The 113,218-nt window shown below is 46.6% G+C and overlaps 2 protein-coding genes, 1 long non-coding RNA gene and 1 other non-coding gene across 7 annotated transcripts; 3 read left to right on the top strand and 1 right to left on the bottom strand.

The window, feature by feature from the left end:
• The first annotated feature begins 32,569 nt into the window (after positions 1-32,569).
• On the top strand, positions 32,570-34,625 carry LOC149341872 (uncharacterized). The gene is made up of 2 exons (XR_016282650.1): positions 32,570-33,465; positions 34,376-34,625. It is a non-coding gene; the product is annotated as an uncharacterized LOC149341872 (long non-coding RNA).
• A 2,386-nt stretch (positions 34,626-37,011) lies between these two features.
• TRNAS-GCU (transfer RNA serine (anticodon GCU)) lies at positions 37,012-37,093 on the top strand. The gene has a single exon. It is a non-coding gene; the product is annotated as a tRNA-Ser (tRNA).
• Positions 37,094-37,476: 383 nt separating this feature from the next.
• On the top strand, positions 37,477-62,845 carry LOC149341870 (nucleolar MIF4G domain-containing protein 1). Its single transcript, XM_089544117.1, has 15 exons — positions 37,477-37,822; positions 39,880-40,023; positions 40,475-40,619; positions 41,385-42,330; positions 42,644-42,714; positions 42,786-42,914; positions 43,770-43,894; positions 46,211-46,304; positions 47,500-47,599; positions 48,106-48,233; positions 48,979-49,089; positions 53,045-53,169; positions 54,441-54,605; positions 58,540-58,671; positions 62,531-62,845. Exons 1-15 carry the CDS (start codon positions 37,664-37,666, stop codon positions 62,810-62,812), a joined length of 2,856 nt encoding a protein of 951 aa, XP_089400243.1. The 5' UTR covers positions 37,477-37,663; the 3' UTR covers positions 62,813-62,845.
• Positions 62,846-66,008: 3,163 nt separating this feature from the next.
• On the bottom strand, positions 66,009-97,504 carry yrt (erythrocyte membrane protein band 4.1-like yurt). 4 transcript variants are annotated; one of them, XM_089544118.1, is made up of 17 exons: positions 97,057-97,503; positions 95,519-95,623; positions 95,358-95,400; positions 93,889-93,967; positions 91,183-91,280; positions 90,426-90,546; positions 89,774-89,861; positions 86,659-86,817; positions 83,584-83,753; positions 82,860-83,105; positions 79,453-79,625; positions 76,610-76,891; positions 75,957-76,065; positions 74,275-74,334; positions 72,726-72,810; positions 71,077-71,436; positions 66,009-69,229 (listed from the first exon to the last, which is right to left on the bottom strand). In XM_089544118.1, exons 1-17 carry the CDS (start codon positions 97,186-97,188, stop codon positions 69,008-69,010), a joined length of 2,532 nt encoding a protein of 843 aa, XP_089400244.1. In that variant the 5' UTR covers positions 97,189-97,503; the 3' UTR covers positions 66,009-69,007. The 4 variants fall into 4 exon arrangements, with proteins under 4 accessions (XP_089400244.1, XP_089400245.1, XP_089400246.1 ...); XM_089544119.1 differs by lacking the exon at positions 74,275-74,334 and having other exon boundaries at positions 97,057-97,504; XM_089544120.1 differs by lacking the exon at positions 71,077-71,436 and having other exon boundaries at positions 97,057-97,502.
• Positions 97,505-113,218: the final 15,714 nt, after the last annotated feature.

Raw genomic sequence — 113,218 nt, 5'->3', positions numbered from 1 at the left:
GCATCTGCCAGGTGATGGGGGCTGCTGGGGAGCTTACGATTCATAAACAACGGCGCGTTCTGATCAAAGCTGAACGCACCTGTTGATAACAGGCACGCAGACAGCAAACGGTTACACCGCACTTTGTCGGCGGCACACACTGGTACAAGCGATGGTCCCTTAGGGTATCGGAATGGATTGCAAGAGAAGCTAGGGGGCTGCTATGTACCTGGCGGGCGGATCAGATTAGAAAGTTTGCAGGGATAGGGTGGCCGCAGGCGGCACATGACGGGGTTAGTTCGAGATCAGTGAGGGAGGCCGCTGTCCTGCAGTGGATGTAGTCAGTCTGATTTATAATGATGATGATGACTTCGGCGCATGCTAGAGTCTTTTTTTTTTTTGTAGCGAGAGCTACACAACGCCAGCTCTTCGAGCCTTCAGCGTGGCACCCCTTGAGCTCCGTGGCGGCGCCATGGCCTTGAGCCGATTGGTCACGTGGTGCGGAGCAGCTGCTGCTGCCCGCGGCGCGGCGCACCGGCGAAACCGAGGTGCGATAGCTGTGCGCATGCGCCGTGTCGAGTGGGGGAGGGAGTGGAAAGGGGGAGAGGTGTCGCAGCTGTATAAGTAGGCGGCTCCGCGGAGCCACCGGGGCAAAGATGGAGAGCGGAGGAGAGGTCGAGCGAGCTGAGCTCGAGGGCTCTGTGGAACGAAACCAAGAGGAGCCGGATAGGATAGGATAGGATAGGATAGGATAGGATAGGATAGGATAGGATAGGAAAACTTTTATTGTCCAACAGAAAGAGGGTAGCCAGAGGGCTACCCGCCTAGACGACGGCCGAAAGGTATTGACTCTCGGCGGCGGCTTCGGCCAGTCGGACGAGTTGTAACTGAGTCGCCGGTCGGAGCTCAGTAGCAAGGTCTCCCATTGATCTTTTGTGTTTATACCTCCTCCCTCCCGGGGAGCATGAGGACATTCCCATAGTATGTGGTCCAAGGTGGCCCTAAGTTCGCAGTTTGCGCATTTGTCTGAAAATTGCCCTGGGTACATAAGACTCCAGAGGGCCGGGTTTGGAAAGGTGTAAGTTTGTAACCGGCGCCAGTTGATGGCTTGGTGTCTGGACAAGGATCTATCCGCTGGAGGAAGTCTAGCTCGTTGGAAACGATAGTGTTGTGTAATTTCTCTGTAGGTCACCATGCGATCCCTGTCTCTAAAGACCACCTCGCTCGGGTGCGCCCGGAAAGAAAAGCCTCGGGCGAACTCGTGGGGCGTCTCATTACCAGGCAAGGATGCATGTGCTGGTGTCCAGACTAGTGTAATTTTCCGGTCTATTACATGACGGCTTAGAATTGTATTTGATAGAGGGGAGACCCGGCCCCTGCTGAAATTTAGCATGGCGACTTTGGAGTCACTGACGATGTACCTCGCTTTTGTGCCTACACAGGTCAGTGCTATGGCAGCTTCCTCTGCAGTCTCTGGCTTACCCGAGAGTATGGAGGCAGTTATTTTGAGGAGTTGTTTATTATTGACGAACGCGGAGCCGGAGAGCCTAGGAGACGGAGAAAGTGCGTGCGATACGCCTTGATAAGCTCTGAATTCTTTTTTGCGCCCACAAAGACGACACAATAAGACAAGGGAGACCGGACAGAGCGCAAACTTTATACAAAAAAATGGATAATCTTAGATGCCACGTGCAGACCAAAAACCCGGAAAAAGCACGAAGGGCACAGGTGACTCACCTCTTATCTAATTTATCTTTGTCATACAATGTCACAGATGGTGTACTAACACATGAACTACCGCCTTTCTTAATATGGTAGGCCTCAGCCAGTTCTCGCGCAAGCGTGTCAGTGCTCCTGCACAAGATGCTATTGGAGCCTTGCATCACACATTGTTTTTTTTTGCTTTCTGTTTTTTGTCATTTTCTTTTCCACACTCATTGATGTGCGCCGGCAGGTGTGAACCGGTACCTTTTGATTCCAAGCAATCGAAAACGGTGAAACGCGCTATCGCTTTGATGTGCCTTGAGTCATCCCTAAGAAAGTCCTGTTGTCACATGGCGCAGGAAAGCTTTCACGATCAGATCACGAAGCTAAAACAGACAGGCTATCCCCTGATAGTAGTGAGTTCAGTTGCCGAATCTCTGCTCAAGAAGATTAAACGAGGAAGTAAAAGGAACAAGTCAGTGGTCGCAGTTCCACAAAAAAGAGTGAAGCCTGTATAGTCATCCCCTATCAGCATAAAGTGGCTCATAACCTCAAGCGCGTAGCCTTATGGTACCCGTGGTTTTTTCGGCACTAAGGAAACTCTCTTCACTGTGTCGTCTAGTTTCGCAGGATAGTAGCAACAACTCAGACTGCAAAATCAAACATGTGAACCAGTTTGTGAAGTATGAAAAAGTGGTAGTGTACAAATTCTATTGAAGTGTGGGAGGGTGTACATTGGGTAGTCGGGCCGATGCGTTAATGAGCGCCTAAGGGAACACAATTTGTCTTGAGGAACGGTACCGGTTCACACCTGCCGGCACACGTCAATGAGTGTGGAAATGAAAATGACAAAAAAACAATGTGTGATGAAAGGCTCCAAGGCACTAGCATCTTGTGCAGGAGCACTGACACGCTTGCGCGAGAACTGGCTGAGGCCTACCATATTAGGAAAGGCGGTAGTTCATGTGTTAGTACACCATCTATGACATTGTATGACAAAGATTTTGCCTTTCTAGATAAATTGGATAAGAGGTGAGTCACTTGTGCCCTTCCTTTGTGCTTTTGCTGGGTTTTTGGCTTGCACGTGGCGTCTATGATTATCCATTTTTTTGGTGTAAATAACATATACTTTTCATGAATAAAACAGTTGAAAATTTGCGCTCCGTCCTGTCTCCCTTGTCTTATTGTGTCGTCTTTGTGTGCGCAAAAAATAATTCTGAGAATGAACCAACTAGCCCCACAACCCACATTATGGAATGCCTTGATAAGCGGAGTAAGAAGAACGCCGTTCGGAAGGCGCGCCTAGCCGCCGATAGTGAAACCACGTCCAGGGACAAATATGAAGAAGGAACGCCCAGCGAAACGGAAAGCCTTTTAAGCTTATGGAAGAGCGCTCAGTGGTTCTGAAAGAAGCCACATTCGCTTGTCTATTGTATAAAAGTGCTGGTCACTCATGAAAAAAAAAAAACAGTGGAAGTTCGCCGAGTACCAAGTAGATAGGCCAGGGCGCCCCGCCGTGGTTCGTCCGGCGACTGGCATCACGTAGCCTAGCTTGCGTCGTAAACGCTGGTTCCATGCACATTTTGGGTTCGACTGTGTGCGTTAGGGGTTGAACAGTTTCTGCTCTGTGGAAAGAACGCTGCAGCGCTCGGACTCACGGGGAACGGGCTTTTCGGCACCGTCAAGAGGGGCTTGGCGACGAGATTGAACACGCCTTACACTCGCAGCAGTTTTACAGCGCAGCTGCTATACTGGCCAGTTCGTGGACTGAGCGGCGAGGATGGTTGTGGTGGCGTAACCAGATGGCATGACCGGAGAGGACGAAGCTGCTCATGCCTGATGCAGAACAATGAGCTCGGTTGTTTGTAGTGGTGATTTAGAATTCTGACCCATTCAGGCAGGACAAAGGAGGGAACGTGTGACCGGACCCTGGCCTCAGAGTGCGCCGAGGTTGCAGCAACAGTGGCGCGTCAGCAGTTGCTCTCCACTGCAGCAGTCATACAAAAAATTGTCAGTGGCTTAGATGTCTTGATATACGTAGCGTAAAGCGACGGTTATGCTTGGACAACCTCGGGATCGGAAGAATTCAAATTTTCCAGTCTTCTGCGCCGTTTGGCAGCGGCTTGACTCTCCTTTGCTTCTATGTCGAGCGCGACCGTCTTTTCTCCGCCGAGCGCATTATACACGCGGCGCACCCTCCTCGCGCATGCGCAGTAGCGTAACGCGCGGCGCAACTGTCGTAAGCTCACGCCGGCGGCGGCGGCGGCGGCGGCGGCGAGGAGCGCGCACCGGATGTGGCGAGGAGTTGACGTACCTGCGCCTCTCGTGACGTCACGCGGCTCTCGCGCATGCGCATAACGGGCGGCGCACACTCACGCGAAACTCGGCTCTGACCCGCGTAGTGTAGCTTTACGCTACAAACCGAGAGCAACCATGGAGAAACTGCGCTGCCCTGGTGGTACTGCAGTTGTTCCATTCGGTGACTAAAAACTGCTGCCGTCAGCTGCTTGGGCCGCTACAAACGCGAGATCATACTCTGGACGATTAGGGGCCCGCGTATGGCAGACAGAATTCACTGCCTCGCTTCTCTCGGCGTACGGCACGATCGAGTGGCTTCGACAGAGCGCGGAAGCTGAGGCCGGTAATAGCACGAAGGGGGTGTGGAAAAGCAGTGCACCAAAAACTCTTCTCGCTAGACATTATGCTCAGCTGGGCGAGTTGGAGAGGATGCACCTTGGAAAACCAAACCTTTGTACCGCATTAATTTTTTACCTCTTTTCGTTTTTCTTCCTATATATTCTGTGGCCTTCATAATAAAGATTAACTTGTGAGGCAGCGTTCGTCTGTGTGTTCCTCCTTTGTGCTTTGTTGCGCTGAATTTTCCAAGATGCGTCTAGAGAGATAGTGAAACAGAAACACGAAAACGCTCACGCTCCCATGCACTTCGTTCTCTCTCCAGAGGCAGAACAACGGAAACTGCGATCGCTGTGAAACGCACACAACCGCCTGACATTCGATGAAGATGTAGAAGTTCGGCCCCGGTTAGAAAGCCGCTCGGGCAGGGGCGCATGGGCCGTTCGAACCACTGACGTGAAGCGTCCGCCAAGGTTCTCCCATTCGAGCCGTCGAAGCTAGAGCGCACCGCTTGCGTAGCGAAGATACTATCCAAACAATCAAAGTAAATATTTGTAAAAATCCGCGCCGTAATTGCCCACTGCCGAGTGTCGGGATCGACCAGCGAGTTTCTTTCCATGCATCTTCGACAACACGGAGCTTTAGAATTTATTTCAGTTTAGAAATTCAAGTTTCAAGAATTCAATTCAATTCAATGTTTATTTTCCAACTCTAGGTTGGGGGGCACCTCAGCGAAAAAGCAGTTTCTCACTGCTTGAGAGTGCCGAGGACCCTCGCATACATCAGCAGGCGACAGTTTTAGCAGGAAGCTGCTTTACATGGAACATACATGTATTACAGGCATAAGCACAGGCATAAACACAGGCATAAACACAGAGATAAACACAGGGATAAACACATGTATAAACGCAATATAAACGCAGTATAAACGCAGGTATAAACACAGGTATAAAGAATAGGTTTGGTTTAGGTTTGGTTTATGGGGTTTAACGTCCCAAAGCGACTAAGGCTATGAGAGAGTAGATATGTGGTTACCGAAATAACAGTGCAATCTCGTGGTATTACCAGAGGGATACAATCAAAAAGATAGTTTCAACGTTTCACGAAATATTCGCGAACTTGTCTCCGCGTAAAAGTAGTGAAATCAGCACGCAGTTTTTCATGTTTATTCAGCACAAAGGGAACCTGGTATTAAGTAATTGCAGTAAGTATCCCGTGCGATGATGATCGCCCCATACGTGAAACAAATGAAAGGAATTCATTGCCTCTGACAGCTTCGGGAAAACGCTCTTGCGCAGCTGCGCTGCGGTAAAGCACAGAGCAGTGCGTTCAATTTGCGGACAGTTTTCTGCTCAGTCACAGCATTCACTTCGTGTGAAAGAAGAGCACTGAATCTGCATCTCACTGCTTGCGAAGAATCTGGCTCAGAAAACAAGGGGCCCGTCGAAAGCGTTTGTTCTTTCCCCTTTGGCAAGCGCGAGTTGTGGTATCGTGGCGGAGCTACGTGCTCTCAGCGCGCAACTGTGGCAATGTTGAATTGATACAGAAGGGGTTGTTAAGCAACCTGATCATAGTAGCTCAGAAAAAAACACAAGGAACGAAGAAGCAATTAGGGATTATTACACTTTATTTTGTAGCATTGTCAAGGTTTGCACCCATTTCCTCGCTCTATTCTCTTCAAATGTATTCAATAAAAATATTGCTGCTTTTAATGCATTCAGCACAGGCGCCGTCCATTGTGTCGGGCTGAAAGACAAAAGTTTCTCCGTATCCTTAAAGCCACCATCGTTAATTGCCCTTTTCTTTCCGCTGTATACCGCCCAGCTTCGGGAAGCGGCATGCACCGTTCTTTGTTCCTGCGGATGTGCGACTGCCATCGCTATTGCTCAAAATAAGCAGGAACCACCTCCCACCCAAAGCGGCTCCTAGAATCGGAAGTTACAGAGCCAACCAAAACGTCTGCTTTGCCAGAGCGAGGTAAGCAGATGCACTAAGACGCTAACAGCATGGAGGGACCGCGGCAGATATGCGAAGGTCTTGCAGTGGGCCGTCAAACAATTGGCCAGGAAGTCTTGGAGGGATGCTGCTTCATTCCCCTTCCCTCTTTATTCATTTACCGCATGCGTTTAATCCCTGGAACACGTACACAGGATGCAGAAGTAGTGAACAAGCATACAAAATTGCTAAATGGCCCCATCCGCTCTCTGTGTGCCGCGTCCAAAAATATGCTTCCTCTCCACCCCTCAAATGACCCTTTAAGAGCCACTGCAGCAGCGTCTCTTTCCCCGGTGCTGCATAAGCGCGGCAAACAGCAAAAGCAACAGGTCACGTCCTGCTGAGTCCACGGCGATGCGAAGCGCCTGTCAGCAGCGGCGGCGAGAATCCGGCCTTTGTACCCAGCGCATCAGCGGGACTGCCGGAAATCAAATCGCTGCCACCGACGACCTCGGTCTCGATCAAGCCCCGCGCGTTCATGAATGCATTGGCCTGCGGCCGGGCCAAACTCCCTGCGCATACATAGGCTGCGCCGCGTGCCTATCGTAGCGCAACCGACTGCCGACACTGCGGGAGACGTGCGGTATACGTGGCTTTCACAGCTCGCTGCTTCGTGTCTGAATATGTAGACTCGCGAATGGGCGCGACTGTAACCGCCTGTCGTGAAGCGAATGAACTGTCACACGTGTCGTCATCAAACACCGCGCCCCGTCGGCGAGTAAATATCTGTGCTTCTTTTTTTCGCTGAATAAAATTAAAAACGTGTATGGTGCATATGAACCCCCCCCCCCCCCCCCTCCCCTAGCTTACCTCCACACTAACTTCCTCTCTCCAAAAACCGGCATTCATCTCCAGAAACCTCCAAATAATACAAGTCCACGCCGAAGCAGAAAGAAAAAGTGTCGGCGAAATCAAAGACGCAATGAAAAGGCGACAATGCGAAAGGCAGAAACCCTCTGACAGCTTCGCCGCATCAGGTCGTTTCATGAAGCGAACAGCGCATGCTCAGACACTCACAGTAGGACGAACAATGTCCTGCTGTGTGTGTCTCAGGCTGCGCTGCTCGTTTTGTGATGATGCACGACCAACTAGGACGCCAAAAAGTCTTAACGCAGTTCGTATTATCATACGTGATCTTTTTTCTTTCTTCGTGCGTAACGACCGTTAAAGTAAAACTTAAAGGAACAGCGATAGTGAAAGTCACGACACATCACATTTTATTTATACTTCGGTGTACGAGTAAGCCTCATGCAGTATCCAGGAACAGGGAGGAAAGCATCACTCCGATGGACAGCGCTCCGACAAGAGGGCTGGTCTGCTATTCGCTCAAATGACGAAACGTTCGCCAAAAGACTCCCTCCCGACCCTTGTTCGCTCTTAGGAATACCATCTTCCTTGCTCCCAATCAAAAGTTTCGTGACGTGATGTGATGTGATGTGATGTGATGTGATGTGATGTGATGTGATGTGATGTGATGTGATGCAACCGCAGGCTTTTTCAATTAGCAGTCAGCTAATGTACAAGAGCTCTGCACGGTCGAGACATTGCATTTAACAAAACTTCTGTTTGGGCTAGATGGTGCATAGCTTATATTGAAATGTCCTGTGTGTGCGCTCCTCTTGTGTGCGTGTTCTTGTGCGCTTAAATTCATTTCAATATAAGACATTGCATGTTATTTTAGTTTGCTTGGCAAAGAGAGAAAGGCTGTTTGATAAAGAACGGAGGTTCTGGCCCGCGACTGAAAAACGCTGGCATGCTGTCTTATGTTGGGGACAGCACATAGGTTGGGAGAGAACGGCGGTAAGAGAAGATAAGAGTGGGATGCGATAGGATTAGATGTCAAATTTGTCGCAGCTTCTGTTGCAACTTGTGTGTGTTTGCGTCCGGTTTATTCGCAACTGTCGGTCCATATCAGCCGCCATTTTCGAACATTTAGCTGCAGTAGCAGACATCCACCATGCTGAGATGGTATGTCACATTTTTTTCTGATTTTTTACTTCGATTCTCTACCTAGGTTGCCCACAACTCGGTGGACAGGTTGTGATGACGTCACAGGGTCACGCGACACCTCTCGACAAATCAGCGAATTTCGTGGCACTGGACATTGGCGGAATTTTGGTGTGACACCAGCTCTAATGCTATCGGGTTTAAATGATCAATAAAATATTATTAAAGAGAATATAAATATGCGGTCATTGAAATGGGGTGAACACACATCGATGGGCGAATGTAAGAATGTCTTAAACTTAGCGACGAAGATCAATGCCTTGTAAAAGGACAGACAAAAGGTTGAGCATTGGTTGAATAAACAGCAAGGCGGGGTGCAAAAAGGTTTTAAACAAGCCGCAAACTCAGTCCCTAGTAGCCTTGGTCATGGGCGTCCGGAGGGGGGGGCAAGGGGGGGCGGCTGCACCCCCCTGGAAAATCACTCACTCGAACCGTGAGTGATGGCCGCACGCCAGGGGCGGTGGTGCGCTCAGCCAAAAGGGTAAAAGCAGCCCCGCTTCCACGCTTTGGGTCACATATCTGCGAAATGCCGCGTCCAGGCACGCGTCGTTCCGCCGTTTTCAAACCACGCCATCGTTAGCTCTACTAAAGGGCGACCTGTTGCACACATACAGCGGCACCGGCGAGCATGTGTTTCGAGCCGTCTTGAGATGGGTGTCTGTTTCTTTGATCTCTAGAGAGATAGCGACACGGAGGCAGACAGTGCATAGGGCACAGGTGGTGGTGGTGGTAGTGGTTTATTTAAAAAAAATAAAAATAAAAAGTGAAGCAAAAGAGTGTTGCCGGCCGCGGCAATTGCTATCTAATATCTTAAGCACCCGAGCTGCAGCCGGCGGAAACGAAAGGGAAAGGGAGAGGATAGTGAGGAGAAGTATAGAGGGGAGCGACAGCGAGAACGGACAGGGGAGAGCTTTGTACACTATTTACAAAATACAAAAGTAATCAAGTTCGCGCCGCTCGCGCGCTAAGAGGGCACAGGTCGCTCGCCAGAATCAGGATACGTTCGTACGCCGGCCACCGATGAATTCTTGAGGGGGGAAGGACAAATCAGCCGTGTCCACCCCCGCTTTGTCGGGCTGCTCAGGGGCAAGCGGGCGACGAGTTGGCGCCGCCGCCGCTCGCTGTCTCCTCCGATCCACGGGAGAGCTCAGTGCGGTAGAAGCGCCGCTTTCAGAACCTTCGGCAAAGGGGATTAGCTGCTTTTGTTCACGGCGACGCAGTCTCCAGAGGCGCCCCCACACCAGCGTTCCTTGCGTCTTCTCCGAAAACCAGCGCCTTTGGTCAACGCAGCCCGATGGCGCCTGCCTGGCTCGCCTGTCACCACTGGCTGGGCCTCAAATCACAACAGCGCCCATGTACTGTGCGTGTCAGTGCATGGTAAAGAGACCCAGGTGGTCGACATTATCCGAAACTCTGTACTACTCCGTCCCTTATAGCCTGAGTCGTTTTGGGGCTCTGAACCCCATAAAAGCACAAAAACAAATTTTCCGACCGAATTAGTTGCGGGTGTCCCTTCCCCTCGGAAGTCGCGCGGCGTTCCTTACACCCCAAAAGTGCGCATTCGTGGATATTGTGGCAAGTAAGCCCTTGCACATGTGCGCGCCTCTGTGTTTGTGCTTCGGTGTTTTTAGTGGCGGGTTGTCAACGAAGGTGAGAACAACCAAGACAGCGGACGAGAAAACGACGAGCGGCGAGCAGTGTGTGTTATTAAGATCGACGCCAGCGGGTCTCGTTTGGAACCAGCCAACACACCTGTTTCCACTGTATATGGCTGCGAGCGACTTCAGCGTGATTACTTTCGGGCCTGCCGCCATGGACCGCACGCACTGAGAGGACCCAGGTGACAGCTGGCTTCAATTACGAAGTTTGCCCGGTTGGAATGCAGGACCAAAACCAGACCCCCTTTTTGAAGTGCCTGCACGTGTAGAACGCCGCCGCCGCCTCGGGGAGACGAACGTTATCTTCCCCATTTGCCGTAGCCATGCCGGGGAACAAAGGGCCTCGTTCCGGTTGCTCTTTGGTGTGCCAAGCACCGCGACAAGCTGGCGGGCATCGTCTCCGACCCAAGCACGAGGAACCACTTTCGGCGTTTTCGTGACCTTGCGTCCGGCCTCGAGCGGCGGGTGTCTTTGATTATCAGCAGATGTCGGTGACCCGCAGAAACCTTCGACTGGCCGGAGGCCATCACCTACCAGTCAACGCTACCTCGACGACAACCTTCTCTCCCTCAGACTCAACATGTGACGTGGGCGTGGCCCTAAGTGCAGTGGTGTGTTTGTGCGCACAAGTTTGTGTTGTTTGTGATCTGGGCCCCTCCCACCCCGGCGTGGGCGTCCTCAACCTAGGGACTTTGGGGAACGAGAAGGCTATAAATGCCGAGAACGAATGCGGCAGAGCAGCTCACTCTTAGCCTCCCATAGAGCCTCTTTTGGAGCCTCACTTCAGTCTCTAACCATGATGTAAAAAGATGTAAATAAACCCTCTTGTAATCTTCCTCCCATCACTTAACTCTTTGACTTGGCGGCACTCCTGTCCTGATGGTGGTGGGAACGGGTTCGAAGCTTGACCACGGTTCCGTCAAGCGAGCAGCAGCAGCAGCAGCGAGCTAGCAAGCGACCCCGAACCGACCCATCTTCGCCAACAACTGGTGGCAGCGCCAACAACTGGTGGCAGCGGTGGGATAGAAGCCCCATCTTTAACAACTGGTTGGCAGCGGTGTGATGAACCTGGTGACATGGTGCTGCATCTGCGGGTGAGTGTTTGGTTTTTGCTTTGGATCCTCCAGGCTTCAAATTCTGGGTTAACAATTTGAACTGCTGGTTGATCGGTGTTTGTATGTCTGTAGCACAGAGGTAGTTGCACAGAATCACCATGAGCGAGCAAAACCAATATTTAAAAGCAGCGACCGTGGACCTGACGAGGTTGTCGAGGACAGAACTGTTGTTCTTGTGCGATGAGTTAGGAGTGGATGTGGAGGAAAGAGCGGAAGATTCGGATATTGTCCAGGCAATCCAAAATTTGGAAACGGAGGAAGAGGATGATTTTGAAATTGCTTGGGATAATATGCAGAAGTGGGCAAAAGAAGAGCAGCGTAAAACAGCTGAGGAAGTACAGCTACAGGAGCGTAAAAGCGCTGAGGAAGCGGAAAGAGTGAGACTAGAGGCACAGCTACAGGAAAGTAGAAGAGCTCGGGAAGAGCGTATGCAGAAACTAGCAGCGGAGCTAAAAGAGCTTAAACTCGAGGCTGAGAAAAGGCGGCTCGCAAAGCTCAACGGGCTTAATGGGGACGAAGTAGCAATGAGTGACGCTATCTCCGTCCAGACAGGGCCATCAATGTTCCAGTCCATCGCCGAGTTAGAGAGACGTGACGCCGCAAGAAAGGATGGCGAATTGGCGCACAACAGGCATGGATGGTACACGACAGAGCGCGGCCAAAGTAGAGGGGCTACAGAGACCGTCTCCGAGTTAGCTAAGTGTAACTCCGCGAGAGCTCGTTCAGAAAACGAGTGGAGAGGGCATGGTTGGCGTCGGACAAAGCCGAGCCAAGAGAGACCTCCCAAGCCAGCCAAACAGACCGTCGCCCAGTCAGGTAGTCGCAAACCTGCGATTAAGGGCCGAGAAACGGAGTCTAACCGGCACCCGCGGTTTAGAATAGAGAGAGCTCCGAAGAGAGGCGGTGCAGTGAGAGTAGGAACCGTGGCCGATTTGGTTAAGCGCGAGGACGCTAGAAAGGGGCCTGTACAGGCGACTAACCGGCACGGGTGTGAAAGGGATAATTTCCCCAAAGGCAGAGGTTTCAAAAGGGAAACAAAGGGGAGCCCTTTAGGAAATGTGAATCGTGGCAACTCAGATTTGAGGCGTCACTGCGGTGCCAGTGACCAAGCCAGGGTTATGGCTACCTCGGCGAAGGTGGCGTATCAAGAGTGTGAAGCTGCTGTTGGGTTAGGACGCAGTATTGAACGCCATGCTGAGACAAAGGACGAGAGCCCGATTATAGATGAGCAGTGCGTTTCAAAGGAAAGCACTGAGAGCGATAAGCCAGCTGCAGAGGACTACCTTCAGGGGAGCGAACTGCTCATTTCCGGGGCAGCTGAAGGTCCGTCTGTCAGCTCTGTAGAGATAACCATCTGTTGCGAAGACAAAGAGGTCAAATTTGTGCCTAATGAAGGATTAGGCAAGTCATGTCAAAAGCTGGAGAAGACAGACTTTGTTCAGGCGACGCACGTGGAAAGTTCTAAGCGGAAAAGAAAAAGGGCGAGGCCAAAAAGGAAACGGATGAAATTTCAGGCCCTAAATTCACGTGCGCGGACAGGTGCTAGTGTTAGCACAGAAGGAAATGCGGCAGAAGGGAAAGGAAAACCTTCCCGCATTGGAGCTCGTAAGTTTGCGCTTAAAGTTACCGGTCAGGCGGCACGCGTGTATCGTTCTAAACCTGACCGCAGTAACAGAAAGGGAAGACCGCATCTTCCAAGCAGAGCAAAAGGGGGGTTTTTCAAAGGGCATCGGCCTGCGGGAAAACCCAGACGACCCGTACCTGACAAGAAGGCGGCAAAGGAAAAGGCAAAGCGGCCCAAGAGACCGGAAGGCGCTAGGTTGCGCGACCCTCAGCGCATGCGAGCACAGGGATTGAGAAACAGAGACCCCGCACGCAGGCATGTTCCCCGAGCGCAATTGAAAAGAAGGATGCGTCCTTCACTTTCGGCACTGGATTCCGGGAAGCGCGCAGGGCGAAAGGGTAGCCGAGCTCAGTGCTGGGGGCGAGAACAAAGAACAGCTTCTCGCGCTGGTCGCTGTGCGTCGCCAAGAGCCGGTTCTAGACTTTGCATGCCCTACCAAGGCTTTCTGAGCGTGTCGAGGGGGCGCGGAGACGACAGAGGGAGTCGTAGATGGTTTTTTTCAGTGGCCTTTTGTAGCGAAATGACAGCAGTGTCATCAGTCAAAGCGCGACCCCAGAGGGCGCGTCTGAAGGGCTAATCACTTCAACGCGGCGGAGGTGAGTCAGCTTTCACCCCCCGCGGAGCCATTCGAAGTAGCTGGTTTTTTGTTCCTTTTTTTTGTGGGCTAAATCGAGAAGGGAAAGGCTACTTTGTTTTGAGCTAAAGATTTAGAGTGATCGGACGTTACTGCGTTTTCTCTTAAAATTGAGATAAAGATTAAAGTCTGAGTTAGGAATTGCGAGTGTTAATTTGACACGCTACAAAGTTATGAGAGCACTCGCAGGAGTTTAGCGAAGATTTGTGAGTAGACTATGTGCTGTCTGCATAGTTGGAACTGTTCAGAGCATTCAAGTCTTGCTGTGTTTGAAGGTTGGCACAGGTTTCTGTTGTATCGATAGTAGACTCAGACGTGTCAGACTTGGTTGAGATACCAAGATCTTGTTGCTACATTAACGCCAGTGTAGCTAATGCCTTGCGAAAGGCAAAGAAAGTGCGTGTATTTGTGCTCATTTGCGTACTCGTGTTTCCTGGCGCGTGGTTATTATCCGATTGCGGTATTCGGAGATTAACCGAATGAACTGAAAGTGCTGAATTTTGTGGAGAACAGCTGTAGCAGCTTGTGTATAGGTTATGGTGCCTGACACAATGAGTTTAAGAGAAGTTTTGCGTCAGTACTGGAATGAGTACGGATTCTGATGAGCAGTCGCATCTTTGTGAGTTTAACTGGAGCAGTTGATTCTCAGTCTCGAGTGATAAAGGTGCTTTGAGAAGAGCCAGAAGATTAAACTGAGCGTGGGCCAAATTTTAAGCAGACTTTCGATATTCGGGTGGTATTGGGGATCAGAGCTTGATTGATAAGGAATGGAGTTTCTATACATAGGTTGCATCTTTAGAGTGCGATGCCTACTCTAGAGACGAATGAACCATTCAGTGCAGGCTACTGGTCTGAATTTATTCGATCGGCGCGTGTACGCTACGCAGACAAAGTGAAAATTTGCGACGATACAGATCCGTACACGCTGCGACCGGTAGTCGACGCGACGATGGGCGTTGATGTGTTCCTCGAAGTGGCCCACGGGGGATATCGTGTACTCTTTCCAGCTTTGTGAAGTTGGAAGAAATGAAAGCCTTCGAATCAATGGGGCCACATAATGATTTCTACAGCAGGTGGGTGTGAAGCCTGTCTGCGATGCGCAAGCAACGAGACGAAAAGCTCGGCCTCGGCACGCCGCTTTCTCTGCAGTCATTGCTCGCTGCGGTCGTGGCGATCCGAAAAGGCTTGCCTGGTGCTGTAGCTAGGATGCAGCGACACGGGACCCAGTCTGGGTTTGTGTTTTCAGACAAATTGGATGGCGTTAATCAAAACAGCAACATTCAAGAGTGTAGCCATTGCTTCCCACGTTTTCGTTGAAAGGGGGTTTCTGCACAAATGGTACAAGGCGTGGTGTTGACAGCGGGCGACACAAAACGGCGAGCAGAACGGCGGGCAGCGCAGAAGACGGCCAGTCCAACCCAAGCGATCTCGTGCAGAGCGGCGGCACTTCGTCTTTCAGCGACGCTTCGTCGTCGTCGGCGCTCCGGCAGCGATCGGCCTAGGCGGCGTCAGGCGCGGCCGTCGTGGTTCGCTACATCGTAAACATTAAGTTGACGACACAAGCCTCTTACCTGTCACAAAGTGCACTCCGCACACAATTAAATTTGGGTTGTCGGGGTCCAAACCATCGCGCTTAATGCGAGCCAGCCACAGCTCGCGCAGATTCGTACTGTGTCATGGAGCGCTCGCACTTCCATGCCTACGATTATCATACGAATGCAGATGAAGTTCGTGTTAAACGGCTTCTTCTTTCGCCTGGAGCTGCCGCTACGGTCGTAGCAGCCAAGGGTGGCACACAAAGCCATACCGAATCTACGGATGGACGAGAACCTACACGTTGCGAGCTAACATAGGCAGCGGAAAGCTAGAGGCGGTCTGGCAGTGGTTCGGCAGCATGGCCGACTCGCTACCGACGGCCACCGGATGTGACGTCGGTGCAAGCTATGTATTCAAAATTTGTAGGCTTTGACACACCACCGCTTATCGTACAACGTGGCAGTCTGTCTTTGGCGACCTCAGATGTGACGCGGACGCTCGCTTTGACCCTAAATTTGGGCAAAATTGAGGGGTCAGTATTCTGGAGCAGGATTTTGTTTGGAACTAAAAGGAAGCCTGGTGGGTCTTGAGTGAATTCCAAGCGCTTGCGCGTGGAGCGGTGCTTTGTTGTTTGGAACGTCCCATCTGTGCTTTCCTTTGTTGGTGGTTTGGTGTTTTGGGTTTGCCTTGGGAGTTGATGTTGCAAGCCAAGATATCAACGTGGACGCGAGCCCATCTCTTCCTGCCCAGCGGTGGGGAGCGCTGGCCATTCGAGATTTTCCGGGCCGCGGAGGAGCTATTAAGATCGACGCCAGCGGGTCTCGTTTGGAACCAGCCAACACACCTGTTTCCACTGTATATGGCTGCGAGCGACTTCAGCGTGATTACTTTCGGGCCTGCCGCCATGGACCGCACGCACTGAGAGGACCCAGGTGACAGCTGGCTTCAATTACGAAGTTTGCCCGGTTGGAATGCAGGACCAAAACCAGACCCCCTTTTTGAAGTGCCTGCACGTGTAGAACGCCGCCGCCGCCTCGGGGAGACGAACGTTATCTTCCCCATTTGCCGTAGCCATGCCGGGGAACAAAGGGCCTCGTTCCGGTTGCTCTTTGGTGTGCCAAGCACCGCGACAAGCTGGCGGGCATCGTCTCCGACCCAAGCACGAGGAACCACTTTCGGCGTTTTCGTGACCTTGCGTCCGGCCTCGAGCGGCGGGTGTCTTTGATTATCAGCAGATGTCGGTGACCCGCAGAAACCTTCGACTGGCCGGAGGCCATCACCTACCAGTCAACGCTACCTCGACGACAACCTTCTCTCCCTCAGACTCAACATGTGACGTGGGCGTGGCCCTAAGTGCAGTGGTGTGTTTGTGCGCACAAGTTTGTGTTGTTTGTGATCTGGGCCCCTCCCACCCCGGCGTGGGCGTCCTCAACCTAGGGACTTTGGGGAACGAGAAGGCTATAAATGCCGAGAACGAATGCGGCAGAGCAGCTCACTCTTAGCCTCCCATAGAGCCTCTTTTGGAGCCTCACTTCAGTCTCTAACCATGATGTAAAAAGATGTAAATAAACCCTCTTGTAATCTTCCTCCCATCACTTAACTCTTTGACTTGGCGGCACTCCTGTCCTGATGGTGGTGGGAACGGGTTCGAAGCTTGACCACGGTTCCGTCAAGCGAGCAGCAGCAGCAGCAGCGAGCTAGCAAGCGACCCCGAACCGACCCATCTTCGCCAACAACTGGTGGCAGCGCCAACAGTGTGCGGTTGCTCGACTGTGCGGATGCGCGAGCAAGATGGAGCGAGGTGTATGAAGCTGCGAGCGTGCATTTATCTTGTAAATAAGTTTTCGTTGTATATAGTCATCTTTTGTTTTCAACGTACTCGTTCAACCATTTTTCCAATCAATATATATGATGACTGTGCACTGAGAGCGTGTAATGAAGCACAGAAATGAATTTATCACCCGTGTAACTACGCAATTCGCCCAGAAAAATCCGAGGCGCCTACAGTTGCTGTTCAAGGAAGACTGACTGAGTGACTGTAGTTGCGTGTTTGTGAACATATTGCGCTGTGTGCTGGTCATCAATTCGGGTGAGTCGAGAACCCGTATGCAGTAAGACTGAGCACTTCAAGTATTGATAGTATCTTTTTGCATTTTTATTAATTTTAATTGTTTCTTTGTTGATAAACTCCAATGTATCTCTACAATCCGCGCTTTAATTTGCTGCTTGTAATTTTCTTTCATGTGTGTATTTTACTTATTTTTTATTTATATATAAATAAATAAATTTACTCCGCAAATAGTGCCTTTTCGCTACGAATATAACCCCCCCCCCCCCCCCTCCGGCGCCAACAACCAATGGGCCCCCCCCTGAAAAAAATTCTGCGGACGCCCTTGGCCTTGGTATAGCATAAACAGGGACTGCCCCGGGCGTCCCTCCTGGCCCCTGTTGCGGCGGATAGCCGTTAAAAACACGCACAAGGAGGGAATGCACCTCGCCCTGCCCCCAAACCCAACCTCCAAAAAAAGAAAGAAACACTAATATCTATCTCCTTACACCACATTCTCCAAAACTTGCACCCTGTGCCTCTTGGACAGCTTGGTCGCGCCACGAACGAAAGAACATCGACAAGTTTTGCTGCGACCTCTCATCCTGCACATCAATGGCACGCTGGGGAAGAGAAACAGAAACAAGACTAGAGTGCCGCGGACTAACAGTGGGAAATAAAATTGTCTCTCTCTCTCTCTTTGCAGAAGTGTTCCAAGATTATTGCCAAATAAACGTGGTTCAGCTGTGCACAAAAACAGAGTATCTTTGTGGAGCCTGCCGCCGCGCAAACTGACATCGAAATGCGAACATTCCACTCGCCGCTCCTTGCCGTGAGAGCAGCGGTAAATTTTGTAGTGTCTGGACTGTGCGATGCCGTCTCGCTCCCGGAGTCGAACCTTAAAAGCGGCACAGAAGGGGTAGGCGCTTGCGGTCACGATGGGAAAAGGCTTTGCGTATGACCGCAATGCTTTCCTATCATGCAGGATATTAAGCCATCGCTCAATATCATGGTAATTACATTTGGGGAAACCACGGTTCTTGTGTCATTATTGCGTCCACTGTAGGATCAAGGCCTCTCAAGATACTTTCCCGTTAGGCGGCGAACTTCTTTCGTAGGAGAGAAAAGAATGGAACGCACCGTACACAAGGTGCGCAACGCTCATCCCTCTACATGAAACTGACCTGAATCGAGACCGAAAAAAAAAATTGCTCTTTGTTTCGCTGTCAAAGTTTTCACAAACGTCGTTTCTGACCGCGACAGATGTGGAAGTGCGAAGATGGCTTCTATACAGCACAACTTGCGCGTTCAGAAATAGGACGAATATAAGCGTCCATCACATTATTCGCATTTCGAAAAGCAAAGAGACGCGTTGTCCGGCCGTGTGCATCAGTCTGCGCTTTGAAAACACGCAGCTAAGTTCACGCTTGAAACGTTTGAATGGTGGTCTATATAGTTGGCGATGATTCACAGCGTATAGCATAGCTTCTTGGTAGAAAAGACAGAATTAGGCAAGAAAGGCGCTTACTTGCAGCTGATGTTTTCTGAGTGTATTGCATAACATAAACAGAGGAGATGGAGGGGAAGACGATGCAAGTGCAAAGCTCCTACCGCCCTCTTCTCTGCCCTGGGCTTTCACGATGTTCCGCTTACAGGAAGGGGTATACACAGAGGGACAACGAACAAAGAATTCTAGAGCCTCGTAAGTTTACGGCACGTATACCGTAGCGGTGGCCTATAGTGGTTTTAGCATCTGCCTCGCATGCCGGAGGTGCGGGGTTCGACCCCCAGTGCCGCCGGTACCCACCTGTAATACAGTGGGTACAAACTTTAGCAAGGCCTGGTGCTTGGCTTATATGGGGGGGAAATGCTTGGGAAATGGGCCTTTGACCTTACCTTGTGTTGACGAAAAACACCTCATGCTATGACACCCTTTGGCCAAAGCCGCCATTGCGCCATAAAAAATAATAATCATCATTAAGTTAACGGCACGTACAAAATTGTAAGCGGGCGTGGCGGGAGGGCCTTCCCAGATGCTTTTGCAAAAAAGAGATGCGAACACCGAAATGCTGCCGCTCGTCGAGACTTCCAGTAACGGGGTCGTCCTAACGGGAATTCTTTGTTTTAAAAGGGTGAATGATATTCAAAATAAAGCTGTCGGGTACGTCTGTCACGTTAGGATGAAAATATCTTCACGAGATATGAACGGAATGTTCCGCACAGGACGGAAAAAGTTATGCGTGCACATTCTGAACCTATTAATTTCTTCCATCTCCATCTTCCGCTTCACATTCCTACACCTTGGGGAGTCTATTTCTTCATCACGTGACTCCCATTGGTTGAACGAAAGTGGTCATTTTCCTGGCTCCTGACATTCGATAACGCGCTCAGTAAATTTTAAAAGCGAAAAAAAAAAGCGTTCATGCACTACAAAGCTATGTAGCTAAAATAATGCATGTCTCAGTATAGAAGCCCGCCTTTACATAAAGAAGATTCGCGTGGAACCAGACGCCTGCCGTTTTTGTAACTCTCCGCGCTTTAGTCTAGGTCTCAAGAAACACAACTGTATACCCTTTTCTCAATTCTTCCTGCTCTCTGCCCCTTTACGAAAGCGCTACTTGATATTCAGTACACTTCCAATTGGTGTCTATTATCTTTGTATTGAATGTTTGGTCGCTGTTGACAGGTCATCAACAAGGTCGCCTACTCTGCGTATCCGGTCGTCGCCGAAAGCAACAGTCCCCGAACAACGCTGCCTCGTGCGAGCAAGGAACGTCCCCTGCATTCCTGCGTCGAGAAGGCGGCCGGACCACCCCGAACTGGGACACACGCGGATCGCATCGAACCTGGGCCGACGGATCGACTCGACCGCCGACGCCTGCAAAGGGGCGCAGTACGTGCACGCCGAATCCGGCCGCGACACGGCGGGCGGCACCGGAGGAGTCGGCGGCCACCAGCGGCGCCTGCTCTCGGGAATCCAGCCAGGCGTGACTCCGATGGCCGGGACAATGGGCCGTGCCACGTGTGTGTGCGTGTGTAACGGGGGCCGAGCCAGTGTGCTGTGTTCGTCCTGCTGCATGCGCGCGAAGACTGGCAATTAAGCCGCTGCCACGGCTAGAGTTGACGGGCTGGTTCGTTCTGCATGGCAGATGTACACCGCAAGGCACAAAGGCAAGGGACAGAAACAATGAAAGAGACACACGGGAGCCCGTGTGTCTCTTTCACTGTTTCTGTCTCTTGTCTTTGAGCTTTGCGCTGTAGATTCGCCAAACTACAAGGCCCCAAGTTTAGCACAGGAGCAGGATTAATTTTGAGCTGTAAGGTGACTCTTGCTAATTTGGAGTTGGAATAAAGTGGAGGCAGAATTAAGGAGAGCCTTTTTTATACACTCGATGTAATACAGGGCCCCAAGTAGTCAGTTCGAATAAATCGGAAGTTTAAATTAAGCGACTTCGAACAAAGGATATTCCTGTGGTTTTTGTCAATAATGGCGAAAGGGCACTATCGGCGACACCAGAGGCAAAAAAAAAAAAAAGGCACTCAGACCCCAATTCTAAAGATAGCTACTGGCTGTGGTTTACTCGGGAGTCCAGATCAGCCACCACGCTATCACAGCACGTAAAAATGCAAGTTTTTATACTGCCACGACACATTATGTGCTATCTGAGAAAGCTTCCGTTGCATGTTCGCCGCCTGCGGCGATAGCGCGGGTGAAGTAACCAGGACAGGGTCCACATTTTCTCAGCATCTTGACATTAGCCTGTAAGAGCACTGGGGAGACAGCTGGATGGCATCCTATCACATATACACCACTTCTACGTCGATCCGTTTGCCATTCCTCCTCCCTTAACCATTTACAACCAAGCCATCGTGCTTTCCATGACTAGTAGAAGGCCAAGGAGCAGCAGACTTTTTCTTGTTAACAAAAAAGACAAAACCTCCCCATTCGCAACTTCTCATGAAGGATGTCAAAGAGGGATTCGCTTCACAGTATACGCAATAGTACACAAGCCCGTCTTAGGTCCCGCAGTCAGCACTCTAATCGTTCGCAGCGATAAAATATGATGACGCAACCGCACACGCAGAGCCCGACAGAAGGCTGGGGTGACGCCGTGAAAACGGTGCGAACGAATGAAGCGCCCTGACAAGATGAAAGTACAGCGCAGCTGCGGAGGCATCGACTTGATCTCATTGTCACATGGTGTGCAACCGCTAGGCAGCGAAGGAGGATTTTGTACCAGTTGTTCGTAACTTTACTGCTGAAGCATATTTGATTACATAATGAAACAAAGAAAATAAAAAGTACAAAAATATTCAGCGAGGAATAGAGCTGCACGATGCGAGTACTAAGATCACTGACGCACCAAGTTCTCGTACATACAGGCAGGCTTAGTCGAAAGCACTGCCGCGATAAATTGCGTGCGGACCGTAGTTGCTTAGTGAATTTTCAACCCATGGTACATTTCTTGTGCAGTTCATAAAGCAATAAATATTTTTTGCCACTAAAAATTGCAAAGTGACTTGATGAAATGCGTTACTGCAATAGTCGCAGTTCTGCTTCCCATTTCCCTAAGGACACACATTCAGAGTGCCGTTAACGACAAAAAAAAAAAACGAATTTTCCAAACGGTCTGACATAATGACTAAAACTACTCTCAGTAACTAAACCCTACGATTTCCATCTGAAGCACGAATTATACTTACAGGTTGGACTGCTCTCTTTTTTTTTTTTTTGAAATTCGGCGGACTACTGCTCTCTTTTTTTTTTTTGAAATTCGGCGGACTTCTTGCGGTGTTTATTTCGGAACACAGCTTTCGTTTTTTTTTTTTTCGGCGAATATAATTTTATGTGTACGATATTTGGTTTTTTTTTCGGTGAAATATATGATGTCCCTGTGCAGTTAAAAGTTACGCAGAATTTGTTTTGGACGTTTAGCATTAATTAACAGACAAATATTCCTATTGAGGGTTATATCCTTGTCGAAGGAAGTTGCATGGGAGCAATAAAGGCAGAAATGTCGGTGTTAAAAGATTGCGTCGTAAGACAAAAACTTAAATGGGCCAACAACATATGATCAGGGCGCTGATAGTAGGGATGGAATTGCCGCTTAATTAACTAGCGCGGAAGCTAGAATATGAAACTTCTGCGCCGTTAATTCATAGTTTCGCTTTGGTTACGGTTCAAAGTTGTCAGCGTAGTTACATGCAGTAGGAAAACCTATACTTGATCAAGCGACGGCCCTAAACCGGTGACAAGTCTTAGTGGACAGAATATTCGCTAGCCGGCAGCATTTATCTAAGACTAGAAGCCTCCCGATCTGCAACGGAGTGTCTGAATTTGTGGATCAATGCCTTAAAACTCACAAACAGCGAATCACGGCACTAAATTTCAAATATATATTTGTCTCATTGCGTTCCTGGTTACAGCACTTTTATCATTTTCTCCTGTGACCTACTGTAGCTAGTAATGAACAGCTAGCTTGCTGTGTCGTGCGTCCCAGAAAAACTTACCTTTCTCGGTTAAATTTAAAAAAAAAAAACGAATTCGGCATACTTTTATCGGTGTTTTTCGGTTTAAAACGAAATGTCCAACCCCTGATTGATTATACTTAACAGAGGGCGTTCAAACTAAGCCCAAAATTAAAGAGTGCTGCCACAACTTCAGAACCTAACCCCCCCCCCCCCCCCCGTCTTGAGCTTGGTCTCATCATTCAGCAAGAAACCACAACACTCCGCGCGATTAACTGAAGCACGTTTCGGTGTGGCAGGGTAAGTGCGGAGGCACGACGCGCACCCCAAAGCACGCCGTCCCATGCAGCTAAGCACTACCTCTGAAAACGATGCGAAAAATGAATGAAGGCAGGGCAGCCTTGAGACGGGCAATCCGTACTCTACACTTCCTCTGAAACGATGCGGAGTGTTACTACTGACCTCGTTGGATCGCCTCGCAAAGCACGTCTTGTCTCAAGGACAAGACTCCCTCTTTGAAGAGGAGTACACCTCCGGAGGTCGGAGAAGCGAGTTGGCTGCCGTCGCCGCACGATGCGTCCAGTATGCCTGCGGTGGACGGGCGGAAAGAGGCCGAACGAAACGGAATCTGACGGGCCTGCACGCAGCGCGGCTAGCGGACGCAGGTGCTCCACTGGAGCGGCCGTGCGCTCGCGATTCGCCGAGCTATGCGGCACTGGTCGTTTGAACTCGCAACGTCTTGCGCTTTGGAAAAAGCACTGAGGACTGCCGGTGCTGCGTGTGTCTGCATGTGTTCTGCTTCGTCCTTCGCGTTTTTCCAAAGTACTATGCTTTATGAATTCAAAAATTGGAGAGGCGCATTTAAGCTCCGTCTCGAGGGTGTGACGCGATATCGTCAATGCCCCCACATGCGGAAGTGGCCAGTGTCAACATTCATAGGTCCCTGGGAGCCCTTATACGTACCACTCCTGGCGCATTGGTGCAGCGGTTAAGCTACGCAACATTAACCTGCGATGCCTTGTGCGGCCCAGCTAGGTTGCTTCCCTCGCGACCAATTCTTAATTTAGCTGCCATCCGTCACAGTGGGCAAGACGGCAGGTTGTGATGACGCCACAAGGTCACGTGATCTATGTTACTTTCCGGAGTGAGGAGTTTGCGTGCCCTTGGCAGTGCCACTAAGTGGGCTGATTGTCTTGATACGCAGCGACGTCAGTAGGACCACTGCGTCAGCTAACAGCGATTCGCCGAAATCGCGGGTCTGGAGCCCTGCTGATGGCTTTTGGTAAAGGCTAGAGACGTCACTGTTTGTTATTAGTGCCCGAATTATGTCGGCTACTGTACATATCCGTATAAAATTGCCCTTCTACAATAATCTAAATCAAGTTACCAGTAACTGTGCGCAGGCGGAGAGTCAGAGAAGCATGTATACGTGAACTCGATAGAGTCGAGTCGAGTTTGCTTATCGGGTGAAAAACCAGTTGAAAAAGGCGGGTCAAGCGAGTTAACCTACCCCCTGCAGACGAGGTAACCTACCCCCTGTGGTTACCTCGCCTGCAGGGGGTAGGTTAACTCGCTTGACCCGCCTTTTTCAACTGGTTTTTCACCCGATAAGCAAACTCGACCCTACTTTATCGAGTTCACGTAAACAGGCTCCTCGCCTGCAGGGGGTAGGTTAGCTCGCTTGACCCGCCTTTCTCCCGACCCTATGAGCCGCCGCGATACTTACGCGCTTGAACCGAGTTCATTAGACACCAAGCGGGGCGAATCAGGGGCGGGTGACGTAACCCGACGCTGACTCGAAACGGTCCTGTCGGGTTCGTGTAAACAGGGCTATTGATAACCTACTTTTGTTTGTCCACAAATGCACCACACCGGCAAACACTTGATTATGTATGCCGCACACACATTACAGAGAAGAGCAATCTGTGGTAGAAATTCTGTGGCATTTTTGCCAACGAGTGCTTTCCAATGGCATGTGACAAAGGCTTATATAGGCTTTACAAAAGCTCTTAGATTGGCTCCTTGAGTGATTTATATGTACACCTGGACTGTGCTGGACACAGATACATTACCAAGTGTTATATGACTTTGGGGTCTTTGCCTTTTAAATTTCTCAACTTCTCTTCATATCTGTAGAATGTCTCATGACCTGTCTGGTGCCTTGCTTTTGACAGGTGTAGTGTGTGACTGCCTTACACACTAATAGACTTTTACCTGTGTATTTGAATTTTGTTATGAAATTTTTTTATTTTTTTTTTGCTGCGAGACGATGACACCCTGCTGACCTGAAAGACGCGGGTTCGATCCCGGCCGCGGCGGCCGAATTTCGATGGAGGCGAAATTCAAGAGGCCCGTGTACTGTGCTATGTCAGTGCACGTTAGAGAACCCCAGGTGGTCGAAATTTCCGGAGCCCTTCATTACGGCGTCCCTCATAGCCTGAGTCGTTTTGGGACGTTGAACCCCAATGAACCAATCTTTCCAGTGGCTCCTTCTCCTTCTGCTCGTGCACAATGAACGGGACTTGCGCATTCCTTTAGGTGCCGTTCGCTCTTTGTGTGTGCGATGGTTTTTTTTTTTTTTTTTTCATAACGAGATAAGAATTAAAGTCATTGTCAGGAGGATATGCTGACATTCCCTTCAAGCACGTATAAACCAGATGAACAAGCTAGGTGGTCGCAATATTATCCCCGCTCCAAGCCTGAAAGGCAGCCCACCAGATATTTCAGCACAGAGCTTCGCACTACGAATTCCGGTTGCATGACGCAACCTCCATCAGGCTGCACTGCCCCCCCGATCGTCCGCACAGCCAGTCCGCTCTGGCCCATAGCTCCTCGTCAAGGAACGCACCTGTTCGTCGCGCGTGCCTAACGGCAACCGGCCCTCGGCAGGGTGGCCCGCCGAGCCCCTTGCACCTGCCCCACGCGCAGATATGCACGTTCGTACTCTCTTGCTCGGACGCCAACAGCGCAGCGACCCAACGGGGGCGCAGTGCACGATCGAACGCGTATCTGTCCGTTTGCTTTTGCTTGTGCTTCGCGCTGTCCACCCTCTCGCCATCTCCGCCCCTCTGCGCAGCCGTGCGAGGCATGAGCGAAAGTTCGTCGGAGTGTCGTGACCCCTGGAAGGAGGCGACGCCTCTGGCGCGGTGGGAACCAGTAGCACAGTGTGTTTCGTATTTCAGTGCATATCGGTACGGCTGAAACCGAGAAAGCGCTGCACCCGGAGCGAATTAAATGACGTGTGACCGCTCGCGATTGCACAGTCTTTGTCATCGGAGCCCGCTTCTCGCGAAGGCGTCTTGTGCTGCGTGTAATGAAAAGGAATTAGCTGTTTATCTGCGAGGCTGAGACCTGAAGTACAGGGCGGCGTTAGGGGATAATTAAGGAGCGCGGTGGGAGAGGGAGATAAGTGGGGAGAAGGGGACAAGCAGATTTCCGCTTTAAGGGGGGGGAAGGGTAGCATGAGGAAACCGAACCACTCATGCCGGCATCGAGAGTGAATAGGCTAGAGCAAATACTGTCGGGTCCTTGGTGTGCCAAAACGCCCGCAGCGCAACTTGACGCGCCACTGTGGACGCTAGACCTTCCGCAAATTCATTGCTGCTTGCGATTGAACACTCGTTCTCTACAAGGGTGCAAGGCCACGGACCGGGCTGCCGACGTCATCGACCGTATAGAGCATGAACATGTGAGTGTAGTGGGACTGTGCAGGGGCCCAAGTGTCTCCGTGCCCCAAACTCCTCTGTGTAAATAAAAGTTTTTTACCACCACCCTCAAGTCTAAGACAGAATACTGCCGCATGCTTCATTCAAAAGACGGGTTTGCGTCAGCGCAGTTTCCATTAGCCTCCTCGAAAAGCAAAGCGAATAATTTCGTGGCTGATGCATTCAGAGCGCCATCGAAGAATGGATGTCAGGTATATTTATCTATTTTGTTGTGTTCTTGTAATCCATATATGTCGGTTAATTTTGTTAAAATAGTAATCGGCTTCTAGTCATATATCCATTGCAATGTTTCCACAAAGAGCCAGAAGCATGAGACATTTGGACGGCTGGTGTAGCACTTTTGCGATGCCACTCGCTCTGCTCTTGCCGCTCGTGCACGAAAAAAATTGGAGGGGACCCTTAAGCTCCGCCCCTTAAGGCGGAGCTTAAGTCGGCAGAATTGTTTTATGCTGCATTTGGTTGGGTGTACTTGCCTGAATCGATCAGCTGAATCATTTTATGCTGCGACGACGAACCAAAACAAGCCGTTATCTCAGCACTTTCACCTGTGGCACCCGTTTGTCGGCCATGGAGATTCGGCAAAGGAGGGGTCGGGGGTTGTTTTGCGGGAGGCTTGAAGCTTTTTCACGAAAGACATGAAATTGGTAGGGTTTTGGCCATAATAGGTTTTTGGGATCATTGATAAAGTAATTGAAAAAGCGTTGGCGCCATGGAAGCAGCGATGGTGTGAAGAGCTGTGCGCGCTGGATGGTCGCTACACGGCGGGTAGGTCGAACAGCGACATAGTCCGTTGGGTACCACCGCACAGTGGTGACACGAGGGGAAGAACGCGCGATATCCACCCTGCAGAGACGAAACCGCACGAAGGACAGAATAACCACCGGTGTAACCTTGCTATACACTGTTAAAAAACGCCCAAATGGGAGTAAATTGCTTGTCCTCTCGCACACCCGAAAGGAGGGTTTATTCACTCTATATAAACGGCGTATTTTATTTACTCCCTTATACAAAAGAGGTATTTGGAGTACAAGTGAGTAAATTTTTTTACACCCACAGAAATGTAGCCCAAAAATGGCGTCATGTTTATTTATCCTAATTCAGGCTCATTCTTACAGCAGTGCCAGCGGCGGAAACGGGCAGTAGCTGCGGGGACCACCGGCAACCGAACTTGGGAAACTGCGCTGCCCTATAATGTGACCGCGCGTCACACGTTCTTTTCACCGTCTGCAAGCCCAGCGGCGGCGTAGGCGGCAGGTGTCGTTGCCTTCTGCTTTTGCTGTACGAGCCCGTTGGTTGGCCATGTTCTTAGATAAAACGATGTAACATTAGAATCAATATTTGAAAACTGAAAAGGAGTCGCGGGGCAGTTTTCACGGTCATGCACCACGCTATATTTGACTAAAAACCAGAGCAGAACCAGTTGAAAATGAAAGCACCCCTTAAGGTAGTATGGTATGGCAGTGTTTGCTATAATATTCACTTCTTTAAGGCTTGGCTTTTCAATATGACTGAGGAAAAATGTAGCCTCATCAGCTCAATCAAGATCTCAGCGTTGAAACTATGTACTTTGAAAGTTCCTTATTCATGCAACGCACTATAATCTGTTGCAACACACTTCAAGAACCACGCAGCTGTGAGAATTAGGCCTAAGCGGGTGCTGTTACGGGGTGGCGACATTAACATAGGAAGGTCAGTTATGGTTAGAGCATTGGAGGCTTCACAGGAGCAGTTCAGTTATGTAGCTTGCGGAAAACGCCAACAAGCCGGTATCTTGTACCGCGGCAGGCGCCCTTAAAGGAGCAGAAGTGAGCGGAGCTCTATGGTGCTACGACGATAACCGAGGGGTCGTCACTCACCGCCATTATGAGACGTCTGACAAGAATCAAAGGAGACAATATATCTTGAACAAATAAATGGCAGCGCAAGGAGACGAGGACTAGACGAGACAACAAGGACGGCGCTGAACTTCCAACTTTTATTGCCAAGGAATCGTGCGAACATATATGCACTCTGAACAATCCGGCGTCATCGTCAGTGCATGCGCAAATATGTCAGCTCTTTATCAGAGAGAGTGATAGAAGCGGAGCTAACACATGCTTCTCCCCGATTATATATCAACTCCGATTCAATAATTTCGCGCGTTACACATTGATTATTCTTTTTTCTAATTACGGTGCTAGTAAGATCTGGGGAACATTCTTCACACGTAAGGAAGTGGGCTGCCAGAAGGCCTTCAAAATCTTTTCCTATAAGGGCATTTTCTACGTCTTTGGCATGCTCCCTCAACCTGTCATTCACGCATCTCCCAGTTTGGCCGACATAAGTTTTACCACAGTTTAACGGAATTTCATATACTACGCCTTCTGCGCATTCAACAAAGGGCCGCCGATGCTTCATTCCACATTCCTTTTGCTTCGCTGTCTCACGATCAGTCATCTTGCACAGCTTTGACAGCTTGTGAGGAGCAGAGAAGACGACTTTCACGTCGTACCGCTGCGCTACCTTTTTCAGCTTGTGTGACAGTTTGTGAATATCAGGTAACACAGCTACCTTTTGCCTATATATACGCTGTGCGTGGGCGTCACACTCACGTCAGTGCGCAACTTTTTTAGTAGGCCTTCAGCAACCGAAATGAGAAGATGCTGCGGATAACCGGCATTGCTCAGCCTATCGGCTTGATGGTTGAGCGCTTCTGCGGCGAGATGCGGGCAACTTTTGCTAAGGGCGTTTTTGAAGCAAGAGGTGGCGATGGCTTGCTTAACGAGCTTTGAGTGTACGGAGAATGGCAGAAGCGGTTTTTTGGCGCGCCGTTCATAGCCCCAGCAGACACCATCACCTTTAAAGTGGAGCCTGATATCTAAAAACCTAATTTGGCCGTTCACTGGGAGTTCGTGAGTTAGGTCAAGAGGCCTCATCACCGTTCCAAATGTGGCCAATATCTTTCTAGCAGCAAGCTCAATTGCCTGCGCGTCACAATCTACAAAAAAAAAGAGGAAAAAAGTAGCCTCATGAGCTCAGTCAAGAGCTCAGCGCTGAGTCTGTGTTCTATCAGAGTTCCATGTTCATGCAACACATAATCTGCTGCAACACATTGCGAGAACCACAGTGAAAAAAGCCTGTGAGAATTAGGCCTAAGGGGGGCTGTAACGGGGTGGAGACACTAACAAAGAAAAGTCAGGTATGGTTAGAGCACTGGAGGCTTCCCAGGAGCAGTTCAATTATTTAGCTTACTGTAGCGAAAAACGGCGACAAGCCGATATCTTGTACAGCGGCAGGCGCCCGTGAAGGAGCAGAAGTGAACAGAGATCCAGCAACGATGGTAACCAAGCGGTCTTCACTCACCGCCATTATCAGACGACTGACCAGAAGCAGACGAGACGCTAGGTTGCGGGGCGGATTGCACAAAATGGTGTTTTTTACTCCATTTCGGCAATGGTGGAGTATTTGGCACAATTAACTCCCTTTCTAGACTGGAGTAAATGCAGGTAAATCCTCATTTTTTACTCCATTATTCCCTCATGGGAGTAAAATGGAGAACAGTCCACCTTTTTACTCCACACTCATGAAGTAAATGTTTTCACAAATGTAGTAAAAAGGGTGGCCGCCAATATTTATACTATCTTTTGGGTTTATTTTTGTTTAGAGTGTAGGAAGCATCCTCTCTGGTATCATGGCTGTTTTGTATTTTCTTGTGCGAACGTGAAGTACACCGAGCATGCCGGCCGGCCAGCCTGAATCCCGTCTGCCGGCGTCATAAAAACGAGCTAAAGAGCGTTCTTGACGTAAATAATAAACCCTGGGATGAGATGTGAAAAACGTGTCATTTTTGAGGATCACTGACCAATGCTAAGCTGCTGGTAAAGGCAACAACTGTGATACGAGCAAATTCCTTGCCACAGTTTGCGGGGATACGGTGGCCGCAACTGGCAAGGACTGGGTTAATTGGAGACACCTGGAAGAGACCTTTGCTCTGCAGTGCGTAGTCAGGCTGATGATGACGATGATGTACAGGAAGCGCCAGCTCTTATCGGCGGCAGAATTACTGAAGCAGACGAATGAGAGACCAAACGCGATACGCGTACAGAGAGCGCTCACAACCTTTCGGGGGCGAGAAACGACGATGCTTGTACCGCTGTTGCGATCGTATGCGGCGATGCCAGGCAAAAAAAACGACCGTTTTTTATGCGAAGCATACTAGCCGCACAACCGAGCTCTTCCTTGCTGCGCCGCGCGCGGCCGCGTAGCTACCACTTGACCTACATCGGCGCACCACGGGATATGACGTCACAACAGCTGTGAAAGCTGGGGCTCAACTCGTGCGCTCGCTTGCGGACGCGCAGCCTCCACCGGCGGCCTAACTCCCGCTCTTTCCGCTAGGGACGCTGACGTCACAACAGCTGTGAAAGCTGGGGCTCAACTCATGCGCTCGCTTGCGCACGCGCAGCCTCCGCCGGCGGTATGCTTCGCATCCTAGGCTAAGCATCATAAGCTAAGCCAGGCCATTTTTTTTTTTGCGGCATTGCCGCTTGCGATGCGGGCTTTCGATTAATTCTCACGGATTCGGGCAACTATACCCGACCCAAACTTCGTAAAAAATAAAAATTTCCACTAAATTTCACCTCTGTGAAGTTTGAGCACGAACAATGTATCGGTTAAGCCTCCATGGGTTAAGCCAACAAGACGAGCGCATTGACGCCATCATCAGGAAGGCAACAAAGCGAGCACTGGACCCCCCGGTGGCTGCCTCCAACGCCAAACTGAAGGCATTGGGAGTGGTAAACTCCTATCAGGAGTTGCGGGAGGCCCACCTCGTGAACCAATATACGCGGCTATCGCAGACGGTTCCTGGGCGCCGCCTGCTAAACCGCCTGCACATCCAACACACATGCATACCAGAGGGGACGGAGAACATCCCGGTGCTGTGGGCGCCACATCCCAGGTAGCACACGACGGCGGGCCAATATTGGAAATCCACTGGCAAAGCGTGGCCCTAACTAGGCCCAGAGTTGCCAGTGAGCATCCGATATTGGTTGTGCCACTCCTTAGCACATCCAACAATGGCCCTGGTTGTCCGTCGCTTTACCAGTATTGGCTGAGCCCTCATTAGATCCTGGCTATCATGGGCCAGGTTAGCCAGGATTGCCCCACTGTTTGCCATTGCTGGCTGTGCCATCATCGAATCATGGCTATCATGGGCCATGTTAGCCAGTGTTGTTCCACTCTTTGCCAGAATTGGCTATGCCATTTCCGGGAGCTGGCTATATTGGCCTAGGTTACCACCGCTTATCCAGTGTTCAAAGTATACTGGCAAACGTTGGTAAACATTGTGTCATCCATTAAAATGGGTTCAAAATTAATTTTATTGTCGAGTACCATATCGGCAGTTCATAATTTTCGAACGCGCTAAAACATGCGAGTTCAAAGATTTGGTTTTATTTATTATTATATTTTAAGCGAACACTTTTGCAGTTTGAGAGCAAAGCTACCCATGATTCCGTTGGAAAAACTGCACTCTGGTTGCGCAGTGAGCAGCAATAATACGTTTAGAATTGCGATCGAAGTCCTGTTGATCAGAATTAACGTTCTGATTACACCCGAGACGCCTTCAACAAAAATCAAATAAGTTTCATTTTATTAAATTTTTGGAATAAAAAATCACTTTTTTTTATTCGCTCTAGGAATTCACTGCCGCAGTGCGCAGCTGGTGTCTGCTTCAGGGAGATCGCGATACAAACGTAATAGATTAGCGCAAGTGCATTCGCTAAACCGAAATTGTGCTCAGTTTTGGCAACGTCCAGAAACGAAGCAGCCGCCTCGTAATTTTGAATTATGCGTTGCGCTCGTGAAATATTAGGCGGGTGCTTCATAAACGCACGCGGACACGTGCTAAGCGATTCCTACGCTTCCCTACGTCGTGCCCTGTGATTGCGCCTTTCCCGTGTTTTCTGATTTGCTATTTCCTTCCTTTTCTGCAAATCGTTGTGTTGGAAATTGTTGTTTTTGACCATTTTATTCTTCTGTTGCGTAATTTGCATTGGGGGCAATATAGCTCTTGCTCACGTCCTTGCATATCTACTCGCAAGTTTTTTTTTTCTTTCGAACATGACCTTTATTGATGAAAACCGTCGAAAGTAGTTGCGAACCACAATTCAACATGCCTTTGTTTGTTTTTGCTTTTTTGCGCGAAACTTCCACACCAACAAACAATTTGAGGATTCTTCGACGACCACTGAATAAATGGACTGACAACTGGCGTTAGACGCATGTTAACCTAGCTTGTTTGGCGCATGTACGGTACATGAAACTATGAAAGAGCGCGCATTCTGCTTGGATATTTTTTTTTTGCTTTATATTTTTGTTATTATGTGGTAACATTTTAAGCTATCTTGAACTAACAGAAGCCACATCATACGGCCCCACAGAATACGCGAGTGTCTCAAGTCGTTTTGGCGAAATGCATCTTGAAGCTCCAAGTTTTTCACTTCAAAATTTTCAGGCTTTTGCTGCAGCTTTGTAGCAATACTTTGACGCTTCCGTGTTTCCCATCCACTTCTCTCTTGTAGATATTCCTTTCTGTACTGCCTGTGGCCATGTGACTCATTCTCCAAAAATTCCAAACCCTTTTCACGTGTTTTGGCCTCTTTCCCTTTCTCTTTCAAGTCTTCAAGTCCGATATCTCCCCACCTGTTCTCCCGGCCGTGCCCTTTTCCAGGTAGCGGGCTAACACCCCACCCCGCGAAGCGCTATTTTTTCTTTCTGGTTGTCACTTTCTCAAACCTGTTTTCCCTCGCGCGCAGCTACGCGCTTCGCTGTTCCTCCACCTCCCTGTCTCCACCTTTCAGCTCGAGGACTTTTCTCGGAACCGCAAAACCTGTGTAAAGGAAAATTCCTCTCTCCCCTCCAGCCAACCCCCCACCCCCCCACACCATCGTCTCCACTGCTCGTCTTGGAACCGCGCGACTCATCACAATAAGACATTCTTGACTGCACGGCGGAGCTCAACCACGTGCAAACCAACGCGACGAAAATGCATGCACACTCGAGCTAGCACCGTTCATAGTCTGCGCACGCGAAAAGCCACACTCATATATTAGGAGAGCTCCGACGCTGTTCGTACCGCCTGCAAGATCTTTTGTAAGTACTAAAACTCTTTTATCTTGATATACGTCTGGAAGTTAAAGTGGTTTTTGTAGTAAATGTTGCTTTGACTACATGCGCCTTTATTTTTTCGGCAGGAGAAGAGAGCGAGCCAAAAAGCACGAGGACGACTTCTGTGTACCCACTCTCATTGCGAAATGGCTTGCTTGACGTCGTGCGCAGTGGAATTGTGGCCGAATGGTGAGAATTTAATTTTTCGTCTTTGGTGAGATGAACTCACTAAAGACTCACTACTTTGGCTAACAGCGGGTTTGAACTCATATGAATTGAAATAAGATGCATTCGGGAATATGTCCTTTACCGCTTATGCACGACGGAAATCAGAACCGCTTAATTAATTTGCCACTGCAGACTAGTTGGTAAGGATATGTGTAATACTTCCGTAGTGTTTCTTTTTGCCTTCTACTCTTGCAGACTCAATAGAAAATCCGCAATTACTGGTTAAAGCTTTTGCCCAAGTTCTCTCGCAATGAAAAAGGGCATTACTCTCGACTATCAGACTAGTATTTTTGTGTGGTTTTCAAGTTGCAGTTTCGAATCCAACTATAGCATGCATGCGAAGCAACTAAGGTAAAACAAAGGTGCCCTGAGTTCCTTGCGTTCAGCGTATTTCGTCAAAAGTCGCAAGCCGCATTTTTGACCCCATTAAATAAAACTAATCAAAAATGTTGTTTTGACGTCCATGAGGAAGAGACGCTACAACCTGTGCATATTTACTGGAATAAAAAATTACCTCGCAATTTAGAGACACAAGTTATGATATTAAAACAAAATAATACATTAATCTGTTTTCAATATCACATTAATTTCCTTATCTCGCATTGAGTATATTTACTGGGAGTGCGACACGACGCATTAAACTAAATTAAACCATTTGGTGTAAGGGAAGTTTAGTAAATTAAATTCCACTTTGTGCAACTAATGTGGGGCTGGTTCTTAAGAATAAATTAAAAATTATCCTGTAAAATATGTTGCTAGTGTCTTCACGATTACTGTGTTTCACAAAATTCGGTGTTATCTTTGTTATGTTTGTTTTTGTTCTGTGATGGCCATAATTCAACTTACCATGACATCATGCATCTCTTTGCAGGCTTGGCACTTCGTGAGGCCATCGTGCAAGAACTGGACGAGGAATTTGTTTGAATGCAGTCCAGCAGCCCCCTTGCAAGTGGAGTGCAACGATTACTTCGGATATGACTGATCAGTTCACTGGAGGACAGCTCCGTTGAGCGCTTTTTGGATGCCTTAGCCGTGCCGCAGCAGCTTGCCGAGATGCTTTGTCCAACCTGATCGGCACTCACCAAACTTGAAAATAAATTGTTTTCCCACAGCCTCTGCCACCATGCTCTTGGGCCCCTTTTCTTTACTCCCCAGGGTGGCTGGTGGTAGCGCAAACCATCCTGTGTGCGCTAGAAGCGTGATTCTTGTAACTCAAAGCAATAAACGGGTCTTTTTTCTGGAATTCTTTCGCACCCTCATTTATGAATATTTGCTAGGTAGAATGTTATGTATGTACATCTATCCACAGTGCCGGTCATTGGCGAGTGGGTTAATTGCATGTGCCAGCGTTCGAAAGCTGGATGCCATTATTCGAAAGCTGGAAACCATTATTCGAAAGCTGGATGCCAATATTCGAAAGCTGGAAACCATTATTCGAAAGCTGGCTACCAATGTTTGAAACTTGGCTACCAATGTTTGAAAGTTGGATGCCAGTATGAGACCTTTGCTGGTCCATGCTGCAGAAAGAACATCGGGACTGCGTTGGCCGCTTGATCGGCCGAGCGTTGGCCCAAAACTGGCATGAAAGTAAGGCCAATGTGTGAAGTGGTAGCGCTCGGCCCAAATGCCAGTGTAGGACCGATGTTCGTGCCAAGTTTTGCCAACACTTGCGCGACGTTCGGCCAATGTTGTTGTGCTGCCTGGGATGCTCTGTGACATGGCTTCACATGAAGGCAGACGACAAGCGTGGGTTCTCACGCTTGAGAGGCAATATTGATCTAAAGGGGGCGTCTACTACGTGGACGTTACAGGACCGTCGCCCGCGGGATTCTACACGGCTGCCGTAATCCACCGGGGCATGAATGTCGATGGGCTATCTTTTCGGGCCCCAAATTCAACACGAGCGGAGGAAGTTGCAATAGCTCTCGCTGCCGCCGATCCAAAATCGAGATCGGTTATCACAGACTCTCGCCGGGCCTGTGAACATTACCTTGCAGGGGAAATATCACCTCTTGCCTCCCAAATGCTACACGGGTACTGGTGTACCTGTGCTACACGGGTACTTTCGAATGACATCTGAGTCGAATGGCAGTCGAGACTCTGAATGGCATTCGAACTCGACGGACTCCCGCGGTGCTACACGACACTTTCCAAACGCATTCGAAATTCTCAGCTCGTTTTCAGTGTACAACGACGACGACGGTTACACTAGTCCGACAACGGCACTATCACGGTGAACCGCAGCATGTGATTATAGTGAACTATCTAGTTGACTTTAATAAATTGTAGTTGTACAAGTTTTTTGGCTAAACGACACCGACGAATCCGATCGGCGGGCGGTCAGCCTTCATGCCCTCGGGAGTTCGGCGGCTGAGCGAAAACTTGCTGATGAGGTGACGGTGCGAATACATTCGCGCTTATACATTATCCGTATTGGAAATAAGCGAAACGAACGGCTATATTTCACTTGTGCACACTTGGACACTCACTAGCGATAACCACTTGGCAAATTAATTTCAGTCGACGACGACTCCGTTCCCTTCAGCGACGACTAGGCCTAGCGAGTCTGCAGGGTTGGATCGGTGATTGCCGTTGTTGTGAAGAACGAATTCACAAGTTTTAGCGAATGCAAATGGTCAACGAGTGTAGTTTTGACAACAGTGACATGAAATCAACTTTTGCTTACATCGCAGGACGCGCATACGATGAACGGGAAGCGGCGGTGTGACTCGGGCTGTCGAGCAGTGCTCCGAAGTGGCGACCATCATCAATCCTGTTCCATTCAAAACCGCCAATTTGAAGACCATCTGTGTTCATATTATCCCCACCCCTCATGTAATGTCCCCTGTGGACCCTTGAGGAAACAATAAATAAATAAATAAGCAGTCGTCGCCGTCGCTAGCTTGTGGGTAACGAGTTAGGCCATTTCAGTTAAAGCGAACGGTCACCAAACATACTGCTGGATAAAGTAGTTTAAAATAAAGTACTGGGCATGTCGGAGGAAGCCGGAAAAATTAGCGAAAAGCGCCGGTCCTACGCAATGTCAACAACCCGGCTGTCAGTGTTTCTCAGGCGAGCGATCGCGTCGGCACTTCCCACAGATTGTCGCACTGCGTAAACAAGAACGGGTACAACAGGTACAGAAGAGAAAAGATTATTTAATAGAACTAAAGCGCATATTTCGTTTTATGTCTTGCAAAAGAGCGCAAGCTGTTCATACGCAGCGATGTAAACGCAGTATGAGTGCAGTCGGCCTCATCGGCGCACTCCTGGGGAAATTTCATGCACAGCTTTTTGCTAAACAAACAGCAGAAAAAAGCGAGGTATCGAAATGAACACATCACATGTGTGATAAGTGCTCTTAGTAATTGACATGCAGGTTTCATGTAATGTAATTGAAACTTACGTGGCATTAGACCGTAGCTAAAAGCCACCATTTTGAAAATGCCGCAAGTGAATTTTGACATATTCGGTTTTGTTGAGTTGTTGCGCAGTGCGGAGTCGTCGGACGAGGTGGCCGAGTGGTTAAGGCGTTGGACTGCTAATCCAATGGGCTCTGCCCGCGTGGGTTCGAATCCCATCCTCGTCGCAAAAGCTCAGCTTAATAATTTTATTCCTTTTTTCTTACGTGAGTGTACATTTAGTTTTTAAGATAAATGCGTGACATTCTGAAAAGCTATTATCGCTTTTCTGACATCTTAGAAAAGCATTGGTTGCGCCAGTTAAGCCTCATGCTCAGTTTAGCGAGCATCAAACGACGCGGCACATGGCGGTTCGGCAATGCTTTTGTAAAAAAAAAAAAAACAAATCTGATCTTGGGTCTTCATGTCACGCTCGTCAAGTGTTCAGCAAGTTGCAGGGACGAGGCTGCGAAGCATTATTCGTTCTTGCGAGTTCAACGGCTCCAAACCTCCTAGCAGACGTACTCTGGTACTACAAAACAGATGGCAGCACAATGAAGTGCTGATGGCAACATTGAATATAATATGGCTGCGCCCATATACCCGTGTCTTGTGCTTGCATGTGTACGTGCTTGGGTATAAAAAAAAGTTGTCGGTTCACGTGTGCTACGTGACAACGTCATGGTGTGCAATTTTTGCTTTGTGTCTACGTTGTGTACGTCAGGTCTCCGCAAGTGATAGTTATTTAGCGAGAAAACATGAAACGTTCTCGCAGTGTAAGAGGTACTACAATGCGTGCAGGCGCACCGCCGCCGAAGTATGGTGTTGAGATTTCGGGGTTGTCACGAAAGAAGCGACGCAAGCTTGAGAGATCCGAAAAGAAGGTCCGGCGGCATGCATTTCACATGAAGAACAAGGTATGCATGCTCTAACTTTCGCAACGCTTCTCTGCAAACCATGTCAGCATCTGAAAACGTCGACGTAAGCCAAAGCGACTCTGCTAGAAATGCTTGAAGCTTTCGGGACCGTGCATGATGCACAGAATTAAGCACGGTATCAAAACGGTGCAAGAAGTGGAAATGTGATTGTTGTCTTCTTCTTTATGCATGCGTTCGTGCTGCTGGCGCATCCACCTTGCGTTAGGCTACGTCTCTTGTTTCGCTTTATGTACCCGCTCATCTTTCCCTTGGCCCCTTCCTAGAGTGAGCGAGATAGTTACCGTATGGTTCTGTGCTAAGAAAGCTCCTTCCGGCTTCACTGGTCCTTTCTTGCCGCTCGTGCGTGGCTTTATCTCTTACAAATTAATATGATCGAGCTGATCAGGAAGTGGGAGCAATTAAATGTGATACGTGCTTCCAGTTTCGTTTTTTTTTTTTTTTTAGACTGTGTGCCATGTAGCTATTTACTCAAAAGCTATCGCAGGAAGAGGACAAGCATAATGTTGCAGTGTTTTGTTTTTTTTTCCAACTTTCTTGATGTTCACTTGAGAGGTTGGAAAAGGAAAGTAATGGATACCATAGCTGAAGAGAGATACAAACCAATTAAAATGAACTATTCTGAACTGCATAAGAAGAAAGTGATGGGAGGTGTAGCCTCATACAAGATATTTGAGAATGAGTGTGACGGTTCACACAAAAATCGTGCTTTAAAGTTATTTGGCTGCATAGCTCCAAAGTCTAGCTGGTCACTTGTTCGAGGCAGGACCATTAAATATTGTGGGTGAAACTTGTTGCATGAGATTCGGCTATTGAAGAGCCGTAGCTGGCTCTAGGAGAGAACATGTAAATCCATTGCTTATGGAGAGGAACAGCAGTATTGTGTTGCTGAGCCCAAACACAGGTTTAATCCTTATGCTGAACACGCACATCAAACAAGCTAAACTGCTGAGCATCTTTACACTGAGATCTCAGTCAGAGCATGTGAGAAATTCTGGCATCCAAATCCACATGAAATGTACACTTTGGTGGCGTGACATTATGGGTGAATTTGTTTCTCATGAAGTGTGTGACAGAACATGCAAGATGAAAGTGGCACTCCTACAGTGCCACTTGCGTGTCATTGTCTTAGCCCGTTCCCAAAAATGAGTGACATTCCATGTGTAGATATTTTCACATGCTCCATGGGCGCCATCTTTGGGTACTGAGGCTAGCTTCCGACAGTACATATTGGTGATAAGTGGATTAGCATAACGCCCAGGCTTTTGCTGCACTTTCTGGTCCCAAATATTCTGGCCACTATGACATCGGTAAAAGCTTTGTATATTCCTATGACTCCTTGTTAATTGTAATTGTGAAGTATTTGCACTAGCTATGAAGGATGATGCGCAACACTCAGCTGAAAGCCTTGGTATGTTGTCTTGCCCTAATGTTCATGTCTTTACAGTGTGTCCTAACATCACTGCTACTTATCAGCGATGACCTAGGTTAAATTAAAGCTTATGTCACAAAAATTAGCCATGTGACGCAATTATGGAATTTTTGACCCCATTAAATATTCCTTGCATATCATCAAGGCCATATTCTAGAAAAGCATTGAGGTCTTGAAGGCAGATTTTATTATTCCTAGCCGTCACAGTTGTTTGGATATTCTTTCAAGTTATTGGAAATTGAAGTTCTTCAGTTTTATGGGATAGAAAGCTTAAAATTTATGGGCCACACATGCAAAATAGCAGCAGCTTTGGTTGCATAGAAGGGACCTCCAAGAAAAGTTGTGTGTCTTTGCCTTCATTTCAGCAGGTCAGCAGATGGCTCAGCATGAAGCTTCAGGTATTGCTTTAAACCCCTTAAAATCTTTTCCTTACCTCATCAAGAGCTGAACCTGAACTGGCCAATGTGAACCCGAAAGTGAACCTGGAAGGTTGTTATTTGGCTTGACGGTCACGTGGTTTACTGGTGCTCAGGTGTTGCGTACCTGCAAGTCTAAAATGAGCCCTGTACTCTCTTCAGCTGCTGTTATTTTTAATCTTGTATTTTAGGGGATCATACAAAAAGAGATGGAGAGAATATGCCAGAAGCTCAACATCACACAAAAGTCAAGTGAATGCGAGCCACCTGGCCAACGTCGTGTGCTGCCTAAAAAGGAGGAGAAGGAGGTTGCACTGAAGAAACCAACAAAGCATGTATGTCTTTTTTTTCTTTTTTTATATACCGTGGATATGTTATTTTTGTTCTCTATGCTTACGCTATTACTATTCTCATTTTAATGCCACCTGTCTTCCTCCAAAAAATTCTTTCCATTCACAAGAGCAGGGAGTTGTCATAGCTTTCCTTTCATTTTAAAGTTGTCTATAGATTACCACCCACCTTTATGAGTGTCTCATTTTTTCTGAGAATCAGTCTCATGGAATTCGATAAGAGTTGATTTAAAAGATGTCTGTACCATAAGTGCATACGTTGCTACATGCATCAAGAATACCTCTAACCTTTTTTTTTTGTGGTAGGAGTGGCTTGTGTAAAACCTGTGCAGAGGCCAATCACACATTGCTCCTGTTGTGAAGAGAGTCTCAGCTGCGCTTGTTGGCGTTCCTAAGTGGAGGCAGGCCTATGTTTCTTTTTTATCCCTTTTCACAGGAGCGTGAGGCAGTTCGCCGAAAGAATCTTCTCGATGACAACAAACAGGAAGACAGGGTAATTAAGGAAATGGAGAAGAGGCTGTTTCTCAACAAGAGAAAAAACAAAAATATGCCCAAATCTTTCATAGATGAAGGTTTGGACTGTATCCTTTCTTGTCACTTTTATTGCCATGGGTGTGCCTGCCCTATCATATATTCTTTGTGATGCTTTGGTATGTTTGATTCGGTATGTTTGGTCGATAGCAAGGTGCTGATGTGTTGTTCAAGTAAACAAATCCACACAGACACTTTGAAATTTCACAGTGTTACAATACACTGAGATTCACACGAATGTTGATGGTGCACTCAGTTGTAGGCAGTAACACACAGTTAGATACAAGAAAGAAAAAAGAAATAAATGCAACCACAAACACTGATTAACAATTTATTTATTTAGAACATACTGCAGGCCTACAGTAGGCCCAAGCAGGAGGGGCGAATACATAATATATGAAAAAAAGAACAGGTTTAGCAAAATTGAAAAATGTTAAATACAATTACTTTTTTATCGCCACAAGACTGCACTTTTCTACATATTCTGGCAGTGACAAAAAAAAATACCCTGTTTCATGCTTCTGTTTACAAGTATGTCGAATTATGTATCCCGGCAGTGTGTGCTAGTGCACTTAAATGCATGTGGATTTCCTCTGGTCAAAAGCTTGAGAGATGCAGGCCATCGAATATGAAACCTGTAATGGGCATTCTGCCAACAGCAGTTTCAAATGTCCCAATAGCAATGCAGGAATCATCACTTAGTATACGTTGAGAGCTTCTTGTTGTCTGTTCTTTAGAGCCTGGAAATAAATACAGTGACTCTGTATTCAATGTCGTCTTTCTTAAAAAACAAGCCTTCACTTGAACTTGTGCAGACATTCTAGAAGTTGTGGACCAGAAGTACCAAAAGAGTCATCAAGAGAGTGATGATGACGATAGCAATGTACACATGAACCCAGCCAAAAGAAAGAGAAAGCTGGAAGAGAGCAAGTTGTTCAGTGACACAAAAAGGCAAAGGGGAATTTCAGGCAGCGGATCCTCTGGTGGCGAAGCCAGTGAAGATGAGTTTAGTGATGACGACAGCAATGATTTTGATGATGACGAAGAATCTGCTGGGACAGCTTCAGCTAGGAATACACAGCCCAGTGCAAAGCCTCGAAATCGTGATGAAAGTGGTGAAGGCACTGACAGTGACATGAGTGATGAGGAAACTGGTGAACATGGCAGTGATGAAGGAGATGATGTGGAAGAAAGTGAAGATTTTGATGAGGATGATATCAGTGATGATGAGGGTAGTGCTGAGGACAGTGCTGATGAATGCATTAGCAATCATGAAAACGCCACTGGTGCCAAGGCTCCTGATAAAAGTGGGAAGAAGGCTTTTAGTGAAAAGAGAAGGCCAGCTTCCTGTGACTCTGAAGAGAGCAGGCTTTCTATTGGCAAGATGGTTGCCAGACCAGTAGCCACAACAGGAACTTGCAAAGCTGTTCCCAACAAGAAAAGCTCCAAGAGCCCTCTGAAAGAGGACACTGATCCTAGTTGTCTTGACGATGAAGGCAGTAGCTCTGAGGAAGAGGAAGCAACATCAAGTGTTTCAGAAATAGTTACTGAGAGGGGAACATCAAAACCCAAGAAGCAAAGTGCCACGTCTTCAGATGGTATGTGGGAGGACATATATGGACGGTTACGTGACAAAGAAGGCAATGTAGTGTCACAGAAGTACATACCTCCAGCCAAAAGGCTCCAGGGCATTGACCTCAGCTCAAAGAAGAAGGAGGAGCTTGCCAGGCTCAAGAAGCAAGTGAAAGGGCTGCTCAACAGGTGTGTGCATTTGCTTTGTCTTTCTCTAGGGCCCTGAAACAATAATGTGAATGCAGTCAAGTTGGCAGGGAACACCACAGACACTGCATGGAGCAGAGACATTGAATTGAGTTTTTACTTCACCACAATGGAAGGTACAGGACTACAAAAGAAAATGGTTAGGAAGGAAAGAAAATGACGTTAAATGTTCAACCTTTGAGAATAACTTGCCTTAGGCTATCGTTTGATAGAATTAACCACAATAATGCCCAATAACTTTCCATTTTGTCAGATTTAGTATGGGTAAACAGAAACCTTTCTTTTTCCTCACTAGGCTTAGTGAAGCTACCGTACAGCCTATAGGAATGGAGATGGAAGAGCTGTACAAGAAGCACAGTAACAATGGTATGCCTTTACATTGCTGTGATTTGGCTTTTCACTGTAGTGAAGAAATGGCACTCTACTGCTCATTTCAGATGTTAACTCAACACTGAACCTGTGCCTTTGCGAGTCGATCATTGCTCCTTTCCGGACCCCTGAGCGCCTTGTCATGGAACACGCCATGCTAGTCGCATACCTGCACTGCAACGTGGGAACGGAAGTAGGTTAGTCACCATTTTGAGCTTGGACAGCTGGTAATGCACGCTTTACTGGGTATTTAATTGTGAGCATTTATGTTTTTTTAGCATAGCCTCTTTTTTTATTTATGCATACATCAGGTGCAACGCGTTCAAAGCTAGTGCACTTGTTTGCGCTGCCTATGTCTGCAATCAAAAAGTAGCGTGTTCCTTGTAGTGAATGAAAAATACCAAACAAATGCCAGAAGAGGCGAAATATGGGCTGGTGTTTGTCCTTCTCTTGTCTCGTCTTCCGTTGTGCTGTTTTATCCAATTCTTCAACCAAACAAATGCTATGCTTGCAGGCTTATTACATGAAGCATTTGCCATGAGCTTCATCAAATGCGCTCTTATTGCTGACGGCACGCCATTGCTTTCTCTTTCTTGCCTTAGACCACTTGGCCACAAAACCAGCACAAAATAACACGCCTCCCTTAAATTTTTCATGTGGACTAGTTCTGTACCTTTCAAGTGTTGCACCTGATGTATGAAACGGAGTATAGTAGCATCTGGTTGCAAATTTAAATCAACGCAATTTCCTTTTCATTGACTTCTGTGTAGGCATTGTGCATACAGATGTCAGCGTATCTTCCACCCTAGCAATTTTCTTCATCCTTCATTTTTAATCAGAGAACTTTTACATGTTCTAAATGTTTGTTTATTGAAGATGTTTGAATTAAGTTATTGGACTCCAGATTGAGTTCTAAGTTATTGCCTTCATCAATTTTACGTTTGATTTTCATGAGGGATTAGTTGGGATGCAAACACTTATATGTGAACAGATAAAAAAAAATGCAGTTCCAATAGTTCAGTGCACTGTGAGTGTCACTGTTTTGTTATTAGGTGCACAGATACTCCAAGACATGGCTGAGAAGTTCAACGAGCTGTATGATCAGCAGCAAGGCTGCGATTCAGGGAAAGAGATCGACAACTGTGCCCTGTTTATATCATACCTTTTTGTGTTCAAGGTACTTGCAAATTTTCTTGTTGCTTGTTTAGAAGTGTATTTTCTGTCATACAAGATGCAGCAACTGATTTTTTTTAGTCTATCAAATGCATATGGGGCATTAATTTTCTGCCTTTCTAAACTAATTCTCAGCTTCATTATCACAGTTTAGAAATCTCAAGCTTCTAATGCTGGTAAAAGCAGTGGTTCACTTTGGCACTCTTTCTAAATTTCAGTGATGTGGATTTCAAAGTGGAAAATATGCTATGAAAGGAAGGCCCTTGGTGAGAGTGAAGTAGCAGCCTATTTTTTTTTTTTAAATCTTTTTTTTTTTGGTTTCCTGTTCTGTTCAGTTGCTCATCTGGTAATGTTTTTGACAAATTATTTGCAATGGCTGGCCATATTTTCCAGCTCTTCAGAATTGTTTGGGGGATCCCCAAATTTTGATCAAACCTCCTCACTGTACAGACACTATCTTCTTCCCTCCAAAATTTAACCCCAACTTTGTTCGAAATATTTTCTCTGAAAAATCTTGCTCCATGCAGTATGGGTGAACTATAATGGCTAACACATTCCTGTTATCTGGCCGAAGCCAGAGTGACTGCAGTTACTACAGCTGCACACAAATTTTTCAGGCTTTTAAAATTCGGACATCATTTTTATACGCTCAGGAACAGCCCACGTATTGACGTGCACTGTCCATGACAGTATGGAAGAACCCTCAGAATTGTTCTTCCGAGGGTTCCGAGCGTGAACAACCAACTAGCCCCCATTCTTGCCTTGTTAACACTTCGAAACAGTCGGTCTTTCAGAAATAGTCTGCTCTGACTTGTCGAAGCGAGCTATGAATCTTTCAAATTAAATATCTTTAGACGCTGTTGTTTCTACCTTGCATGACACAGGGCTCGGGGAAAAAAGGAAACTGGCAACACAGGCCGCTAGTGTACTAATGGCATCCCAGTCAAGAAAAACATTTGGAACCAATTGGATTCGTGTTCCAATTGGAAAATCTAGATGGACTCCCAATTAGATCAATTCAGTTTCAAAGTGGTGAGCCGAATTGATCTGTCCAATTGCTCCCAATATATTGATGTGAACATCTGTATACTTGACAAACAGGGCAGAACTAATATGGTATGGTTCTTATAATAAGAGCTATCTGCAGCTTAACCTACTAAATTGTATTCATCATTTGCTATATCAGTTAGGTTGAAATTAGATGAAATAACTGCGCTCAGTAATTAAGTGCCACTGGCCCCAGCATAAGTCTTTCATAAATAGGGAGTAGAAGTGTGTTCTCTGGATGTATTTATTGAGCTTATGCTATTAGTGTCTGTCTAGTGTTTTCAACAAGGGTAGAAGTTCAGAAGAGTTCGTTGTGTCCTGTTCTTGTTCGCGGTATCCTTTTCATGCTGTGACTACTCTTAATGTACTGTTTCTTGTGTGTGATGTATGCATGTATGCTTGTCAGTTTGCCTTGATTTCCATAAAAGTATGTAATTCACGTAGTTTTAACTCCCTTGTAAAAATGTCAACACAAGGCAAAGCATGTCCCTGCAGTCCTCATAAATCGGTTTCCTTTTTGCACCTTAATGATATGCATATTAAGCTGTACAAATATTTCTCACATTGTGTATTTTGAACAACTTCATTGCGAGGAACGTTTTGTGAATGTTTTGTATGTGCATTGTACCTGGCACCTAATGGGTCCAACTGGTATGGTCCAAATGGTGCACTAAAAACACTAGGTCTAACAGGAGTATCCAATTGATTTCTTGTTGAAATTTCCTGGTTTTTTTTCTTACTGCAGTTAAGCTCACGTCCCAGAACATCTTTTAGTGAAGCGTCACCGCTTTTATGGATGCATTCAGAAAACTTCTGCAGAAAATTTCTGAGCTGAGCGATGTTTTGCATGTCAAAGTCGCTCAAAGCAGCTAAGCGCAACCCCTGGGCACATGTACACGCAGTTGATGTCTCCCCCCCCCACCCCCCCCTCCCTCCTCCTCCTTCCTCTATGGACGTTTCCTGAATTTTGACATGGCAAATTAACTAGTCTGCGAATCACTAACTTGGGCCATGCAGCCATATTCCAGTGGCAGGTATACTTTTGTTGTTGTTAGCCTGTCAGCCAATCAGCAGTCATAAAATCATTTTGTAATTCTAGCACCGGCTCTGTTTTGTCTGGTTTGTTTAGAACTACAATGAACTGCTATTCTGGTGTCATGAATGTTCTAATACTTCACTCATGATGTTTTTATCTCTTAGCCTGATTCACTTGTGGCAATTTCATGTGCTTAATATATTTTCTATTTCCCTGGGTCTCATTTCCTCCTCTTAGGTGGTTCATTCAAGAATAGTCTTCGACATGATCCGCAAAATGGCTGACGCATTTAACGAAAAAGACGTTGAGATCATTCTCCTCATTTTGCGTTGTGAGTATGCGCAGTGCTGCTTACTGTTTATTCCATGCAGTTACATCTTTTCGGCTTTTCTTCTGTTGATGGTGTTTTTCTTACGTAGAGCATAACCTGACATTATCCAAGTCTACAAAAATTTATGCCATTTTTAGCTTGCTTGTGTTTTAAAAAAAAATGTCTCCTTTAAGTCCTGTTTGATCACTTCTTTTCAAGTGACAATTTTTTAATGTGTTAGCATTACAACCACCCTCCGCAGCGATTTCTGTCCCGCATTGGTCTCTTAAGCATAGGAAAAAGTGGGAGGACAAAAGAAACGATACTGACGGCCTCGAGCGGGGTTCAAATCTGTGGTAGCATGCACAGGTCAGCTTCACTTGCTGCTGCTTTTGACCACTCGGCCACCGCCACAGCCTTTCTCCCCGTGTGTTAGACTGCCAGCCTCTCATGCCGTGCCTTAGGTATTACAGTCTTCATCAACTTTCATGAGTCTGCGAGACAATCCGTACGCAAGAGCACGTGGGCACTTGCACGTGTGAGCCCAAGTTCGAACGTGTGGCCGGTTTTTGTGCGCCTGCATACAAACGCTAGAGCATGCAGGCATATGGATGCACGAGCCAAAGTTTGAACACGTGGCTGGTTTGAAGCCAAAGTTTGTTGGCTGCTGGACATCTCATCTGAACATATTGGACGTTATCCAAAATGACGTCAAAGAACTGGAAAAAATCCAAAGAAATAACATGTCAGAAACCAAAACTTGCATTGTCATTGGTGTGGATAAAATACTATTCGTCAACACAAATCGCTCACGAAAGCAGCACTCACATGCTAATGCATTCCTGTCCGCATCAATTCCAATGATCACCCGTGATTTTAATGTCTATGTTAACGTTACATACAATATTCTAGAGAAGTAATATGTGTGCTGGTTGGGATTGTAAAATATTATATTTAGTTGACACTAATTATTGACACACTCCTAACATGTTTTAATGTCTCCGTTAAATAAATGTAAAATACTAATACTAGTTCATGACGTCTAGCTTGAGCAGTGATTTCTTTGTAGACATCAAGTTTTCTGCTTTCCTGCGATCTCCCCACTCCTGTCCATTGCTATGCATTGAGTGCATGTGGCTGGTTTTTTTTGTCACTGTTGTTGCTTCTCTTCCACTTTGTGCTCATATCGTGCTTGACCATGGAACATGTTGTCCAGCCGTTGGCTTTGTCCTTCGAAAACACGACCCCTTGGCATTGAAGGAGGTCGTGCTGCTTCTGCAACAGAAGAGTGCCCAGGACACAGATGGAGCTCAAGAGTAAGGGCACTTGTATTCATGTCTTATCAAACTTGTGACTTTAACTGTGCCAAATGTCTTGTCTGAGTCATATAATGTAACTCTTGAGCATTTGTAAGTCTGGAAGAGCTTAAGGCATTGTGTAGAATCGCATAAACTGAAAAATTGTAAATCATGACTGGTCATTTGACTGAAATCGTACAGTCAACAAAAAAAGTCGGGCAGAACAGCACTGTCAGATTTGATGTTTCCTCTGCTTGTTTAACCTTGAATGAAAGTTGACCGCTGCCCGACTCTTGGGTCTTGATTAAAAAGAAAGGAAAGAAAAACGCAGACACTAAAAGTAAGTCGATGTGTGCATATCGACTTATGTTGTCGGACTGTTTCTTTTCTTTTTTCTTTTTTACTCCAAAGTGCGAGTTTCTCTTTCAGAATGAATGTTAGGACTGACCTGTAGATGTTTTGCAATTTCGGAGACTACCTGGACTAAACTCCTTACATTTTCAATGATTCTTGGTCATTTGCAGTTCCAGAAAACGGTTCATGATGGAGACCCTCACAGCTGTACGGAATAACAACATCCAGAAGATCCCGAACTGTGACCCCAGCATGGTGGAGCATGCATCTAAAGTGTTGAGGGGACTTTTTCGCAAGGGCGAGTTTGCTCCGTCGCTTGTCTGCTTCTTTTGTTTTATTAGTTGGTTGCTTGTTTATGCATCATTTCATGCATACAGGAGGCTATTCTCTTGCCCTAGCAGGGCAAAAAAATGCAATTCTGCATGTAAACATTCAAAGTAATGAGCTGTCACTTTATTCACACGCTACTGTAAGTACAAATTCACAGTTTGTGTAATTGATTCGTATCAAGAGCCTTTTGATTCTTGTTGATTTTGTGCATTTAAGTCTTGATTTTTGACCTCGAAGCTTGATTTAGTTGTTTCAGGTTAAGTATTCTCGCATTGATTGCTGCGTATATCTTTTTTCTTCTAATGCTTTTTTCTTCCAATTGCTTAGAATTGGAAGGTGCTGCAGTTGACTTTGCATTATCAATCAAAGGAAGCTTTATTTGCTCATTCAAGGAAAACTTGTATGCAGTATTTGGACTGATAGCCTACATTGGCTAGTATCCGTTCCAATACAAAACAAACATCTGGGTAACCGCAATATGAAATGTGTAAACTAAGATTTAAACAAAATACAAACAGTGAAATAGACGTCGAAATCATCCTGTGTCCGGTCGAATACAAAACATAGCATTTGGGCAACCGCATGAGGAAGATGAGAAACAACATTTGAACGAAATACATGTACTGAATTAAAAAAAAATGCACATAGCAAAATCACGTCCTTACTTGGTTGTGCAAGAAAAACGACTTATTATGGGCGGTCATTCTGTGCAGGTTGTTTGCTCCATGAGTTGAACATCTCACTCGAAGACCTGTTGAAGGCACATGAGCGAGGCAAGTGGTGGGTGGTCGGCTCAGCGTGGGTGGGAAACGAAGAATCCTCTGGTAAGTCACTGTTTTGTGCATCCCCATGACACCTCATGAGAAGCTGGTCAGAGTGAGTGTTAGGTTTGTGTTGTCACGGGCAGTTATGAAGCAGTAAAGGGCTGGCTGGAAGTGAAAAAAAAAAACATAGAGAGAGCGAGGCTGCTCAATTAAGCAAATTTGATATCTGAGCTGCAAGCAAGCACAGGAGTCGCAAAATGAAAAGCATGGTCAGTGTTTTTTTATTTTGGTTGATTATGCCTTACAACTAGGCCATATTTGTTCTCACACTTTTTGGGTTGAATGCAAACATCTTTGACGGATGCACTTCTGCATGGGTTTGTAATATAGAAAAAGACACCAGCACTAACCAAGGATCACGTCTTAAAACCAGGCCATATTTGTTGTCACATTTTTTGTGTTGAATGTGAACATCTTTGACGGATGCACTTCTGCATGGGTTTGTGATATAGAAAAAGACGCCAGCACTAACCAAGGGTCACCTTGGCAATTTGGACAGATGCTAATAAGCAGTGTTGCCATTGGTGGCAGTTTTGCACCAAATTGGCCATTTTCCAAGACTTTCGTTGATGCCTTCGTGACATTTTGGCTTCTTTTAAACTATTGTTGGGTGATTTCTGAGGAGTGTTTTTTCACCAAATACAAAAGTGCATTAAAATTTTACATCAATTTTGACCTTTGTAATCGGTATAAAATGGCGGGACGCAACAATCTTCACTGTACTAATAGCCGAAGGTGCTACTTTTACATTTGCATTCAACCCGACAGAAGTTGGCGTAAAGTTTCTGGTTGACATTGCAAAGAGTATTCTGTGATTCTAGCAACATCGATAACCCTTTTGTGCTTTTCTAGTGACTTGAAACAGTATACGTAGCAAGCTTGCACAGGATTCTGAAGCTTTTTAAAGGGACACTGAGGAGAGCACTATTAATATTTTTTTTATAGTAAAATCCGATAGTTCGGCATGTCATGGCTTTGTTGCCACTTGGCCGGCAGTGAAAGATGCATTTATTTCAAAGAAATTTGGATTCGAAGTTGAAAAAGTTTTTCCCGCCGCTCTGATTCAAACTTGGGATTCGTCTATGACGACACAGGACTAAGAGACGTGAAACATGACGTGCACATGACGTAACGCAGACTCCGTGATTTCTGGCTGCCAGCAGTGCGGCCTAGCAGCAGCCGAAAAGAAAGCTACCGCCGGCCGCACGTTGAAGGCATCTATCGGCTATTGCGGCCGTCGCTACAGTCGCTTCGATTACGTTTGCACTGGCGTTTTGCCAGCGTTACGATGGATCTCGTTCTCGAAGTCGTCAACGAAGTTCTCGCAAATAGACACCTTTAGCATACCGTGTACCTTGTTACCGCTAGCGGAATACCGGGAGCCCGCCTACCGCCGGAAAACAGGCGCTGATTTGTCCCGATGCTTCAGGAGCGCGCGTAGCAGCCGGGCACGTGGCGCCATCTGGCGACGTCAAGGAGATTTGCGCATGCATTGGCTGCGCCTCAGTGATGCATGGTTTCTCGGTTCCTGGTGTTGCTAGAACCATTCGTTCTAGCAACACTGTTTTGTTCTATGATCTCATCACGTTTGTACTTGCGAGTTTGGCCTGTGGCGGCGATACCTGTATTTTGGTTCTTGCTCTTTTCTACGTTACAAGAGCTTTGTTGTCAGTATGAGTGGCGTTTTTGTAATCAGGAGCTGGTATTCTGTCGATACAAGCCAACTTCAATTTCTCCTCAGTGTCCCTTTAATAGAGCTGGCGAAACCTCAGAGACATATTCTGCGAGAGCCTAACCAAAGTTCCGCCTGAAGAACACGGATTCTTTTATTAACTTTTTTTACTGAGACATTTGTTTGCACTTTATGCGGGACACGGGATTTGATGGCAGAGGGGCGGGCGGAAGGTGGGTAGATCATCCCAAGGTTGCCTGTAGTGGCGCTATAAATTTGATAACAATAGCTCTAAAAGCCGGGAGAAATACTAGGAGGCCTGCACAATTCTTTTTTGATGTTTCATCCACATGCTCGAGTTCGAAGTCCGGCAATTGAAAACAGCTTAAAACACTTTGGGTCACACAAGCTACTCAACTGTCTGACATGAAGCAGTTGCTTACAAAGGTGTTTCAGGCAAATGCCGTTTTCCCCACATCGCAGAAAGCACCTTCAAAATCCTGGCTCAAATGTGGAGTCTGAGCACATTTTGCCACAGGTTGCCTTGATGAAAGCCAAACACAGGAACAAGATGAAGCTGGAGTTACTTGTGGCAATACTTAGAAGTTTTCGAGTGCCTACAGGGCAGAGCTTCGTCAGTGCTTGAAGCTTCAGAGAAGTTCTGCAGAAAATGAACAGAAACTATTTGTGCTGTGGCACCATATATTGGTTTTTGGTTTATGGGGGTTTAACATCCCAAAGCGACTCAGGCTATGAGAGACGCCATAGTGAAGAGCTCCGGAAATTTCAACCACCTGGGGTTTTTTAACGTGCACTGACATCGCACAGCACTTGGGCCTCTAGAATTTTACCTCCATCGAAATTCGACCGCCGTGGCCGGGATTGAACCCGCGTCTTTCAGGTCAGCAGCCGAGTGCCATAACCACCGAGCCACGCGGTGGCCCCATATATTGTAGATGATTATGGAGTGATGCAAGTCATAGGTAGATTTTTATTGTATTTTTAACAGTGACAACAAATTTGGTGCCAAAATGAAAGGATTGCCTACTTTGGACTGCTTCTTACCTTTGCTTTCGTTACTTTTCTGAGCTGCTTACTGGAAACATCGACTATAAGCGTTATGGCACATACAAAGTTTGACATCACTGCAAATGTCGCTGCAGTGCTGTGCATCTTTACAAAGAATAAAGTACATGTAAGGTTTATGGCAGTATGAGGTTTTCATGAGATAACACGGCTGTAGAGCTGGGCCGTAGCAGGGCCGGAACCTTTTTTTCTTCCTTTTACGAGTTGTCGGCGCTTGATACCTTTCCGCCACAAAATATTTCCTTACAATAAAAACAATATACAGCATGCTGTGATAGTTTTATGTGTTGGTTATTAAGTATAGTACCGTATTTACTTGCATAATTTGTGCACATTTTTCAAAGAGGGGGTGCACAAATTACGCGGAAATTTCATGAACACATCCTATAAAGCTCTGCAAGGTTGTAACTCACAATACCTATGTACCATGTGTTGGCGCCTGTGTGTCGACCCCCAACTCTCGCCCTTTGCTGGTCAGAAAGAAGTAGACTCAAAATATAGCATGCATACCCCCCTCCTGCCCTGCTCCACTCTGTGTGGTCCCCCACTGCATAGCATGACGGCCCGTGTGGAGTGCAAAGCAATAAATGCGCAACGATACAATGGCTCAGTGGGGGCAAACTGAACCACAAAGAGTTCAGTAGATTCCAGCGCGCTCTGGTGGTTATGGTAAGTATGCTCTCGCAACAGTTAGCCCCTGCCATTCAGGCCTTTTGAAGCCGCACACGGTGGCCTGGCTCACCGATCTTCCCAGGCCTGCCTGGGCGCACCCGTGTGCAGGGAGCTGGCATCTGTCATAGCAGGGAGCATAAAATGAGCAAGTAAAAACCTGAGTGATAAAGTTATGGGTGCGCAGTGTACACGTGGGTGCAGTTACGAGTGTAAATACAGTAATTAGCATCGATTTTGAGCCCTTGCTTTTTATGTTCTACTTACTTCCTTGCTGAGCAAAGAAACATTTTGGTCTGAATGTTTGCACACCGTAGCACTGCTCTGAACTATTAGCAGTGTTGCTAACAGTAATGAAAAGTACCGTTCAGGTTAGCTTTGTCTTGGCATATGTTGATGCTTCCGCTTGGAGCCGTTGTTTAAAGTATCCTTGAAGTGTGCCTTGAAAGTGTGCCTTGAAAGTATCCTTGAAAGTGTGCCTTGAAGATACCTTGTGATACCAGAACCTGTTTTGCATTTTCTACACAGACAAGCAAAGTGATGCACCAGTAAAGCAGCCAGAGTTTTCAAGTAAAATCTTGAAGCTGGCTCAGAAGCACCACATGAACACCGATGTCAGAAGGAACATCTTCTGCATCCTCATGACTGCTGAGGTAAGGAGGCATATAGAAAGAAGTGTTGGTGGCATTATGGTGACCTAGTTTAACCATTTCTACTTTAACTCTTGTATACCTATGGTAACCAATGTTAGTAACTGAAGTAATTAACTCTAAAGCCATTGAAGCGTTAGCAGCTCAAGGAAATAATGTGGAGAACAAATGAGGCAAAAGCATAAACAAGCATGGGACAGGAACAAGAACAACAGTTTTACTTGCGTATGTTGGAGTCTTAAAAAACTAACAATGGAATGCAAATTTTGAGTATGGGATATCAAATGATTTTTTTTTGCACCAAAAGGATTACATATGTGAAAACAGTCAAAGGATTGAGCAAAGCTCCTTTTAATGCCTTTGCAGAGTGAAGTAAATTGAGTGGTAACAGACTCTGAAGCCACGGTGTTCTGAACTTATGGTAAAGTGTTTGTTGGGCATGGAATTGATATGAACTATACTTTTGAGCGAGGGGCATTTTAAAGGTGCAGCTCGTTACTTGTGCGCTGAACTGACGGATGCTGGTTTTTCTGTTGAGAAATGTAAAACTGTGAAGATTCATCGGCCACCTTGCAAATGAATGTGCTGGCAACAGCAGTGCTAATTTGTTTTGCCATAATTTTTATCAAAGTTGGAAACCTCTTTGTTTTGTGCTGTGGACAGCTTAGTGTCGTGTGGCACGGCAGAAACACTTAGCCAAGTTACGTCTGCTGTCATTCTTATTCCTTTAGCTATGCTGCTCCAAGGCTCAACCAGTCTCTGAGTCGAGTTTATACTGCTCCACTGCACAGAACACCGATTCAGTGCTAGTGCTTAGACTCTTGTGCACAACTTTAATCCCCCGCCGCGGTGGCTCAGTGGTTACGGCACTCGGCTGCTGGCCCGAAAGAAGCGGGTTCGATCCCGGCCGCAGCGGCTGAATTTCGATGGAGGCGAAATTCTTGAGGCCCGTGTACTGTGCGATGTCAGTGCACGTTAAAGAACCCCAGGTGGTCGAAATTTCCGCAGCCCTCCAATGTGGCGTCTCTCATAGCCTGAGTCGCTTTGGGACGTTAAACCTGAACAAACCAAACCAAACCAAACAACTTTAATCATTGCATGAACAAACACATTTGAGTTTGCCTAAATTACATGAATTTTGTGCCTGACAGCTAGTAAAGTATTGCCTCTAAGCATTTCACACTTACAAACTGCATGTTTACGACCACAGTATCTATTTTTGGCGCATATTCCTTCGTGCTGCCCAGCTTGAACTTCTTTTTTGTTGCATACAGGACTACCTGAGCGCCAGCGAGAGAATTCTGCACCTCAACCTGAGTGCAGCGCAGGAGCGTGAGTTGTGCTATGTTGTCCTCCACTGCCTGCTGAAGGAGAAGCAGCACAACCCTTTCTATGCCTACCTGGCCCAGTTCTTTGTCAAGCGGGACCGGCGATTCTATGTACGTTGTTCCCAGCTTGGCCTTCTGCAGAATGCAGGAAAACTATGTTTCAGTACTTCAGCTTTTAAGTTATTTGCGGTAGCTACGTTTTTAGTTAAAGTCAGTTCGAACAGAGCAGCGGCATGCAGAAAGCGGAGTGGGCTGCCTAGGTGGTGGCGCTGCAGTCGCATTGAGATGTCACGCTTGTCGTCTCCTACTCCGTGCATGAGGATCATCAGCACACGTTAGCCCGCCTGTGTATAAAAACGTATTTAAGGAACAAAAACATAGTTTTCGCACTGATCTTTTTTTTGGATTATTGAAACTAGACGGTTTAGTAGCATTTATATAACCAATCTCACCCAGGCACTTAAAGATGTGATTGGAAGCGGCTGCTGACATGCGCACGAGATGCACATTCAATAGAATAGACTGCTTTCAAACGCTATCGCTTTACTTGAACAAGCTGTTGCTGCTGACAATCCCATTATAGTATTTCTATCTTGGCATGCTAAAGAGGCGAAGGCTACTGAACTAAACTAAAGGGAGCATTGGCCGTGAAATAAAAAAAAGTGACCAGATAAATGGGTCTTCATTTTATCAAATTATTTTTCTAAGTTTCACTCGCAGAAAATCGATTTACAGCGAACTGTTCAAAATCAGCTGGCTCCAGATATTTAAGAATACACATCTATGAGCCATTCTGACTCATAAAGTATTTCGATAGGGGTTTTTGTTTTTAGAGTGTTTTAGTGCAGCCTTGCTTTATCCAAGTCACGCGCGAGAGCGAAGAGAGCACAAAAGAGGAAGAAGCATGTGCGAAAGTGTGTGCCTTATGTCTGAAGTTCCCTTTTTATCCTTATTGTGACAAACCTTTCCCTTAAGCCCTTTTATGATCAGGCTCGTAACAATCGCTTTTTTCTTTTTGGCAAAGCGGGCCTACCAGGCAACCCAAGTTTTCAAGGCAGCCTTTGAGTTTGAAACACCGCAGAAAAGCTGTTCCTGACTTCTTTCCTAGCTGTGGAAGCTTCAGAAGCCAATATAGTGAGGGAATGTCATGCTCAGTCACTGACTACTGAAAGCTCATTGTTCGGGCTTCTTTAACCGTAGCTGCATGCATGCCGGGTCAAGTATGTTTCATTAGCCGCTTGGCAGCTTCTTAGAGTCATATTTCGTATTTAATGAGGTGAGGAGAAGTAAATGGGAGTTTTCACCCAGTCCAAGGATATGGAATTCAGTAGGTGTTTGAAGTAGTTGTGAGCATCTCAACCAGTGAGTATTCTATTCCATCACACAACTTTTCAAAGAATCCAATGGAAAATCTCCTTAATGAGGCAGCTTTCTGCTGCAGTCCATGCTGGGAGGCGATCAGTAAGGGGCCATCACTTCATGAATTTTAGTGCTGCAACTTTGACTTCAGCCGCAGTTTAAAAGGTGCACGAAGCAACATAAAGAGCTGTTGCGCATCACATCGCCAGTAAGCCAAGGAAGGTCAGCAGCCGCATATTAGCCACGTGAGAAATTTTATTAAGCGTGCCGCTGCGGTGGCTCAGTGGTTATGGTACTCGGCTGCTGACCCCTTAAGGCATGGGTTTGAACCCGGCCACGGTGATCGCATTTTGATGGAGGCGGAATTCTAGTGGCCCGTGTACTGTGCGATGTCAGTGCACGTTAAAGAACCCCAGGTGGTCGAAATTTCCGTAGCTCTTCGCTACAGTGTTCTTCATAGCCCGGGTCACTTTGGGACAAAACCAAACCAGTTTTATCAAGCCAGACTACAAACCAGTTTTATCACGCCAAACTACAAAGGGCGCAAGTGGCATGTCGCGTTTCTCCGATTTTGCCGTGTGAAACCACAGAAAGAAGGGCTTTCAGTTTCGGCCGAGATCTGTAACCAAAAGCTCAACCCCGAGCACCCTGCCCTGGTGCACACGAACTTTGCAACACGTCGTCAAAATACAATGCGTGGCTAGAAGTAGCTGTGCCCAGTGCAGCCGATGCGAAGCGCGGGCCAGCGGCGACAATTTCAAACTGAGCACATTACCAGGAGCAGCCATTGGGTGTCATGGCAGCGAAACGAAAGCCAAGAAAACGAATGGAGTTCTGTCACCACCTGAGAGGTGGCACTCGCATCTCTTTGCGATTAAAGCGGTGACAGAATGGGCCCGCCTCCCTGGCACAAGTTTTCTAACTGACCCTATCGAAAAACATTGACCAGTAGCAAAATGCGCTCCCAAAAGTTATGAAACGTCCCCAATAGTAAAAAGAAAAATCTTTTTGGCATGCATTACTGATTGTTGTGGCCCTGCTGCAATGTTGGCTGTAATTTTTCTTGACATGTTTTGCACTTACCACAAATGCATTCCTACCCCATGACATGCCGTCATCAGAGTAGTATAGCACTGACTGGGGAGATGAGATCAAAGGGACGCAGGGCAAATACAAGTTTGCCTGCATCGGTATGATGCCTAGATATAATTGCAAAGAGACAACTCAGATTGAAAACAGAGCAAGTGCAGATGTCGTCATCAACGGCCGATCTCACAAGTAAAATGCATGCATCAACACCAATCTTTGGGAGCAGATCTCAGATTCTACAGTGCCAGTCACTTCAAAATGCTGTCCTTTTTTAAAAGTAAAAACGTCAAGAGTTTGATTCGACTGGCAGGGAGATTTTTAAATCCCATTTCCTTGCCAGTAAAGGTGCCTTTTGCTGCTGGAAAAATGTCAGCTTTGGCAGAAAGAGCAACACACTCAATTTTTACTGAAAGCAGTAATTGTATGGAGCTGTCCTCAGTGTCCCTTTAATAAATTTATTGGGGGGGGGGGGTTAAGGGATTATTGCTGATTGATGGGAGCATCCTTTGTCCTGTGACTTAGCCTAACTGGTGGTAATGCTTATTATAGGACCGCACTGCTCATACAGCCTTGACCCGTGAATTGCATTGGCTATCCACTTGTGCTGGGTATGGTAGCGCCTAGCCCGCCCCAGGTGCAACTCAGTCTCAAGAAAGACAGATTACCTGATGATGGCTTGGCCCGTCCACTCCAGAACCTTCCCTAGGCTTGTTCAAGCCCTCCAGCTCCAACAACAAACTTAAAAACAAAAGATTGAAAATAGCACTGTTGTTTGTACACGATACGCATTTCTGTTTGACATGAGTTTCATAAACCTTCATGTTTGCATACAAGAAGGTGAAAGTTAGCAGAGTTAATCTGCTGCCATGAGTGTTCTAGCTCAATATGGTGCCTGAGAAATCTTTCTAAAACTTGGTTTCATATGAGGTAGCAAGTGCAGCATAAATACCCGTTAGAGAACAGCCTTCACATCACATGTAGGTATTGTCACAGTCTGCAGATTTTGCGAAGGGTAATGAATTTGTTGTTGCACAGTGAAAAGTAGGAGGAGTGAAATGCTCATATAACAGTAGTTTGGCATCAGAAGAACAACTGACTGCCAAATACACTTAAATGTCACTTGTCAGTCATTATAGGCAGGAGCCCAACTAGGACAGACAGGCTAGCATGGAATCCAAACAAACTCCTTGTTGGGTGAAACAAAAAATAGGAAGCAATTTGGTGGCGGTGATTGCAGCACGTGCACTCGGCAGTCGTTGGAATCAGAAAGGCCAGGTCTATCCTTTGGCTAGGCCATATTCAAGCATGACTCGGAGCATTCTGGACGAAGCGCACACATCTTCGTGAAGAGTTCGAAACAGCTCAGGATCATCCACACATAATCACAAATATCTGTAGACAGTCAAGCAGCATTTAACAGCTACATGCAAGATAACTTCCACTTCATGTTGAACAAAATAATAGTTATATTGCCGCACACTGGCAGTCATTAACAAAACACACCATTTAAAAATTAAACATGATGAAGCCCATGCCAGTACCACTGTTGCTCTTTCGTTGCCTGCCTGCACAAAGAACTTAACCCTTTGCATTACAGATGAGCCTGCAGTGTGCAATCTGGGACAAGTTCAAGGAGGTGGACAAGCTCAGCCACGTGGCGTCGTCCAACCTGGCGGAGTTTCTTGTCATCCTGCTATCGCAGGAAGCGCTTTCATTGGCTGTTCTGAAGGTAAATTGGAGCAGCCTACATTTACATGCTGTTCTTTTGCCCATTCAAACTCTGCGTACTAGCCAGAAACATAGTACAAGGTGTTTCACTGCAGAAGAGAGGGGGACAAGGAGGCAGTGTATGGGGCGCTGGCAGACGACTATGTTTGGCCTTGAATTGTGAATGCATATATATATACATAAGAGCAAATTATACTAGCATTCTTGCTGTGAGGCTATTACTGCAGAGGCTATCATTTGCATGTTCACAGAAAAAAACTAGCGCCGTGTGCAGCATCATTTAATGAAGCACTTATGCAGCTTAGTAGAATGTTAAGTTGGGCTAGTTGGTATAGGTTCATGGTTGAAAAACAGCGCACAAAAGACTAGACACAAGAGTAAAGGAGACGACAGGACAAGCGCTGAACTCACAACTAAGGCTTTATTGCGAAAAACCTGGGTATATAAGGAAGGCATAATCATGATTTTGTTTTCATGATTATGCCTTCCTTATATACCCAGGTTTTTCGCAATAAAGTCTTAGTTGTGAGTTCAGCACTTGTCCTGTCGTCTCCTTTACTCTTGTGTCTAGTCTTTTGTGCGCTGTTTTTCAACCATGAACTTACGCAGCCTTCACTTCCTTCCGATTAAATGAAGACAGCAAGGGTTAACAAGATTAACCTGGTTTTTGATACCGTATTTACTCGTGTAATTTGCGCACTTTTTTTTCCTAAAATCGAGGCTTCAAGAAGGGGGTGTGCAAATTACGTGGAAATTTCGTGAACACGTCCTAAAAAACTCTACAAAGGTCATAACACGCAATGTATACTTTATATTGTTGCGGTTATATAAGTCAACCCCGCAACTCGCTCCCCTTGCTGGCAAAAAAAAAATAAAGTAGACGCGTATCACCTCCCCCACCCCAGACCCACTAATTTATGTATAATTCCCCGCGTGATGGCACGTTTGCAGCTCGAAGCAATAAACACAGAACGGTGCAATTGCAAAGGCAGCAGTCAGAGGCAAATTGAGATACAAGGCAATAGAAAGCGCCTCCCACGTATGTGACATGGCTGAGTAGTGGCAAACATAATAGCCAACGGTTAGTTTCAGATTCTGGCACGACACACACTCCGAAGGTTACAGAAGTTTGCTCTCACAGCCGTTCATGCAGGAAAGCGATTGCCGTTGCAAGCGAGTCGGGTAAACGGCATGCAATTGACTTTTCCTTACCTGAAGCAATTTACAGACTAATCAGATTTTTTGTTGACACCACTCACTCGCCTTTCGCAGCCACATGCAGCGACGCAGCCACGAACACCCGCCTGCACGCTGGTGTGCAGGGAGCACAAAATATGCGAGTAAACACAGTTTTTCAAAAATGCAGGTAAAAAGCTCGGGGTGCGCAAATTATGCGAGGTAAATACGATATTAATACGATAGCGTTAGAGTTGCCTTCACACCAAAACCCAGCCGATATCAGACGAAATTCTCTGGTTGGTCGAGACAGTATGCCATTACAGGTGTCACATGACCACCGAGGACGAATCACAGCATCCCACCAAATTTGAAAATCTTGTCACTATTGGAGGAGCTGGGAGGCTGCGATAGCATCAACATTGCAACCGAAGGCAAGCATAGGAAGGGCGTCAAAATGTAAGCTGGGCGGATGATGTAATAAATAAACGCTTTATGGCCGCAAGCGGTATTCAAACTCTCAACGGTGTGAACAGATCGGCTTCGCTGACCACTGCATTAAACCACTACACTATCCCTGCAACCGAATATCCCGTGTGTTTAACTGGCAGTCTCTCACACTCTGCTTTGGGTGTAGTCTTCATCAACTTTGATCCATGCACAAGTGAACCGACAACCAAGAGCACCTGCACGGGCAACCCGTGCAGTTGAACCGGCCATACAATTTACTGTTGAACATGAACAGCAGGGCAGCCTGCCTTTTCTGGATGTCCTACTTACAAGGCACGACAAAGGCCTGCAGTCCTCGGTGCACAGGAAGCCAACCCACACAGGACGGTACCTACATTTCGATTCGAACCATCCCATCCCGCACAAAGCATCTGTCGTGACGTCATTACTGAAGAGAGCCGACTCCATATGTTCCTCAAGTGAAGATAAAAGGAAGGAGAAGAACCGAGTCATTTCTGACCTCCAAAAGAACGGCTACCCAAGCTCATTCATCCGGCGCATTATCAGGAAGCAAGAAAGGCAAAACAAAATCCGGTCTATTATTTCCTCAGACGCATGCCAGAAGCGGAAACGTGTTTGCATCCCCTACGTGAGAGGCGTGAGCGAGACGCTCGGTCGCATTCTCGGAAAAGAAGGGGTGCTGACAACGCACAAACCGACCAGCACTATCGGTCGCCTTCTCCCCCGCCCAAAAAACCGGCAGCCCAGAGAAAAGGCCCAGGGCGTCGTGTACAAAATTCCGTGTTCCGTCTGCCCGGCGTCGTACATAGGGGAAACGAAGAACTTCGCGGAAAGGATGAACCAACACAAAGCGGACGTCCGTCACATGAATCGTCAACGCAGCGCCGTGGCCGAACACTGTGAAGGGTGTGACCACCCAATTGACTTCGACAGCACCATTGTATTGGAAACGGAAGCTAACCCACGCAGGAGGCTTCTACTCGAGTCGTGGCACATACAGCAAACACGAGAGAATGTTAATCGTTCCCTGGGGACTCTCCCCTCATCCTACGTCCATGGGCTGCGGCCATTGACCCGCAGGTCCTCCACACAGGGGCTTAAAAAGCCAAGCTGCGCTCGCCCGTAGTCACACCGTGAAGAAGGGGCCGAGCCGGTCCCGAAACGTCGTGTTTTTCCTGTATTTTACTTGGTTGGCGTCACTTACCTTCTCCTAACATTAAATTTCCCAACCAGACAGACTTCTGTCGAATGTTTTCTTTTGAACCCCGAATTCGAATGCGTGGCCGCTTTGGATGGTACAGTAACGAAGGGAAAATAAGGTTTTATGGCCTCCTCATCACTTGGAGGCTGCTTCTAGTTAGTATGGACGTGCGTCTGACGGCTCCAGCCACAAGTGTTTGTAATGGACCCAGAACACACCACTATCATATTGCACTATGAAGGTGATCTAAGCGCCCTCATAATTTTTAAACGTGCCCACCTGTTCCTTCGATTGTGGGACCTGCACAGAATGCTGCTTCAGTGAAACAGGGGTCCAGTGGATGGAGAAGTGTATGAATTGCAAAAGCCACTGGAAGACTTGTTTTTATTGCAGCATTAAAACGAGGGCCAGAATCGGAAGTTGCATTCTGCTTAATGCTTAGAGCGCAAGGAAAATTCTGTTCATCAAATTAAATTGTACGTACAATGAATAACTAAATGATGGGACGAGATCACTGTACTCTGCACTACTGCACCAGCCACTTCAACTGCACGATTTGCTGTGGTTTCTCTTATCATACACTTAAGCATGAGAGAATTTTTATAGCACAAACACAGTAGGGAATGTAATGACAATAACACGTCATCTCTGCAAACATGTCCATGCATAACCAACTCGCCCAAACTGTTACACTTCTCTTACATTGCACCCTTGACTTAGTTCTACCACTTCAGTTTTGGCTAATGGGTACTACAGTCTTAGACTGGCGAAGAAGAAGTTTTTTCAGCTTTTTCGTTGTGTCTCTCAGTGCTCAGTGTTACAGACCTTCACAAGTATGTCATGTTAGCACAACCAAATGCAGCAGCAAGAACTTTTTTTTTTTAACACCCGAGTGTTTTCAAGATGCCTGTGTTCTCCAGTCAGAACCTCCTGGTTTAGCGTATCGCTGCTCACCATTTATAGATGCTACGCACAGGACTCATGCCCGAGCTCTGTCCTGTTTCTGCTGCAGACAATCCAGTTTGTGGACATGAGCCCTGCACTGCTGAAGTTCCTGCGACAGCTGTTTCGCAGCTTACTGCTGGGCCGGTCGCAGGAGGCCTGGCAGAAGGTCTTCCTCAAGGTTGCCGATGCACCCAAGCTGCGACTGCTGAGAGAAGGGCTCTGCCTCTTCCTGCGGCACTTCTTCCTCAAGGGCGCTGACATGGACCCCGCAGTGCGTAGCACACTGCAACAGCGTGCCGAACTTGCCGAGGAGGCCCTGACCAGCAGCGACAGAAAGGCCATCCTTTAATTGTAAATAAAATGAGGTTGTTGCTACAAACCAGTATGTCTACAAGAGACTTTCTAAGGGTTAAATGGCTCTACCAGCAGCTTAGCTTGTTGTGACCAGAAACTCCAGGGAAAGTGTTATCCAGGTGGACTGTAGACAGCCCTCTTGAAAATCTGCCCTGTGTAAGGGAATGTATGGCACTAGTGTAAAGGAAATACATAGAAAACACTTGGTGATCAAGGTCTACTTATGTGCGTACCCATGAGCAGCGACGTAGCAGTTATACAGCATTTTGGAAAAAAGTGCATTATCCTGGCTGCTGTTGTCTTTAAAAATGTAGTGCAGTTTGATGAGTGCCATTTGTGCAATAATGCAAATGAAAGGCGGGTTGACTGGAAACCTTGGCACTAAAAGCATTAAACCACAAAATGAAAACAAAATGTCATCGCTTATGCACTTGCACTTCCGTAATGCCTTTGGCTGATGTCGTGCATACAAACCAGATGAAAGGAAACATCGATTTATTATTAATTAGGCTATCCAAAGCATGCTGTTGTCAAGCAACAAGCCTCAAAATCTTAAACTGCTCATTTACCACCCCATTTTCTCTAGCCCTTTACATACGGTAACTTAGTATGGGGTACCACGACACAGAAAACCTGAATAAGATCAAGATCTTGCAGAAAAAAGCAATGCGCATCATTCATGCCATTTGACTTGCCAAGTGCACACCCATTCCATCAACTCAAAGTCATTCCGACAAACCAGTATACGAGCTCATGCTAATAAGTAATTGCATCAAGCAAAAAAAACTACCCCTAGCAGGCTACTAGAGCACATTGCAAGACTAATGCCGAACAGGAAAATCTGACTGCTGCGATACATCCCGCCGTGATATCTTCCATTCAGCAGATCCAGTTATGGAGAGCAAAGATTAAAGAAATCAGTTACCTCATATGTTAAATTACACTAATTGGATATTCACGATTCACTTTTGCCTCGTTCATGGATAATTCACTGCCTTATATGTTAGCGTGCCTTTCGAACTACGATTTGTGTGTACTGCTGTACTGTTGTGATGTACTATTCTGATGGTCTTCGCAGAGCAAAGTGTACTGTGTTTATCTTGGTTGTACCATGGTAAAATTTTGTTGTGTCCGTTGTCCAGGCAGCAAGTTCCCATAGTAATGATGCACAAATGCATTGAAAAGGTTTTCCCCAGAAAAATTGGCTGTGGCTTAGCTCAGCTAAGTTTTTCTGGGGCAAACCTTTTCAATGTATTTATGTCTCATTAAATGGAAACTTGCTGCCTCTCAGCTAAGCCTGGATATACATAGCGAAAGAAATTTCGTCTACTGACATTTCGTTAGCGACATGCCGTCGTCATTTAGCAGCTTGGCGGCATCTCTTGTTCACAAATTTCATCTCAAATGTCTGAGTTGCAGTTGCACTGGCAGCTAGCCGAATGGTGTGGTTGGTCACCCAGCATGCCTTCACATCTTCCGCAGTTTGACCGCTGCCTTCGGACATAGGCTCCGTCTCAGCGGCTAGGCATGCTTCTTTCGCTCCACGTCTTGGCGTCTCCGCCACTCGCTTGGTTCTCTTCACTTCGTTCTCTCTCTGCTTGCCGGTCTTGTACCAGGCGACGACTTCTGGATCGGAAGAGTTCATTTGCTCCAGCCTATACCGCCATTTCGCAGCGGCCGACTCTTCTCTTTCTTCTATGGTGCGCGTCCGACGACCAAGCGCATCGCCTCCTGTGTATATTCGGTGCCGCGCGCATGTGCATAGCACACCTGTGGCGCAACCTGGTTGCCATGGCTACGGTGCATGCGCAGTAGCGCGGCAAGGCGGCAGATTCGGTGGCACCGCAGCTGTGACGCAACTCGGTTGCCTCCAGAAAAACTGTCCAGAATTTGAATTGTTTTTATTAACGGGGTCATATTAACAAAGCAAGCACGACTGCAATGGAATGGCATTTAGGCACTCCATTCTTTTCCTCGGTGTACCCTTTTTTCTGCAAGGGGCCATTCTGCTCAGAATATGCAAGTCACGTTTCTTTCTCCTGTGCAAACTGACCATACTGCTCTTAAAAAGCGGTGTCATTCAGAAAAAAGCCATAATTAATGCCCCTAACTTTCTGCGGTGAAAAATTTCAAATTCCGCAGATGCAGAATAATGAATCTGCAAATGCAGAATCAAGAATCCGCGAAATTTTGCAGGAAGCTTAAGGCGCATAAAAGAATGAAAGTATTTTCTGAGCCCACGCTTTGGACACTGCAGAAGTCCATCTTACAAAATTGAAGGTGGCCGTTACTCGGTGCCATCTTCACACACTATCTTATTTCTCGCTTGCGGGTGCAAAAGGATCAATTGTCCTTGAACAGATTCCTTTACATTTCAGTTGGATTAATCCTGTTGTGTTTATGCAGTCCAGGCTGGGGCCTATTATTTTACAATTTTTGGGGGCAGCCCCAAACTACTGAATGAAGCTCAGCATCAAGTAATGTTTTGTGCTATCTTCACCCAAATAACAATGCTTGTTTGATGCACAAGACCTTCATAATGACCGCAATGGAAGAATGTGTTGGGGTCACTTCTTTCATTCAAGCCCAGAAAGGCACGACATCGAAATCTTCACCTTGTTTGCCTTGCTTGGAAGGAATCTGTGCAAGGTTTCCATCCGCAGATTTTCCAGTTCTCGTGCAGTTTTCAGTAAACTTGCCACTCAGCAGCTAGGACTAGCGATTTTTAAGTCCAGGCATATTTTCAAAATCCAACCTTTTTTCTTTGTAGAAACCTCACCTGCAGTGGATTCTCGTTCTGTTCTGGCTGGAATGTTTGGGATTTTTGTTATAGTAACTGTAATATTTTTAAAAAGTTTTCCTGAGGTCTCGAACTGCCCTCGTGTTGTATTAAAATAGTCATTCCCATTGTTCTGTCATTCCTACTGATGTCCGCAACAACAATTGTATGAAAAAAAAGAATTTGGCGGCAACACAAAATTCTGCTAGCGCGCTTAAATCCAAGATTTTTCGCGGAATCGCGGGAATATAGGGGCCTTGGCCATAATACCTTGCTAGAAGCGTTACAAATGACAGCCAGGTCCATGATCTTTCATTTGCATTGACGGGGTCGATGTGCACGGCTGTCATATTGCCATGATGACCTATTCCACAAACATGCAGCATCAATGAGAACAGAAGCCTGCCAATAGTTCAATATCTATCTCCTTGCTTTTATTGTCACAAACATGCATACATACACGTGGAACTAGCAGCTTTGTAAACCTTAAAGGAACAAGAAGTATTCAATCCCCGAAAAATGGCACTTATGGAATGAGTTCTCAGTTTTAGAATAATTAAAAAAAAGGTGCAAAAATAGTTAACTCCCCAGCCCACGGGCAGGAATTGCTATAAAGGTTTGGACGGCACTTTTTCTTGCAAAGAGAGCAAGCTCCCTGGCGCGAGGTCATAAACTTGGCCGAGCAGACACAAGTGGATGGAATGTTTACTTGCTTCGCCATTTTTTTTTTTTTTTTTCACAGCACGCAAGCTATATACTCTGAATTGTGGCTGCACGATAAAGTAAGAGTTGGAACACCTAAAAAAAGATGTGCAAGTACAGAATGGAACACTCGTGTTTAAGAGGCACTTGGGTCCCATCAATGAATGTTATCACCACCCTTGATTATTACGACGCCACACGTACTGATGGAAAGAAAGCTGGACAAAATAGGACAACAGTTATTGTAAAAAATAATTCTACCTTTTCAGGAAGAGCTCGCATGACTAAGGCTGTTCCCCGGTTACAAGCTTGGAAATCAACTACCAGAAGGAAGACATCATTTTAGAAAGGTGCACCATGCACAGCTACTGTGAAATGGCAGCAACTGTAATGAATTGTACTACAACACATTCTCCATACCTGTCAAAAATATCAAACATACAACCAAAAGCAGGCAAGTTATTAATATACGCCCTCTGTCACAAAGCATGCGGTTTGCCCACAACCAGCAATATATATGACGGTGCAGCTTCGGGCTTTATCTTTAAAGCTTGGGATGGCAGACATAAAGTAATAAAAATGAGTGAACAGATGTTAAAAGAAAACCACTTTTGCTTTGACATCTTAGGCACTTCTGTTTGAAATGGTAGTGGAACTGCTTTAAATGCTCGCACACTGAGCGCCTGTAGTGGTGTATGTATCTATCTGTTTATTACATTCGGAGCCATTTGATTACCTTAGAGTGCTACTCAATTCAGATGATGATTAAAAAAGTAGTGCATTTAAAAAGACTGCACCAATAGTTGTACAAACCGAAAACAGCCACAATATAAAACACGGAGCCTGCCGTCACTATAGAAGGTGCCCACAAAAATACAGAGCAATAAGATGACTCAACCTCACCATACAGAGCACTGTATTAACTGAGCAGCAACAACTTTCACTGTAAAGAAGCAAACAAAAGCTTGGTACCAATGGAACAGCACCATATTTCTGAACAAACCGGCTGTGTGTTCAAATAACAGCCTAGCATAATAAGAACGTTTTCTGATGTAGTCGCACCACTCGATAAAAAAAGAGGTTTAAAAAAAGAGTGCCTCATTAATACATATACAGCTCTCAAATATCAAATGCACTTTGCATACCTTGCAGCACACCAAACATTGCTAGAAGTCTATTTCATAAAAATCTACCTTCCGAAAACATCCAAAACAGACTAAAAAAAAAAGGTACAGGAATAAAAACACTGGTGGCACTGTACAAATGCAAAATGTTGCAGGAAATGTCAGCAGTGAGGATAAAAGTAGATATTGGTAAAAAAAAAAAAAAAATTCACAACCACCTTCTCGTAGATTTCTGGCTTCAGCATTAAAAACAAAAGCGCAACACACTATGTGAGAATAGACAAAAAGTAGCTGCAATGGCATTACGCAATCAGTACAGCCATACAAAGTAGACTGCTCGAAACCGGTGACACATCCAAATCCTGGTACCACGACGCAAGCAATGCTTGCCTTGTGGGTGCAAAGTTTTTCCAAGAGATATCACCTTTCACTGGCTGAACAGTTCAGAAAATCCCTGCTGCTACCACAAAACATTGCAAAGTCCAAGTCACTCAATTGCCAAAACAGCATGCAACCCAAAAATTCAATGCAGCCAACCATACATTGCAATCTTATTTCACAGCTTCACAAAAGATGAGAGTCTTCCCAAACATCAGGCATCTCAATGGGCACACCAGCTTAAAAAAAACAAAAAAACAGCCCCATTAGCCGAACTGCACAACTCTCCGCAGGTTAGGCCTATAAGGCAACATTAAATATGTAAGCGGCGATTACTGAGATAAATAGCTGCACCACCTACTAGAAGCAAGGCAGTAAGGCAGGCTTGGCCAAAGAGGCACACTGGCTCTATTTTTAGCATTAGACTGTCCGTTCAAAAGAGATCCCTGCTTGTAACTAACACCTTTTCTCTCCTGTGGACAGACAAATTACAGGCAGCGTCATATCCACCCACTGCTGTTTAATTAATACCATATCCAACTACAGATGACCACTAAAAAAAGTGGGGCATAAACTAACACTCAACAAACAGTGATTCCTGGGCAGGCAGTGACAAATGCACAAGTGTTTCAACAGAGTTGCATGAATACAGTTAAGTGTGCATGCAAGGAGAACAAACCATACCTGATGCTTGAACTTCAATATACAAAATGCCTGTGTGATTTTCAACTCATTCAACAGAGTGCCAGCTGCAGATTTTGGCTCTCAGAAATTATTTGAATGCATAACGCTGTTGCTGCATGAATGTCAAAAGAAGCGCAAATTCTTGTCTCAATCTTATTATAACAATTTTTTTTTTTTTTTCAAGCAGCAGCTCTTCTGCACTGCACACCAACATTGCAGCAGCATGTCAAAATTAAGTCCCAGCGCACCATTGACCTTTTTTTTTTTTTTCAAATACGATTTAGCACTAGAAATCCACACAAGTTGTTCACTCATTTTCAAAACATGGCAGCAGCTGGCTTGCTCATCACACTGTGCTTCCAGTTTGATAGTCCAACAATGCACACTTCTCAGGTCCATGCATGCGTAGTCTGCTAAGTGATGGCAGTTTGCACTGTATTAAGCTGAAACTACAATAAAAGGTGGCAAAAAAAAAGGGGGGGGGGGGGGGGGGGCACAGCCCCTTGGTCGTCCCTCCGATTCATCAGAGCTCTGTGGTCATGACGGTGCGCCTCTCCACCGGGCGCTTGGGAGCCGGGGCAGCATCGGTCGAGCCCACGTGCCAGGGTGACAACTGGCTGGTGGCGCAGTTGGACAGCGTGCGTTTGACCACCACTGGAGCAGCGACCACTCCGTTGCTGATGCGTGGGTGGGTCGCAGAAGACAGGGAGCGTGTCACGGGGTTGGCCCCCGCAAATGAAGTTTCCTGCAACGCATACAAGCAGCTTGAGGCCTGCCATTCCTTGCAAGGATCAGACACAGAGATGCATTAACCTCCTTTCAGTTTGCTTCTTCGCAGAATTGTGCCTTAGACTTCCTGAACCGATACTAGGAGTTTCACTAAGGAAAATACACACGCCCTGAGCACTAGTAAACATTAATTCAAACTCCAAGTGACCACAGATTTGTTTGAATTATCAGAAGTGCACATTAGTATGATCCAAAACTAAAACTGGTTTTCCTATCACTGCAGCGATCCATTGGAGAAATGTGAAAGCAAAACATCCACATACTATATCGACGCCATGGTTATTCCGACCTCCAAGTGCTATATCAACGTCTATGGCTACAACGACGTCTAAATGTGTTTTTGGCGTTTAATTAACTAATTACTCCACATCAACAAAATTTGGAATCTACCGAGATTTTTTCACCCACTACCGAATGCAATCAAACTTTTTTTCATATATCTTTATAGAACAACATAAACGTGCGGACAACACTTGCGGACACTTTTTGATGATGCGTACATAGCCACATAATGCTCTCGCTTTAATACGTAAATGTTTTTGCATGACTCAGTCTTCTGAAAAACTTACTGGCGAGCTACGGCGATAGGGTGAGGCAGTGTCGACCTATATTCAGAGTCAAACTTTTCTCGCCCAGGAGGGGCACGAGCTGAGGGGTCGATTTATAATCGGAGTCGACTTATAATTGCCAGTAATATGGTATTCAATCATACCACTCATAAAACTCCTCAAAGGACCATGATAAAAAATAAAAGACAAAGAAAACAGTACACTGATCAGGAAAACATTTCAAAACGAATTGACTGTTTCATCACCCCTTCGCAAAAAAAAATGAACTTGTGTAGCATGTATGTCATGGGGTGCCATTAGTGGTTAACACTGCAGCCATATATGCCTAGCAGTTATTTGCTTTCAAGGGATACCACTATGTCAGCCAACTTCCAAGTACGCATTTGCAGCAAATATTCACTACTGGCGTTATTTAACAACCCTGGCATAAAGCTGGTAGTAATCCACCAAACAATATCCCAGGGCCCAACGTGCAATCGCATGGTGAAGCTTCTCTGAGGTATAAAGGCAGTTCAGGCAATGCTAAAGGATGGCACACGAAGCCAGCTGTGCGTGCACAGTGCTGCTTTCTTCAACACTGCTTCAAGGACTCCAAAGCAGGTCAGAGGACACAAGGGAACGAAAGACGGTAAAGTAAGACAAAAAAGTAGATTGTCAGAAGTGCAATTCACTTTGCGCATTGGCAGAGCCAGTCACCGGAGTGTGCTGTGAGGCTCGCTGTGAAGTTTCTGCCACTACGCAGCCATAGAAGATGAGCAACACAACTCCCCACATCACTCTGACAACTGAAGCACAAGGAGTACAACAAGAGCCTTACGGCAGAGTCCAGAGACTGCTCCAAGCCACACGTAAAGTGGTCTCTCTACATATGACAAAAAAAAAAACTGCACATCTGTGGACAGCTGCAAATTAATCATACTCTGGTGCTCTGTTTATGATGGCAGACGTTTGGGCGTGTTGCCACTCCATAGCCATAGGTTGTAGTGCCAAAGGAACATCAAACAGATGGAGGGGTACACACAGCACAGATGCTCTGTGTATATACTCTCTTTGTCTGTTGCATGAGTCCAACAAACCCTCCAGTCTTTGCAAGATAGTGCATCAGAGCAGTTAAAACATTCATTTTTATCCACAACTGTATCCACGAGGCTGTGCAGTAGCAGCAAGACTAACACATGCGAGAGTGGGCTAAAAAGAATGAGAGATAACAGTGCCCTGCCCGAGCAAGACTTACAGTGAGCACTACACCGTCCAAGCTCTTTTTGGGGAGAGACGGGGGAGACGGTGGTGGTGGTGGCAGTGGTGGCTCAAGGGTAGTGGCAACAGTGGGAGGGGGAGGAAACTCAGCGGGTGCACTGACTGGTTTCCTGGGTGGCAGGAGTGGGGTGGTGGTGCTGTTGTTAAGGGGTAGTGCATCAGCCCTGCAGCTCGCCGGCGGTGTCGGCGGCACTGCTTCCTCGTCTTCGCTATCAAACTGAATGAGTAGCTGCGAGGAATCGGGGCTGCTGGCCTGCTGGCGGGACAGGTGTGCCGGCAGCGGGCTACAGCCGCCCATGGCGCTGGCGGCCCCACTGCCGGCAGACGACCCGGGTGGCTGTGCGGTGGAGGGGGAGGGAGGGAAGCACAGAGACACACAAAGAAAGGAATGGGACATCATCACTGCGGACATTCTCTGCATGGCCCTAGCAGCACTCTGCTGGCCCAACGGCACTGGACGTGCACTGAACAACCCCTGCATAACTGCAACCTTCCAGGACAGGAAACCTACGTTCTGACCATTCGCTGGCACCTAGGCTCCACTCACAAAGAATTTGTGCTTTGTAGGTACCAGTGTATATCTGGCCACATATAGTGATAAACTGTGTACATGCACTTGTATATACACCAGTATACATCAGGACACAAATTATGTGCGTGCATGTACTATCGTGCTCAATACTTGCAACACGTCTCCGAAGTGAACTAATTGAAGTTTCTCCTTTTTAGCAATCAATGCATCTTCACACAGAGCACCCAACTTGCACAAACATTCAGTACACTTTGTTCTTTGCATTGGCGGCGAACTGCATCAATTTCCAGCACTGCAAGGCTCGCATTAGTTACAGAGCTAAGGCCCTACCATATCTTGAGCGTTGCAGCTCATACTGAGCTCAATTGTACAACATCAGCGGGGCAGGAGTGGTTGCAAAATGAGAGATGACGTTTCTAGCTTCACAAGATGCGAACAGCAGTATAGCAGCGTGGCAGAGTTAATGCATTACCAGTAGTAGTACAGTTACACTTCGGTGAATGAGGAAGCACAGCAAGCATTCCCACCATCTAGTGGGCAATGGTTCTAGAGCCCAGAGTGCAAAAGGGGCAAGGTGTTAAATAGCTGTGTCATGACCTCTTGGAGCAGTGCCTCATCTCTAGATGAGGCACTGCTCCAAGAGGTCATGACATAGCTATTTACCCCTTTCCCCTTTTGCACTATAAAGACTAGCAAGAGATAAAAAACTTCAGTGTGCAATGCACATCAGAGACATGTAGGAGATAAGCACCAGCGGTACAGGTTTGAGGAAAGCTATTTGGATAACCACTTGCCATGTTGGTGATACCAGGACACAGCCTCCCTTTAGACATGTACGAACAAAAAAACTGGTGCGAGACTGGCAGCATTCGAATCGGTGAGCGTCCAGCAACATAGAATGTGGGCATCAGCTGTGACTGCGCCGGCAGTCTACGTTATTTTGATTTTCGGGTTAACAAAGGGTCAAATTGCCAAGGTTTTACAGTTATAACCCCAACACTAAGTATATCATTATAAGTAAATAATAAATAAATAAAGCAAACAACGTGTGTGTCATTCACTACATGGTGAACAGTGTAAACCGTTAAACTCACCAATGCCGCTACTAGGTCACCTCCGTGTCCATTGCTGAGGGTAGCAGTACTCTCAGCCAAGAGATCCTTCATAGTGTGCGTATCACTGAAATCAAGCAGCCATGTCACTAAGAGCAATGAAAGAATTCTGCAATAACTAAACTGCTATTGAGGCATGGTGCAAGTTATTCACCAAGCAAAAAGCACAGCATATGCTTGGGCCTTGGGTACAGTTATAACTTGGATGGAGCCCTGCCTTCCTCCCCCAGCACTGTCATGTGGATGAATAACCCTATGAACAATTTACAGTTGGCAGTATGTGTCGCAAACAAGAGAGGGCACCACTAGTACTCCCTGTTCATAGCTTTGGTGTGCAGTAATAAGCTCTGCATACTTGCAGGCAACCAGTGCACTTGCATGCGCAGCACAACGTACCTTGCATGACATCAGTCAATGTATGAAATACAACGCTCTGATTGCGTTCACTTTTGTGCATATAGAACTGTGTATTGCCCATAGGAAGGGATTCAATTGAATAGATGCTTTCAAATAAAAGCTCTGTCCTACTTGAGCTACCGCCATTTCTGAATGCTTTGCAAAGCATGTACTATCGGGGACAAAAGTGGTATACTCCACGCGACCGGAGTCGGAGCAACGAAAAACTGCGTTTCAGCACCATCTGCAGGCAGCATCTCGGACCCAGACAGCCAGTCGGTGACCTTTACTATCAGCGGGCATGTCGCTTGACTCGTTTCAATGTTTCGTTCTTTTGCTCGCCAAAACGCCGAGCGGCGCAGCAGCAGTAGCAATCTGGTGGCGCTCTTTTCATTTTGTGTCTTCGTTTTTTCCAACGCGCGTTCGAGATATGGCTTCAGAGCCGGCGCTCGCACCGTCATGATGCGATCAAATGCCCCCGCGCGCGCAGCTAACCTGTTGTGGAAGCAGCGCATTTTTGAAACATTGAAACTAGCCGAGCGGCAGGCCTGCTGATAATAAAGGTCACAGATTGGCTATCTGGGTCCGAGATGGCGCCTGTAGATGGCGTTGCAACGCAGTTTTCCGTTGCTCCGGCTCCCGCTGCGTGGAGTATACCACTTTTGTCCCCGATAGTACACTTCAACACAGCACAGATTTTGCTGAAGGCCATATACTTGTGCATAAATATAATTTCCTTCGCTTTAACAGCACAATTTTTCTGCAACCAAAATAAAGTAACAAAGAGAGCCTAACTCAAACACACTAATTCGAATAAATACGACATGAAAAGCTGTGCATGTGCAGTAGGCTGCGGTGACTTTGCAGGATACAACTCTGCAGACTAGGCCAATTCTAGTGCCTTGACAGCTGAGTAAGGTCTTCAGCCCAAACCCATTTTCGCTTGACGCTGACCAAGCACCGCGAACCAGCCAGGCTGTTTTTTTGCACCGAAGCAATTTGCACCGAAACACTACTGAGTGACAAACAAATATCAGTCAGGTGATGAGCCACACTGCTTTTCCGTTTACATAACTCGTGTACTTTTACATTCCATAGCTCGCAGTGCTGTCCTCACCTAAACTGCTGAACTTACCAGTGTCTTAATTTTTCTTTATTCACAGCTGCTTTGGCTCCAGAGCAATCACCTGATTCACTGTCAAGGAAAGAAAACACAAACAGAAAAGCCGAACCACAATATTTAGAGTGGGATTACAAAATTTGCTATCATCACAAAATTTCATTTGAGTTGGCCTTTTAATGTCTTCACTGTAGTTGTAATTACTGATCCTGTCTCACAAAAAATAGCACAGCATCGCGGGGCAGAGCTCCCATCAGCTGATAAGGCACAAAGCTCAGAAATCTGTTCAGACTCAAAAAAATGCAGTGAAGGGGGGGGGGGGGGGGGGGGGGTCATTTAATCGCTGATAAAGTATGTCACTGCAATAGCACAGAGCTTAAGCACAATTTAATTTGTTGCTTCAAATATCCTGCATCTAACGTAATTTACTGCATGCTTGAGAGACGGCGCTTCCAAGTGTCTGTTATTGTTTTGTCAGTAAAGCGGTCATGCAATCAAATTTCGTCTTGCATGCACAAACACCTATGGAATGGCTTGCTCATAAATAGAAGATGATGAAGAGAACAACATTCATTCCCCGGACAAAGGACACAACAAGCAAAGCACAGACGTCGTTTTCACATGTGAAGGCTTCAGGACCCTAGCCAACAATGTAGCTGGCACTACATGCGGTTCCACAGGATTGCACAGAGGCATAATTGTAGAGGCCCATGTACTATGTGATGTTAGTGCACATTAAAGAACCCCAGGTAGTCGAAATTTCTGGAGCCCTTCACTACGGTGCTCCTCATAGCTTAAGTCACTTTGGGATGTTAAAACTCCATAAACTAGACCAGTTTTACCTGCACAGGGCACACATTCTGCTTCTTCCCCACAGTGGCAAGTGCTACTAGTCTAGTCCTCCCCAGACTTTTTAACAAAATCGGGTTATTCAGAAATTAATTACCCGCTTTAGGATGAACAGAACGTGACTGCACATTAAAAATGCTTTACTGTAATAGCCGCGTGTAAGTCGACAATTTTTTTTTCCCCAAAACCAACCATTTGATATTGGGGGGGGGGGGGGACCTATACACGAAGTCAACCTATTTAAGTTAATTCCGGCAGAGCCGCAGGTAGCTTGTGCCTTGTGCTGGTGCTCATTCCTGGCAGGACGAGTGGAACTCAACATGTCAAAAAAAAAAAAATTGTACACTCGCATGCAAACCATTTCCAGAGAAAAAATTCAAATTAGGTGCCAATTACCTGGCTTGCTTACACTGGTAGTCGATTTCCCTGATTCTCTGACTAGCGATAGACAGCGTAAGAGCAAACTTTCGGAAAGTGCACATCGTGCTGGTATCCGAGGCTACAGGACTACTGGCAGTTTGGTTTGCCACTAGTCAGCCAGGCACATACAAATATGAAAGGCAGGATGGGGCTGCATTTGACTTCTTTTGAACTCTATTCCCCTCAGACTCCTGGCCGTTCAAGTAGAATGTTTTCATTACATGTTTTTTTGCTTTGTATTGCTTGTGATGGCGTGACGCCTTTGTATGCAAAGAGGTAAAGGATACCTGTCAACTTATATCTACAGTAAACATTTTTTTTGTTGAACGAGAGCTGCGAGTTAGGGGTGACGGGTTGACATGTATTCAGAGTCAACCCATACTCAGCAATACAAATGAGTTTTTCAAGAACCTGGCATATCAGCTTACCCGTTCACATGAATGACTGTTCTGTACTTTTCTGCAACAGGCGGCTTTGCGTCTTCGTCATCCGACAAAAGCAGTGGCACTTTCTCCCCGACAACACCCAAGCTTGGCACTGCAAGAAACCAAGAACAAAAAAGCAGCAATCATGGTGCCAACTGATATGGTCAGCACTGCTCCACAAAGAAAAAACATAGGTTCACCATCAGAAACATGCCATTTGTTGCAAAAGTTCCCAAGCCCCTGCATCTGAAGCCAGAGTAATGGTGACAGTGCCCTAGGCCGGCAGCTTCCACGGTAGATGCTACAAACAGCCATGATACAAACAGAAAAACTCTAGTGAAGTGGGCTGTTGTTAATCCAAACTCTTCTCATTCAAACTGCCAGTTTTTTCAAACTGAGGCTTTCGTTCCGTCAACATCTGGTGCATCAAAAATAAAAAGGCTTCTGTTAACTCGAACTCTTCATAACGGGAACAAATTTTCAGTCCCCTTCAAGTTCAAATTACCAAGTGCTGACTGTACCTTCCGTTGATTGTGAACCAAGTATACTGCTGAAAAGTGCATGAAAATATCCTACTTTTCCCAGCAGGATCATCTCGGCCAGCCAGAATGCACTCACAGGGCAAGCACTGTAGCAGCAGATAACCACTGGCTCACCCCTGCGCTTGTCTTCCTCCGCCTTGGCCTTGAGGATGTTGCACTTCATCTGGTCGGGCGGTATGGGCTTGGGCATGCCACTGCCAGCCTTGGCCTGGTTGTTCTTGACGCCACAGGAGACCACAGTCACAGTGCCTGCGGCACAGCAGTCCTTGCCCCCTCCTCCGCCACTGGCCGTGCTGTTGCTGTTGCTCCGGTTGCTGTTGCTCCGGCTGCAGCTGGTCCCACTGCCACTGCAGCTGCTGTCCAGGGCCTTCAGCCGCCTACTCAGCTCCTCAGCATCTGGCAGCAAAGGCACAACACTGTCAGCCAGCCACCGTGCAGGGCAAAACTGAAAGTAGCTTAGTAATCCTCCAGCAGCAGCGTGCTCGGTGGTGTCTCTTCATTAGATGACGAACAAATGGCAAGCGTGCTCAGTGGTGTCTCTTCATTAGATGACGAACAAATGGCAAGCATGCTCAGTGGTGTCTCTTCATTAGATGACGAACAAATGGCAAGCGTGCTCAGTGGTGTCTCTTCATTAGATGACGAACAAATGGCAAGCATGCTCAGTGGTGTCTCTTCATTAGATGACGAACAAATGGCAAGCGTGCTCAGTGGTGTCTCTTCATTAGATGACGAACAAATGGCAATGTAGCCATATACCTCATAACCAATTAGACTATGATTTAATAGGATACAACACTTAAAATTAGTGACCGAGCGTCAATCACCCTCAAGCAGCAGGTAAAACTTGAAAAATGTCTAATGAGTACTTGCTCAAACTTGAATGTCACTTCTCAACACTGAATGCCTAATGAGTGCTATTCCCATCAGCAAATCATCCTTACAAATACAGTTGGTCCGTTCCTGCTGGAACGAATAACAATGTAAGTGGTCAAGCTTGCAAGTCACTCGCTACACGCTTAAATGAACACTAGACGGAAACACCAAGTCCTTATTATTGCGCAAATTTGCCCTGTGGCACAAATAAAAACTAAAGTCAGGTTCATAGATCACTGTTCTGAAATAACAAATACGTCTCTGTTTTCAACGACAAGGCAATGGTATTTGGACAAAACCAAATGCTTATGTAAAATGCAAGACTGGTAACAATATCGCTCTCAAATTCCAGAGCACGTGCCCACTGACATGCATTCCTGACTGCCACTCCTTGCTAATTTTCTTGCACCACTGCTCCATTAATCTCCTCCACCTCAAACGATAAGCATATATCGTTCCAAAAAGATGAAAGTGTTCAGTATTCACTTTGAAATCTGTTTTTCAATATTCACACAACCCCACTTTTCGCCAATTTGTCAGCATTTCTGAGCACGCTTCCACTTTCAGATTGGGGCATCTATAAATGACTGATAGTGGTGATGACTGACACACATCAGCGAAATGACTTAATTGCCCCTGAACTGCATTGACAGGTCCAAAATATAGGATCAAAATTGTGGGCTTTACTTGCAGTTTTCTCCACAATAAAGTCACCTCTCTGCACACAGAAGACACTGGAAGAGTTCCAAAAGGACAATTTACCAGTCTAGTTTGACTACTAGTTTACCTTCAGCCAATTCTAGTCTACCTTTGTACTTCTGCATCAGTTCGTGCCACCAATCGGCAGCTGGAGTGGTTCACACGTCGCGCCACATATTATGCCGTGAGCCAACCAACTTCTGTTTTCAAGCACTTCGCGTTGCCACTCTGTGCCATTCAATGCTTCGTGCTGTTCTGGCGGCTGATGCACACTGCATACATTTCCATCTGTGAAGCTAGGCAAGGACAGAACTTGCAAAACAAAAGACCGCTGGGCAGCCCTAGAGAGGAGGCATACAGAGAGAAGCGAGGGCCCCTGCCCACTACTCAGGTTTGTTCTTTCAGGGCACAAATTCCTTAGGATGTGCAAGTATTGAATTCTTGGTTGAAAATTGAATATTTTCAAATATTTATGAGAATACGTTAAGACGAAAGTACTGGCAGACTAAACTAAAAAATAAACACTCCTTAGCAAAACAGCCATGAAAAGAAACAGATGCATTCCACAAAAATTATAATCCACTTGTAGGGGTGCGTTTATTAGGCGTTTAATTTCACTAATAATGTTTTTAAAGCCACCTAGTGCTCTAACAAAATCTATGCATCTTGGCTGTTATCACTCATTACTGCCACTGCACATCGCCTAGGCAGAGTGGAAGCCGTTGTGTTCATAGAGCTCCATAGAGTTATCATACCAAATTTATATAGAGTCCCTGCTGTCAGTGTTTGCAGACACAGTCTACCATTCAGAAAATGAGACTACCACATGAAAAAATGAGGTTTTAAATTGTTCTATTTTGTTACTGAGTGTTGCAGCCAGGTATTTGTAAAGTTGGAAGAGAAGCATTTCACTGAGGCAAAAAAAAAATACATACTCGATAAAAGTCAGTAGACTGTCTCTTTCATACCCCACCACAGACCCAGACAGTGCAAGGAAATACGTAACGAGAAAAATGCCGCTTTGCTGCGTATTGGTTGACATCAAGCTTTTGGGAATGGATTGTTTTTAAAACCAATCAACCAATGTGACATTATGAATGTACAATACAAGAGAATGCCTCCACAAAGGTATCACATCAGTATTTTTTAAAAGCATACTAATCATAGCTGTCAATACATAAGGACAAGTAAAGCAATTGCTGTGAGAAGAAGCAAAACATGAGAGCAAACATGCATACCAGTATGCAGCCTATAAGAACAGATAGATCACCCTTGAGTATAATATGTTATTCCAGCTGAGTGCAGTAAGACGCATCGCATCATGAACAGCGATGCCTGAACATTAGCCGCACTCCACAGAAGACAAGGCGCAGTGCCCTTACCAGGCTCTGGGTCCACAGGCACCTCGCCCTTCTTGTAGACGGTCAAATCGTTCCTGGTGTCGGAGGCTGAACTTGTTTCCTTGGCAAGAGATCGGATCAGGGTGTCCAGCCTACTTTCAGCTTCCACCACTGGTGCCACAACAGGGCTAGCTGTTGACATAGCGTCCATTGGCCTGCATGCACAAAAAGGGGCCCCATCATAACGACGGAGCCCACCGCAGTGGCTCAGTGGTTAGGGCGTTCAGCTACTGAGCCAGAGCTCCACAACGGCTGTGGCAGCCGCATTTCGATGGAGACGAAACGCAAAAGGCGCCCAGTGCTGTGGGATGTCAGTGCACGTTAAAGATCTCCAGGTGGTCTAAATTATTCCAGAGCCCTCCACTACGGCACCTCTTTCTCTCTTTCTTCTTACATTCCCACCTTCCTCCCTTCCCTTACAGCCTGGTTCGGGTGTCCACAGAGATGTGACAGTTACTGGCTTATTTCCTTTCCTCAAAAAAAAAAAAAGAAAAAAAACTATTATTCATAACAACAGCTCAGATATTGCAAAGGAGGGACTTCTCAGCTGCCAACCCTATTGATTACTCATACAAAAACATTCACAAATGAAGCCGAACACTTCAAATGTCAATGACGCAGAAAATGATCTATGTTTTTTTTTTAACTCACAACTTTTCTGCGTACTAGATTTGTTCGTCTAGCCCAACTACCACACAGGGAAAAGACATTCATGGTGGATGGTTTCACTTCATGTGATACACTTCAAAACACAGTAGAATATTACTTTCTGCTAACTGCAAACATGGGCACGGTAAAATTGGCTCTAGTCTCCTTTATTTGTGCGACCCCATGGTACTGTTACAACAATGGTTGAGACATTGTTTATTGGCTGCTCCCACGCATTCATACATCACTTGCGGATGGCATATAGCCGCAGGATGAACTGTGCTCCGCCGATGCCCCTTTTTGATTACGCCAATATAGGACCAAGCAATAGGCTTTTTCTCATACAGCAAAAATGAAAAATGAGCTCCATGCTGCCACACATTAGCGTTTGCAAAACTGTTCAATTTTTATCAGTACACCGACACACCTTACTTTTGAGCATCACGCACAAAATAATTACAGCCGGAAGAAGCTTTAGTTCTTCACCCTTTTGTCAATCCTAAACAGCAGTGTTTTGCTCAAGACCTTCAAGGAACTGCAGAGCATAATTATCTGCCTCAGGGACAATAAGATCGTTCGCCCCTGCATTGGGAAGAGGGTGTTGGGAACACTGCAACTAGATGGCATTGCCTCTTACATTATCCTTTACACCAGACACTAAAAAGGAGGAGCTACACCCTTGTCACACAGATTATCTCAATGCCCAGCAAATCTATGGCCATCAAAATTTTCACGGGGCATACAGATGAACAGATGCCGCACAGTGAATTCCAATGTCCACTGAGTAGTGCGCATGCAATCCAACAGATGGTGCTAGGGGTAGCACCACCGAGTAAAAAATGAAGTAAAGCAGAATAGCACGAGCCGAACGTTGGAGTAAGTGTTAACTGAAAATCTGTTCGGAAAAAGCTGTTCAAATGCTCCACAGTTCGGCACAATCTAGGGACAGTGATAGCGGGGTGACAAATGGCAACGATGCATACTTCGTTTCAGAAGCATACATTTTTTGCCAGCGAAGTTGCCACAGATAAGAGACAGTCTTTGTCATGTTCATAGCCACTATCGCAGCAGCATTTGTGGGGAACTTGTTGGTCTCAGTTGTCGCAAAGTGCACAAAGAGGCAAAAACAGCAGAAACACAGCGGAATGCCGCAACGCCGCACAACGAGAACAGCGTCAGTTTGTTTATATCTGACCATGGCACATTTTGCGGAGTTGTCTTTTGGCTACCATATAAAAATCAGTTCATGAACTGGCAAACATAGTCTAATATTTTGTCGTTAACCAAAGATATTCTTGATCTAATCAAAGATATTAAAGGGGTCATGACACCATTTTCAGACTCAAGCTGATTATTGCATGTATGCTATCCATCTCGGAACAACTGGACAAAATGTGAGCTCATTTGGTGCAGCCAGTAATCTGTAATAGACTTTTTAAAAGTTATCCTGGACCGTGCGGAATTCAGGCAACACTGGCACGCTCACGGTTCGTGACGACATAAACTGACAGTCACGTGCTTGGTCGCGACTGAACAACTGAACTGCGGGTAGTGAGACAGGGCAGTGAGTTGTTCATTGTTCAGGCTTGTGGTGCGATGGGGTGAATGGGGGAAGTTGGAGGGGGACAGAGGCTACAAAGGCCGGTGTCCTTCTCTTTTCTGTCTAGCTTCTGCCTGGTCTCGGCGACTTCGCCACAACATGCCACAGCTAGGCCTGAGTAGGACCGCTCTCTGCTCCGCACCAGCCATGTGCGCACTCAATTTTGTAGCAGACAATGCTGCCAGCCTATGACATCACTCAGGCTGCTTCAAAATGGCTGTCGCTACCAGGAGGAGGGGCTTAGAGTCAACAACTTCAAATTACAATAGTTCTTAAGTATGCATAACAACTTCATGGCTAGTAGCTTCAATGTAAAAGCACGATTTGTTGGTACACCATGTCATGACCCCCTTAAATCAGACATTTTTGTTTATTTCAAGTTTTTATGTCTTGTATTTTCAACGTATGGTGAGTGCGAGGCTCTTCTCAATGACTCTTGAGATTCCAATGGCCATTCTCGAATCTTCATTGAGTCGATGTCCATAGAGTTTAGAGGCCATTAAAAACCAATGTCCATTTGACTCAATGGCGTTGAAACTGCCAGCGTGACAGAGGCATAACTCCCATCTACCTGCATCCCATTATCTGTACAGAGAGATTTAGACGGATGGCTCTTAGACAACATCAAGCAGCTTCATCTCTTCTCTATCACTTTCTGGCTGGAAGTTGAGCTTTTCTTCCAAGTACACGAAAAAAAAAATGTCTTTAAATAAGTTCTCTTTCGACACTTTTTGTGCAAAACTGTTGTTATTGAGACCAGCAAATCATGTCCTTCTTATGCTTTTTACTCAAAAAATACCAAAAGCCAATCCAACTTAACAAAGTTCTTAACTCAGCCAAACAAACCATAGTAGTAAGGTCAAAAATTGGGCAAGTTGAATCGTATTCATGGAGAAGGTAGCGTGAAAGACAAGGATGAGTCATGCCTTGCTTCTTCCTACTGTCCTCGTCTTTTGTGCTACATTCACCATGAAACAAACTAAGCATATTCTCATCAAAGAAGGATACAAAGAAGGAGACAGAAGACACCACTGGCTCCTGTGCTTTTCACATTAAGAACATGCTCCAACCTGCTCAGCAGTCTGCCATTTTAAACTATGCGTAGTTCAGCCGAGCCGGATGAGAAGCAATGTGAACTTACACAGTCTCAATCAGCAGTGGACCACTTGCCACATCGAGAGGCACTACGGGCACTGCCACGGCCTCGTCACTGCTGGTGACATGACTGGGGTCCACGGCGTTCAAGGCAACACAGTTGGGTAGAGATGCACGGGTGTGATGCCCTTCTCGAGTGGTACGCCGCGAGTACCTCTGGCTGGGGCGCCGTTCAAACTGCACAGTCCGTCTCGTGCGGTTCTTCTGTGTGGCTTGGAACTCTGTACGGCCACTGTGCAATGCCGACCAGAATCAAAACAGTTTACTATAGACGAACTAAGACCTGAAAAGTCCCCCACTAGGCACAACTTTAACAAAAGTCATGAAGAAATAGAAAACATATATACAGTAATCTATGCTGAAAAAAGTTATATTTTGCAGCAGAAAAGAACAGCAAAAGAAAAGCACGCAGAATGTGCGCAAAAAAAAAAAAACAGAGAAGGCATGAATGACTAAAACACAACACTACAGCCTCTATGTAGCCAGTCACAAAAAACCTTCACCTGCACATTACATTAAATCCAGATCCTACCAGCCACTAGTTGCACTTTTGGCTTTGCAAAGAAAAAGCTGAGAAATGGAATGACTACACCCGAGCAGTATTAAAAGCAGATTTGTTCACAACAACTCCCCTCTAACGAAACACCACATCAAAACTCCATTCCAGTCATAACTAGTACAACTCAGTTCCCTGTATGAAACTGACATACCTGTACCGAAAACGGGAGCCCATGCGGAAGAAATTCTGCCTGGTGTTGGGTCCCCGTGCTGTCTCCTTGAGCCGAAAGAAAGCATGGTGCTCAACAGCGCACTTCCACAGATGCTTGGCCGCCTTGGGGTTGTACAGCCGAAACACAAATGTGTGCTCTTGCTCGTGACCCTGGACGGACAGCATTTACTCACAATCTGGGATCAGCACACAACAGCACAATATAATTATGCCATGAAAGAAACATTTGTAGCACAAGTAGATTAACTGCTAAACCATGCTCTCACGCAAGCACTGCGAGCACAATGCATGACGGGAGGTCCAAAAATTTGTGGACATTAGTTGATAATATATAAACAAAGAGACAATTGAACTGCATCAAAGAAAATCTACTCATTCAATATTTCTCAACGTATTTGCCACTAATATCAAAGCATTTCCTCATGCAACAAATTTAGTTTTCATAACATGCTTTGCAATCACTCTTTCCTGTCTTTTGCTATTCGCTGTTCGTGGCAGCAATGGCCTGATTTCTCAAAGTTTCCCATGGAATGGGGGCTTGAAATTGTCACAAGGAGCAAGATCTGGGGAATAATCGGTGGCTTCAGCAGCTAGTTACCACAGGGATAATGTTGGATGCTTGGAGTTTCTCATGTTGCTCCTCAAGTTGCAAGAGCTTCTCGTGTAGGATGCCCGTGATGTTTCTAGAAGACGCCAGTCTTTTCACAGTTTTATATGGACATTCTCACATGAATTTCTGAATAACAGCAACATCTGCATGGGTGGTTGATGAATGAGGGCGTCCCCTGTGTTCCTCACTCATGATGTCAAGTCAACCGCTTTGGAATCACTAAAATCACTTGAAAACAATGGTCCTAAATAAATTTTGATTCCCAAGATACCGTCGCAGCTGGTTCGACTCGGACCACAGTGAAAAATGGAACAGCATGATTGTTTGTTTCTGTTGGTTCCAGAACGTCATGGTTTGCCTCGCACCGCTTCACTTAAGTTTACATTTATAACCAGCCTGCTTGTCTGTAAAAGCACCCTCAAACAATTATATACCTCTAAATTGACGTAGAAACATCACTCTAAAGCTTGACAAGACAAGAGAGCCATGCAGCATATGTGCTGCCAAAATCCACGAACCTTTGAACCTCCCCTCGTATAAGGCAGGTGAAACTGCATATCTGGCCAAATCTAATGTAAATGCATTCAGAAGAAATATGCAGTCTGGCAACATTGCATTTAGCTGCCACTTTAATCTCCCCTTTGAGTTTCACTGCAGCTATGATGAACGCATGCTTCCTACTACATGTGACCATGAAGGATACTAGAGCACCAAACATGTGCACAAGAAGGAAAGGTAGGCACCATGCTAGGAAAGCATTAACACAGTAAACAAGTGTCATGTTTCTATAAAGGGACACAACCAGACAAGCCTCAAGTGGCAGCTTTAGCACATTATGAGCACAAAATCACCATTCATTTCTGCACAAACATTTTCACATGCACTAAATCAAGACAAACATTTTGCCAATGTAGCATGGAGTGGCCGAATATCCTGGTAACAAAAAACCCACGATAAGTAATCTGATAAATGGTTCCATTCAGCACGCATACAAACTCCAAGTTATGAAGAAGATTTCTGATGGGGTTCTCGAAAAACTGGGTTCTGAAAATTGGTTTTTGAGGAAAGGAAATGGTGCAGTAATTGTCTCACATCTCGGTAGATACCCCCCCCCCCCCCCCTCCCCCCTTTCCCTGTAAGGGAAGGGGTAGAGGAGGGAGTGAAAGAAGAAAGAGAGAAAGGGGAGCCGTGGTGGAGGGCTGCACAATTTCGACCCCCTGGGGATCTTTAATGTGCGCTGACATCGCACTGCAAACGGGCGCCTTTGCGTTTCGCCTCCAGCGACACACAGCCGCTGTGGCTGCGTCCGAACCCGGGAGCTCCGGCTCGGCAGCCGAGCGCCCTAACCATTGAGCCACTGCGACGGACGTTCTCGGTAGCCTGACAGTGTTTTTGGTGGTTTCCTTAATTAAACAAAATTTTGGAAAACTTTACAAAATAAACATAATAGAACTACACAAGCACAGTGCACTGCAGTCTGCCTCAGAAGTGTCAAGGCCACATTCAGGTGCGTGTGTAGCAAATGCACCTTCTCTCACAACATTTATAGTCACACAAAGAAACAGATGCTCTTCAAGGTATGACAAAGGCAAAAATAGCTAGGCTGCTTCTGGTGAGCGAGCACTGCCACAGGCATGATTAAGTCCACGAGCAGTGAAATGGCTAAAAAGTAATCAAACTAAGTGAGGCATTAACTAATACACGAAACCAGCAGAAAGGTTTGGCAACTGAATAAAGAACTGAAGGATAAAACTGACTTGGAGGTATGCCAAATGATGAACTACAAGACTGCCAGAAAACATGCTAAAAGGACACTCTCCAAATGACTTCGGTACTTCTGCCATGACTTTAATGGAACTAAGGGCACCACCATCCAGTTATTATTCTCATTAAAAACCGATTCTCTGCATCTTCCTGGCTATGTTGCTGTTTGTCTCCCGCAGCAAAAGACGCACTTATCGGTGAGAAAACTGGGCTTGAAAGCCTTCCCGCCAGACAACTCAATCTCCCTACCACAAAGGATGGGTTGCCACTGCTTTGAAGTGAATTGTGGAGTAGCCTTGCCCTTGGGATCCACGGATAAAAATGTCACTTTCAAAAACGCCTATATTTTGTTTTCCTGGCCTTTTCTAGCTTATAAAACCTCTGTCTTCAGTGAGAATGATCTCCTTGTGATGAGATCATAGTACCCTATCAATAGAGGCCAACTGCTGCTAGCCTTCAGCGTATCACATTTTCAGTCCTTCAAGATCATTTTCCTATGGTTTCAGCATACTCTAATTCAATCAACTAACCACAGTAATGAAAGTACTGTGCTTGTACAAAAAAAGCTTATACTGTGCAAGAAAGAAAAATGTTTTGTGTACGACGAGTTAAGCACTGAAAAACGCTTCAAGGATAATTCGTACACAAGCTTCAGATGGCAGACTAAATATGGTGACTCACCTCGTCGTCATCTTCTACCACAACAAGTGTCAATTTCTTGCTCTTAAAATCAAGCCGAGTGATTTTCGGCCAGAAGAAAAGGCCAATCTTGGTTTGCTTCTCAAAGACTAGAATTCCTGTTGGGGTTAGGCCCAGTGAGTATTCCTGGCCATCTTTCCCCTGAGCAAAGAAAAAAAAAGGAAAAGGAAAAGCACACAGTGATGGAAAAAAAATAAACCAGGGGTAATGATTCAGACAGGCTACGAACATACAGTCTGTTGCAAAAGTTTACAGTCCACTGTGCCATTCATCTGAACGGCACAGTGGACTATTAAGGGGAGACAAGAGTCTCGAACATTTTTATAATTAAAGATATCGTAAAAAAATTATGTGTGCACATGTGTTTCTACCTACTGTTTTCAAAAATATGATTAGTTTTAGTATACCTCAATTAATTTCCATATTACAGGAAAATATCTGAAGCCTAATTAGCTAAATTCTTACGGATCATTAAGACATTTCCATTCTGTATTTTTTCGTTTAAATTGAAATGGCGCTGCAGCCAAAGACCTGCCATCTGGAGCTATGCTAACTATATTGTTGCTGAAGTACATCATCATATGAAAATGTTAAATTTTGTTCAAGCACCATAACTATGAAGCATACTTGATGACATTATGGTTCACAAAAATTTGAAATGTTTGACTCTGCCAAACAAAAACAGCATAGCTCCACATTTAAGGTCTTTCTGAATTCAATGGTATAAGATTCGTTGAAACTGCACCACAAAAACATAATAACAATTTCCGTAAGGCTAATCACGTTGGCAAAAGCACAAAGCTTGGAAATCTCATTTGAAGTATGCGCGCCAGCCATTTGGAGGTCGTTGTAGTTGCCTAAGAAAACTGTGGACTGCGGGCGTTCCAAAAATATTTCACACTGCTCAGTAAGACCAGGTAGTGGAGAAGGGGCCCAGCTTTCAAATAAAACCAAGATGGGTGCAATCAGGGACGCAGTCATGGGAAGTGATGGGCGTGAAGTCCTGCCGCATTTTGCTCTGAAATTGCCATTTCCAAGCTTCGTAGGCGCAAAATATTTGGCCTTTTTTGTAGTTGGAGGTCGAATCTTGACCTTAAAATTTTTAGGCAGGATCTTTAGAGTGTACAGTCGCGGGCAAAAAAGATTAGCACACATGACGGAACACAAGAGCGCCGGAATGACAACCCGTGGCGCTGCGGGTGGCGAAGAGGCTGATAACGAGAGTGCCGGGCCGTTCCCATTCTACAGTATTAGGGGGGTTCAACGAACTGCCTCGGTCTAGCAAAATTACTGGCTAAAAGCAGGGCTATCACCTATTGTTCCCGCGAGTACCTTTTGACAAACCATCACGGGCATAAAAAAACAGTAATAAAAACAAGCCATCTTTGCTCATGATAACCGAGCCAAAATAAATGCTGCAAGCACAGTCACGTAGGGGCGGCACTTCAACGCTCGGGTGGTGCACGCTTGATAAAGCTTACATCCTGCCGTCCCCCCCCTAGGCTGCAAACTTGGAAACGGCCCGTTAGGCGGGTCTGCGTACCGCAGCGCCGCGTGGTGAGATATACGAATTGTAATCGCCAGTGATCTGTGCTAATATTTTTTGCTCGCGACTGTACTGATACCGAATATGGCAGTTTTGCAAAATCGATATTTTCACATTTTTTTATAAATTCAAGACCTGCGTCTCCCCCAAACTTTTCCAACAGCCATGCATGGTCCAGCAGGAAACACTAACTAATGACAGCTGTGTAGTGTGAAACTTCCGTGATTACTCCACAGTAATGATACATACGCAAACAAAACAATAAAATAACAGTGCTCCTGCAGTCAAGAACAGTGCAATGCATTCAACCCACCAGAAAAACTGCATCCTCGTGAAATACAAAGTAAAGAACAATACCAGCAAAAGTGCTTTGGATGAGCCCTACTCTCTGGACACTCACAAAACGCACAACAAGTCGTACTCGCCAGAAGCCAGGAATGACATTCTGCTTATGACAAGTCTGGCTCATTCTAGTTCGCTTGAGGGTTAATGTACAACCACTAAGATTTTTAACATACTAACTATGTAAGTTATGCAGTGTGTTAAAAAAATTTATGAGGCCCACTTAAGTCTCCTTACGTGCGGAAATGCGAAAGCTAGGCGCAGTCCGCCACCTGCATCATCTGCAAGGCCAGCGCCATACACTGCGAGGGGGGTTTTCAGTGGGTGCCACATGGTGACGCTACAATTGCACGCCAAGCACGGAGGAAATTTGGTACTCGCTTGATTGCTTCATCTGCAATTAGCACGCTCATAATTACTCACGTAGGCCTTAGTATTTATCTCGAAGATACGTTTTTAAGAACTGTGCATTCACTAGACGCCCCTTTATTCAGCTTCAAACGTCAAAGTGTTGTGGCGTAGTGGCAGCATCCCCGTCTCACATGCGGCGGCCTGGGTTCAATTCCCACCTAGACCCCAATTTTCGATTCTTTTCTTTCCTTATGTTTGACAGTTCAAGCGGACACTTTTGCAGACAGCCTCTGCCTACAACTTCCGTCCACGCCACTCATGAGCCAAGAAAGGCTTTCGCCTTAAAATCTTACTGCATACATACTTTAAACCCCTAGCAGGCTTGGACAAGCCACGTTCATCATAAGCTGACAGTGATTTCTGGCTCATGACGAGAACAGCTTGGCATGTGTTTTCTGGCGCTCTGTATCCAGCTTAAGATGAGTAGGGCTTGTCCAAAGAATTTTTTTGGTTTGCCGACAGATGGCAGCACAAGTACTAAATGACCATTTTGGTACCATTTTCGAAAAAAAAAAAAAATGCCTGTTGGGAGTTAAACTCTGATTTAAAGGCAGCACCTGCAAGCATTAGCAACATTAAACACATTTCTGACGATACATTTTTCACAAGTATAGCTTAAACCTTGAAGAAAGCTCACATAATATTAAAACAAGAAAGATGAGGAGAAAAATAAGTGCTCCATGACAAAGAACCATTTCATTTCATAACCAGTACTCCTTGCAGTAATGTCTTCAGCAGTACTTTAATAAGGTTACAAAAGTGCACGTCAAGAGTAAAAGAAAAAAAAAAAACTCCCACCATTACAGTGTGCATGTCAACTCCATACATTTCAAGCCACTTCGCTTTGCTCAGATAGTTCATCTCAGCCTGAGCAGGTGTTTGACCCCTGTAACAAAAGAAAAGAAAAATATCACTTGTATTCATGACTAAAGTCACTCTATGTAGCACATCCACAGTTTTAATACCTGAAACAAAAGTAACACAACTGAATGCAGGGGCAGGAATGTAGAAGGTTTTCAAAAACCTTGAAGAGCTGATCTACACTGGCATTATGGCAATAATCAGCAGAGAAGAACAGTAATCAAAAAGTCCTGAATGTAGCAAGACACTATCTGCAGCTATAAGTGCACAACAAATTTTATTAATGTGGTAAAATGAAATGGTAGTCAACTGACAAGGCTGGAAACTCAATCCCTCCCCTTCAAACAACACTGGCCACCATATGTTAATTTCACCTTGCCTAGCATTGTGCTCCACACAATTATCTGAGAAGATGTGCATATCCGAGGTGATACAAGCCTCGCTGTACGAATCCAAACATGATGCGACAGTCCTTAGCTATGTTTTTTTAACACGTTGAATCTGAAAACTACACAGACCATGCTGTCAAATAATGAAGTATTGCAAGCACATTCCTAGTACGTCGACAAATTAGCATATAGTAACATACTTCAGCTCCTTAAATGCATTGATGATGTCGAGTTCCATATCTTCAGTCTGCTCTTCTGTGAACCTGAACTCGGAGACGAACTCTGGAGTGTGCTGCTCAGGGTCATAGTCACCCAATTCAGCTGAAAACAAATTTATGCCACGGTAAAGCACACACCACCAAGTAGCAGTGGTGACAAAATGGTCACCGTATGTAGAACACTTCAATGTAAACAATGCCTCACACCTTAATTGTTTTTTCCTGGCACAGATTCTACATGCAGGAAAAACGTTATTACTCCCTATTCAAAAGCACTGAAAGTGCACTTAGCAGCATATGATTTCTCATTCAGATCATTATTCCTGTTATATTAGACTCAAGATATACTAGGCCAAGTGCTCTCATCTTGAATGCTACTGATGCCATATACATGGTCTGTATTACTGGATGAATTCAAAACAGGTTGGGATAAAGAGACTGGGTCAGAAAGCGGACACAAAAACCAATCAGAATAAATTACACAGTTAATGAACAATTATTGAAATGACTATGCTAAATGCACAAAAAAAATATAGCACTATTTTTGGGTGTACATAAGGCCCTACACAAAGCCCTAACACATCATTCCTCACAACAGAGCCAACCGCAGCATGACAATTATGTAAAATTCAGTCAATTCTGCCACGCAAACAAGGACACTAATCCGAGAGTTCATTCCTGTGGCAGGAAAGGGCCACAGCTGCAATGGGATCATCCATCCAAGCTTGGCAAAACTCACACTGCAGAGCGTAGGCACTCAGTTCAACAGCCGTTTGGTAGCTGCACGGCAGCCTCCCCGAGAGGATGTCCTGCTTCAGTTGCAGGAAGAATAAATACCTGGGGGGGGGGGGGGGGGTCAAAAACAAGAAAAGTGAACAATGCCACGCTCGACTGAGTGCTCGAGGCTGGGACAATGTCGTTCCCCGCGTGCCTTGAATTCAAATGACAAGCCTTTGTATCATTCTCCACCCTTCGCTGCACCAAGACCATTAGTACAAGCTGCAGCCTCTCACAGAGAACACGACAATTTCCTCTGTGCGCAGGGGGCGGGGGCTTTTAGCTTCCCTAAACAATGCCAACTTCCCTTCTGAGCATCCTAATAAACAGCAAGTTGATTATTTCATTAAATGGGACAGCCTTAACGTTAAGGCTAGACACATGTGACCTTTGTTGCTTGGTCAATGCAATACATAGTTTAAATGCTTACAATACCAGTGCAATAATACATCAATTTTAAACAAGTAAAAGAGTCATGCTACATATGAGTCGGTACAACCAAGTCCAAAAGGGAATCCCAGAGCAAGTTTTGAGTTCAAGCATCAGTGAGCCCAGTGCCTTTCAGGTGCCAAAATATTTAACATTGCAAGTTCAGCAAAAGTACCAACACAAATGTCCAACATGCAAGCAATGGGTTAACAACAATGAATCACAATACATACTAACTGTAACCATTTCTCACTTAGATTCGCATTTCAGAGTGAAAAGAAAGCACTTACAAGAAAAGAAGCAAGTACTGAAAGTAAATACACAATTTCCCTGGTCAAGTTTTGCAAAATGTTCTGCTTTTCAACTAGAACAATACTATGGCTCAAAACTAACACAAGGGCATAGCAAGAAAAAATGAAGCTATATAGCCATGTCTTTCTGCAGTACTGTATATGCATTTTACTTTCAATAAGCTGTTCTAAGCTTTACTGCTTTGATGAAAATAGGCCTTTATTTGCATGCATTTGGTGCTTGCTTAAACTACAATTGCATGTGCATAATTCACAATGTTTCTAGGTCCTAATCAATGGCTTGTGGCTTGCCACTCGCTCCCAACCTCAAAGTTTATTCTAACATGTACTGAAGCTTTGAGCAAACTGTCATCGGTCAAGGGTAAGCTTTCAGCACAAAACCAAGGCATCCCTAGACATTACAGTAACTTGTGCGACATCCACGATCATTTCAGTTTCAGGCACTGTGCGCTACACAAAACACCTTGGTACAGTTTTTCATTTACAAGCTTGATGCACAAAATGTTTCTAGGCGCTGTTCATGCAATGAAAAAACCATTACAAGCTTTCCTCCATCAGTTTTCAAGGATGCCATCAGAAACCTTATGGTATGCAAAAAAAAAAACCTAACACAGTGGTTGAATTTATTGCACAGCTTTACTTTTTTGGGAATTAAAGGTTCAAACAGTTTTGCAGGTACTAACTTTTCAACATCATGAACCAAGCTGTGCATTCTGGTGGTGCATTGAATAGCTACTGCAATGTATTACACTGCTGTATGTTGTATTACTCTATGTTATACTGCTGTATATTGTACTGCTCCATATGAAAATTATGTTTACTATTATACAAACGTCAGTAGGCTCAACGCTGGTTCACCTGCTACGGCTCATTTGTACTCACACTTGCGAGCGAGTGAATGCCAGTGCTTTTCTTTCCTTTCCTGTCTGCTATGGTTGCCAATAAAGAATTTCTTCTTCTCACTTTTATCTCTTCATGCACTTATTGTGAAACATGCCAAAGACATTGCAAAAAGAAATGCAAACTGTAGATAAGTAAAGAAAATGGAGCAAGAGCAACGCAAAATACAGCTGAGATTTTATTTTCCAATGGGTTACATTATAAGATTTTAAACCTACAAATCAGCAGAAAAGCCCACCTAAGGGGGAAGCGGCTTTCAAATCACCAGAATCTTGAAAAAAAAATCTAATTATAACACATCATATTTCATATCTACAAGGTCTCTGCAATTATATCCCGAAGAGTGACTTTAAAAAATGCTTTTGTGCGACCATGGCTAGCAAAAAACTGGCCGAGGTCTCCATGAAAATGCCAGTTTTCTCAGAAGTGTTCCTTGACCTGACTGGCCTGCTTGCAGAAAGAAAGCACAGCATGACAATGGCTTCGTAGATTTTTCATGCGGTTTGTTGCAATGCATTCCTTGAAAAATTCCTTATGCAGCGCTGTTCCTATGTTTCTAAATCACTTTTTGGTTTTTTCACTGTGTCCCTAGTTTGGCATGACTGTAATGAGTGCATTATGAAAGCGTGAATATAATGCTCTGTGTAGAAAAAACTCAGCTTGATAAAAATATTTGGAGAATGTCACTGCGAGAACCATTCTTTTGGTTAAAATTTAAAGCGACTCTAGGCTCCTATCATCTTTTGTAGTCACGTCAGGCTTTCTTCAAGTTTGGCATAGCAATGAAGACAACAAAAATTAATGTCATGACTAATACGAGCAAATTTTTTTATTTATTCATTTCGTGCACTTCCCAATAGGTTGCCAAATTTCATCGCTCTAAGCCATGAAAATAAATTTCACCTCCGAAATCCACATCCCCCTTTAATACTAGCAGAACAAATGCTTTCTACAATAAAGTTTGGCTCTTTGAAGTCGCCAGATTTTTGGAACATCATATTAATTCAGAAAAACGATTTGCAACCCACCTTGTTAACTCTTCTCGCAGAGTGTTTGGCTCTGAAGAGTAGAATTTCACCTTCAAATGCAATGTGTAAGGGGGTCCAACTGAAAATGAGCAAATGGTTAGCCTGACGAACAGGTGCTTGGGGTCACACTTCTGGCTCAAGACACTGGAAAAAAAGCTAAGAAGATTAAAACACTGAATTTAGGAGCGCTAGTAGCCATGCCATGCCATTTCTCCACAAAAACGACTGCTTTGGCCTGGTGAAATCTAACTGGAACTGGAAGCATTGCAGTGAAATGCACTATGAAAAATGGAAGGCATGGTTGACCATAATGGTTTAGTTTATGGGGTTTAACATCCCAAAGAAACTCGGGCTATGAGGAACGCCGTAGTGAAGGGCTCCATAAATTTTAACCTACGGTTCTTTAGTGTGCACTGACATCGCACGGTACATGGGCCTCTCGAATATAGTCTCCATCGAAAATCGACCGCCGCGGCCGGGATCGAGCCAGCGTCTTTCTGATCAGCAGCCGAGCACCATAACCACTGAGCCACCGCAGCGGCTGGTTGCCCTTAATGAACTACAAATTGTGTCTGCACATGTCTATCAGGACCCCTCTCTACACAGAGCAATAAATAAGACAAATAAATGATGGTTCGCTCCTCATTCCCCTTTCAATCCCCCAAAACAGGTAATACACTGCAAGACGTCTGACGAGAACAGCGGGCCCTGACGTGTAGTGTGGCACAATCATAACTGAATGGTTGCAAAGCTGCTTGGCTTAATATGTAATTCAAGTTTTAATGGTAAACAATTTCTCTTACTGGCTCTGCAAGGTCGCCACCACCTAATTTTAGAAAACAGGCTCAGTGTTAAAAAAAAACAGCATACTTTCTCTGCACCCTCATCTCCTCTTGTTAGTTACCTGACATGGTAACAAATGTGCAAGAACAGCACAAGTCAGTAAAATATACAATTAACTTGATGCGAGAAATATAGTGGATAGCCCACCCATAAACAAGGACACTAAGTTATTCTGCCAGAAATTAAATAGGGAAACTAGAGTAACTGTTACATTAGGACCAAAAAGCACTAAATACACAAAGGGACAGAGCAAAGAAACACGACCGGTACAAGATGCAGGAGGTTGTTTTCCTTGTGCATTTAGCGCATTTCAGTTCTAAGATGAAGTACCAACCAGCCCGTCTTTTTTATTAATTGAAACAATAAATTTTTTGGCCAGCTCTGGACGTGCTCTCCTCAACTTGCAGCAGAAGGAACTTGCACACAGAACACAATGTGATTCATCAGCCAGTGCAGTGTTCAACAACAGTTTCTTGAGCACCTGCGCTTTCACAAATACTGTTACACTAAGAGATAGAATATAGTAATATGCTACATTAGGCGTCAGAAGCTTCAACTACAATGCGTCACCAGAAGCACACAAGCATGACTGAAGTACAGGTAACAACAGAGGCTAACAAACTTACTCTTGACTTGCTTCCGAACTTGCTTAGTGACATCAAGCCAGTGCTGGAAATAGGCCAAGACAAAATGTGAACACTATCAATAGTGCTCAAAGCAAAGGTCACACATGTCACACTACACTTTGGCTTAACAGCGCTGTAAACAAAAATAAAAAAAACAGTACCTGGACATGAAATGGATCAGTGAACTGCAGGCCAAAATAGTCCTTCTCAATCAAGTCAATATGATAAAACACCTGCTCTAAGAGTGCTGAGCCCAGGGCTTTTTTCTGAAAGAGAATAGAAACAGAGAACGTTAATTCCAGTTAACATCCTGCATGCACCAAATCAACCACCACCTCATACAAAAATTCCTGACAAATTCTTGCAGGGAGATTTTATTCCCTACAAAAAAAAAAAAAAAAACATATGGCCCGCGAAGCACTGGCTCTGAAACACTTTCGGGTGATTCCACAAAATTATTTTTTACAACTTGTAGGAGTTCCGTCACGCTGGTTCACCCTGGAGACGGTCAGCCAACGGCGAAGCTTCAGCTCCGCGCGAATGAATCATCCATTGAGAAGAGAAATGTCGTATCGCGGCGTTTCTCAGCGCTCGTAAACGAAAAGAGATACGCCCGGGCGCTCCAAGCTTAAGCTTTCGATACACTATGTAGAAGAGGGTAGACAGTACGGAGACGATGCGATGAAAAACGTTTCCAACATAGATGTAGGTAGTACTTAGCAAAAACATGCAAATATCTCGCAACGTCTGCATCACATCTACAGCGCTTCACATACTACACACAAATATCCGCACCATGCAAACGGTCTTCCCCACGGCACCAGTCCGGGACAAGCAACAATGTGCGCGGTCTTTTGTTTTTCAGTGCGAGCGGCAAAAGCAGTGACGCAAATATGCGGGAGACGGGCGCGCAACACAATGCTGCAACGCGCGCGAACTCATGCATTTGGTCGTTATTTGATCCTTCGCTAATGTCGAGTTGTACAGCTACCCGATCCAGCTGCTGCAGAGGCTGTCTCGTCGAGTCGTTGTGGCAACAGCGACTTCGCCGCGTCACGTGGCAACTGTGTTTCACAAAACGCATGCTTTCGGTACGAATGCAAGCGAAGGGTGTATCTCACGCGCAAACACGAAGGCCATCATGAATGGCATAATAGTGTAATGACACCATCTAACGACAATCGACGAGCGTGCTCCACCGCGACAGCAGCAGACGCCAGCCGGTGCTTTACCGATCATCGCGCACACCCGTTCGATCGCTTGCATGGCGCGAGTATTACGGCGAACGCAAGCGCACCTGCCTGCCTTGCCAGGTGTTCGGTTTTTAAAAAGCGCGACTTGGGGAGAGGGAGCGTGGGAGCCTCGGCTGCCGAGGGAGACTTTGCTTGTTTATTTTTTCTTTTCTTCTCTGCGCACGATCGCTTGGATAGCACTTCGGACTTTCAAGCCATCGCGCTCGCTCGCATCGGGACTTGCTGAAACACGGATGGTCACTTAAAAGAGAAGCAATAATTCCATCGAAAAGTCAAGCGACACCGCGGGAACGCGGGAGTGTTACCTTCTTCCCTTGTTGTCGACAGCGGGGCGAATTGCGGCAAAGAAACAAACAAGAAACATACGGACAGGGGCAAGGAACGGGCATGTTTGCGAAGAAAAAAAACGAAAAGCGCAGACAGAGGGGCGACGAGGCCTAGCTCACCGGAACGTCGACGCTAAGGTCAGTGCCGTCCAGTAAGACCACTTTGCAGGGCAAGACATTCTTCGGGGACGGTGCGCCCCCCTTGTCGGCCCTGGCTTGCCGACTCCAGCGCTTGCTCAGAAAGCGGAACATGTCGCGCGCAGGTATCCAATGCTTTGCCGTCCTAACCACACATCCAGCGCGCACATATCACAACCGGCGTCGTCGGCACGTCGGCCTGGCGCTGATCATCCGAACGAAGGCACCAACACAGCGACCACGACACGGGAAGCAGCACAACACCGTGACCCCATCAGGAGTCGAACGCACACGCAACGCGCACACTCCACCCCAGAGCACCACGGAGGCGACGGCGACTGCTGCTGCCGCTCGCGCTGCTGCCGCTTTCCACCGGAGACGGCGCTTGCGGCGCTTCGGCAGCAGCAAACCTCGCTGGCTGCTTTGCTCGCTTGCTTTTCGCGTGCTTTCGGCGGCGGCAGCGGAAAAGCGGCGCATGCGCAACGGACTCGCGCAAACCGGAATTTGGTGCAGTTTGCGTTGCTTTTTCTATTCGTTTGCTTTCCGTCCGTCCGCGCGATGGCGATGGTCCGGCGGGCGCGCTGCCTCTGGCCTCCGCGGTCGCTCTGCGGCGGGAAGAGGGGCGCGGTGGATGTTTGTTATGCCGCACTCTCACTTCCGTCATGGTTTGCGTTTGATTTCTGCACGGACTGCATCCTTCTCTTGTTCTTCCATCTCACAACTGACGCCCCATCACCTCATCACGTGGGCAATTCGTCATAATTTGCCACTGATGCAAGCTCTTGGCTGCCTCGCGAAACTAAGATGGCAATTGGGACTTCATCTAGTTCCAGGTGTCATGTCTTGTAAAGGGAAACAATTTGCATCCTGCACGACGCAAAAATTAGCAATGGCCGCAACAAATCGTGACATAACGCCGCCGTCCTAACACACAGTGCAGCATACCCAGATCTTTTGTGAGTAAGACCAGGCTTGCGTTTCTGGACAAGGCGCGTCGTAATTTTTTTTTTTTTTATGAATGGAATAGAGCAATTAAGAGTGAATTTAAGCAAAAGTGGTCCGAAGAAGTCCTTCACATGCTCAAAAATTACGCGTGGGGAAGTCTCACCACACTTTCTGTGATCCTATAGTGCTTTATTTTCGTCCATTTTTTTTATTTTTTTGACGTTACCCTAATACAGGGCAAACTGATCATCATGTCTTGATTTCGCAACCTCCCCCGTTCCGTTACGGAAATGGCGATATCGTATCGAGGCGTGCACCTCGACCCATTCAGGAAATCGTAACACGCCTTTCAAACCAAGTTCGAGCGCGGCGGTGTCCGTTTGGCGGCGTTTTGCTGCCCTCTTCCTGGTTCACCGTTCATCCTTGCCGTTTTGGGCCATTGTCACCTCTTCTTTCTTTATTATTATTTTTTCCCGCACTTCCTGCTATGAACGCAGCATTTTTGTATGCTCTGTCTCGTCACGATCCTTTCCTAGTATTTATTTCACCAAAACTGAGTATGCACCTCATCGGTATACGTGAGACAGTTACTGCGCCTTTTCCATTCCTCAAAACCGAAACCAATTTTCACCTTTCGGAACATGAATATAGCGCAGCACGTAATTTGGAATTTAATGTCCTTTTAGATTTCAATTTCATTGCTGCCTATTTTGTCAGCCGGTATTCTAGACAAAAAGAGAGGTAAAGTTGACCAAATGAGGTGTAGACTAAAGTACCGCATGTTCGTTTCGATGTCTCCTTGACCTCCTTAGCTGTCGCATTCGATACAGTTTCGTCGTTAAACTAAAGGTAGAATTTTTAGAAGCATTCAAACTGTGAATAATAATAGTAATAATTAATAAAAAAAGAAACATCCTTTACCGTTCATGCCCGAGGAGAACACGTTCTTGCTCAAGGAACGTCTCTGGACCGCGTGCTCCTTGAACGAATCCAATAGCTGTATATGCTATGCACTCTGACCAATCCCCCGCCACCGGTATGTGCCATTAAGCCTGAGGACACCATCATCATCATATATTATTAGCCGCTGGCTGGAGAGCACACTTGTGGAGGCGAAAGACCAGGATTCTGAATAGGTCTCCAACGGAGGGTTGAATAATATAGCTTCGTTTACGGAGCACTCAGTCCAGAGACTTTTGTACCCGACTGTACATCATAAATGCATCTTTATACCCCACGTACTGATTGGGGTTTCAACCTCGGGCCATAACAATTAAACCTAAATCTTCCTTTGAGTGCCTCAGAGCCGTCGTTTGAACCAGCACGTGAAACTTTCACTCAGTCGAAAGCCAGCCAAAACTACAATTAAGCCACTGGTAAGTTGCCCCGACTGTACTCAACAGTCTTAACGCTTCCCAGTTGACACTGAAACTCCACTGGACGTTCTCAAGACGTCCCCAGGACGTCCAAGGGAGTTCACGTGCCCACTGGGAACAATGATGCTAATTTAGGGTTCGCGAGAAAAAAAATGGTTTTGAGGAATGGAAATGGCGCAGTAACTGTCTCATATCTCGGTGGACGCCGAACCGCTCCGCAAGGGAAGGCTTGTTAATAGGAAAAAAAAAAACAGATTTATAGAATGCTAACTTGCATAACCGGCCCGCAGCGTGGGAACGGTACCACCAATGTGCGAAAGAATGCAACCAAAAATTAGCATCCGCCAAACAGAAGTTTTTTGTTCCGACCTACATTCTATCCTAAAATCCAACCCGAATAAATTCTGGCGCATTCCTAGGAGAGGGCTGTTTCGGGCTGGTTGGTTCATGTTGGAAGCGCCTGTGTCTGTCTCGTCTTCTTCCGTCCCGTCCTTCACCACTGTTTAGTCGTACCATTCTGACGCATTCTTTCCCCTAAATTACGATCCAATCGAATTGAACTTTTAGACGCTGATTGTCATCCAATAGACAGTAAAGAGTGCGCAACAATTCTAAATAAATATTTCTGTTCAGTCTTCTCCTCAGCAGCTGTCCAAATATTTCCCCAACCACCTCAACAATACCCATGCCTCAAGCCACACTCACCGCGACGGGAATAGAAAATCTAATCAGTTCCCTCAAGACTTCATCATTTGGCTGCGACTACATCAACTGTAAACTGCTGAAAAACGCTAGTTTAGTATCAAGCCAGATACTACATCTGATATTTACACAATCATTAGAATCCGGAGAAATCCCCGATGACTGGAAGATAACCGAAATCATACCAATCTTTAAAACAGGTGGCCGCGCAAATCCTTCCAGCTATCACCCTATTTCTTTAACGAGCATTCCTTCTAAATTACTTGAACATGTTATATCGTCCAATCTAATGAACCATCTGGACTCAGCTAACTTTCTTTATCCTCACCAACACGGTTTCCGTAAATACTACTCCTGTGAAACGCAATTGGCTGAATTCACACATAGAAGCTTCGCTTAATGGACCTGCTCACAAAATTATCTTCCCTAGGCATTCCTGACAACCTTATAACCTGAATTGAAACATTTCTTAATGGACGCATGCAATTTACCTCAAGTTATGGTTACCGCTCACCCCTCACTAATGTCAGGTGTACCCAGAGCGCAGCTATTCCTAATTTACATCAACGATCTGCCATATACTGTGCCATATACAACCTCATTCGTCATCTCACCGACAGTCACCTCGTGCAAAAAGACATTGATGCAATAGCTGCATGGTGCGACCGATGGCCCATGCCTTTAAATCTTGAAAAACGTCGACTCTTGTCGTTCTCTCGGAAGCATGCACTGTAATCCAGCACACTTACAGCATTAACAAGGTTCCGATTGCCCTAACAACATCCTACAAGTACCTTGGTTTACATCTGGCATCATCACTCTCTTGGGTAACTCACGTCCAAACGATATGTTCCGATGCCTCACATGTCTTAGGTTATCTCCGGTGAAACCTGAAATCAGCATCTCCAGACGTAAAAAAAAAACTGGCTTGTACGCTCCATACTTGAATTCGCATCATCTATCTGGCATCCATCTCAAGCGTACCTTTCCGCCGAAATCTAGGCCATCCAAAATCACGCAGCCATGATTATCACCTCGGAATATTCCAAAGAAATTAGTATCACTGCACTCAAACGCTCTCTTTCCCTCCCATCATTTGAATCACGCTGCATAATCTCACGTCTTTGCGTGCTTCACCACTGCTTCCACCATCCAGCTTCAAGACATCCACTTCTAAGATCCCCGATAAGAACTTCAAGTCGCCTTAGCCATAGCGACCCCATAGCCGGTATCAAGACCCGCACAGTAGCAATGAATAGTTCGTTTTTCCCCAACGCAATAACCCTCTGGAATGCCCTACCTAACGACATAGTTTTATGCAACGATTCAAAGTCTTTTCGCACGAAACTCGCCTGTCGTCTGCAGAATATGTGAGTGAATACTTTGTCATTTTTACCATGTATTGTTCAATGACTTTCATCTGTGCTCACTGCCGCAAGCTATTTTTTTTCTTTGTATGCTTTCACTGCGCATGTAAACCCATTATCCTTTTTCTTTATTTTTGCTCTTTAGCTTTTGAAGTTTGTAGTGTGTGTTCATTCATACCAATTGTAGCCCCTCCTTTGCAATGCCCTCGGGCCTTTAAGGATGAAATAAATGAAATGAAATAAAGGAGGAAGTGAAAGAAAAAAGGAAGAAACAGGCGCCGTAGTGGAGGTCTCCGGAATAATTTCGACCACCTGTGGATCTTTAACGTGCACTGACATCGCACAGCACACGGGCGCCTTATGCGTTTCGCCTCCATCGAAACGCGGCCGCCGCGGTACTCCGACTCAAATTTTGTAGTCAAACTTCCCTAGTTCAAATGGAATAAATAGTGCAGCAGTGGGGGCAGAAGTTCGCGCGCTTTATTTGCGCTCTTTGCCCGCAGCACTCGCTTTTGCTGCTGTTCGGGCATGAGTGTAGCACTGTGGCACGTAATCTGCCACGGAGACCTGTTATCGCCGCTGTGTGTACGCTCGCATTTTGCTCAGGTAGATAAGATTGTCTCCTCGCGCACGCCTGCCCCAGCTGATAGGCGGAACGTCTGTTGTACCAATTTTCTTTTTTCTCGTGGCCCGCATGTTGTGTGGTGACAGCGCCAAAGTCTTTTACGGGATGAGCCTCTGGACATTAAAAATTTTAGTTTAAAAACGAAGTCGTATAATTCATAACGAGGTATGATGGCGGTATGATGGCGGGATTCATAATCCTTTCCTGAATTATAGTTCTTTCAGACTCTACAAGAAAAAATTGGGCACTGCGGCATACAAACATGTGCATCACCAACCCTTTTGTCTTTCTACTCCAGGTTCTTCCCGGTTTGATACTGACTGATCCCTGCAATTCTAGAACGGGCCGTACGGGTATCATTGGCACTCTGGCAAGGAATGATGCGGCATGCGTCAACTGCTGCGCACTATCGAGGGACAGTATACAGTACAATGCGCCGTCCGCCCACATGGATTTCCCTGCTGCATAATTCTTTGGAATACCGGCCGCATCCACAACGGCATCGAGATCATGCGCTATTAAAGCGTGAAATCCAGCATTGGGCACTGCGGCACCGAACCAAATGTGCGCCACCAACCGTTTCGTCTTTCTGCTCCAGGTGAGCAAACGATTTGGCAAATGCTTCCGAAGTAACGACTTGTTTCTTCTGGTGCTGCCGTGCCCATGGCAGGAGTGTTTAACTCTTGAAAGCTAGGCGGTTTATTTGAAACGTCTCTTGTTACTTGCTGGGGATGTGGACAGCAACCCTGGCCCTAACATGCAAGAGGTGCTTACTGAAATTCGAAGTATGGCTGTTGACATGAAAGCTATCGAGAGCGAAAGTAAGGAAACACGTGAATCTTTGGAGGCCATCCATGATAAATTGGATACGCTAGCGCAGCTCGAGGCGAGGGTTAAAGATGCTGAAGAAAAAATACACACCTTCAAAACAGCTTGAATAAAGGTAGGTGGTCTTGAAAACAGAAGCAGGTGGTCGAACTTAATCATTTATGGCTTAACTGAACATGAAGATGAGACAACCGAAAGCCTAGAAAAAGAAGTAACTGACAGCATTCGTCAAGGCAAACTTAGCGTGACCACCTCTGGGACTGAAAGAATACATCGCTTGGGCAAAACGCGCCCTGTCATCTTCAAACTGCTCGACTCCGGAGATAAAGCAAAGATTTTGAGCAACTGGCCGAAGCTAAAGGATTCGCCTTTTTCGGTCAGCGAAGACTTATCCAAGCGAGTACGCAACATAAGAAAAAAAAGCTGTGGGATAGCTGCAAGGCTAATCGAGACAAGCATAATAAAGTTTTTCTCGTGTACGAATGGCCAACTGTTCTCGTGGGGTGCCACGAAAGAAGAAAAAGTAGCAGTATCAAAAAACACACTCGATCACAACGGCGACCGAGAAAGGATCGATTCAGACGACTATTCATAGCAAACTTAAACGCTAGGAGTATCGTAAATAAATTAGTAGAGCTAGAAACATTTCTTCTTGAGTATAGTCCAAATGTAGTATACTACATCTGGACGGTATGGTTGTTATAACAATCACTGAAACGTGGCTGTCCTCGCACATATCTAATAATATCTTTCCGCCGGGCTATCTTATTTCGCGCAGACAGGCCTTCTCGTGGCGGTGGCGTCATGATTTTGATTAGGGAGGACATATACACTACGCCCTTACCGGACGTCGATGGAACAGAGGCATTTTGGCGTAAGATCCTTGTAAAAGAAGCTCCGATTTATATTGGCGCCATGTATCGTCCACCAAATAGCAGTGCAGATACCATACAGTTTTTATTAGAATACATGCAGCGTCACCTTAACTCATCTAGAAAAATTATTCTTACAGTGGATTTTAATCTCCCAGGCATAGCGTGGGAAACCCTGGATAGGGGATCCATTGACCAAACCAGTGCCGACGCGCTTCTTGACGTTGTATTTGCTTTCGGCCTCCAACAAATTGTGCAGGAACCTACCCGTGTTACAGACACAAGTCACAGTGTTCTTGATTTAACTTTTTTTAAACAACTGTTTCACTGAGATATGAGATACTTGATGGTATATCTGACCACCGGGCAACCATTTGTTCGCTGTACTTAATTGCCCCAGCACTCGCGAAAAAAAAACACAAGTATATGATTGGAAAAATGCTGATGATGTTGGCGTTCTTATTTGATCACTTCTATTAAGATTTTGCTACAATGTAGGCTGATCCGTCGATATCATGTGACGACCTATGGTTGACGTTTAAGCATAAAGTGGAACATTGCGTCTCACTTTATGTTCCCACATGAGTAAAAACTGTAAACAAGTTTAATCCTTGGATAACTCGGGACATCATACATAGAAGCGCAAGCTGTCACGACTGAGGAAACCTAAACGACGGAAATCATCAACAACACACAGAACACATTCGCAAACTCTCAAATGATCTAAAGCAAGCAATTATGGCTTCAAAACACAAATACACAAATGTTACCCTCAGCGACTTTATCAAAACCGCTCCCCGAAAATTTTGGACATATCTGAACTCTCGAAAGCACAAACAAAGCCATGTACCTCCGCCTGAAGCTTTAAAGCTAGCTAACGACTTCAATCAGTATTTTCAATCGGTTTTCACGCTTGACGACAATTCTGTGCCTCATCTAGATTCCCAAATAGGTGACTAGCCTAGACCTGCCCGAACTAACACTAAACGAATCGGGAATTCTTGCTCTTTTACTTAATCTTGACGAGAAGAAATCGAGTGGCCCAGATAATATTCCGAATACGTTCCTCAAGAGATACGCAGAGTGGGCATCGAAATATTTGTTCCTTGTTTATAAGAAGCCCCTAGAAAATGCAAAACTGCCGAAAGACTGGAAAATCGCTAAGGTTGTCCCTGTTCATAAACCTGGAGACACTACAAATGTATTTAACTATCGCCCTGTTTCACTCACGTGAGTTGCATCAAGATATTTGAACATATCATTCTTAATCATATCGTAAGATTCCTTGAAGAAAATGATGTGACGATTCGTGCGCGTACACCAGTGGCCGCACAAACCCGGTCAGTGACACCCGGGAAGCGGCAGACCGCGCCATCCTGGCGGCGTGTCGCCACGGAGGGACAAGGCCACATAGCGTATAGGATGGCCGTCGACGACTCCTACGGTGGGGATTAAGCCTGTCACGAAGATTCCAGGGGAGATCTGCGCGGAGGGAACAAAAGGAAGCGGCGAGCGGGCGGCGCCGCGGGGGCGGCGTGGGGCAGCCGGCGGCTACGGCGAAGGTGGAGGCTGCAGAAAGAAAGAAGCAAAAGGCTTAAAAAGGGGGAGCCGACGGGAGGAACGGGCTGACAGGGACGATTCGAGCGAGCGGATGAGACGGAGGAAGGCAGAAGACCGGGGCGGCGCATGGACCAGGGAGCCCGGGGTCTAGCCTTCGCCCACGTTCGACCTCCGACAGCACGCTTCCACACCAGCAGCTCCTCCAACGCCTGGCCGAGAACGAGAGCTGCACCGCCGCGAAAAGTCCCCAGCCTGGCCGCAGAAAACTTCCAGCCATTCGTCGAGCCCGTGCCACAACAAGCTGACTGAGCCCCGACGTGGACGAGCCCTACTGCATTTCCCGTAAGCGGCATCAAGCCAGACCCATTAATTAAATCATATTCTAAAAACATTCTTGGAGTCTGTGTATCAATCTCCTCGTGCCCAGTGTGGACCCAGGGCCAATTTAAGAAACCGGTCCATCACAATAATCTACTGAGTACTGTTGAGATCGACGTCAGCGGGTCTCGCTTGGAAGAAGCCAGCGCACATGTTTTTACTTTATGGCTGCGAGCAACTTGAGTGTGATTACTTTCGGGCCTGCCGCCATGGACCGCACGCCCGGAGAGGACCCAGGTGACAGCTGATTCCAATTACGGAGTTTGCCCGGTCGGAGTGCAGGACCAAAGCGAAGGGGCTGAAGTTTAAGCAAAACCAGACCCCCTTTCCGAAGTGTCTTCACGTGTAGTACGCCGCCGCCGCGGGGAGACGGACGTTATCTTCCCCAATTGCCGTGACTGTGCCGTGGAACAAAGGGCCTCGTTTCCTATGGCTCTTTGGCGTGCCAAGCACCGCGCGCGACAAGCTGGCGGGCATCATCCCCAACCCTCGCGAACATCTCCAGGCACGAGGAACCACTTTCCGGCCTTTTCGTGACCTCGCGTTCCGGCCTCGAGCGGCGGGTGTCATTTGATGAACAACAGATGTCGGTGACCCGCGGGAACCTTCGGCTAGCCGGAAACCATCACCTACCACAGTCGACGCTACCTCGACGGCAACCTTCTTTCCCTCAGACTCAACATGTGACAGGGGCGTGAGCCTAAGTGCGGTGTTGTGTTTGTGCGCACAAGTGAAAGCTCTAGGCCCCTCCCACTCCGGCGTGGGCATCCTCAACCTAGGGACTTTAGGGAACGAGAAGGATATAAAAGTCGACAACGAATGCGGCACAATAGTCTCACTTCTAATCACCATGATGTAAAAATGTAAATAAACCCACTCGTAATCTTCCTCCCATCACCCAACTCATTGACTCGACGGCACTTCTGGTGGTGGTGGGAACGGGTGTCGAAGCTTGACCGCGCTTCCGTCAAGCAGCAGCGAGCTAGCAACGACTCCGAACCCCCTCATAGCCAACAGTACTGACCAACATGGCTTTAGGAAAAGGCTATCAACTACAAGTCAACTGCTGGAAACGATCCACGATTTCGCATCCGCACTGGACAAACGCAGCCAGGTTGATGTCTTATTTCTTGATTTCTCAAAAGCGTTCGATCGTGTATCACACCCAAAATTGATGTTTAAACTTCAGGACTTCCTTGGCTGTAATAAAATTACAAACTGGATACAAAATTACTTTTCAGACTGCTACCAGTATGTGCAATATGACGGCCACGCATCGCACCATGTCAAAGTAATGTCTGGCGTACGTCAAGGAACTGTATTAGCACCCATATTATTTCTACTTTACAACAACGATCTAACATTTAATCTTGACGCAACAGTCCGAATACTCGCAGACGATTGCATTATTTATAGAGAAATTAAGTCACATGACGATCAAGTCACATTAAACAATGCAGTTGGTCCAATAGCAAAATGGTGACGAGAGTGGCAGATGACCGTGAATCTCGAGAACTCAGTGTGCATGACTGTATCAAGAAAAAAGAACCCGCTAATTTTCTTGTATGAAGCCGAAAATAAACCTTTAAAATCAGTCCAAAAATACAAATACTTCGGTGTTGTCATCTCTTCTGACCTGAAATGGGATAAACATGTAGAATATATATCGTCAAAAAGCACTTTCCGCACTCTTTTCTCTCAAGCGATCAGTACCGTCTGCCTCTCCCGACACCAAGCTACTGGCAGACCGTTCTCTCGTCCTTCCTGTGCTCGAGTACAACATCCTGTGTTGGTCTCCGCACACACAGAAATGCATACATAAGTTAGAAAGCGTTCAGCGGCAAGCAACGTAATTACTCCCCAAATGAACTGTTAAATAAGGCAAATCTCTCCACTGTTAGTAACCGGGCCCGAACCTCGCGCCTTAAATACGTCTTTCTCCTCTTAAACAGTGCTCTAAAAATAGATTCTGAACTCTACTTAGTTCCTTCACCAAACGCAATAGCAGAACGAAACCCTCACAGCATTTAACACAGTATAAATTTAATACTGACACCTTTCGTTATTCATTTTTTCCGCAAGTGATTGTGGAATGGAATATGTTATCGGGAAATGTTGTTAACTCCACAAAAGTACACAAAAGCGAACGTTTAAACTCCTACCCCTATCCTTTCTTCTATCGCTCCCCCCTTTCTTTCCGTCTCACTGTCCTCTCCGTCTCATTTTATTCTCGCCAGCCGCAGCTCAGGTGCTTCAGGCTTCGATGGCAGATGCCGCGGCTAGCAACTTCTGTTCTCTTCATATTTTAGTTTCTTATTACCAATAAATAGCCACTAACAGCACGTTTCAACAGCTTTTGCAGCAGAGCTCCGCGTAAAAACGAGCAGGCCGCTGCAGTAATCCGGCCTCAGTCAGCCATGCACGGCTGACCGCCTATTCAAGAGCAAAACTGCTGAATGAGAACATAAACAGAGCACACGGATGCCCAGCACGCGAGCTCAGCGCTTGGCAGCGTCTGTTCGCGCAAATCGCAGCGACCTTGCCACACGTACCGTAGCAATAAAAGAAACGCCTGCCCACGCCTTAGTTTGTGTTCACTCGGGACCGACTGCCTATACGCGAACGCCGCACGTGATTATTGCTGCTGTTATTGCATCTTTACATGCCGTCACGGGACTCTGTATCGCCGAGAGCGTCCCCGCCCGTTCCTCTTTGGCGGCTGCTGTTTCCGACCCCCCCTCTTGCATCTCGAGCGCAAAGAAACGCTCGGCTATCGAGGACGGCGCACAGGTGAGGGGAAATCTTATCCTGAGGAACAGCACGTTTACCCACGCCCGTTGCGTTCTCCTCCTTCTTCCATCCCCCTTGCAACGCAGGGCCTGTAGGCGTCGAAGTGCCTTTCTATCTTGCTTTTCGTTCTGCAGTTCTTCCTCTGTCTCTTTTTCTCCCCGTCTCACCGCGGCCTATTGTGTGGCGCAGAGTGGTCAGCGCGGAAGTGACCGCCTCCGCGTGTGTCGATAAGGCTGCGCTCGCCGTCGTCGTCGCTGTGTGCATGCGAGCGTGGCATCATCGGACGCCCCGCGCGACAAGGGGACTTTCAAACGCTTCAAAGCGCTCGTCCAGCGGCCGAACCGTGTGTGAAATCTAAACGCGCGCTCTGTGTTACGCCTGGGACGGCCAGCAGAGGGTCGCCGTTGAACGGCCGTATTCCTCAACCATGCCTTCCTAGTCGCCACGGCGTGTTGTTATTGTCCCGCTCATGGACGGACTCGAGCGGCGGCGCGCTCCCGCTACAGGTACAGGTCGTCCCAGTGCTCTCAGAGCCCCCCTCCTCCTCTCCACCTCTTCTCTCAGCGGCCACTGTTCGTTGCTATTGTAGTGGCTGTACGGAGACGGGCTCCTGCTACTCCTTAGCGCAACATAATTTCCCCCGCAGTTCTTTCGGCACTTTTTTCTTATTTATTTTTAAGCCCACACTAATATCTGTAGTCTGCAGTCCGGTAGGGGCGTGAAAGGAGAGAGGGCACAGAGTCACTACTGCGCCGGGTACTGCTTGACCCCCCCTCGCTCTCTCTATGCAGAGGGTCACTTTTTTCCTTCGTTGCTCTTGCGAGCTGAGCTCCTGTTGTGCCACGTTAAATTTTTTTATTGTGATTTCTTTTGACCCACTGCTGGACCCTCTCACGGTTGCGCTTCGAACTTATGTGTACACAGGTGCAGGATCGTCGCTGTGCATAATGAGTACGAAACGCTGCGCTCAGCTTTCTCGTATAGCAGCCCAGTGCAACGCGAACTGCATACCAACGCACGCCTGCTCGTTTGACGTTCTAAAATAGTTGCTGCCGCTTCGGTGGTGGATGGCGAGGAAGGTGGAAAAGGGAACACCGAAAAGTTTCCGAGAGGCAGGGTCGACAGTCGCCTCATTGTCGCCTCTCGTTCTTCGCTCGCGCCGTATGCACGGCGCGCGCTCCAGCGTCATGCTAGTTATGTTGTTTCGGCGCCGGCTTTCTTTCGTTTGTAGCTTCTTTCTTTGCAGGAACAGCTAGGTCACGGCGTTAGGGGGTCATACACCGGCTAGGATTGCCATGCAAATTGCTGCTACGGGGATGTGTAGTTCACAAGCTCCGCACTACTGCTCTCCTGTTGCCACAAACGGTTATTTAACCGGTCAGAGTCACCGAAGAAAGTTTGTCGGCATTGCAGATTTCTGCCGTAATCGTGTGGACGCTACCTTTGGAATAGCCTTTGTAAAAACATACAGCCCAAGGGTTGCTTCTAAGCCGTGCAGTGGGCTTTTGCATCATTCTTGTAACGTCAAAGGTATGAAGTCCAGAATACCTTATAGATCAGTATATGATTGTAACGCTGACTATTCGAAACAATTAGCTACACTATGCGACCAAAAAAAAAGAAAACACCTATGGGGTATATATTTTTGACTCATTTAAGGGAGTACTACAGGCCGCAAAAGTTTGCGGGAACCGTGTTCACGGGAAAAAAAAGAACACTTGATACACGATTACGCTGGTTGGTAATGCGAAGTATGAGCGCAGTTCTTCACGTGCCACCTGCCATCGCTGGCATGTGGCGAGTTCCGTTCCTAGCCACCCTCGGGGACCTTCCCGTGGCAGCCACCTTCCAGCTGTCCATTCCTCCGCTTCCGCCGTGGCAGGTGGCGCTTCCCTCTGCTACTGTCTGCCAAGTGACAGGGTGAACTGTGACCTGTTAGGTGGCGTATTACGCCGACTGCGTGGGCTACACCTACGCGTAGTGGCATGTGGCGAGTTCCGTTCCTAGCCACCCTCGGGGACCTTCCCGTGGCAGCCACCTTCAAGCTGTCCATTCCTCCGCTTCCGCCGTGGCAGGTGGCGCTTCGCTCTGCTACTGTCTGCCAAGTGACAGGGTGAACTGTGACCTGTTAGGTGGCGTATTACGCCGACTGCGTGGGCTACACCTACGCGTAGTGGCATGTGGCGAGTTCCGTTCCTAGCCACCCTCGGGGACCTTCCCGTGGCAGCCACCTTCCAGCTGTCCATTCCTCCGCTTCCGCCGTGGCAGGTGGCGCTTCGCTCTGCTACTGTCTGCCAAGTGACAGGGTGAACTGTGACCTGTTAGGTGGCGTATTACGCCGACTGCGTGGGCTACACCTACGCGTAGTGGCATGTGGCGAGTTCCGTTCCTAGCCACCCTCTGGGACCTTCCCGTGGCAGCTGGGGGAGCCTGAAAGAGGTTGTGGTTTGTGGGTGTTAACGTTCCAAAGCGACTCAGCAGCCGAGCGCCGTAACCACTGAGCCACCGCGGCGGGGGGATATATATATTGTTACGGGGATGTTACGGCGGTAAGTCTGTGTTGGCGGCTGCTCTGAGATGGCCAGCACTCAGCTCAGACACCGAGGGCCCAGCTACCAACTGTCAACGTCGTCGTCGTTCAGCGCACCGCCACTTCTTCGTTCACGGTCCATCGGTAACACTACCCCCCTCGGCTGAAGGCAACGTCCCGGTGCGTGTTAGGCGTGCGATGTCGATGGTGGGTGATAGGGCTTGAGGCGAGCTACATGAACGACGTCGGACTTCAGTGGAGCGGACGTCGACTTTGGGTGCAGCGGCGTGATTTCATACGTGACGTCGGTCACTGCCCGTAATACACGATAAGGACCTGTGTAGCGCGGCAGAAGTTTTTCACATAACCCCACACGACGGGATGGGAGCCACAGCAAGACGAGAGATCCGGCAGGGTAGCGCACATCACGGTGCAGGCCATCGTAGCGGTGTTTTTGAGCCTCTTGGGAGGCGGAGAGCTTGTGACGAGCAACCTGGCGGGCGGCGTCTGCTCGGGCGATAGCGTCATGCGCATATGTAGTGACAGGGCCGGCTGTGGGCAGCAGAGTGTCGAAGGGCAGTAAGGGGTCTCGTCCAAAGAGAAGATAGAAGGGCGAGTAACCAGCGGTATCATGGCGCGAAGAGTTGTAGGCGAAGGTGACAAAAGGCAAGCTTATGTCCCAGTCCCGGTGGTCGTCGGATACGTACATGGCGAGCATGTCTGTAAGCGTGCGGTTGAGACGCTCCGTTAGGCCGTTCGTCTGAGGATGATAAGCAGTGGTGAACTTGTGACGAACGGAGCAAGAACGAAGGATTTCGTCAACAACTCGGGAGAGGAAGCAGCGGCCACGGTCGGTAAGGAGTTGACGGGGAGCGCCATGGTGTAATATGACGTCGTGCAGAAGGAAGTCAGCGACGTCAGTGGCGCAGCTGGTTGGAATGGCGCGAGTGATCACGTACCGCGTGGCATAATCGGTGGCGACGGCAATCCACTTGTTCCCCGAGGAGGACTCCGGGAAGGGCCCAAGTAAATCTAGCCCAACACGAGAAAACGGGTCGGTCGGGATGGGAATCGGCTGCAGGTGTCCAGACGGCAGGACAGCGGGCTTCTTTCGGCGCTGACAGACGTCGCAAGCGGCAACGTAGCGTTGGACGGAGCGGTACAGACCAGGCCAGAAGAAACGCCGGCGCACGCGGTCGTACGTACGGGAGACACCAAGATGACCAGCCGTAGGTGCGTCATGCAGTTGTTTGAGGATAGTGGAACGTAGGTGTCGGGGAACAACGAGCAAGTGCTCAGCGCCATCAGGTCGCATGTTGCGGCGGTACAGCGTGTTTCCGTCGAGCAAAAACCGGGCCAGAGAAGTGTCGCGCCGGTCGGTGCTGACGCGGTCGATGAGAGAGGTGAGGGCGGGATCCAAGCGCTGTTCGTCGGCAATGTGGGAGAGGTCGGAGATGGAGAGGACACAGGCATCCGACTCACAGTCTGTAGAAGGAGGATCGACGGGATAGCGTGACAGGCAGTCTGCATCTTGATGAAGGCGACCGGACTTGTGAACCACGGAAAAGGTGTATTCTTGCAATCGCAATGCCCACCGGCCAAGGCGGCCAGTAGGGTCCTTGAGAGAGGAGAGCCAGCACAGGGCGTGGTGGTCGGTGATAACAGTGAATGGGCGGCCAAACAAGTATGTGCGGAATTTTCCAATGGCCCAAACAAGAGCCAGGCACTCGCGTTCTGTGATAGAGTAATTCTTCTCGGCGGAAGAAAGAAGACGGCTGGCGTACGCAATCACGCAGTGCTGGCCGCGTTGTCGCTGAGCAAGGATGGCGCCAATTCCGTGACCACTGGCATCAGTGCGAAGTTCAGTCGGGGCAGACGGGTTGAAATGGGCCAATACAGGAGGGTTAGTGAGGACGGCGATAAGGCTGGAGAATGCAGCAGCCTGCTCTGGGCCCCAGGAAAAAGGAACGCCTTTCTGCAACAGATTGGTGAGAGGGCGAGCGACGGCTGCGAAGTTCGGGACGAACCGGCGAAAGTAGGAACAGAGACCGATGAAGCTGCGGACATCGCTGGGCGAGCGGGGACAGGGAAAAGCACTGACGGCACGAACTTTATCAGGGTCAGGTTGTATGCCACTCGCATTCACCAAATGGCCGAGGACTTTGAGTTCG

The sequence above is a fragment of the Amblyomma mixtum genome, chromosome 5 (genome assembly GCF_055824585.1).
Source record: "Amblyomma mixtum isolate Tamu chromosome 5, ASM5582458v1, whole genome shotgun sequence".
In the NCBI taxonomy this organism is placed as follows: domain Eukaryota; kingdom Metazoa; phylum Arthropoda; class Arachnida; order Ixodida; family Ixodidae; genus Amblyomma; species Amblyomma mixtum.
The sequence above is the reverse complement of the archived record's forward strand: the minus strand, read 5'-3'. Positions and strand labels throughout refer to the sequence as shown.

Excerpts from the sequence above, each read along its gene's own strand:
- LOC149341870 (XM_089544117.1), top strand. The coding sequence starts at position 37,664 with ATGAAACGTTCTCGCAGTGTAAGAGGTACTACAATGCGTGCAGGCGCA. Across the intron at positions 47,600-48,105 it reads GACACAGATGGAGCTCAAGA|TTCCAGAAAACGGTTCATGA; the intron begins GTAAGGGCACTT and ends GGTCATTTGCAG. Across the intron at positions 58,672-62,530 it reads TTTCATTGGCTGTTCTGAAG|ACAATCCAGTTTGTGGACAT; the intron begins GTAAATTGGAGC and ends TTTCTGCTGCAG.
- yrt (XM_089544118.1), bottom strand. The coding sequence starts at position 97,188 with ATGTTCCGCTTTCTGAGCAAGCGCTGGAGTCGGCAAGCCAGGGCCGAC. Across the intron at positions 86,818-89,773 it reads TTGACATGCACACTGTAATG|GGGAAAGATGGCCAGGAATA; the intron begins GTGGGAGTTTTT and ends TTCTTTGCTCAG. Across the intron at positions 74,335-75,956 it reads ACAGTCATTCATGTGAACGG|TGAATCAGGTGATTGCTCTG; the intron begins GTAAGCTGATAT and ends TTTCCTTGACAG.